This window comes from Plodia interpunctella, chromosome 6 (assembly GCF_027563975.2).
Source record: "Plodia interpunctella isolate USDA-ARS_2022_Savannah chromosome 6, ilPloInte3.2, whole genome shotgun sequence".
NCBI lineage: Eukaryota > Metazoa > Arthropoda > Insecta > Lepidoptera > Pyralidae > Plodia > Plodia interpunctella.
This window is the reverse complement of record NC_071299.1, coordinates 5994017-6111895: the sequence shown is the minus strand read 5'-3', so window position 1 is coordinate 6111895 and position 117879 is coordinate 5994017. Positions and strand designations below refer to the sequence as shown.

Below are 117879 nucleotides of genomic sequence, written 5' to 3'. Positions count from 1 at the left end.
TGCGAGGAAAACAAAATATGATGACGATTTTATTTTTAAGCCGGTACGAATTCAATAAAGCATTAGTGTAAAACGACTTATGATTTGGATTTATTTTTAAGGTTTATGAATGATGTATGAATGGCAAGTTTTGGGATATAGGGGATGGTTGGGGTTGCTCCGATTGTATATACATAAAAAAACGTGCCGATTAGCGGTAGTTGGCAGCGATCCAATGCTGGCCGTCTACGGAGCCTTGTGATCGACACTTCAGCTAAACTAAACACGTGTAAGCCGTTTATTTTTTTTTACTAGCATAGCTGATTATCAGACTCGATTGGATAAATTTAAAGTACAAAAGTTAGAAACTCGCAGAAAATATCTGGACTTCGTATACTTTTACAAAATACTACATTCAACACTCGATGTTCCTGCATTGCTTACCCAAATTGCTTTCAATATTAAGTACAGTGCCCGTAGGTCTAATAAAACAGGTATTTTTTCGTTGCAAGTATATAACAATAATACCTCATTTTATAATCCCATTGTAAGGATGGCCCGTCAGTGCAACGAGATTACGATTGCTAACCCTGAATTCGACATATTTAACTCTAAGTTTACACTGTTTGTTAAAATATTAAAAAGCATATTATATCGCGCTCACGCGTTTGGCATGGATGCGAGTGCGATACTTAGTAAAAAGTAATATTGAAAACCCCAAATTTTTGTTAATTCTTAGTTATTAAGATATCTGTCATGTCATGTCTGTTTATTATATTATATACTTATGTTCTTTCTTAGTCTATCAAACTCCTTTGTACCTAATATTCTCTGTAAGCACATGTTTGGATTACAGCCTGTTTTCTTTGTATTTTATCTCTATGAATATTATATATTTGTTGTAATCTGTTTTGTGCGTGAATAAATAAAATAAATAAATAAATAAATAAATAAATATTATATCCTATTGTAAACAACCGAAAATTGTTGTTTTGAACGAACTTGCGAAAACTATAATTGAATCAGAAGTATCAACTTCCCTAACTCTACCTCGGTGTTTGTCAAAAACAACATCTTGGCAAGGTGTCGTCGCAATTATAACGGAAACGGAAGTTAGTTCTGAAGAAACTGTTTAGTTTCAATTACAAATTGGAATTTTACATAAGTTTTCTGGTATAACAAAAATATCTTTTTTTATACATATACACATGATTAAATCACGTTCGTTCAAGTATTTTAAAAAGTAATTATTAATCAACATTTATTTACTTTAAATTAGTTTTTGTATTGTAGCATCGCGTCGTAGCAGTGGTCGTAGCATTTCGTTTCCGTAGCATCGCGTCGTAGCATGTAACTTTCGTAGAATCGTGTCGTAGCATTTAGCTTTCGTAGCATCGTGTCATAGAATGGTCGTAGTATTAAGCTTTCGTAGCATTGCGTCTCAGTATTGTGAAGTGAATTATTTTTAGTTATTGTCATTTTGACAATAATATTTTAAACAAAAATTTTGACACATAAATTGTCCTACTTAATATAAAATGAGAAAGTTTGTGAGGATTTATGTGTGTTTGATAATCTTTCACGCAAAATATACTGGATGGATTGTTCTGAAATTTGTTACAGTAAGCTGCAAAAGTCCATATAGAGTAAACAAAAAGTATCGTATGCAGCGGTCACGTTCGGTACCGTTCACTCACACATCTACTTATGTAGATGTGATGTGATGTGATGTGATGTAAACAAATAAACTACACGTTGATCTTTTAATTAACCAAGTAACATATCCGTAATTTCGCTAAAATAACCACTAGCTCGGTGGTGTTGCGGTATTGAATCAGATCGTAATCGCAAGATCAATGGTGCCACACATCAACCCCACCACAGTGATCTTGTTTTCTTTTTTAAGTTTGATTGTTTTAAAAGGAACAGAAATTTTAAAAAAAGTCAAATCTTTTCAATCTTGTAAAAAATTTTTAAAACGTTTCTAAAGAATGTTTCAAATTGAAATGAATGAAATTAGATTCTTTGGATTTTTATTCAACTACCCAAAGAAAATAAAATCCCGCGCCGCCGCGTGATAAGTAACTTGTAATTTTTATGTTTAGCTAGCTTCAATTTTCTTTTCATTTTGAAATACCTTTGCCGGTTTTAACGGTAATAAATATATTCGTCCACTTAATAATAATATATTAACAAAACCCACCTTTATTAAATGACGTCTCTGAAAAAATAGCTGCGTTGAAGTGTGTTGCGCTACTTCTTCTCATATGCGCTTTCGGTCGTTGATTAGAGAATTTAAGTAAGTGGTTGATGTCAACATGGATTTAATAAGTATTTCGTTGTACGGAGTACCTACTAATTCCATGGAAGTCAATAAGTGACATAATAACCTTAAAATGAAATAAAGATTTATAATTTTATTTATAAAAGAAAAAATAGTAAATTACTGAAATACATATGCGCGTGACATATCATATTTTTTTTTTCCATTTTCTTGTTGATGATGTTCATATTTCTGTTGAACGAATTGATGTTCAGTTAATTTGCAGGCTACGCTGTGAAAACACGAATATACGGGCGCAATTAGCGTTACTCATGCACCAATTTGTACTGACAAAGTGCTTTAGTAATTACAACATGCCTGCTATTTTGGTTTATTGGAATATTTCTCCACTTTACACACACAAGTCAAAGTCGAAATAATTTTAGATCGTTTTAGGTTATTATTATCATCATCAACCAATTAATCGTTTCTTATTATGAAGCCTGTTATGAATGGATAAGGAGTATGGGCCATGACCCACCACGCGGGGCATTGCGGATTGGTGGCTTTTGATGATTGCAAATACAACAATGAATAACGGCCTAGCGTGCCTTCCGAAACGTGGACGAGCTCAAGATAATACATTTTTGGTCGCCCAAATAGGCCGAGCGCGCTAACCACTGCGTTATTGGACTCCTCATCTCATAGTTTTGGTAAAATGTTCCAGCCAGACTTGCATTAAGGTAGTTTCTTAGAACGTTTGTATAAACAAAACGGAAGAAACTGAATAGAGTCTCAGTTTTCAATATCTACCATAACATAAAGTTGTTAATTAAGTTTCATATCCCTTTAATTACCGTTTTATACATTCTTTGAAATAGGCTTTTTCAAAGAACCACAGGAATATTTGAGGATGACCCAAGTAGGTATACCTGTACAAGTACCTGTACAAGTAGGTATTTTAAAAACTTTTTTGTAATTTGGTGAAAAAGAATTTTGAAGAGAAAAAACGAAGACCATATTTTTTGTGGCACTTAATTTGTAAAGTTTGTTTTAACCATTTTCGTTGGCAGTAAACAGCATCAAACGCTTTCAAGTCAGTTTAGACGGTCGAGCATATCGATCTTCCTAGCTTTATTCACAGTACTGTTGTTAAGGTACAGGCCATCAGATAAGGCTTGAATGGTAAATCGCACGTAATGCTCAAGAATAGAGCGCAAGGAAGCATCGCGGCCATTGCTGTCCAGCCTTGACCAGTGTAGTAGATGGTGCATTTCGACCACCAACATTTTCGTCCCATGGGTTTAAATGGTAATTTGAAAAAATAAAAAATATATTTGGTACGTCCAACCTAGTGGTTGGATGTACCAAATATATTATTATATTATACTAAACATATGTTTCTTGAAGTGATGAGCAACTCGACTTCAAAATATTTCCTATGAGTATTAATTATTTTAACTTATTAATTTGCTACGACTCATTTTGGGTCATTTTGGGTCACAGCTGAGCCCGGAAAGAAAGTAAACATTAATAGCACATGAAAAATAGGGCAACACTTTCGCATAGATAATAATGGAGTAACTAAATAACATATATATTATATACAAAAATTAAATATTATTTAAATCATTAATAAGTATTTTTTTCGTGACATGGGACGAAAAGGTTAAGGGATGAATCGACCGTAGACGTGACCCATTCGATGCTATCTTACTTATCGCAATGTTCACTTAGTTTTAGGGGCGTTCATTTACTTGGCAAACCAAGGTGCATGAATGATGAGTGCTATAGATTACTACTAAGTATATTTTGAAGAGTGTAGATAAGATAATTTATTCATGTAGTTGCTTTTAATGAGAATATCTTCAGATATGTTTCATTATGTTTATAATTACGTATAGGGTTCATAACTACGGACAAAAGATTTAATTATAATATGTTTTCCAAATGATAATTTTCAATTACTTTACGCGGTAATTATGTACAATAATCTTGAGGTCTTCCTGACATGTTCGCGACGAGCACAGGCAGTCGAATTATTTATGTATCAACACTGAGTCCTCAATAGTATTAAATTACAACTAGCCACACCTAAGTACATGCAGCAATTTTAATTATTAAACGGATGGTATTAGCTAGAATTATCGACATATTAGGGGCCCGCCTCGGCCATAATTGAATAAAAAGAATCTAGCCTATGTTACTCCTTAAGGTTTAATCTATCTCTGTGCCAAATTTTATCAAAATCGCCAAATTTCATCATCAGTAGTTTGTGAGTTTATTCAATAAAAACAAAAATCTTTTCTCTTTATAGTACGGAAGAAAGTACGAGTATGGATCTCGTATATATTCATTCTGCCGTTTAAAACGTGTGAGGTTTACCTACCTGGGATGGTCGATCCGACAGACGTTTCATTCTATATCCGGCACATTGATTTATTTACTCGGATTTTTATCAGTAATATTATTTTATAAGAAATTATAGCTCACTCTAGTTCAAGCGTCACTCCAAAAATATAATTATCCACTTGGACCTCTAACTGGTGAATAAGTCAGATTAACATACTTATTAATTAGATACATCCCAGAATAAAAAAACTTTAAAAAGCTAGAAAGAAAAAAAATAAAGACAGGAAAATCTATGTCCTAAAGTAATGTCTCTACATAATTGCTCACAATGTAAACCTTCTCGATATGATATTTACTAAAATGTATGTTCAAATTTTTGCTAAATATATTTTTGCCGGATTAGCCATGTAGCAGGAGGCAGTAAATGCTACGGGCCCCGCGCCTGTGCTTAAAAAACCCACAAATGTGTAATACACCTAAGCTATTCTCAAAGTGAGCGTTGGCCATACTAATTATGTAGGTATATTTTTATGTAGCAAGTTGGCAATACCATAAATCCGTAGGGGATTTCTCTTGTAAGTATTGTTGAAAACAGCTGCTGAAAACAGATGTGGCTGCTAGTATTAACAGCAAAAAGCACGACGCTTCGGAACTCCAATTTTATAAAATTCTAACAAAACATTCATTGGAATCGTGTTTTCCAATTGTAGAAATAGTATTACGCATTTATTTGACTTTGATGATCACAAACTGCAGTGGAGAACGATCTTTTTCAACATTAAAACGAATAAAAAATGTTTTAAGGAACACGATGGGACAAGAATGTTTGAATGACCTCACTATAATGAATATAGAAAATGATTTACTTAGAAAAAATGATTTGACGAGTGTTATTTCTAAATTTGCATGCATTAAATCACGTAAAGCTTTTTTGTAAATGTTCTGTTATATTTACAAGTAGGCAATGTAACTCTAGGGCTCCATGATTACATTTGCTACGGGCCCCGCACAGACTTTATCCGGTACTGATTCTATTGTAATATTTGAGATATGTTATCGTCAAACAGTATTCCAGTTCCATTGTTCAAATACTGTCCAATCAAGCAGTTGATGATTAGTTAAGTTTGTGGCGTGAAGCCGGAAATCAATGGAGGAGTTCGAAGCCAACAGATTGGCAAACTTTGATCTAGATTCCAGGCTGCCTGGCCAGCAAATGCGAAATCGATTGGAGGTTAAGCCCAGGTTCGCACACCTTAACAAGTTTGCTTACCCCATTACAGAAGTTTGCATGAAGAAGCGTAAACATTTAACAACATTCTTACGAGTAAAAGTAGAAAAATTGGTAATAGTTAAGAAGTACATATATCTGAAGATTATACAGTTCAATAAAGCGACATTTTCTTAGCATTACATCATTCAGATATCTTTGTCTGGATATGTATAGTTTCTGGAATCCAAATTTGTCTCCCTTAATCACATACATAATTCCTTATGTACATCTTTATGCATTGTAAAGCTGGAAAATGAAAATTTTCATACAGATGCACCTAGTTATAGTGAGTTTAGATTGAAGGTATAAACTTTATTTACCGTTTGAGGTCCAGGTTCGAAGTAGCAGCCAAAAAAGTGTGCTGCCAACAAGACTACAGAGGTTATATGAGCTTCATTTGGCTGTTGGGTCACATCTGTGGTGTTTGGCATCTAAACAGAAATGGTGGCCGCTGCTGGCAACACCGAGCTGTGGCGGCGCCAAACGACTACACTTTGTTCATTCGACAGATTGGCTGGATTGGGAGGCATTTAGTTCTTAGTTACAGGATATGAAGATAAATTAAGATTTAGTTGCAGTTATAGTCCTACCTTAGATCAGGCAATTTACCTACATCCTATGAGAAAATGTATCTAGAATAGATAAATCTTAACTACCTTCTTAGATTATGCAAATATATTATATATATATGATTATTCAAATATATTATATTATGTATTAAAAACACTCTATAAACAGTAGGTAGTTCATAATAATAAAATTAATCCGTACTTTTACACCTATAAAACGAAAATCATAAAATTAAAGATCACGTATTTTTATTAGGCATACCTACACTCTACACTGGACGTAACTGTAAAGACATTTAGGTCCTGTAGGCAGGTATCTAGTTACTTAGGTTGATTAATTGGTTTTTTACGTTTACGGGGTGGCACTGTCCGATCGCTTGGACTTTATCACCGCCCCGACCTTTCAAAGTACTGTCATTAATAGTTGGATAATATGAGCAATTACTTATCCTAGATGTACCTAGAGCGGACGACACATGCACATATTATGCGATTTGGCTTCATTCGAGTAAGTATGTATTCGATATGATATATTGAAAGAAATGAAAGAGTTTCGATTTGCTCACATAAACTTTCGTACCTATACGAAAGTAATTTTAATAATTTAATAAAATTATGATTTTCGATTTTATCATGAACAATTATTGAAGCGGGAAAGCAGATTCCCATTTTGTTTTATTATTAATGTGAGGCTGGCTCAGGTGAATGGATATGTATGTACCGAAACTAAATCAAAAGCGCTAAACTGAGTTTGATGAAATTTCATGTACCAGTAACCGGACTCGCATGCTGATGCGAAGCCCCGGGGCGCAGTTAGGCTAAATATAAACTGTAAACGGTAATAGTAAATTAAAAAAAAATTTGGTGAACGAAACATTTAATGCCTAAGTTCGTCATCGGTTTCCACCGCCTCGCAGCTGTGGTATTTGGACGAGGTGTCCTGACAGCTGTCGGCGACTGACAGATCATCAGAAGAAGCAGCGGGCGCCTCGTGAGCTGCCAACGGCATCAGCTCTTCGTCGCCGCCTTCGTATGATGGACTTGGAATGCCATTTCTTTTCACTGTGGCCATAAGATGATCGGTTTCGCGTGCCCAATAATCTGGAACAAAAAATATCTTTTGAAATGAGATATTTAAGTAGGCACATTTCAACTTATCGGATCTTTTAATAACAAAAATAGGGTGACTAAGTTGTGGTTTAGTAGGCAATTATTTTATCAACATAAATTAAAATACGACGGTATTATTTTTATAGAATGTGTCTATTGCTAGGTCCATATACTATGGTGACCACTTTCCATCATTCCAGGTGGGCCGGCCTCATTAGTATAAAAAAAGAAAAATTAAACTTGATAAATAAAATAAAAATGATGAAAAAGTGTACACAAAACTAGAAAACTCACTAGGGCGTTTCAAAGGAGGCACGGGTTGCACTGTAGTCGGCGGCGGCGGCGGCTTAGCTTGTGTCGACCGCAGCCTTCTAGGGCTTCGAGCCAACGCGTGGGATATACTCGGCAACCTTATGTCCAAGTGAGAGCCCCTCTCCGTCACTATCTTGTTGTTCATCGCATATAACTTTGTGGTGATGTCCCGGGCTATCAGAGTGGATACCACGCTCGCCAGGTACGCCTCCTTGACGAATAGATATTCGAGAGAACTCCGCTGCCAGTATACATACCGACAGGAAGAGGCGGCCACTATCGATACCTAAAAATAATAATAGGTAAGTAGTTAGTTGAACATCTATCAAAACTCGTAGGTAAGGAAGCTTAAAATCTGTCTTATATTGAACACGTCTAACTCACAAATGCTCGTAGTCAGTAGTTTCATTTCCGCCACAAATAGTATTAACTACAAAGTTTGATATCTCCAAAATCTAGCGTGCCAGCAATCTCAATTAGGTACCACAGACCATTCACCATCATAATGCAGCCGGCAACGTTGCAATAAGGCAGTTCAAATCAGCAGAACATGAGTGTTAGAGTTCATCGATATTTAACCCAGTTTATTGCATTTATAGCCAGCTTCGCTGTTACACGGCCATATCAGACAACAATTAGGTCACCGGAATGGGGTAGGTAATGCCAAAGTGATGCCGCGATGGAATGTAAACCGATCGTGGCGATAGCAGATTTATGTATACTTACTTAGTTAAGTGGTAAAAATCAGATTTGTTTGTAGCATTATTAATTGGATTATTATTGTCGTACGTAATATTCCACGTCTAACATTCCTTATAATATACTACTCAAAACATGTTTGTAAATGAGGAAGTATTTTCTTCGTTCGATACCATTCATTAATTTCAAATAATATATCCTTCAAAAAAACGTTTTTCGTCAGCTTTGATTTGGCACTATCTTTCAACACACATCATCTTCGCATATAAACTAATTACATAATTTATGTCTGTAAGGATCGTCTATCGGGTTTCCTCCCCCGTCACTGAATAATGAACCCATTGGTCTGGGCTGCGTGTTAGCTAGCCCATTGCGCTACTTAATAAGCGGATCCGACTTCCAGTGAACCGTTTTTTGCGTAAAATAAGATGCTCTCAGCTGACGTAAACATATTGCAGGAAGGGGGAAAGAGTAGTACAATATCTCATTTTAATGACGGTTCGAAACGTGGGAAAATTGGCCAGCAAAGTAAGTAAGAAACTGTAAATAGACTTATTTCAATTTAAGCTTAGCCTGAATAGACAAATTAAAAATAAACCTACAATGAGAATATAATATACCATAGTATTTATTAAATCACTAAGATCATTCAAAAACTCACTTTAAATTTTTCATCTATAGTTGCTCTACTGGATTCGAACTCAGGTGAGTCTAGGAACTCGCAAGGTAGAATCGGGTGAAGGAACTGGTGCCCACTCATCACGTTCACCTATGGGTATATTCAGAAAAATGTAATGTAAGTAAAATTTTCTCTTACATTTAAACTAAGATAAGTAAGGAAAAGAGCCTATTTTATAAATAATATTAATAAACCTCTAAATACGGTGAGCATAATGCTCTACTTTTTATTATAATGGTCTTTAATTATGTAAATAAAAGGTGTAAATTAAAACCTACCTGTAGTACCTACCTACCATAACTAGTTGAATAAAAGTTTATTTATACGCACTATATAAAGAAAATTATAGAGGGCTATAATCATAAACGTTGCCAGTAGGCTGACATGTAGTGTTATACACTGGCATTGCATTCCACACAAGAAGTTACGCAAAAACAAAAAATTGAATATTTCACGACATATTTTATAGGTAGTGTAAACCATGGATTTAGTAAGTACTTCGACGGAGTACCTACTAATTCCATGGTTTAAATAAACTCGCTCATAAAAAATAAACATTTGAAAAAGTCAAGAATAATTAACTGACGACGTACTACTTAATCATAACTAAAATGAAATTAATAAAAAAAAATAATCTTAATAATCTTATTAAAATATGCGAAGTGGTGTTATCGGCCTTCTATAAGCACGTTTACGCAATTTTGCTACATACATAAGACCCCATACATTCATTTGCTACATACGTCAAGAATGCGCGAAAAATGTTTAAAATTTCCCCGGTGTATGACGGGCCATTGAATGCTTAACGCATTTGCATAGAGATTTATTGAGGATAAAAAGTTACTTATTGGAGTAAATTCTTAGTGGAAGGAAAATCGTTTGCTATTTCCGTCAGGGAAACAACGGAAAGATAACATTTTGAACAGTGATGAAATGCATGTGTTTCCACTTCGCAGTCGTATTATTTTTCGTTATTACTAAGGGGCCGTTCATTAATCACGTGATGTTTTTTTTGAGCATTATTATCCCCCTTTAAAAAAATATTTCATGATTTTTGTTGCCCCCTCCCCCTTTTCAAGCCTCACGTGATTAATGGACGACCCCTAAGTGAAATACTTGATAAATAACAATGTAACTCTCTAGTGGCATGCATTCAATAAATGCATATTCATTTAATAACTGCAAGTAGGTATGTGTAGATATATATGTATATAATTGGGACGGAAGCTCTTTGCTTACTTTTCCTGACAGCAGTAGGCCAAGTCGATCAGTCTTAGTAAGGTTCTGCATGGCGTATGCTTCTCCCGCGTGTAACGACATTACATGGGCAAAGTCAGGAGACACCATCCTCTTGAATTGCAATCTAGTTACCTTAAAATATTTTTAAGTTATGTGCCGAACTATTCTTCAACGTGTTACGAAATCTTTATTATAATTGATTAAAATCTATTTTGACAAGAATAGGTATTCAGTATCGTATTTGTAATTGTTGTGTTACCAACCGTAATTTTTGTCTATCCAGAAATATTCGTCGGAAGGCAATTATTCCCTAAATGAAAAACGAAGATCTTTTGAGCTAAATAGCAATATTAGTGCATTCATATGTAACCCAAAACGATCTTACACACCTTGAATGGCTCAAACAACGTATGGTACACTTCTTCGAGCTCTGGGTCGAATTTTACTGGTCTCATCTCATACACCAGATACACGACTTGCGCTAGATTGAGGAACATAAATCCAAAGTTCCAAGAGAAGGCGTCTGGCGAGCAAATCATGTGCCAAGCCCAAATGGAGTACAGCATGAATCCTGACAACATTGACGATGGAATTATTTTTTACAAATAGATATAAATTAATTTACAGTTATAAATAAATGGGGCAGGCGACTCACCAAATATTAATATTGTGTGCATCCAAAGTTGTCCTTTTTTTGTACTAGGTGCACAATATGATGCCACAAAAAATATATTGGATAACTGAAACAAACAATATAATTTTTTTGTTATGCCAATTTTCAAGTAGATCAGTAAAGATTTTCGTTACTTTTCACACAAACTTTACCCCTAATTTTTACCCCTTTTGGGGTCTAATTTTGAAAATTACTTTCTTAACTGAGCACTACGAAACACGATCTAATTGAAAGTTCTCCTAAAGCTACGCGTTTATAGCTTCTAAGGTTTAGGCTGCGCGTTGATTAGTAAAAAAACGTTTGTTCTTTTATATATAGATGATACTAACTTGAAATAAAGGATGTTGAGGATTTCTCCACAATGGACACCACGGCCAATACCATGGACCTGGAAGTATATGAAAGTAAAAACAATGTGGCATATACCTACATATTCATGCATCAAAATAATTACATATCAAATGAAGAAATCTATTACAGACAGATACATACCCGACGGCATTGTATAATTTATAGTCCCAAAATCTTGAAGTGTACCATTTTCACCTGGCCATGTGTAATTATATTCTGAAATTTCTAAAAAGTCTGATTTTATAGCTGAGCTACCTTGCGACATGTCGAAATGGGCAACTTTTCGTATTCTGTCATAAATCTCAGTCAATTTATTAAATATTTTTACTATTATTACTATTGTTGTTTCATCGTGTATTATTTTCTCGTCTCAAGTTCTAGTCAAAAAGGAATATAATCACTAGGTACCTATGTTTTATTTGTAGTCAACGAGCAAAGAAACGCTACTGATACTGACTGAGCAACGCACGAAATGAGAGAGATAGATATAGACTAGAAAGATCATTACCTCTCGCTTCCACTCTCGACATCGCGCTAAATCAATAACATCCGGAAAACGTTTTCCGCTTTTCCGTTCGTAGTTCGTAGCTACCTTACATCTACGCCATCTAGAAGCGATTAGCATAAAACTAAAAGTCTATGGTCTCTATAATTTTTTTAACTCGTGACGGGCATGGTAATATTTTGTAAGACGAAGAAAACTATATTATATAGACGACGGACGAGTGCAACCAAATAAAATAGAATATATATAATTCCAAACAAAATGGCAGATTGGGTCGGGCCGGTGATGAGGGATAAAAGAAGTCAACACTCTGTGTCGTTTCTTCTTATGTATATCCAACACGTACATCTGTTTCTTGTATGAGTGAAGTGCGTGAAATTACGAGGTCTATAGCTTTCTCTACTACGGTCAGCGGCATCTTTCAAATTCAGACGTTTCTATATTTTTTAAACTTAGTGTATAATAAAACTACGTAATTTTAACACACATGTGTCCTCGGACGGAATGGCCGAATAAATATTATATTCTTGCTTGTCTATCCTATCTTGTCTGTACAAAGATGACATTTGATTAGATTTGACGTTTTCGGTCTCTGTCTCTGGCTGCGATTGATTGATTTCTTTCATGCACTCGTTGAAAAGGTGTGATGTGAGAAATTGGATTTCATTAAATGAAATAATATTATCTATAACTGCAATGAGGTAGCATCAGTTAAAAATATAAATAATATTTAAGTAATATGCCCTAAAGTTTTGTGTTTCAAGAATTGATCAGTTTTTGCGGCAATGCTGAACATGAGCAATGCCACCGTTGCCAATGGTAAGAAAGATTTTTCTTATTTATTGATTTTTTGCTACGTAGTTTAATTAAAATCTAATAAAGCATAAAACAAGAGTCCAATATGCATTTTGTATTATAAATCGATGTTGATAAGAATTACTAAACCTTAAGACAAAATAACCAAACAAATACTTCTTCATGTTCATTTGCTCATTGACTCATCCAATATCTCGATCAATTCTCTGAAAAAATGCTATGTAGGATATTTGTTTTTAGTTAGTCAGCGTCCGAGGTTTTATTCTAATTACTTTTTTTACATAGTAATAAAACAAGTAATGAAATATACCATATACATTTTAAAAAATCATTATAGATAGAACAACAAGTTCGCTTTGGTTTTCTATGTTATTTTGTCCTCTATAATATTAATAGATTTTATTATTCAGAACAAATGTCATAACTTTTAAATATTATTTTTTACAGCCACAGGATCATCAGTACGATAGTGTCTGTAATATCTTGTTAGTTATCCAATATTGTGCAATTGTAGGTAATTCTTTTGTTGTATTCCAGAGCTGGCCCTTAATTAGTTTGTGCTCGTTCTGAACTACTACCAACTGTTAAAACAATTGAGTGTGTAATGAATGGAATTCAATGTCATTGACCTATAATAAAAAGCAAATTCACAATAATTTTTTCATTATAGATTTGAGTGTGCCTCAAATTTGTTCATTTTTATAACAAAAATAAGCATGTCTTCATACATATGAAATTTAAACTTTTGTATGATATTCAATAAAAAATGTCTCAAATGTCATTTCTCATACAAACACACTCAGCCTCATTTCAGGTCTCTGCGAGTAGAAATTTGAAAATGTAACCTATGTTTGAATTTGGGTCTTCAACTAAGTATATGCATGCTAAATTTCTTTAAAATGACTGTAACAAACAGATTTTTGAATTTATTTATTTTAAATATGTTTCTTTATAGGCCTTTGCCCAGCAGTGGGACACAAAAGGCTAATTAAAAAATATCTTAGTATATATTACAATGGATAATTCCAAGCCAAGACAGTTTAATCATCATTTGAACATAACCATGGATTCTATCCATAATAATCTGCATAAATATTATATGTATGATTCAATGTTCTGTGTAAATTCTGTTGTCATTAAGATACAGAACTATCAATACCTTTATTAATTTAAAGAACTCACTATTGATGTATTTATAAGTGAAATGAATCGATGATCATCTGAATTGCTTTGCTATGAAGACCACTCAAAAATTTCATTTGTAAATTTATTGTTCATTGGGCAAACATTTCATATGATAATGATCATTTAGCATAGTAAACTATATGATTGATCTAAGTGACTACAACATGCCCTATAATGTAAACTCAAGAAAAATATTGGTGTTTGAAATAATCTTACACACTTTTGGGTGAACTAGCTTTAGAAAGGGAGGACCAATCAGATCCGATTACCTATTTTGTACTTGTAGTAGTATTCCCAACTAGTAACTTCTATAGGACCACTCCATATTCTTCAGTATTTTCTTTTTTTATATGATTAATAAATATTAAGATTGTGTAATTCTCTATTATATTATGATTCTATTATGTTTTATACTTGATTTTTTTATGTGTTGTTTGACAATTATTGTTGATGTTGTTTTATTAATTTCTGAAATCGGGTGCAGGTACACTAGGTATTTAATGTTTGTATCTAAATAATAGCCCATGACTGCTATAGAGCAGGTGTAACAATTAAACTTCTTTTGTGTTTCACCAAGCATCCAGGAAAGTATTAAAACACACTGAGTGTCAAAACCTCTGGTAATAATTTTTGTCGGGTAGGTACCTACTAATCAAACATTTTGAGCCATAGATTTGAAGAACTGACGAATCGATATTTAAACCTGGCTTAACATATCGAAACATAATATTTGGCAATTTGATACTACCAATAGGCTTGACACGTTACAACGTTTCATAGACTTGTCCAATCAGAAATTTTACATGATTTTGTGAAACAAAACTGTTTTAATATTGGGAAAATTCCCTTGTCGTATTAAAACACTATACTTACTGATGTATTAAACTTTCAGACTTGACCAATCCATGACTGATGATATTGATTAATACTTGATTAATTTCTTTTTTGCAGACGAATATGAAGTTATCGGCGAAGCCCAATGGCAGACACTGGAAAACAATGGCGACGAGCAAATCATAAAGATCTATGGGCTGAAGTATTCCAAAATACGTACCATTTTTTATCATTTATTTTGCATATTACTATGCGGCATACCTTACTTTATTTTAGCTTCTTATCCACGGTACAACCAATTAAAATACATAAAATGCAGTTTGAAAATGGCTGATGCTATATGTGGTGAGTAATTGTGACTCCAATCAAAGTTTCTCTTATATTACATACTAGCTGATGCCCGCGACTTCGTTCGCGTGGGCGAACAATTTTTGGTGATAAAAATTGAGGGTTTACATTAGGCAAGCGGCTGGCCATAAAATCATAGTCAAATCTTCAAAAGTTAAAGATTTCTAACGCGGACCTCTGACTGCGTAAAAGCCCCAAATGTAAGCGGGAAAATTATATACCTATGAAGTAAATTTTCCGAAAATATATATGAATGTCTTACCTACCTGGATAAACTGTTACAAATATTGTTTTTTTATTTTAGTGATTAGCTCCGACAAGCTGTTTACGATAGTAAAGGTGGAAGAAGTTGATCTCAACCTGTCTAATCACCGGGACAACAAACTTCGCTATTTCATCTACCAACACAGCCGGTTCATCTGGCTTCATGATCAGGGCGTCTTTGTAAATGTTCTGGCACTAAATGAAAAGATAACCGTTTCTTTGTTGATGGAAAATCTATCAGGAATTAACAAAAGGCAGCAAAATGAATTGTAAGTCCTTACAAAATGTGAAAGGCTTTTGGAAACTCATGCATTATTATGTAATAATAAACTTTCATAACATGAAAACGAAGTTTATATTTAAATTTTGAAGTATGTTGTGTATGTTCACTCTTAAACTTTAAAATGTCCACTAATAAGAGCATTGGTGACTTGTATTACTTGTCTAAAATACTTGATTGTATTATTCTTTTTTTTTCAGAATCAAACTATATGGAGACAATTCAGTCGAAGTGGAAGTAAAGAGCTATTGGACTTTGTTCGTAAATGAAGTGTTCAATCCATTCTACCTGTTTCAAATATTTTCCATAATCCTTTGGTCAATGGACGAATACTATCAGTATGCTTCGTGCGTCTTTATTCTCTCAACGGTTTCCTGTATGCTGGCCTTGTACCAGACAAAACAGGTAATATTGTCACAAGTGTATTAAGTTATGCAATGTATATCAAATGGGTTAATCTAGTCTAGATGATAAATATTTACATTTTTATGATTGCTTTATTAAAATATTGTTAAAGTTAAAGCAATTATATTATTTATCATATTAAGTAGGTAGGTAGGTAATTGCTTTCTAATAACTATGATTAAAATCTGATAATGTTAAAAAAAATAAAGCAAGAATCATTTACAAAATCTTAGGATTTTCATGGAACTATAGTTTTGTTACCGTGTTAATCAAAATAGTTATGTGTGAATAAGTAATATGACATTATAATTGCTATCTCGGTAACATCTAAAGTGAAATGTCACAAAACAGATGAGCATAAACCTCCACCGGATGGCAGGCAGCATGAGCAACTTCACGGTGACAGTATTGCGTCCGTCGCGCAGCGGCCGCGAGGAGTGCGTGGTGGGGTGCGGGCGTTTGGTGCCGGGGGACGTGCTGGTGCTGCCGCTGGACGGCTGCGTGATGCCGTGCGACGCCGTGCTGCTCACCGGCACCTGCATCGTCAACGAGAGTATGCTCACAGGTTAGTGGGGGCACGTGTTGGAGCTGCCGCTGGACGCCCGACGACCGTGCGAAGTGGAGGTGAAGATGTAGGAAAGCAAACTCTGGACTCCAGCACTGAGGCTGAGGAAAAAATGTTACAAACGTTCAGATGAAAGAGACTTGACGATCCCATTTCGATCCCATAATAAGCAATATCTAGTTTGATATTCGTTCAATACAAATTGGAATTAAATTTATAAGTTGACGCATTTGATAGGACACTCAAAAATATTTTGTTTATCGTTAACAGGAGAGAGTGTCCCAGTGATGAAAGGCCCGCCTTGCCCTTCAAATGAAATTTACTCAACGGAAGGCCACAAGCGGCATACGCTGTTTGCTGGCACTCATGTCATACAGACCAGATTTTATGGCAATAATCAAGTAAGACATTAAAAAAATTATTTCCCTTTCTCTATGTATTTATTAGTTGTATTGTTTCGTTAGATATAATATTGTGAGTACAATAAATTATGAGATGTACATTTGTAATACAGGTTCTAGCAAAAGTGGTTCGCACTGGATTCTACACGGCCAAAGGGGAACTGATCAAGAGTATACTGTTCCCAAAGCCCTTCGATTTCCAGTTCTACAAGGATGCTGTCAAATTCGTTATTTTCATGTTCTGTATCGCCGCGATCGGAATGGCTTATTCTATCTGGCTGTATGTCTTGAGAGGCGTAAGTATTAATAGATATAATTCTAAATACATACTTAATAGTCTTCTACTTCTGAGACCTTGATAGACCTTGATTGGACTCTTCTAATCTTGGACTATTTTCGATGTTTTCATCTCTCATCTGAACGTAATTCAGGATTTTTTGTTTTTTTTGTAACGTTCTTAAGCCTGAGATGCCTTTGAAAAATAAACCTTTACAAGTTTTATATTTGGTTGCCATTGCTGTGACACACACTTAGTTATAACGTGGCATTAAGTTTTTATTTGTTTTGGCTTTTGAAGCATTATTAATTTGCCAAAATAATAATATGACACAAAAGCGAAATTACCTAGTAGCATTCTCTACTATTTAACCCTTAAAATATAAAAAAAAATAGTTTTCAAAATGTATTTATTGTTCTGTCCTATCTTCTCCAGAGTCACGTAGGCACAATAGTCCTGCGCACTCTGGACATCATCACGATCGTGGTGCCGCCCGCGCTGCCGGCCGCCATGACGGCGGGCATCGTGTACAGCCAGCGGCGGCTCAAGAAGAACAAGATATTCTGCGTCTCACCGCCGAGGATCGTTATGTGTGGCAAGCTGCAGGTTATGTGCTTTGATAAGGTAAGGTTCCTTCCATGTATCTCTTTACTTCGCGATGGGGTGGGGTGTATACGAGAAGACTGAATTTTCAAATAAAATAGATTACCTAGGTCGACGGTATTCAATAACGTGTTGCGCCTCTGTGCAAATGGTGAACTGCCACGTTGCCGTCTCGGCAGGGTACTCGTATATGAAAAAAGGACGGCGTGTACATGCGGAGTGTTGTATTGTGGGTCAGAATTAGAAGTTACATCGGACAATCTTCAATGCGATGTTGAGTCTCCATGCATGTTTCCTTAGAGCTGATGCTGGCGAGTTTGCCGATCTGTCGCTGGTGGGGGCGTGTTCGAATGTTTATCTCTTAACTTGTGTTGTTGGCTCGAGTAACCTGGACACCAATATCAAACAATTTCATCTTTTTTGTAGACTGGTACTCTAACAGAAGACGGGCTGGATTTTTACTCAGTCATCCCGGCGCAGTCCACCGAGAAGTTCGGCAAGTGCGTCGTGGATGTAAATGATCTGCCGGCCTCGAGCCCCCTCATACAAGCGCTGGCCTCCTGCCACTCACTCACCAGCATCCAGGGACAACTTAAGGGTGACCCTTTGGACTTGAAGATGTTTGAATTTACTAAATGGGTGAGCTTTTTTAAATAATTTATTTATTTGATTATGAAACATAGTTATTACGATGGTATTTTTATATTTTTGAAGTTGCAGGATATAAAAATGAATACCTAACCTAAAGGAAACTGTCCATGGTCCATATGACCATCGGGAAAATATCGGGAAAAATATTTTTATACGATATCTGCTCATAGACGGTAACAATGCTGCTGGATCATTATATCAACATTTTGAGTTGGTTGAAAAAACAAGAAGCTTGTCCTTTGAATTTTATGTAGAAATTTATTAACTATGTTGTAACCAGGTGTTGGAGGAGCCCGGACCAGAGACCACTCGGTACGACAACTTGACGCCGGCCATCGTCAAGCCCGCCCCCAATCGTGAAGAGAAAATGCATGCTTTGGACGATTATGACCCCTTCACTATGGAGATTCCCTATGAGGTAAACTATTTGATCCAACATTACTATGTTTATGTATTAAATAATACCATATATAAATTAATATTTAACAAATTAACTTTTCCACTTTTAATACATCAAAAAAAAGCATGGTTTATCTTCGAACAAATTACTGGAATAATAGTATCTCATAACCAAAATTATATCCGATATCCGTTTGTATTTTTTCTGGGCTTTCCATCCGACTTAAAGTTTGTTGAAAATCTTATATTCACGCTTACATAACATACATGTATTTATTGTTTTTTCTGTCTTCTACAGCAGTGGATTATAATCATGTTAATAATGTTAATTAAAGTTAATGTTAAAATACTTGTTCATGTACCCAATATAAGATTTTATTATTAGAAACGCCAGTGAACATAATGGAACATAATAAACACTGTAAGCGTGCTTCACGTTAGAAACAAATGTACCATTTCAGATTGGTTTGCTACGACGGTTCCACTTCTCTTCGTCGCAGCAGTCGATGGGAGTCATTGCCAGAGTACTCGGCCAGCCGCAAATGGTTTACTTTGTTAAGGGTGCTCCTGAAAAGGTAATTTAAATCTGATTAATTATTCATTTTTACACTATCCATTTACACTATTCTTCGTTAAAAGTTAAAGCATACTTTAAGCTAAACAATATTAACAACTGTTTGATATGGACAGAATGCGACAGAAATAACTTGCGATACTTATAATGCGACAGCGCATGAAGAATAGGGTAGAAGACAAGGTCAGAAAATTGAAAAAATATATGATAAAATAGATTTATATAAGACCATTTTGATACAATTCATAGACTGTAACAATACGGCTGAATCATTATGAAAACATTTTGAGTTGATGGTGAGTCTATTTAAAAAAAATATATATAAATAAACAACCATCGTAAAAAACTAAATTTTTTTAATATTAAGAAGTCATCACGACAAACGCAATAATTATGGTAGCTGTAGAACGAACATAGCTTTTTTCGCTAAGATATTAGTCAATCAGTGACGACATGTTCGATTATCATTTAGTATGGAGCGTTTGGACGAGTCCGTCATGTAGTCCCATTTTACATCAAAGACATTGGCATCTGACAAAAGAATGGTTAATGCGTTGAGTGCATAGAAAGAAAGAGATTTGTGTAAAAATCATTGCAAGTGTAAATCTTATAGATATGTTAGCAATCTACTCAAGAAACTAGATAATATTGTTTTTAATGTGTTAACTAACTTTTGGCCATAACCTCAAACATTATACTCAACTTATATCATAACTTTAAAATCACTTTCTAAGGTTGCAGGTATGTGTAAACAAGAGAGTTTGCCAGAAGATTTCAGCTCGGTCCTCAACGAGTACACATCAAACGGCTTCCGCGTGATTGGCTTGGCTTACAAGAAGTTGGACCGCAAAATGAAATGGGTGGACGCGCAGCGGATCAAGAGGGACGCACTCGAGTGTGACATGACTTTTTTGGGCTTTCTAGTCATGCAAAATAGCCTGAAGCCGGAAACCACTCAAGTGATCAAGGAGCTACACGCAGCCAACATGCGACAAGTTATGGTGACAGGTATGTTTGGTTCTGAATATCTTATGTAGTGTGTGATAAACTTGCGTTAAAAAATATTGATTGATCTAAATTCTCCTTTCTAATATATGTCTGTCTTATGTGTAATGCTTTCATAAATTAACTTTTGTTTCTTTATGTCTTCTTACCCATCTAAACGTAGGGCTAGTCCAATCTGAGGGGACAAAAATGTAGATGATAATAAAATTCGAAATATATTTTAAATCATTAAATATTCTTTTTGTTTCCACACGTATGTTATACTAGCTGATGTCCGCAGCACAGCCCGCGGCAGCCTTTAGCTGTTGTATTTATTCCAAATTTCTCAATATTTGCCTAGTAGTTTAATAGTGAAAGCGTAACAGACAGACGAATATTTGTAATATTATGTATGTATGGATACAAACTAGAAACAAATTAGAACGGAGTTTTGAACTGTGTGAACATGTCTAGGGGACAACATAATGACGGCAATGTCCGTGGCCCGCGGCTGCTGCATGGTGCAGCCGCATCAGAAGCTGGTGCTCATCACGGTCGACCATCAGCAGACAGACACCGACGCCCGCCCCAGGCTCTGTATGGAGGTTAGTACTATCTGAATATATTACTGTTATTATAAAGAGGTAAGCGTTTGTGAGTTTATATATGTTTGAGGCGGGTAATCTCCGAAACTACCGCACCAATTTCAAAAATTATTTCACCATTAGAAAGGTATTTTATCCAAAATTGCTATAAGCTATATTTTATCTCAAAATTCCCACGAGAGCGAAGCCCCGGGCAACCTCTAGTCTGTATATATTTTTTAACACTGTCCTGGGCTGGGCAAACAACAATAACGAGGGAATTCCTCAACGGTATGGTAATGTATGTGCATGTTTTTTTGTCTCTTTAAAGGTAACATGATCACATACAACAAAAGCTTGCCTCAATTTTTTTATATATTATTTTTCCTATTTAAGTCTCAGGAAAGCTCTTTAATATATTTAATTATTCGCTAACAGGTTGTAGGTGAAGGCGGACCGCCTAAACTTGCCATAGATGCATACGTACTAGCGTTGGAGGGCAAAACCTGGGCGGTCATCCGCGCACATTACCCTGAGTTGATGCCGGCTATCTTGACTCGAGGTAAGTTGCCTAATTCTCATCACGACATTTATGACATGATAATAATCTTGCAATTTCAATACTAGCTTAATTTACCAATTTTATTACATACATAAATAAGTAAAAGTTATACTGCTATGTCTATTTTTATCTACTATTTTTCCTGTCATTTACAATATATTTTATATTTTTAGGGCTGGTGTTCGGTCGGTTTGGCCCGGACCAGAAGACTCAACTGATCACAGCTTTGCAAGGTAAAAATTAGGGAAACCAATATTTTGCTCTTTAGAAACACAACTAGTCTACAAAACTTTGGAATAACTACATTGGAATGATCACAAATGTTTTTTATTTAATTTAATTGCATTCCCATCAATCAATCCTCCCAAATCCTGCAATCTTCTTAAAATAATATAATATTTATTTTATATTATTTTAAGAAGATTTTATTCATGGCGCGTGGTAAAACATCCATAGCGATCAATACACTGACAACTGTATCGCTATCATAGCGGATAAATAATGGCATTTATCCGTTTTTAGGGTTCTATATCCCAAAAGGAAAAACGGAAGCCTTATAAGATCACAAGACCCTATTTCTTTTGTATCAATTTAAATTACATTAAATATCCGGGTCGAGAGTTAGAAGTTAGACGTAGCGAACCAATCACATAGTGGTATGGTTGTCGTTACGTTACAATGGCGCACTATGATTGGTTAGCTGAGTCTCACTGTCAATCGGTTCGTTGGTGAAATGTAAATATCATAGTCGCACTACGCACAGAGTATAGTTTTAGAGTTTATCGAGAACAGACAGACGCGGCAGAGGACTTTGTTCTATAATATGTAAGGATATGAATCGTAAATGATTGTACATCGCAGACGAGGGTCTGATCGTGGGCATGTGCGGGGACGGCGCCAACGACTGCGGGGCTCTCAAGGCCGCGCACGTCGGCATCTCACTCTCGGAGGCTGACGCGTCAGGTATATAATGTTCTACTATTCTAATTATTTATTTGCTCTTTATGTCATTTGAAATATTGTGTACGTGTATTTTATTGATTTACTAACGGCCCATCCCGGCTTCGCTCGGGTAAAAACTTTACAAATATCACACCTCAACCTTCCTCAGGAATCACACTATCACATCACACTATAATATTAGTGAAACACGCATGAAAGTCGTGCGTTTTGAGTTTATCGCGAACATATAGGCAGACGCGGCAGAGGACTTTCTTTATTATATGTAAGGATCTACTTACATGCCTTTATTTACAATTGCATGTACTCGTATTAAGACACGGGATGACGGCAATATTAAACGACACGAAATTGTATGTGAAACGTATGTTTTAATTTCTAGTGGCGGCGCCGTTTACGTCCCAAACTCAAGACATCAGATGCGTGAAGCTGTTGGCGCTGGAAGGACGTTGCGCGCTCAGCACATCTTTCGCCATCTTCAAATACATGGCTCTCTACTCATTGATTCAGTTCATCTCTATTCTCATTCTTTATAATGTAAGTATTTCGTTTCGAACATTTTTACATTTTCCATTGCCACCTTCAATATTTAAAGAAATATAACGGACTATAGCGGCGAGCCTTCATTAGATCGTGTAACCGGTTCGCAGTTCTTCTCGATCCTGGGCAACAACCAGTTCCTGTACATCGACCTGGTGCTGACGACGCTGTCGGCGCTGTCGCTGGGCCGCGCGGCGCCGGGCCCCAGCCTCACGCCCGCGTCGCCGCCCGTGTCGCTGGTGGCGGGCGCCAGCATCCTGCCGCTGGTGCTGCAGGTGGCGCTCACGCTGCTGCTGCAGCTCGCCGCCGTCTATCTGCTTTATGAGCAGACCTGGTCAGTTCTATTTGACACTATAATAAAATGTCCTTATCCATCCATAATGAAGACCTGTGCCCCATCAATGAGGATGTTTAAATGTCTGTATTTGCTGATGATGATGGTTTTAATCAGACAGATGAACTACTAAATAAAAGTGCCTAAAGTTATACGTTTACCGTATATACATGTATATTAAATAAATTTATTATTTGCAGGTTCACCCCAGTGCAAGGCGGTCCCAACGTCGAACAGGTGCTTTGTTGGGAGAATACGGTGGTGTTCATCACATCATCGTTCCAGTACTTAATCATGGCCTGTGTGTATGCTAAGGGGTGGCCTTTCAGACAACCATTCTGCCATAATTGTAAGTTAAATATATTTATTTCTTATTGAGCGTGTTATTGTTAACACGATAAATTTACACCTTAACCGTTCTGAGGAATCACAATATTTATTGTGAACACCATACAAAAATCCGACCGGTACTTTTAGTTTATATGATAAACTAAAAGTACCATGCAGACAGAGGCCACAGTGGGCCTTCTTTTTATAACATGTAACGATTTGATGTTTCCACAGACGCGATGGTGATAACTCTACTGACGCAGTCTACTTTCGTGTTATGTTGCCTGCTGGGCCCGTGGCAGTGGCTGGCGGATATGATGGAGCTGGTGGTCATGGACTACAACAACCCAGAACAGATGGTGTTCCGTTTCTATCTGCTACTATTGCCTGTGCTGCATCTCTTGGCGGCCATCGCTATAGAGGTAATTACTGAGGGTTTTAAATTAATTTAAATTTGTTGATCAAAAATGTATTTCCTCGAGCAGACTGAGGTCACGTCGTCATATCTTCTATTTCGCTCATACAAGAAAGAAAACGCGTGGAGAAACGGGACAGAGCGCTTTGTGTTTGCCTCTAGCTTGGAAGGTAGGTTATGCCATTAACCTCGGCTATATTCTTAATCGCTAATGATAGAAGACGAAGCAACAAGAGGTGTGCCGTGTTTTGTATTGATCGCCGTCTAGGGGTATATTAACATTAACATCATTGTGATGGTTAACCTTGCTTTTTAGAGTTAGAATGTTGAAAGTTTGAAAATTTTTTAACAGGTACTACTATGTTCATTATTATTAGGGTAGCTTTGTTATTACGTCTATTTAGGCTTCTATAAAGAACTTTTTTATAAAAACCTAAACATATACGTTACGCTGCAATGCTTATCTAAAAAAAACAGTCCAGCGTAAAAATTAAAAATAAGTTTCCACCAAACACAACTCTATATGAGAGTTTTCGTAAATAGTATTTATTTCTTTATTGTTTTCTTTTATTACAGTGTTAGGACCATTATTTGACTATTGACTATTTCTTATTTCTTACAAAGAATTTTTCATATTTACTTTACTTTTGTATAATTTGACTTGTCCCAATGCATTGACTTAATTAGATTAAGATACGATTTCAATAATAAAGAGATAGCGTCACGTCGCCTACAGGCTACTCTGTCGGACCCGACGAAAATAAGTTCCCTGTGCGGGTGGTGGCGCCGACGCCGCGTCGCCGACAAGGAGCAGGGCTCCGGCGACGCCGCGTGCCCGCTGTGGCCGCCGCGGCCGCCGCGGTCGCCGCACCACATCTGCTGACACCGCTACACACAACTCCTCTGTGACGACGTCTTGTCTCTTTCGTCACTTTTCTATCTAGGCATGCTTTTTATCAACACCAATCTCCTTTTAGAAACCATATCTATGAACCATCTTTACAAATTAATGGCCGAATGGTATGCTAAGTGCACAATGTAATAGTGATTCGAATATTTATTCTTCATATTTGTTCTCAGTCATTTTTGTTCTTCTCGATTGAAAATTTCCTGTTTTATTTCTTAAACAAATACGTTGTAAGAAAAAAAAAACACCTTGTTAAAAATTAATAAAAAGATCGCCTGGATATTAAGGTAACGTAACAACCGATGTTCTTGAAGCCAGTGATATACCTACGTATATTTATATTTTGAGATTGTAAAGTATGCGTTGTTCATTCGTTATTTTGACTGGATTTTATCCAGATACCTGTTTATTTTTATAGACCTAAAAAGCGATTAAATCGCCAATCAGTTACATTACTGTATTAATTACTTTTTATGTAAGGTGAGAATGTAATATTACATTCGTAAAATTCAACTCACGGAGATTCGTTTAAATGTCAAAGTCCGTGCTAATGGGAAGTGCAATCATTAAACTAATCCTTTGAATTGAATTTTATGTAACGTGATTAATAAGTGAAAAGGGTAAATGTTAGGCAAAGTTAAACCACCAAAAATAATTGTTAGATTATGAATAATATTTTTAAAATTATAACTTTCTGTTAATATAAAATATAGCAATAGAATGACATAGTGCGCTGTCGGCCAAGCCAAGAAAGATCTTAAGAACAGTTGTCCAACAAAATATATCATATCTGTTAAAATAATATCCGATTTGTGACTATGATAAGATTTATATATTACCATTAATAATTACGGAACGGTGGCGTTATGAACAAGATTTTTATTTGTGAAATACGTGTCATTAAGTAAGTCACAAAAAGTATTATGTCCCAAATCTTGTCCACACATTTGTAGTCATCGTATCGTAATGATACAAGAAAAAATGTGCCGCGTCTTTGCGACTGTACATTAGACAATGTAACAACCAGTGATTTTTGAATATTTACGGTTGAATGGTAGCTTACTGTTGTAAGCATGGAAAGGCTGTGATTTTGTATGTAACATCAAAGAAGTACGACCCGAATGTGAGGAAAACCTAGTAATATGGTGTAACACTAACAGTTGCGTCCTTTAATGGTGGTTGAATGTGGGTTTTGCTTCCAAAAGGCGTTGTTCGTGGTAGGCAATTCGAGGGTATAATATCTTCATGTTATCTTACCATAGCACAGCAGTGTTTTAAATGTTTATATTAAGTATACCAGTATACGTAGCAAACTGGTCAATTAAGAATGTATTGCAGGAAATTCGTAATGTTACCAACATATAATATGATGAAATAATAGTTGATGAATCTACTTATATTCCACTCGAATAATCAGTATCGGTTCTAATAGAGAAAATGTTTCCAGCCAACTCATATTTGAGTAATACGAAATATCACTATATGAAATAAAATAAATATGTATTAATAAATTATCAAATGAAGTAAATTATGTTCCCAGCGGGTTACCTTTATTTAGATAGAACTATATATTTATTTTAACAATTATGTTATGCAGCATGCATTGGCTCAGCATTTTAACCATTATTGTCATCCATTGTTTAGTAACTAAGAACTTTGATATTGTAACTTTGGGCCAATGTATGCTGCATTATAATTTTAGATATTATTAGCAAACTTAAAAAAAACTTACGCCCCCTAAATTATGTAATAGCACTTAGGTAATTTATAAGTGAATTCTACATTGTATGCAACAAAATCTTCTAGATTTTTTGTGGCTATACCGAAATAATAATTCGTAATATGCATTGCATTTTTAACTTATTCAGTACTTAGTTGCGAGTGGTGATTTACACTCATAGTGCTTGTGATTTAGTGCTTTTATTTTTATCTATGATTGTGTGAACTACTTGCAATAATCAATAAACTATATACTGCCCAGAGATTTAAAGCTTTTAAATACTTATAAGTTTTGGCAACACATTTGGTTACTGCTTTTGCGATTTAATTCTATGGTTTGCATCTTATTAGTTTACTGCTTCATACTTTATGATCTAGTAATTTAATCGCCATACGAAATAAAAAATTTTTTCTTTTTATTAAATCAATATTCTACGTATTTAAAACTATTCAATTGCCAAAGCTAATTTGTTCCTGGTTAAAAAGTAATAGTTTATAAAAAATGTTTGTACTTATAATTACTCGTCTTCATAGCAGATATTAAAATATTCTGGTATAAAAATAGTTATATGTATGGCATATTCAAATACATATTAGTTGTCAACTTCGTGTCTGATGGCATACATACAGTTGTCCAACGGACTTGATATTGACTCCACAGTCGCTGGTAAATGTATTGGATAATATGTACGGCCGGTAGTACTATGGGCAAGATGGCCGAAAATTTACGATTAGGTAAATGTTTCGGCAGCTAGTATCATCTCACTAGTAGCGATACCCTTCGTGGATTTGTCCTCCAGTGTCGTATTGAACACGAAGTTAACATCTCATTAGCTTTAGGATCTAGCCCAAAATGTACTATAGACTGATTTCTGACATTACTTCACAATATTCATAGTCGTACTTATCATATTCTAGATTTAGATGTCGCAGTGCATTGCAGTGCTCTCATACCTAGTACTTACGTAGTATTCAGAAGTTCCTTAGTAGAAGATGCAATTGATTCGTGCTTTTATACCATTCCTTTTTTTTTATTTAAGATTTTGTTTGGTGCTTCGTTTGTAGTATTATGCTAAGTTTGGCATTATGAGCTGTCAGCGCTGAGGAAGGAAGTTGAATTGTAATTTGTTACATGATATGAATGCATTCAATGCAATCATGTTTGTAAGTTTTATTATAGAACTGTTAGTAAATAAGATTGTACAACAGCGCTGATATAATACTATAAAAGGTTTTTTAAATGAATTTCAATCCTTTAGGGTACTTGCAAAGTTTTGAACGATGTATTCCCTTTTTGAACTTGTTATTTATTGAACTGCATTATTGTGGTTCTTTTTAACTCTTAATATAATTGTCTATAATATTTATATTTCTCCAATATTTGGAAATTGTTGACTGTTTTGTGTCCAATTTCACGATAATGTAGTTCGATATTAAATTTTACTAATAATACGACATTTTAGATGGATGTGACCATAAATAAATGTTTCAATAATGCAAACTCTGTTTTTGTTTCAAAATCTAATTTGATCTTCTCGTTGCCGAAAGTTAGTTAGTTATTGATTTTAGAAAACGAATTATCGTATTTCTAATGTAATATTTCACTAGGTATTTATAAACATAAAAAAAGCATTTTGATTCAAAATAATTTTAATATGATTAATTTGCAGCACGATATAATAAGCAATGAATAGTTAAAATACTCCGTGATAAGATCACAGTCATTGTATACACAAAGTCTGAGAGCCATGTCCCATTCCTACGTCGTGCTCTTTTGTGACGACGCAGCACGTTGCCACTCCGTTGTGTACGTCACGTGAGTGGACGTACGTCAAAACTCCATACTATTTCTGCGTTGACACGTCGACGGACGTCATTGCAACGCAGAACGACCAAGTGCAACGTAGAAATGAAGTCTACCTCTATGATTTAAGGCAGGTATGAAGTGTATCCGGGCGGTGGCGAGTACTGCGGCGGCTGGTCTTTCGGCCTCACCAACAGAGGCTTTGGGGTTCGCGGGGCTGGAGGCTGCTTCCACCTATGCATCAACGATTATGTAACAAGATTGTATTTAGAGAATTACTGATATTATAATTTATTCGGTGAAGAAATTATTACAAGAAATGCACACTCGTCAAGAGAACCGTCAGAAGATATACACAAAGTGTGAAGCGCGAGTTCAACGACTATTCGAACGACCATACATTCAACAATTTGTATCAGTAAGGTTTTACTTAGTAACAACATTTTAAAGTGTTTCTTTAGTTAAAACTCATCATCTCTAGTTATTCGTTGTCGTTTACTATTTCTCATAACTTTATTCTCGTTTAATAACTGATTATCAATGAGAGTTCATGACCATTGGGTCTACGATACAAGCTTAGTGCTTAGTGTGCCGTTGACTATTACCCGTTAAATTATATTCATTTATAACATTTCTCAATGCATCTGTTATTATTATCATGTATTCTCTGCAGATTAGACTAAATAATGTACTTAATTATTAACTACTATTCTTAATTGATCTGTCTGTATGTAGTATATATATTACTTAAATGCACGCTAAGCGAATACGAACATACTAATACACATACGAAATAAATATTATGAAATACTAGCGGCCCCTACCGGCTTAGCTCGTTTAAAAACATAATAAATTGTACACCTAAACCTTTCCAGGTATCACACCATCTATTGGTGAAAACCGCATGAAAATCCTTGCAGTATTTTGAGTTTATCGCAAACAGCATAAGGATGATCACAAATAGATATGTTGTAAAAAATACTTGCCATGGCACAAGGCTAAGGTCATGAGGTGGTTTGGGCTGAGCCAATCTTTCAGCAGTTTCCCGCCGCAACGTGTCAGCATCACGGACCGCGGCGCAGCACGCGCGCAAGGTGAAGTAGTAGATCAGCTCCACGCCAGATAGGAGAGAGAATCCAAGGAAGAGTCCAGCTATACCTCCGAATGACACTGAAAGCAAGCAGATCCAGCTAACGGATGCTCGCTTGTAAATCATAAGGACTGACCCCGGTTAGTCTAAGGCCTATTATGTTTAAATTTCTAATCAAACTCAAACATCTGTTATGTTTGAGGCATAAAAAAAACTATTAAAATGTCCTTACTCATTTACAAAATCATATAAAGATGTCCGCGGCTTCCCTAGGGAACGCACGTCTGAGATGCAAATCTAATAAAATTAACACAAAAATGCAATAAGTAGATGAATGTGTACTTACTTAGATGTAAAGAAGCAATCTAACGATTAAACTAGTTAGAATAATCAACATAAAAGCATCAAAGTATAACATAAGACAATAACAGTAAATAGCTTACCCAACAAATCGACCCAGCCGAACAACACTTCGCGTTTGTAACGCACCATGGGCCATGACACGAATTCCGTCTCCAGCGAGGTGGTCGTGCCTGCCGTCTTCATTGAACTATAAGATTGATTTCATTCAAAGTAAAAGTACGTCGTTAAAGATTATTTCCGTTTTCCAGTTGTCAATATTAGTAAATAGTAAAATTTGAGATTTATAAAATATAGACACACAAGTTTGGCAGCTATGGTGGACTGACCGTTAGTGTATGCTAATGACCTACCGTTAAGGGGATATAAATCTGCAGATGCAGCCATCTAACATTTAGGTAGATCAAATGGTCTTCGGCCCCATGAAACCTTATAAAGCATACCATCGTAATAATATGAGTTGATAATGACGACATTAATTGGCGTAAAAGGACAAATTGGCGCCCAACACGTAACAATTTTTTGGTACCGTTTAGTTAAAATGATCATTATGTTAAATTAAACTCACTCAATCTCAGTGAGTTTCTCCACTTCGTAAACGGTATGGGAACAGCCCAGCTCGCAGGAACACCGCGTCACGTCCGTAATGGCGGCCTCGTGTTCCGCTATGCACTTCAGCTCCTTTATGGTGCACTGCCTGTAACCCTCTGGTAGAAATACGTATTTATTTAATTGTAATAGATAAGTACATTATTTTTCACTCCTACTTGCTAAAATACCATTCGAAAACATTCTGGCAAATGTCAAATAAACAATAAATGTATATATATCCAGGTCTTTCGACCAATAAGGAAAAGGGATTTTGGAAACTGGTTTCCTAAAAGGCTATTTTATACTTCTACGTAACTGTTTTCCAAAATGGCTTAAATTCTCCACACCAGGATGAATGGCTTAAATGACGTTTGGAAACCAGTTTGAAATCAAAAATATGTCGTAATTTTCACCCCAAGCATAATATCTTGAAAAATGTATTTACATAATTAAAGGAAATCGCAAAATACTAACTGACAGCCGGGTAAAAGTGCGGCACACACTTGCAATAAGAGCGACATCTCTGCATCCTGCACTGTCTCATGCAGGCGGAGTACGTATAGATGCTGGACGTCTCCAACTTCTGCTCATCAGCGAAGATACACCGTCTCTGCCTTATGGACAACTGGCGGGCGTCCTCCGTTGTGTATGTGTGCTTCACGGAGAAGGAAACCTTTTCTACGCGACGGTCCCAAGTGTGCTGGGCGCTTTGTTCTAGACCCGCCATTTCTTCGGTCGAGTGGATGTATATCTAAGATGAGACAGTGTTTAAATCAGCGATAAACCATTTTTTATACATATATAAGTACTTTATGGACTCGAATTCATACATATATTTCAAATAAGTATATTATAGGTATACCTACCAAAGCACGCAATAGAAAAATGTTAACATTTTGACGAACAATAAAGGAAATAACTTAATTGACGTTAATGCAAATAAGATACAAAAAAGAAATGTACTTACGTCGATATTAGTGTCATTACGGTACGAGTTGAATAAGAAAGACCATTTCGCATCTGTCTCATGGATGAACGCTTCGGTAAACTGCTCCGATAAAATTTGAGTTTGCCTGAAATAAGACGAATTTTTTTTTATTGAAAACGAAATGTCAGATTCATTGTACGAATGGATTTATATAGGTGGCAAGAGTTGCCATAATGGAAAAAATCAAATCCTAAAATTAAGGTGAAGATATTCTCAGGCAGTAGCAGCTTTTACCAAGGCCAGATCTTCTCGGCGTGGCGTGAGTTGAATGCATAGCAGAATCCCATCTCCGTAAACACAGGCACCAACAAATCGCAGCACTCCTCAGAATCTCCCTTCCATTCACAATCGTAGAACAGACTTTCGCAACGGCGTACGATCTAAAATAAGTATAATAGTAGAAAATGTGTAGGTATGTGCGATATTTATGAGTGGGTAAACAGGTTCAGCATCATGTCAGAACCAATGGTTATTAGATACACGGTGAATAATGAGGTTGCTAGCCAATCGTCTATTAAGACTATTTTATAACTAGGTTATTTATTGAAAATTCTTTTCCTGTTAAGATTATAAAAACCAAGAACACGTTTTAGCCTCATTTCCTTGGATTTTCGAAAAGAACTTTTTATTATTTTTTTTCTCGGTCTGAGACGAACAGGAAATAGAGAACTACGTACACTGAATACTGCTTCCTTTTGGTTTATCCCAGGAGCTTCAGCACCAGATTTGCCGACAAGGTTTTCATCTTCGAGGTACTCGGACACTTCGCCCATGGTATGATAACTGAGCGTCGCCAACCATCGTAACATGTCGGCCGCTCGTTCCGGGGACTCTTCACCCCATGTGCTGTAATATAAAAAATCACATATCATTCCTGCTTTGAAATCTAATATCAACTAAGGAAAAGTATCAAATCAACTAAGGCAGGTGTTCCTACATTTTTCCCAGCGGAACACTTACAAATATTATGTCATGACCCTAAGTAGCTATTTGAAGTAGATACAGACGAAAGAAATATATAAGTATGCTTAACAAATTGCTTACTAACTTTGTAATGTATTCCTGAAGTAATTCATCGTCAACAGGGTTCAAATCACAAATTGTAACCGCTGGAAAAGGGACGTCCCAGTTGTGGAAATCTGTATCCAAACCTGAAAGAAGACTACTTAAATATCTATTAGATTCTATAGTAATTATAATAATATCAATAAATTAGTGACGCTTCTCTCAGGCTGACCTATTTACAAACAATATAACGAAATACGTAATAGTGGTGGACTACAGGAAATAATTTCCACGCCAGAGACCTTAATTGCCAACCATGAGGAAGTAAGTTCGTTAGGCTCACCTGTGATCGTAGGATTTGTTTGAAACTTCTCCCAAAGACTCACAATAATAATGCACGTCGTAACCGCGCCTACTGCTGTAAAGCTAAACCACATAAACCTGCAAAAGAAAAGAATTATCTTAATCTAATTAAAATCAAAATCAAATCATTTATTCAGAAATTAGGCCTTCACAGGCACTTTTTCACGTCATATTCTAAATTAAATGATGTTTACCAAAGCTACAAACTACTAGCATTTCGGAACGACCACTGCTGAGAAGAAATACCGAAAGAAACTCATTCTAACAGTGTTGATCCCTATTATGCCAGAAGGGCTTACCATTTTTTAAATATAAATTTATGTATAATTTTTTATCAGTAATATAACAATGTAAGTACACAATAAAGTACATGGTCAAAAGGAAAATATATATATACCTATATATATATGTATAATTAACCAAACAAAAAGATCGAGCTGAGCAGTTCCCCCCGGCAGCACCCGTTCACGAGTTGACGCGTGAGTCAGCCATCGCAAAACTCAACCACAATAGAGGGAACCACCCGACCCGATCGATCCACGACGCCGCTACCGGTTTGACCATTTGAGTGTGCATGACATACTCGATCTCCATAATCTAACATAATAGACACCTATGTTACTTTCAGACACTTGAAGATCACAAATCACGTATATGTGTTACAAGTAAATGTCAAAATATATGTAATAAACATGTCAAGAAAATATATAAATAATTATAAAAAAGTAAGATCAAGTGAGAGGTAGAAGTTTTAGGAAGGGTCCAAGGTTTTTTATCATTTACTTAATTTCCTAATTAACTTAATTTCCTAATTTCAGTGTTAACGTAAAGCCGTTAATACAAAAAGGGTAATGCTCACTTTTCACAAAAAGGTCTTTCCTTCTCCGCAATGTACCGTACACCGTGTAACGTCGAATTGTTGAAGAACTCTGTAGTCTGATGACGTAGACTGGCTGCAAACAATGAACAGCCATCGAGCTGATCATCTCCCGGCGGCTTATTGCCATTTCTAAGGCGAGCTCCTTGTGTGGAAGGGTGTACTTTCATTTTTCACATTGTCCCCACAAATAACACACGCATGGCTTGCCGTGCTACTTGTCATGACACTGGCTTTCAATGTAAAATCTCCGCGTATAGAACACGAAAAGAAAGATAGCATCAAAAGTATCGATTAACATCGCGTGTGCCAGGTTAATTAAACAGTTCCAATGTTATTACTGACATGAATACAATGATTTACCTTAAGCCATGTTACAAATAAAAATAACGTATCACGAGGATATCTCCAACCGATTTCAAATCACCTAGGTACATACTTGCATGTACCTACCTAACAATACTTATTTACCGTCGCCAATTCGCCAGTGATTTATAGGAATCCAACAGTTAAAACTACTATATGACCCTAATTTTACGACATATTTCAATGATTTTGATAATATCAGACAATACCCCAAATCCAATTAGACTGAGCTTTGTAGTAAATATTTTAGTAATATTGAAACATTCGATCATATCAGTTAATAAAATGGTGGAATAAATATATAAGTATTCCTTGTTACTTTATTATATTTCAAAGTTACAATAAACGTTGCATTGTAATGCAATATTGAAATGAAATCATTCAAACCATTTGAATCAATGATGACATTCATAAGATATCTATTCTTAATCTGCTCCCGATTAAGAATAGATATCCTAAATTAATCTAATTAATCCTAAATTAAATGGAGCCAAATTACTATCGATAGGTATGTAAGTCTCTTTCAAATTGAGAATGATATAAATAGGTAGAATTATTTACTAATTAGTAAGCAACTGCTTTTAATTTTAGCAGCATACAAATGAACTGTATCACTGACGCACTTTTAAAATACGTATATAATCCGTTTTCTCCAAACTTTTTCGATCATTTAATTCATCTTAAAGAGCGCTCATGGTATTGATAACATGCTTAGAGGGACCGGCCACTTCGGCGTCCGATTCTGGGGGAACTAAGGGGTCAATCTTGATGTCTAGGTCTTTCAAAGCGTCGTCTAAAATTTTAATCTTGCCCATTAATTTTTCAGCTTGTAAATTGTAGCCTGGCTCCAACATTTTCCCGCTAGGGTTCAGTTTGAATAAATATTCAGCCTGCAAAAAATAAACTTAACAGTTACCTATTTATTATTCAGTAAGCATAGAGAATATTTGTTATCAAACCGGATACGGCAAAATAAATTGTTAATGTTATGTTTACTATTTATTGTTGTCATTCAAATTTTTATACTTCATTGAGCTTAGTACCTATTTGTTGGCTATCTAAGAAGTGTTTAGGTGTTATATAAATTCGTTTCGATAACTTTATCGGAAAGTGGGGTCGAAATGCATCGGTGAATAAAGTAATCTAAATGAATTAAATAGATCCTATAAATAAATAAAAACATTGAGATAACTTCTAAAAACCCTGCACCATGATTGCGCACACTATGTGCTACGATTGTTTTGCACAAGTACTTTTCTTGATATAATAAATTTAATGTTATAAAATTAACTATAGTCGATACGCACAAGGAAATCGATAGGGTCGGCAGGTCTCAGCTTGGCAACCTCCAGGAGCCCTGCGGTGAGAGTGGGGAAGATATTGTGCACCAGATAGTTCCTCATGGGCTCCCCAGCCGCTGCCAAAGCGGCTTCCTCTTCTTCACGCATCACCGCGTACAACTCAGACTGAAAAATTACAAATTAGGAATAGACCATCTATTCCATTGTTATATATTTATTGAATTATTATTAACGAGCATACCTAGATGTTAACGAGCGAAAATTACCTAATTTTAAAAAATTATGGTTGTTTAGAATTGTTTTTCATTACAGAATGATCATCTCAACTCATTCACTCAGCTCATCATATCAACTTTTATTTATTGAAATTTTATTGCACAACAACAGTTAAAAATTTGTGGACCTAATGCCATATGGCATTCTCTGCCAGTCAAATATTGGGACCAAACAGAAAAATCGTTTCAATTCAGAAAAATAGACTAACCCAATATTCCATTTTGTCCTCTCGTTCTTCTTTGAGTTTCTTTTCCAAATCTTTGAGAATTTTCGCTTCTTTTGCTCGTAGCGTCGCAAGCTCTTCCTTCTCTTTCTTCTCCGCTGCTTCAATTTGTGCTTAAAATAATAAATGTACATGCAGATTGTGACACGTTTTCACATGAAGCAACTTACGCCTAGTATAATCTCTGTGTAATAAGATACAAACAGTTGATCTACGGCTTTACTAAACCAAAAACTTACAAAATATGAATGACGTGATTATTTAATTAAATTTTCCAAAGTCACAGCCCTTGATTCAGATCCCAATGCGTCATAAGAAGCCTTATCTAGCGCGCATGTAAGTAAGTACTCGAAATCCGATTGTAGGAACCAAGTGAATATATATGAAATTTAACTAACCCAGGAGTTTTCCGTAACGGCAAGGCCTTCCCATACGTAAAGTAACAGCGGCATACGTATTCTTCATGCTATAGTCCGTATGCTCCTTCACAGGTACTACGAGTGGGTGTATATCAAGCTCATCGAAAAAGTTAAGCGGTGAGACATCGCGGGCGTCGCCAGCTCTAAATTCACTCAGGCGTCTGAGGACTGTCTCCTCGTCCAACCTAGTGTCACCTTCCGGCTGCCGCATGGCCTTCTCGCATATGTAATCATCAGTTGCTTCCAATGAGACGACGATATCTATAAAATATATTGCAAGTAGGTGCCTGCTGTGTTTTGGAAAAGAAGTAGGTGCGGTTTTATAAGATTTATTTTATATTACCAAAATCTTTTGTATTCCAACCCAGACTTCTGGTCCCTCTACGCTCCTTAACCCACTGGGATTAGTATAGCTGTATATAAAACCCAAAGTCTTATTTTTAACAAGCTTGAGACAATAAAATTAGGAATAAAGATTGATCTATTTTTATTAACTTTTCATGATGAATAAAGCTATTTATTTTATACTTTTTGTCTCTGTTCATAATCCAGAGCCAGAGCGATGAAACAAAAAATTACGCCCAACATTTCAGCAAATTAACGTACTCGTATCTATAAATGTAGTAATAAAACATACCGGGTAACATCTTCTTCAAAACATTACTGTACAAATCTAAATCTTCATCAAACTGCTCTTCTTCGTGTTCTTCTTCGGCTTCTGAATCTTGCTCGTCGCCCCTTTCAAACACTAAATGAACAAGTAAGCATGTCAATTAAACTTACAAAAAAATTTCGTAGTTTTTCTATGGGAACCTTCTTCTTCTTGACCTTATCCCACTCATGTGGGGTCGGCACAGTATGTAAGTTCCTTCCATTTTGTTGTGTCATTTGCCATATCCATTGATACTCCTTTTTTGTTCATACTATCCATGACACACTCCATCCATTTCTTCTTAGACCTTCCTCTATTCCTGGAACCCTATACTTCCATCTTTAATGCCCTTTGAGTAACTTGTTTTTCATCTCTTCTTAAAATATGCCCGTACCAGCCTAATCTATAACTATGTAATTTCTCTATGGGAGTTCTCTATGTAGTTTATCTATGGGCACCATTCCCACAAATTTAAAGAAGCCCATGCAGACGGGAGTTAGCCATTGTGGCGATTAGTTTCCGCCCAAGAATAGGATTAACGTCAAGCAGGCGGCCGGTTATAAAATCACCGCTGAAATGTTTAACATTTATTTTTTACATGGACCCTGAGCTTTGAGGCATCACAGCCGAAACGGAAGAACCCAGGAACATGCGAGGATAAGAGACACCGTCCGTATTTATTGCGTCCGTCATTTATTGAGTCAGAAATTTCTGTGGTGTGCCATCATAATAGTGTGTGGTTATTCAACAATAAACAGTCGTATCTTTAATCATACAGTATACTAACAAGCAGCGCACTGAAGCAATGTAGTGGGAAAACCGTCAAGGACCCAACCTCTGTTTAAAGCCTCGCGGCTTAGAAGCCTTTGGCGTAGATATCTAATTGGAAAAGACAGATGAATGAGACAATATGATACATTGAACCTTGCACATCAAGCCTGATATGTATGATACTGCACAGTAATAATTAGGTTAAACAAGTTTTTTTACAAAAATATCATTTTTGCCACAAGCTATAATGTAATAAGAGAGATCGTGTTGCGTGTGTCATTGCAAAAGAGTCCTGTGCAATACAAAACTAATCAGATTTGTGTATTCATTAATTACAAATCAATTTCATTACATGATATGTAAGAATATGAATAATTGTGGCATCTTTGGCGCTGTTAGACTCAGAGACATTTGTATTTAACAAGCATCAGGTCATGCTCATCATAACAATGCTGAGTCATGAAAACTGAAGCGATGACTTGTAAATTTTAAATTCTGTAGGACAAGCGAAAGAAATTGAAATTTAACTTGCAAGATTTGATTGCAGACAGTATTATGACTGCTGAGAACGATTATCCGTCGGCCAAATAAAAGTAAATGGTGATAAAATAATAATCAAAGTTCCTATTTTGTGGAAATTTTCATACCTAGTTTAGCCGTCTAGGACTAAATCAGTAGGTCTGTGGTTTAATTTCTAGGATTTTTATCTCACGCCATGATCTCTTCCTCACTGAACGGCCGCCCGGACAGCAGCACGGCTTGTGCGGTGCGTGCTGCTTCCTGCGCCCCCTCCTCCTCCCCGGCGTCATCATCTGTCGGCGCCGGCTCCTCCTCCTCCCCTGTCGTCGGCAGTGCGATCGCTGCCATCTCGCCCACGTCCCAGTGGGCGATGCGCCACGACTTACGTAAAAATTAATGGTTATATACACCGACACAGTTATCCTTATGATACTTGGATATTACTATGGATGTCCATAAGAATATACTTCAAATTCTATATCGATAATTCCACTACCAGACTACTTAGATACTTATCTACTTGTAAAATCTTGTTAATTATGTAAGTAGGTATATATCTAATGGCATCCGTAAGGAAACTACATTTAGGTAAGTAAGATGTAACTAGCTAGATTATACTGGGAGATTAGCAGTATCGTATCATTATGTAAAAATGACAATTTAATTAAATACATTTTTAAATAGAAAACACCGCATATAGCATGATAAGATAAAAAAGCAGATGAAAAGCCATGTAAACACAATGCGAACAGTATTATCGCATATCGATTTCACATACCAGTTCTCATGCACTGACGTAATCGCTTAACAATAGAAGTAGTGCGATATAAAAAATATACGACCTATATCTATCTATGTATGATAACGTGACAATCGACATACCAAATCGTCCAAAATATTTTGGGCCACTGTTTCCGGAGAAATGTACAATAGTCCATAAGCTTCGCAAAGTAATTTTGAGAGTGTAGTTTTTCCTACAATCGGAGGTCCATACACAACTACCTGTGTAAAAAAGTGACTCTATAATTATGTAGTTATGTAGAATAAATTGTTTTTAGATTGGCACACTAGCGAATCATAGCGCTGAATAGAAGATTCTGACATTCTCATTTCGGAGGCCAAGTTCCACTTTGGAATCACTAAGGCAGCGGAGTACTTATTATATGTTACAATGCACTTTCTTGTAAGGCTTTTCTTGTGGGATACGAACCCTTCGTCAAAGGTCAAACGTTTAGAACATTTACCTCATAGTACATAATAACACTAAAAAAATATTACGGTCATGTACCTACGTCACTAAATAGCGACGCACTGAGTTATGTGGTCAACAATAAACATCGATGCAACAGTACCTAACTAAAGTCTAAAACTTAATTCATTACTAAACTAGTGACATAAACGACATACTTAAGTAAAAGTATTTTCATAACGTTATTAGTAATTTTAAGTGTAAATAGTAAATAGTGTAAAAAGTTTTCAATTAAGCTTATATCTAACACAGTTAAATGGGCTACATTTTAGCTTAAACACGTGTCTTACTTTGAATGGTTTAAGCCCTCTTTCTTTCTTAAACTGTTTCATAAGCGCTGGCACATTCTCTGCAAAGGTCGCTTCTGATACCCACTGTAGACCCATCGTCTCAACAATGAACGTCGGCTCCATATTCAAGTTGAGAGTCATTAAGTCATAAATTCTTTGCTGCAACATAAAAAAATATAGTACTTTCGTTTCAAAAGAGATTATTTATTATCAATTGGCCTTTTGGGGTGACTTACATCAATTTCCGGAATCAGGAAAGCATCTTCCTTTGGTATACATTTGAACATCCCGGTCCCGATAATGCGACCTAGCGGTTTTATTATCTACAAGAACAAGGTTTTGTCTATTATCAGTAAACGCTCGAACACAACTTCCCAGTAATGAGATCACATTTACCTCTCTTTGTTTCGTGATGTTTTGTTCGACAGCTAATATGTACAGCTTTTTTGGAAAATCTATAAGTAAATTGTATATAATTCTGGAAAATAATTGTAGGAAATTATTTTTAGGACGACTAAGCAGATGCGTAGACTATATAATAATAAAGCTGAAAAGTTGGTTAGTTTGAATTAACGCCTCCGGATCTTCTGGGGCGATTTGCGAAATTATCTCCATGATCCCAAAGAACCGACATAGGTACCAAATTTTAGCTTTGTACGCCCAGTAGTTTCGGTTGAGGGTTATCAGTCAGTCAGCTCAACATAAGAGTTTTTATAGGATATTGATTGATGATATTTTTTTCTTATTCACAAGTTTTTACACTTAAATACTTTTTCTATCTGGAAGTGAGTGGTATACTTATAAAGGATCGGCGAAACTGCATCTCGTTCAATTCTGTAACCCTAAAAGAAGTCAAAGCGAAAGTTATTCGGCCGTGGCCTTAGCCTAATCGTTCGAGAAGCGACAAACACAGTTTTCGCAATCAAGTTTTGTTTTCTGCAGCAACTAAACAAAACCTAAAATAACAAAACAATTATAGTAAAGTTTTCTAAGAACATATTGTATTCTTCTCCACAAGCAGACTTGTAAGATCGTAACGTAACATAACTAGAGTACCTGCACAGTAATGCGTTTCACAACGCTAAACTTTTGTCATAAATTAACAATTTACTATGCAGAATTGCACAAAAAAAAAACAATAAATATCTCAAACTGCGGCAAAATTAATATAGAAACGAAAACTATAAAGGCTAAAGCTGGATGCATGTGGTGTATCATGTCGATTCTGCTAACGTTAACATAAAGTCGTAACTACTTTGAAATACCTAACTTTAGCAGAATCTAAGCCCTGGTACTAACTGTGCCAAGTCGACGACATTTATCAGCGGCACGACATTCCCGCCGCCGCCGAGGATTGGCAACAGTCGTTCGCATTCCCAGGCCTTCTGGAACCAGTAGAACAGAACTTCCTCACGGCCGCCGTACGTCACACCGGGACATACTACCAATGCCCTGTCAAATCACAATTCATAAATACCAAAGTATAGTTGTTAATTTTATTGTATTTATCTACTCAACCAATCATGAAATTTTGCAGGTATGTTTACATTATATTTAAGGGTATGGAAATGAGATATGGTTAGTATCATTCCAGAAATTTTTCTGCGCGATATCCTTCGTTGATCTATGGCCAGGCCAGAGCCAGACTAAATAAATGTCACTCAAGATAAGGTACCTACTTAAGATAAGCAAAAGGTCTTGAAAGTTCTGATAGGTAATCAGCTCTAGAAATTTCGATATGAATTAAAGATGTGTTGTTGTGTGATCAATGATTCTACAGCTACAAAATTACTGTCATGACATTATCTAACACATATTTTAAAATTTTACTATGGGGTGATATACTACTATTAGTATTAAAACATACCCAATTTGCGGCTTGTGCTTTCTAGCGAGTAATATTACTTCATTTTCGATATCATAATGCTTTTTAAAATTTGAATGGGGCTTTCTTTTTCTAAAATCCGTTTCAATAAAGGGCATGTCTGGGGTATCCTAATAGAAATAAATAACAAATCTATACTATTATTATAAGCGATTGTGAGTTTCTATGTTTAAGACATTATCCAAGATTGCTATAGGCTAGGTATATCTTATCACAAAATTCTCACGGGAGCGAAGCCCCGGGCAACATCTAGTCAATAATAAAATTACTGCGAGTCTGTGTTGTGGTTCCGTTGAACAAACATTAAATTAAATAAGGGTAATCAAAATATAAACATGAAATAAAATCTATACAAAAATATTAATTAATCGTCTTATCTACAGTGTGACGTGTAAAGGACTCACAGGGTCCAAAGGTTTAGTAAATCCCCAGGTCATTACAGTAGATATTAATATTAAGTATCGTTTCTGTGGCTCCGCATCTCCAGCTGCGTCATCGACGTCTGATACTGCCGTGGAAGGCGCAGCTTGCTTTTCCAGTAAATCCTTCAAAACTATAACATTCACATAAGTTATATTTTGAAAACACAAACACAAGACTCAAAAAAAATTCTTCTACTAACGGTTCAAATAATCCATAGATATTTTCAGCTCATCTGGGTCACTACCACCACCGATGTCCAAGATCACAGTTCCACAGGACATCATTTGAGGCAAGCATTCCTCTTTAGGCACAATCTTCGTGACGTGGTCTATACTTTTGATTTTTGTATTCGTAACAGTTCCTGAAAATTATGGCGTTGTAAACTACTAATACCTACGCAACATTGTAGAGTATGAGGTTGTGGAAGGGAATTTACCTTCCAAATTCAATTTCAAATAGAATATGGTGATAAAAAAGAAATATGTATTATTATCTTACCAAATATTTCATAGGGTTGTCTTGGTGGCGACGGCGCTGCGGGCTCGGCATCTTCCCCCACCACAACTTGAGAAGTTTTATTCGAAGCTTCAGCAATAATCTTTTGTGCTACTACTTTGACCACTTCATTAAGATAGTATTCTCCATGAAATGAATCCAAGTTGTTGAGAAAATAACGTTTGTAGGAGAAGATATTGTCAGTAACTGATGACGACTTATCGGACTCTATTGCTTTAATTTTACTCATATTTCAATATTCTACCAAGGCAGTTGATTTGTAACCTTATTCGCGTTTCTGCAATACTCCAGTTTCTTGTTACTTTTCTATAATAGCCTAAATTTCCCTTTATTTATGCTTGTTCGTAATGGCTACTTTGTGATTGACATTTGTTTGTTGATTTATTGTTATTTCATTATCATTTTTCAAAAAGTTGACATTATAATTAATATATTAATCTTTAAGTATTTAATAATTTTATCTCTGGTTCTCAAATAAGGAGATAATTTTATCTCTGGTTCTTAAATAAGGAGGTGAATAAAAAAAGAAAAAAAAGAAAATAATTATATTTGATTTGTCCAGCATAATATAATACAAGCTCGTAAAATAAATGATTTTACATAATATTGCAATCGTAAGCAGTTTGTAGTAAAAAACATTTAAGTACATGACTTAAGGCAAATTCTGTTCACTACACTGAACAAATTTTTCTATTTGAAATTTAATATACCAACATAACAAAGCTGAAAAGTTTTCTTGACAGTTTCACAGATTTACAAAATGTAATATTTTTATATCTGTGGACAGTTTAAACCGTATAGTCTGACTGAGGTTTAAATATGTTACTTACGTTCTGAAACGTAAGACAAAATGAAAAACATTATGTAATATGGACGATAATTTGCCTATCGTATAGTTACTCTAGTTCAGAATAAACCCTTCAGCTCCATTAAGAGTAGTTTTAAATACTTTATAGTAGAATACACTTTATCTAATTTATAGCTGATCGATAGATTATGTTGTGATTTCTATGAAAATACAAATATCCCGTACACGTAGACGTAGTAGAGTAGCACCAATATTTTATTTATAACTTCAGTACAAAAAAGATCGTTAAAATATTTGCATAAAATACGTATACAGGATATAAATTATGTCCCAATTTCAATACTTATATTAAATGTCAGAATAGTCTTATAAATTGTAATTAAATTGTGTAAAAATCATGCGTTTATAAAACCAGCGCATGTGAGATTCATTTTTTATCATATTATATTAAATAACAGAAGTTTGTCATAATTGAATAAAAATATTATTTAGTAAATAATTAATAAGTTGAGTTACACCCAAGCACCCAGATGCATTAAAACTTATAAAATGAAATTATCATTATGTTAATACTTATTAGAGTGCTTATCTATCATATGGGCATATTGGCACACCTGTTTATTTCAAGTCAATGTATAATATGTTGTGTATTCTACCAGGAAATATATTTTTTAATTATAATGTCTTTTTCTTGGTGGAATAAAAATACCTAACAAAAATATATCACGATAGTTATTCTGATTGATATTTTCTAATCTATGGCACCCACATTTCTATCGCTGAGTTATCGATTCATAATACTGACAAATAAATAGGAAACTTGTTTTTAAGGCGGCAGCTCGCAAATAGGCATTAAATATTTCTGAAGCTGACCTCGTTTTGTACGTTTACTTAAACATTGACTAAAATGACTTGATGTATGAACTATCATGTATTGGGATGTATATCAAAATAACAATGTTTGTTTGCGATGCAATGTATGTTTTGCGTACATTTTTCTTAACACTAGAAAAAAAATTGCATGCACTAAATGCAAACAATGAAATAACACTATTAAATAGGGAATTGGACGGTTTATCACAATTAAGTAAATATTTTAAGTACGTCGTAAACTATTGGAATGCATGTAAAAATACATAATTCTTAAGTACTTATCAACTTTGTTAAATAACAAGTGGGGGTGCCTCCGCTGCGCTACCGAGCGCAGTGGATGGAACTACTACGGCTGCTTTTATAAATGTAGTCAATCTATCAAAACATTGCGGCGTTGAATGGCCTGGACATGGATTGTTGGGCCCCAGTGTAAGATTTGTTTACAATAGGAGGTACCCAATGAGTCAATGAAAAGTTTTAACATTATTCACAAACCAATACAGCTGATTCTGCAAGTTTAAAATTCGAATTATTTAATCAAATCCGTAAGTTGTAAGTGTACTTTTCATGTTGATTGTATATTGTACATATTATCATAAAGTAGCAGTTGATCAACCGATTACTTTTCTATGATACTATAATAAGTCAGAAAAAATAAAAAACTATACAATACATATTATTTCGTGAAATTATGTAAAAACAAAAGAAACATCTCACTTAGGGTTTCTTACGAAACTTAAAGTGAAATGGAATTTTGAGAATTTGAGATAAATAAAATTGTACAAATGAATAAGTGAATATATAACATTTAGATAAAATTATTAGGAATGTAAAGATACATAAGGCACTTACTTAACATCTATTAAAATCGGTATAAATTATTTAAAAGTTCTTAGTGTATTGTGATTTATAATAATATAGATTAATTAAGGCACTTCGAGTACAAGACGACCACAACTTAGTAAATTGGTTGTGGCAATGTAAAGAACCTTACAAACTCGACCCCAACAGCAAACCGTACTGTTGGTTATAAGTAGTGACCAATCACCGGCGTACAGAAAGTTCGCTGTGAGAGCTCGCGAACTATCACCAATCGTGACCGTCTAGTGCATGAGATGGCTACAAATTAATTGTTATGTTAAAATTTTGAATAAAATCGTAGACAATAATTATTAAATGGTTGAAATTATTAATATGAATATTATATGTAAACTTAAAAGCTAAAATGAAAAATCATTAAACTATGATGAAATAGGTAATTCTAATGAAGTTCAGACTGTTATTCTGAACTGAAATTACAGATTCGGTGTCGTCAGTAGTTATCGAGGGCCATGTTCGAACTATAAGCGTTTAAAAAATTGCACTCCATAACAACTCACGAAAATTTGTATGTAGCTGCGTATGGCAGCCTTGCAATTTAAGAATAAGCACTTCGATCAAGCAACGCTCATAGTTGAGTTGTAATAACAGATTTACGGTGGATGATTGTAATCTCTTTTTCGCCAATACCAGAAGGAGAACTAGGCTCTGACGTTACGAGCCACGGCGACAATGACGATATTGGTTGGGATTTAGGAATAACCTCCTCTTTTCTCTCAACTGGTTTTGGAGAAGCTAATTTAGCTTGATTATGAGGAGGCTCAACAACCACTATAGACACATACTGAGAATTATTTGGGTTTGTGTTAGGAGGCAAAGGTTCATTCAGAATTTTCGGTGAAGGCGTTGAAGGAATAGAGACATTTATGTTTGTAGACTCGTTAATTATTTTAACTTCATTCTCCCGTGCTTTCAAAATATTGTTACATTTCAATTGGCCTGGAGGAAGAGCTTTGTTCGACGATAAATAACACTTTGCTTGATTATTCGGGACTTCTTTGTCACCAGCAGCATCCAATTGATCTCGTTTAACTTCGTTTTTAGAGTCATCATTATTCAGTTTCTCCTTGACCAAACTCATAAGTAGATCATTTAGCGGATTTGAGTCTGTCACAGGAGAACAATTACATGAAGGCTTGTTAAGTACTAATTGTGTCAAATTATTTTTCTTTTCTTCCAGGACAGGCTTTTCAATTTTGAATAGTATTTTGCTGCTAATAGCATCTTCTTTAGATATCATAACTTCATCAGATGGCTCATCCATTACTAAGTTCTTTGTAGAGGGCTCACCCAACTCAGGTCCTTTGCCTTCAGTCTCCTGCAGTGATGACCTCTGAGACTTTGCACTACTCTTTCGAGATAGTGTCCCGCCGGTAGTTTCAGGCACGAGCACCGCAGTGGCATCCATTGACGCGGTGGGAGTCTCGATCGGAGTCTCTGTAGTAGCATTGATGTCTGCTTTAATGGAGCTGCTTTGCTTTTCTCGTTCTCTGAGTACGTGGCTTTGACGCCTAGCAAATCTTTGACTAGGCCGTCTTTCAAACTGAACTGTACGTCGGGCGCGATTTTGTTGCGTGGTCTGATATTCGGTTTTCCCGGAATATTGAAATCTGGATCCCATCCTGAAGAAGTTTTGTCTGGCAGAAGGTCCTTTGACTGGTGCTCGTAAGCGGAAGAATGTGTGATGTTCTACAGCACATTTCCACAAATGTTTACAGGCTTTCTCATTGTGTAGACGAAAAACAAAAGTATGCTCTTGTTCTCGCCCTTGGTCGTCATCTTCAACCACAACTAAAGTAAGCTTTTTCTTTTTGAAATCCAATTTACTAATTTTAGGCCAAAAGAACAGGCCAATTTTTTGTGGTCCTTCAAACACTAAAATGCCTGTAGGTGTTAAACCCAAATGATATTCACAACCATCTTTTCCTAGCACAATATGCATGTCAACACCGTACATTTCAAGCCACTTAGCTTTATTTAAATAATTGACTTCTGCTTGTGCTGGGGTAAGAGTTTTGCATTTCTTATATTCCTCCAAGATTTCAATTTCCATCTCCTCGGTTTGGTTGGGTACAAATCGGAATTCAGACACAGTGGCTGGTGTGTGTATAGCTTCATCAAAGTCTCCGAGTTCGGACTGCAGTGCCAAAGCTGCCAATTCGACAGCAGTAGAATGGGGACATTCTAATTTACTTTCAAGAATATCTTTTTTTAATTGCAAAAAGAACTGATACCGAGTAAGTTCTTCCCTCAAGTTATTTGGTTCAGAAGAATAAAATTTAACTTTTAACCTCAGAGTGTATGGTGGGCCAATTTTTACTTGCTTCTTGATAGTTTTGGTGGGATCCAGCCAATGCTTTACATTGTTAGTGTCAGTGAATTGTAGACCAAAATAGTCTTTCTCAATCAAGTCTAATGAATAAAAGACCTGCTCATAGAGGTCAGCAGCACTAGCTTTTTTTGATAAATTTATAGACAAGTCAGTATCATCAAGAAGCATTACCTTGCATTGTATGAGGTTTTTATTGATGGATGCTTTCTGGTTCTGTTTGTTACGGTTTTGGCTTGAAGAACGCCCCCTCCGACTCAGGAAGCGCAGCATTGTCACCCTATGTTAGGAACCTGAAAGGGAATGAAACATGTAAGAAAATAACACTTATGCAAGTTGTTTCTAGTTAAGACATTGTGGGCAAAACCTTAAAAAGATCTCTCACGGGTCTACTGGAAGATTTATTTTGAAATAAGTATTGTGATTAATAGATACTTACTGTGTTCTTACACAGTATGTGTTACACACTTATATAATTGTTGTACTACATTAACAGATACCATATAATTGTCAAACTAAGTATGTAGCTATAAGCTTATGTTGAAATTAGTAGCACCAGTTTTAAGCACCAAGGCTTTTAAACAAGTAATGTAGTTAACATTACAACATGTTTTTAAGTATACATTTGTGCGCATTCTGAGTCAAAAGAGCAAATTGGTGTAAAAAAAGATAAGTAAAGAATCAGGTAACCATGATGGTCACATAATGTGAATAATTTCCCAATATAGTGACTTCCAAATCACAGCCAAGGATTTTTAGCTCTAGTGCGACATTCTTTTTTGTCAGATCTTAATAAATCATAAAATAATGTAATAAGACATCACGAAGAATTATTGAGAACCTCCTCCTTCTTTTAGGCTTTTAAGAGATTGATACGAACCTGACAATTCATGACGTTAATTCAATTATGTCCAACATAGCAATTTACGGATATTAATTTGGGATGCATCAGTATTATTACTGATGTGAATAACAATAAACTAAAACGTGATGGTAAAACTACCGAGATTTTTCCTTAGACTTGCAAGTGTTGTGATAGAATAAACCAAAATTTGCGAACATCTAATATTCAAATATCTTACCAACACAGGGTGTATAAATATTCTCACTCCTAACACTTTTGCACAGAATGTTATATTCAACTTTTTATCATAAACACTGCAAAAATTAGCTTTTAAAACTCCACACAGACAAACTCACAACCAATCACCCAACTTGAAACAATAAGTGACAAGACAAATGACTTCTCAACTCAATGTCACTAAGAATGGGCAAAAAATCGATGTATCAAAAACTCAATATTTTTCAGAAAACGTTCAATATTTAATAATAGATATTTTTTACAGATATCACAATCGATATATTTTTCCAATCTGATTTCTAAAAAAAATAGAAAAAGGGTAAAATCGATATATTTTTACAAGGAAAAGAGTAAGAAAATATCGATATGTAAAAATATCTATTTTATTAGTCAATATTTATCGTTACATTTGAAGAATTGATAATCGATATATATCGATATTTTTTCCCATTTGCCCATCCCTAAATGTCACACACGCCACACGCCCCTAAATTTTGTCAAATCCAATACATAGACAAAAGTAGATTAGTAGTTCGCTGGTGTAGTCCCTAACACATCAGTTGATAGTTGTTCGAAATCAAGGTATAATATCCTGTATCAGAAAGGAATCCCTATAAGTTGTGTAATTAATACTCGAGTGTCATGTCGACAATTTTATTTGAATGATTTCAAACTATTGTACTGTGATAGCTATATTTGAGATTGCAAACTAATCTTTATATATCTGCACTGTAAAGGGGGTGAATACCAAATAATATAATGACTTTTTATTCGTGGTCAAGTTATTCGCGAATAAATTAACTAGTCATGAATAATTTAATCGTAACTAAATTTCGCCAATCGATTATAAATCGTTTGTTATTCGATATAGTTTGACTATCGATAGTTGACCTTGAAAAATAGTCGATAGCGCGAATAGTCATATCTGTAAATAAATCTATAAATGCTGCAATACTCTCGATAGTAAAAAATAGCGACTATTCAACTTTGTCGATACTATAGTATCGACAGACAGTCGATACTATCGATTGTCTGTCGACGCGATTCGATAGTATCGATAGTTTTACTTTAGTAACTATAGATGTATTTTCGATACTATCAACTGGGATTAAGATTATGGACTATTGTCAATCTGATAAACATTATTTATGGTGAATTTTGAACTCGGCGTGTAGCGCTTCATCCGTGTCCGACATTTTTTTTAAATAAAAAATCATTTAAAGAAATTAAACATACCGTACGAAATTAACATACCAGTACTTTACTTATTTATAAAATAGGATTAATGAAATTGATTACTGTGTATGGTACAATTTAATAAACACTAATGAGAGCCCGCGGCGGAGTTCAAAACGCTCGTTAAATTCACCGATCACATATTGATACAATAGACACGATTCTAGGACACTATAGTATCACGATACTATCAATAGACTATAGACTATTACTATCGCACATCACTAAGGTATTTCATTTGTGCGTGGCCATCACTTTAATGTCAAAAGAAAATTATTAAAAACATTTTATCTAATATAATAGTTTAAGTGTATTGGCTCTAAATAATTACGTATAACAGTAAGTATTTCTAATCAATTTGTAATCGGACCAATGAAAACGTTGAAATATTAAAGGGTACATTTTAACCAAGAATCAATTTGTATCAACCAACATGGAACGTAGGTAGGTACATTAGTACTTAGATCCATGTTGGTTACCTACTGTTGATTTTTCTAAAAATGCATCATGATTTATCTGTATTTATTCTCGATAGGTACCTACCTATCAAATTTGTTTTAAAAAAAGTTACCTAAAAAAACCGTGCATCTCGCATTGCTTGCTAAGACTAGAGATTTCGCTTCTACGTGTAGGTAGGTACTAGGTTATGTCGTAAGTAAATTCGAAACTTTAGTAGTACCTACCTAAATAGGTACGTACCTATTTTATTTCTGAATATTATAATATTACATTTCTATCTATCATACTAGTATTCCCGTTGTACTTGCGGCTTTGAGGCTAATAGCCTGGGTCATCGTAAAAAAATAAACCTTACGATTGAAACCTTATTTATTAAAGATGCCGGTTGCCGATGAAATTCAGTCTTCGTGGGCTGATGAAGTGGAGATAGATCAGGGTGCACTACCACCCCCATCAGAGGTTGTAGAGAATGGATTGAAAATTGTTACTGAATACAAGTATGACAATGACAATAAGAAAGTTAAAATTGTCAGAACCTATAAAATAGAAAAGCGTGTTGTGTCAAAGGTAATTTACTTGTTTTTATTGATAAGATTTTAAGACAACCAGCAAAGTTATATGCAATTAGTTTTTGTATGTAATTATTCTTAACTTTTTCATAATGAGTGTGATATGAGCTCTTATATGCTGTAATATCTCAATGGTCAATGGGCTCATAAGTACACCCTTGTTAAACAGTTGGTGGTCAGTATACAACCACATTATTTTATTCAGATAATAGAGCCCTATTAATTGTTCAGTCTAAAACACAATAGCATCTCCATACATATATCTTGTGATTTGTCTTTGTATTTATATCCTCTATATACTTCTAGATAAGGCTAATTGAATATTGTCATATATTTCCCTTTTACAGAGTATAGCTAAACGTAAGACATGGAGTAAATTTGGAGATTCGGCCAATGACAAGCCTGGACCTAACCCAGCCACTACCAATGTGTCTGAAGATGTTTACATGCAGTTCATCACCAGCAAGGAAGAGAGCCAGCGCCCTGACGATGGTGAATTGGATGGTCTCAAGGTCAGTTGTGTAATGTACCTAATATTTTTTTACCAAATAAAGAAGCTGAGTAGGACCTTTTTGGTTGCATTAAATTTGGTGAATTGTTGTTATGTTCTATGTGTCATGCTCCAAATTAATCATTTCTATTTTTTCTGAATATCACAAGCTTTATACAATACACAATACCAAGTTGAGAATGATTTTCTTGTAAGTCTATATGAGGAGGATGTGATGGGAAATTATTGGATTTTATTGAAGAGTCACATGTTTATCTTTCCACTAAAATGTCAGTAAATATTATGTTAATATTTAGTCAGGTCAACCCTTTTTATAGATCTTTTAATGAATGCAATTTGGTGCATTAAACCACATTAGTTAGATCAACTGGTATTGTAACAAAGTTGATGTTTACCATTTTGTTATTTCTTTTTTAGCCACAAACAAGTAGTGTTATCTTCAAGTGCAGAACTTGTCAAGGTGACCACTGGACCCTCAGCTGTCCCTTCATGCATTCCCAGCTGGCACAGGCCAAAGCCAGTGAGGCAGCTAAAGCTGCTGGTAAGTTATCTAATTTTAAATCATTGGTCCTGCCATGTTATTATAAAGAAGTATCTAAGTGTTTAACTGGCAGTATCAATGGTAAAGTCAATAACAATGTTTGCCTTTTGTATCCTTATGCCTTGGAGCTAAGGTTATACTGCTCATATAAATGGACTCTTTTAATGCGAATCAAAGGTTATATGATAAAAGACCATCTAAGGCTCTTCTAAATCAGTGTAAACTGAAGGTTTGCTCCATGTTTTGCTGGTAAATTAGCAGTACTCAAGCTCAAGAACTAAACTTCTAGGTGTGGAATAATTGAATTTTTCAATGAGATCACGCTTTTGAAATTACAACAAAAAAATTAACACCCGGGGATTTTGATGCTGTTTCTGTATTAGATTTTTTTTAAATTTTTTGAGAAAGGAGCTTTTAAAACACTCACATGAAATGAGATTAAATGAATCTGTGTTTATATGTCTATGTGACTTAGTAGCTTTGTGGAAAATTCAATAAAAAAATCACAGAGTAATCTGGTTGACCAACATTGTGCAAATAAACGCACGTATGTGATCCAGATCCGAAAGCGCCGCCAAGCAACAAGTACGTGGCGCCGTTCATGCGCGAGGGCGGCGCGGGGCGCGGCACGGGCCGGGAGCCGCCGGGCGCGCGCCGCGACGACGTGGCCGCCATCCGCATCTCCAACCTCAGCAACTTCGCCGTCGAGGCCGATCTCGACGACCTCGTTAAGAGTTTCGGACCTGTCCAGAAGCTCTACCTCGCCAAGGAAAAGGTATTCGTTTTTAATCGGCTACTTGACTGGGTGAAAAAATCCACACCAATATTATAAAGAGAAAATATTTGTATTTTTGTTTGTAATGAATAAACTCAAAAACTACTAGAAAAACAACAATAGACAATCAACTGCAGGCCTACCAACTTTTACAAAACGATTCCAATGCAACTCAGTTCAATGAACCTAAAATGAATCGCATTCATACAAAAAATTAAGTCGATGGTACGAATTTGCGATGCAGTTCAGTTTAGGTTATAAAGTGGATCGCGTTAAGAGATGATGGTAAGCCCCCTGTTACTTGTTATTTAATTTAAGATGTTGTATTATACTCAATATTTCCCGGTTGGGAACATTGTATACAAAAGCCTAGTACATTTTCCTTGACGTTACTATTACGTCCTAAATATATCGCGCCCTCAATTCCTTTAAGAGGCCCAAAATTTCAGCTAATGTTGTAGATTGTCTTTTACATTATTTATGCTTTTTTGTCTAGAATAGTAAAAGAAGAGTTTGATTGAACCCTAATCTCTACTCCTAAAATATATTTATGCATAACCTGGAACCTGGAATCCCGAAATACCTCTACGAAACTATACATATTTACTGTATGACCCAAAACTTTTGAAAACAAATATTGCAGCTATCAATTAATTGTTTTTTGTTTCAGAGCACTGGACACTGCAAAGGATTTGCGTATGTGCACTTCAAATTCAGAGCTGATGCTGCAAAAGCTATTCAAACTTTGAATGGCCACGGATATGATCACCTGATCCTGAATGTAGAGTGGTCCAAGCCTCCACAAAATAACTAAATTATATTTCCAAGAATTTCATTGTATTTACGCAGTTTATAAATAAAGCTTAATTCTTGTAAAATTGGTATTTTTTTTTAATTAGCTAATGAGCGTGATTTCGTGTCTGCATGAATTTCTCATGGAAACTATACGGTGCCCTTTTAATACTGTATGCATAAAAAATTAAAAACTTAAGTAAATAAACTTAACAAAGTCACTTTCACATTGCCACTTGTGGAAAGATATAGACACACAGATAAGAAATATCTCGATTTAGATATCTCTTGACATTGTGATTGTTGTAGATCTATTTATTGAAAATTTGTCGCATATTCTCGGTTGCTTTCGGGGCTGCGACGCTGTGAAGCCTAAGGTCAACGTATAAAAATAATCTTGATATTTTGAAGATTCGGTTGTGAATTTATAACCGGCGGTTTACCGGAGAATAACCCTCTTAGGGAATGCTTTTGCTGATAGCTAACGGAGTGGTCCCATTCTAGGGCGGAAACACGCCACTCATTCAACATTGTTATAGTTCTATTATTTCCTTAGGTATCATCAACATATCCAGATAATTATAAGAAATAAATGTCTATTTGTATTTTATGCTTTCAATTATTTAAAAAGAGAATGGAATTTGGGATGCCTAATAGTACCTATTCATCAAACAGGACAGAACAAACATATCTAAATAAAACTACCTTTTTCCTGCGGTTTTGAAACATTATTTTTCCAGGAATGAAAAGTACCCTAAGCCCTCTTTACTTCAAACTACATGTATACAACATTTCAAGATTGTTTGAGCAGATAAAGCGTGAAGAGGTAACATAATTTTGCATTTATAATATTTGTTAAGAACATAGGACCATAATATTTTTTTACTCATATGGCAAAACTAGGAATTATAATGATTATAAATTGTAAGAGTGGCCAATGAAGTAATATTATTTCGATATATTAGCATACAAGTAAATAAATACTGTCTATTGGGGATCCCCAAGAAATAAAAAATGACATAAATTTATATAATTTATTAAGCAGTCAGTGCATAGACTAGAGTGAAATATAAGTCACAATAACATTTACAATACTAAGTGAAAATTAATTTGAGTTTCAAACATATAAAGCAACAGTGCCCTTAACTACTACCAAATAACATGTATCCACAAATAACATTTCTCCATTATTTACAACTTTAGTAAGGAAAAGCTCTTCTTTACTATGAATATTATCTTAGATATCAATATCATATTTTTCATCATCACTATTAGGCGAATAAACTTCTTCTGGAAGATGAACTTCACCACAAAACATCATTTCAACATAATGAAAATAATCTAATGCAATATTAGTGAGCATAGCTCCTGTTGTGATGCCCAGAACTGTACCAACGACAGGCCTCTGACCCACTGAACTTCTTAGAATTGCCCAGAGGAATATAGAACCCAGTGGCCATAAGCAGCCACCAAGGAATGCCCAAGAGAACCGACGTGCAGGGGCTGCTGCAGCCATGTGTGGTCGAGCCCACAGCCATAACCCAGCACCACAACCAGCGGTGAGGAATAATACATCGGTTAAATCCCTTTTGGGAAAAAGTCTGAAAACAAAAACATGTATTATGTATTATATGAACAAACTCTAAATGGAAAACAATATGTAAGACATACTAAAAAGTGATAAAAAATTGCCAATGGACAGTATTTCTTATTCAGTCTGAAAAAAGGAGCACAATATGCTAAGTTACCCATTTGTTACTTAAAACTAAGTCAGACATTATTTCATAAGAAATACAAGCCAAAATAAATAAACTTGTTTGTGCTAAAACCATTTAATTCATTAAAGATATAAAAACTGACAAAATTACCTTATCATTAGGTGAGGATTCATCACACTCACTGATAATGTTGTGTAACTGACCAAGCCATGCATGGGCAAATAATAATAGAGTATATTGTCCTTAGTAAATGGAGGCAACCGAATTTTTGTTACAGATTTATTTAGATAATCAACTGTCTTCGGTACAGATACCGGTAAGCTGGTTACCTGTCCTCTAATAATACGATAGATTCTTTCTACATATTCCATTTTTCATACCACACAAAATTATCACCTGATCAAAAAAGCACTGCGCTCTATATCAGAGCCAACTGTGATATGATTACGTTGCTACACATTATTTGGCAACCGTTAGGGTTTGTAATGTTATTTATACTAAGTATAATTTTGTAGCCATTGTAATTTCACCAAGAACTGACCGAATCACGACGATGCGTTGCAAATGGTTGGAATTGGAAATGTGTGATGTGAAATAGTTGCCAAAGTCAAAATCAAAACAAACAAATTGTCAAACAACGTCAAGTCAATGACATTTTTTTTTTCATTTCTGTGTGTCTATTATCCTACTGGATACAGATAGATCCGACAGATAGTCTATCGAACGCTATCGATAGTTTACTATCGAACGGCAACAGTCTGACAGTCACTGTCAGTCAGTTGAGTTAACTTTTTCAAAATAATAATACAATACAAAGTTCATAGAGGAATTCATATCGTGTTCCAAATAAATGAAAGAAATCATAGAAAAAAATCTACGTAACTAAATATTTCTATTTGAACTTTACTTTAAAATATCGCACTGTAGTACAGAATAGAAGGCAGTGAATATATTGTTTTTATTTTGAGGTTAAAGAAAATGATTTTTGTCACTAGAAAAATATGTATAGGTAACAAGTGTTTCATGAAAAGATTACCACACAATTTTTATTTAAAAGAGAAAAGCATGTCTACTAATTTAATTCTAGGGATCGAAACATCCTGCGATGATACAGGTTGTGCTATTATTAATGTTAAAGGAGAACTGATATCAGAGACTTTACATTCTCAGCATTTAATGCATTTGAGGAATGGTGGTATTATACCAGATGTAGCCCAAGATCTACACAGATCTTACATTAAACCAATTGTATTAAATACTTTGGAAAAAGCTAATTTAACAGTTGAAGATATTTCAGCTATTGCTGTCACTCTTAGACCTGGACTGCCACTGAGTCTTGCTGTGGGCATGAAATTCGCTAAACAATTAGCACGACGCTATAAAAAACCTATAATACCTATTCACCACATGGAAGCACATGCTTTAGTTGCCAGGATGCATTATAATATAGATTTCCCCTTTCTTGTATTGTTGATATCTGGTGGACATTGTCTTTTAGCTGTTGTACAAGATGTGAACAAATTTAAACTTCTTGGAGAAAGTATTGACTGTGCTCCTGGTGAAGTATTTGATAAAGTTGCAAGAAGAATGAAACTAAGGAATGTGCCTGAATATTCAAAAATATCAGGAGGTCAGGCAGTTGAACTTGCAGCGTCCAAAGCAACTAACCCGCATATGTTTAAACTGCCCTTGCCATTGGCAGAGTATAAAGATTGCAATTTTAGTTTCAATGGATTGAAAACTGCTGTTTTACGACATCTTCACAGGAAAGAAAATGAGCATGAAATAGTGGCAGATAAAATTATACCTGAAGTAAACGATTTATGTGCTGCAATGTTATCAGCTGCATCAAGGCATTTAGTACACAGAACACAAAGGGCTATGGCGTTTTGCCAGGACAATGGACTCATACCACCTGATAACCAAAACTTGGTGGTGTCTGGGGGTGTTGCATGTAACAATTTTATATTTAATGCATTGAGTATATTGTGTAATGAGTCAAATTATAAACTTTATAGACCAGCATCTAAATTGTGTACTGATAATGGAATTATGATAGCATGGAATGGATTGGAAAAGTATAGAAAAAACATTGACTTGACAACAGATTATGATTCATTAGATATAGAAGCAACAAGTCCTTTAGGTGAAAGTTTAATTCATGATGTTATGACTGCAAAAATACCAATGAAGCTAATGAAATTAAAGTTATAAATAAAATTACTTTTGTTGATGTTTTTGTTGCAATTATTATGAGGTTATTGTCCCTTGTTTCATACAACAAAACTTGTTTTTGTTGGTTAAGAAGGAAGAGTCTAAATAATTATGTTACTTCGTTACTTCTCTTATTTTTTACTTTTACTGAGTTTTACTTAGTTAAGTAAAAAAGTATTTTATTCCTTAATAAGAAATAATTTAATTGAGTTCAATGAAATTCAAATTCAAATAATTTATTTAGAAATTAGACTTTTATATGCCAGTAGTTTGTAGCTTGTGAGAAATAATTTATAGTTCTTTCTCACAAGCTACAAACTACTGGCATTTCGGAACGACCACTGCTAACGACACAAGAAATGCCGAAAGAAACTCATTTGAATAGTGTTGGTCCCTATCATGCCAGATCGGCTTACCATTATTGTTTCTTACAAAGTTTTTTTTTTCTAATAATACTTAGAAGAAACCGGAATAACTGTCCTCTTCTATCGCCGTTCGTAAGAGATCCCTACGTGGGAAGTCCGCCGTTGTACATGTATCTTGTATTAATTTTATTTGATTATACACTTACAAGACAGTTATTACAAACTAGTATGTACCCAAGAAATAGTAACAAAAACGGGCAATATGTAGACTCAACCTCGACTCGTTGTCTAAGGTGTATGTATTGTATACAATAGCAGTACCAGCAGTACATATATAATTTTTTGGTGTGACACGACTAAATTCATCAGTGTCATGTCATGTCGTCATCGCGTGGAGGTAGATCAACCAGTCAAAACATTAGCTCTTCTAAAAGCTACATTTTTGACCAGAATCTTACATTTGTCATTTATGCCCCCACTGGCTGGGGCACTGGCATGATTTGCCACCCCTTGGTCCGCCACCACACGGTCCCAATTCCCAGTAAACGAATGGTACCACGAAGTAAGTACAATAGTGAGGAGTTGGCGATATTAGATTTTAGATATGAAAGTCTATGTCTCATGAAGTAGGTAACTACATACTCCGTGAATGGTACTACTTAATTACCAGTAACTAGTTACTCCTAAATTTCTGTGTTACTTACTCATATTTACTTATAAAACTTTACATACTTTCGTAGTTTCCATGTAAGAAGATCCTCTCCTAGGGACAATTATCGATACTTTTAAAACATTCCCGTCCGTCTAGTTGCTTTATCTTATAAGTACCTACCATCTGAAGTAGGTAAATATCATAAATGATGTATGAGAACATTTCATATGCACCCATCAAGAATAAATTGTAGCCAGGTAGGCAGGAATCTGACCCGCCCGTGATGTTTTTTCTGTTTTAATGTGCATGCAATATTCTTCGTATCATTCAGTTGCGATTCGTAGTGATACGAACTTCCATGTGCAGAATGTTAAAAATAGTTGAAAGTATTTATTTACCGAAAAGTTTGAGAAAAGTTCGATTTTTCACCAAGTCAAGTGTGGATACTGAAAATACTTTGATGGACTTCAAAAATATTCCTGGGCCCAAGAGTTACCCATTAATTGGAACGTTGCATAAATATTTACCTTTGATAGGTAAGCAGTAGTATATATAGGTATAGGTATATATAAGTATAGGTATAGGCTACCAATTCGTCTATTGCTATGGGTGTGTTGTGCCGTTGTGTTTGTGTCTGTTGGACCTGCGATGGTACCACCGCGATACAAACCGCTTAGTGGGCCGTTGAGTGTAGACGAATTGGTAGCCGAATATTTCTACTATTAATCGCTTAAATATACCTATAAGTGATTAATAGTACAAATATTCGGCCGCACTGGGAATTGAACTCAGGACCCCCATAGCGAATAACGGACGTGCTTTCTACGTATTTAGGTACTCTTTGTTAAGTATATTATGCTTCCACGTCAATGTCGTCAAATATTTATTTTTACATAAGTAGTAAAATAGGTGGCTGAACATCTACAACAAATAATCAGTAGGTAGTATTACAGAGAATACCTACCTTCCTATTATTTATTTTTTCACAAGGAAAAATCGTTGTGTTGATAGGTGAAAATGCAAAATATTTTGGAAGGGTTTATTTTCTTTTTAAAGGATCTTGATATTTTTATTAACTTTTTAGGTATATATTCTATATTGACTTCAGTAGATATTCATGTTCATTTATTATAGGTTATTTAGATCACTAGATGCTACTAAATGTGGGTAAGTAAGTACGTAAGTATGTAAGTTCTGTAAATAAATTGAAAACAGATAAAAAAAAAAGTTAAAAAAAAAAAATTAAAAAAAAAAAAATTTTTTAAAATTTCAGTTGTGATAAAGTGAAATGAAGTCCAGAAGTCAATTTTAGTATTTACTCAGAAATTACCATGACCTTCACAGGCACGACTTCACGTCTTATTTTAAGATACGTATGTATATAATTTATATCAAAGTAACTAGTAGCATTTTGGTATGAGCACTGCTGAAAAATGCCTAATTACCGGATCATAATTTCATAATATTTTATCTCCAGGAGACTATGACGCAGAAGCCCTCGATAAAAACGCCCTACTTAACTGGAAGCGTTACGGGAGCCTCGTCAGGGAAGCGCCAGGAGTGAACTTGTTGCACGTGTTTGACCCAGATGACATGGAGATGGTATTCCGCCAGGATGACCAGCACCCTGCCAGACGAAGCCATGTTGCCATGCTGCATTACCGCCTTAACAAACCAGAATCTTACAACACTGGGGGATTGTTGGCAACGTAAAACTTTTTTGTTTTTCTTATTTTCCACAAATAATTAGCTGATAAAAACCCAACATTTAAAAAAGGTACCTACTTAGTCATGTAGGTTCGTATTTTTTATTTTACATAAAAAATACAGCACTTGCTGGATAATTATATGAAATATTACACGTACCTAATAAAAATTAAAATCATTCGGTATTCGATTTCAATATCTACTTAAAATAGGTAAGTATAGTCACTTAACTATAGGAAAAAATACGCTTTAAACTTTGACACTTTAGTTGTATGCTGCACTTGGCTGAACTGCACTTTATTGTATGGTAGTGTTTATGTACCTACCTTGCTATCTCTGTTTGGTCTTATGGTTGACTGGTAGTAATAGTGTTAAGTAAATGAGTTGTTTTTTAGAAATGGTCCAGAATGGTGGCGGCTTCGTAGCACATTTCAGAAGAAATTTACTGGACCGCAAAGCGTGAAACCTCATATACAAGCCACGGATGGTATTATCAAAGAATTTGTTCAATGGATAAAATATATCGGAGTAACTGAAAACGATGATTTCTTGAACTATTTAAATAGATTGAATTTAGAAGGTAATTGGTTATTATTGATAACTATTTGTTTTTATTCTAATCACTTGGGTACAAATGTCTTGGTACGCTTCTTCTCCCACCTCTGCTATCCAGGAAGAAGGAGTAAAGACAAGTATGCTGGCTTTATGTCGCCAAGGATGATATGTTTGCTAATGTACTGACATGAATAATGCCGAAGATTGTGATAAGTCGAGAAGAAAGTAGGAAAGTGTAGGTATGCTTGGCTTCGACATTTGTGGGGGAGAAAATATTCGGGAATGTGATGTGATCTGAGATAATCTTTTAGATCTTACGTTCGTTCTTATCTACATTGATGAGAGGAAACAGGTATACTTGTTAAATATGACATATTTACAACGAATAGATTTTTTTATTTCTAGTGATCGGCACAGTGGGGTTTAATGAAAGATTCCACAGTTTTTCTGACTCTGAACAAGATCCAGAGTCGCGCAGCAGCAAAGTGATATCAGCGGCCTTTGGCTCCAACTGCGGAATCATGAAGTTAGACAAAGGTTTTCTGTGGAAAATATTCAAGACCCCTCTGTATAGGAAACTCGCCGAGTCGCAGGATTATCTGGAAACGTGAGTGTTAATTTGTTAAGGAAGGGAAAATAATAATATTCGTTTAAACAATATTTCAATAGTTTAATAATACATAACTTTTGATGTCATAAATACTTGTAATAGTTAAGTACTTGTAAAAGTTAAATTAGGTATTTTTACAGAGTAGCAACTGAGATACTTCTACATCGCGTGAATTTTTATGAGGCTGATGATCCATTTACTGACATCTCGCTTTTGCAATCATTCCTCACTCAGCCGAATGTGGATTTAAAGGACCTAATGGGAATGATGGTCGACATGCTGATGGCGGCTATTGATACTGTAAGTATTTCTGCGATGTCTCATGAAGCGGTGAAACAGGCAGGCCTTTAGGTAGTTATGTTACAGTGCAGAAAATATCTATTTATACTTAAATGCTAGTATTAAGTAGGTACTCTAAAATAGTACTTAATATGTCCAGGAATGAGATTGCTCTGAGATTACCCAATATAACTATTGTTTACAGACAGCATATGCGACGAGTTTTGCATTATATAATTTAGCTACTAACCCAGAGATTCAGGAAAAGATGTTTCAAGAGATTGCCGTCCTGCTTCCAACGAAAGATGCAGAAGTATCCTCCGAGACTTTGGTGAAAGCTGTCTATGTAAGGAGTGTCATTAAGGAGAGTTTGAGATTAAATCCTGTTTCGATTGGAGTAGGCCGGTGGCTGCAGAAAGATATCATATTAAGAGGATATTTGATTCCAAAAGGGGTAAGAGTTCTGTAGTTTACGTATAATAAAAAATGATTCATAAAGACTCATTAAATACCTTTTATTTTTCAGACAGTCATTGTAACACAAAACATGTTGGCTTCTCGACTGCCACAGTTCGTTAACGATCCATTGACTTTCAAGCCTGAGCGTTGGATCCGCGGCACTCAGGACCATGAAAATATTCACCCATTTCTTAGCTTGCCATTTGGGTTTGGCCCAAGATCATGCATTGCAAGACGACTAGCTGAACAAAATATGGCCATCACCCTGATTCGAGTAATAAGTTATTAAGATTTGATTATTAATGATACTAATAAATCTTACACATATGCCCATTATAATGTTTTTTATATTTCAGATAATACGTGAATTTAAATTGCATTGGAACGGCAAGCAACTTGGAGTACGAACTTTACTCATAAATAAACCAGATCAACCAATACTTTTAAGATTTAAGCCAAGAATTTTGTAGAGGGGGTGAAAATAAAAAATAATAAAATACTTGCAATTCAAAAACAATTTATTTTCTAATAGGTATGTATTTTATATCTTTCATAAAGAAGTTCGGTGCCAATGGTGAATAAGAAGATACAACTGGGTAATTTGAAGAAGAAAATATTTCCAATTTTCCCTCTCTAACTATGTTAGGTAGAACTCGTTCCACAACAATATTTTGCACACAGGATGTAGGAAATGAAATTATAGATTCTACTTCAGATATTGGTAGTTTAGAGGGTTGGGCAAATGTCATGAATAATGGTTTATTGCTCAGTGGTTGGGGTAAATTTATTTCTTCCATGAGAATAGGTCTTATTTCTGCAGTTGAATACATAGCGGGCATAGGCTGTTCCATTAAGATTGGAATAGATGGAAAAGGTGGAAGTCCTGGAAGTACAGGAATACTCAGTGTTTCCTTTTGTATAGTGATTTCCTCGGCTACCGCTTGAGTTGTTAGTAAAGGAATTTCTGGAACTGGTACAGGCTTTATATGTTCGGGGACTTCAACAATAGTAATTTCATTTGTCATTACTTCTGGAAAAGCTGGAGCTACTGCAATATTAATAGGAGCCATTGGGGGAAGAACCGGCGCAGGAGGGATTTCAATTGATTCAAATTTGTTTTCTTCTATCAAAATAGGCTTTGGTTCGTCCATAGGAGGCAGTTCTGGAGCTTCAATAATTGGTTTTGACACAATAGCAGTGTCAGGTAAGGATACCGGTGAAATTGGGAGGAGAACCGGCGGAGCGGGAATTTCAATCTCTTCTAATTTATTATTGTCTATTAGTAAAGGTTTAGATTCAACGAAAAGGGGATTTTCAGGACCTGCTGAAATTGACTCTAGAGCAACATTAACTGGTAAACTCATTATAGACATAGGAGGCAATTTCGGAGGGCTAGGTGTGGTGATAAGATTTTCTTGTTCTAGATGTGACATATTTATTTCACTAATAGGGATATTCATGATTATCGATTCTTGTATTTCAGGTAAGATTGGTGCTAGTGGAATATTTTCTAGCTTTTCTTCTAGTACGGTCTGTGAAACTAATATTTCTCCAGCTGGAGGCGAAGGTATAATAATATCTACGTTTTCCATCACAGACGGTTGAGATTCGACTAATATAGGTATATCACTAAACTGTTGTGACTTATTTTGTTTGTCGCATTCTATCAAAACTTCAGTCATTACGATTGGTAGTGGAAGTTTGGGCGGTAAATATGGAGGTAGTTCAGGTGCTTCCAGAACATGTAACATAGTATTGTCATGTGAGTCAACAAATGATACAGGTTCAATTATAGGCGCTGGAGGTAGCAAGGGGACTTCAGGTCCCGAAATGGGTGGTACTTCAGGTGCGTCAGTTATAGAGGCTGGTTTAACTTCTTCAATGACTGCAGATTGAAAACCATCATTAATAGGTTCAGGAATAATAGTTAGTGGTGCAAACTCGGGTTGTACGATTGGGGAACTTACGGGAATTTCAACTAATTCTTCAGAAATTACCGGTGGGTTTATAGCTACTATTTTGTTCACTGTAGGTTTTTCAGCTCCGGAGATTATAGAATCTATGATATTCACCGGCTCATCTATAACAAATTCTGGTGTTGGTGCAAATGGGACAGCAGGTGCCATTGAAAATTTGTTGCAGTCCTTATCAAAAATTACTTGATGCTCAGGAGTGAAAATAGGAGACAACATGATTTGTGGTTTGAAGAAAACGTTGGTGCCATGCTCCATGAAGTTGGATATGAATGGTGGGTAACCTGGTAGTCCATAGTTTGTTAATTTGCTGTCGAATTTAGGTTCGGAATGTTTTTCTATAATGATTTCGGTTGGTTTCAGAGGATTTGCCGATGTAAAAGTATTAATAGTTCCTAACAGGAACAATAGTGCTCCTGTCACCTGAAACAATACGTGATTATTCATTTAGAATTATTCTCATAAAAAGTTTCCAAAATAATAAAATATGTTTAGTCACTTACCATGATGTTAATCAGGTGGTCACTTTGTTGTAATTGATATGAGTTCGAAATTAATTCTTTAATTTATATCTGTTTGTATTTGTGAAAAAATAAACAAGTTAATCATGAGATGAGTCAAAACAATTGAACAAACTTGTTGTTAAATACGTTTAACAAGTTAAATGACAAATATGACAATTCGTAAAATTAGAAATGCAGATTATCGATTACGAGACTCGTTTAATTAGACCACATAATTAGTAATTTAAATAATAGATAATTTTGTAATAATACCTAAATTAATTAGATATTGGAGGATTCAAAACTAATTTCTTAATGATGGTTTCGAAATAACTCTTATTTAAATGGAAGTTGTCAAAAACATTTTATATTTTATTTTGTACTGTTATATTGACATTGCTATAAACTTTTACAAATATGTTGAAGGTAAGATATTCATTTTTTAAGTGAAACTACTCTTAGTGTTCTCATAGCTGTGTTAAAATACTTAAATATACAGAGTGTTACAAAATACATTCGTACGAAGTGGTAAGATTCGGTATTTTGTTTTTCAAGGGCAGTTTCGAGTAACACATCTAAAAAGCGCTCGTAAGGAGGTTTTCGTATTTGTTATATTGTAATGGGTGCGACTTATGACGACTTTTTAGAAGTGTTATCATTACTTGGAACCTCGCAAAGGATTTACCTAAAGTAACGTATCTTATCACTTCGTACATTTAAGTATAGGTATTGTAACAGCCTGTATAAATGTTTATTTTTGTTTACAGTGCATTATATTTAGAATTTTCATTTCAGTTTGTCATCGTGTTTGCTCTCGTAGCTGTATCCGCCTTGGGTGCCCCAAGCAATCCTGAGGCAGAGGCTCGTAGGGCACTACCAGCTTTAGAACACCAGGAAGTCCACGACGACTTGGGGCAATATTCTCTCCGCTACGTCACAGCTGAGGGTACCATTGTCAGTGAGACCGGACGTCTCATCCCTACTAGTGATGGTACTGGACATGTACTAGTTACAGATGGCAGTGTTACCTATATTGGTGATGATGGCAAAACATACGTTACCAAATACTCGGCAGGCTTGGACGGTTTCAAAGCTGAGGGTGCTCATTTCCCAGTTGCTCCTGAACCCATACCTGTACCTGAGCCCATTGTCGTACCAGCTCCCGTATTAGCCGTTGCTGCGTAGACAAATTTTAAATAAATAATACTATTACTTTATTCTAGAAAAAATGTTTTTGATTTAATTACCTTATTAGGTTAGGTGCCAATTTTTCAAATTCTTTATATATTATTTTATCTTATTATTTAAACTCAATATTGAAATGTTTCAGTAAAATCAGTCGTTACCTAACATAGGTTATTTTATAAAGAATATAAATTTGTACAGACAAACAATTTTTTTTTTGTTTAAAGTAATGATCTAATTGACCATCAATCATAATGATGTAGGTATGACTCAACTTAGATACTATGTCAATTGTAATTTCTTAGCAAGACAAAAAATGTGTTATCTTTGGTTAAGCTTGGAATTATTTATTGTTATTTACGTTATGTACATAGGGCATGTAGTTAAATTTTGGGTATATCTTTGATTTTAAAAGCTGTGTACTTACACGTACTCTAATTAATACAAGATAGATACAATCCCGAAAAAGAGTAAAAAACAGTAGAATATAACCTAGTAATAGCCAAAGGGTATTTTATACCCGATATTGAGCCTCGCGAGCAGCCAGTTGCTACAATTTCGATGATTTCGATTTCTAGTTACTGTTATTTGGCCTTAACCACAAATTGATTTGTGGTTAAACAATTGCATTAAGATTTAGTTTTAATTACTCTTATATGATCTCAATGCAATTTATGGTTTAGATAATGAATAGTGATAATATGAACGACACATATATAAAGTCGAATTTTTATTTTCATGTCAGTGTTATCAAAACTAGTAAAATATCTTCTAATACACTTTGTGCTACACTAAAGGTGAAGAAAAACATATTTTTGACTAGTTTTGCTTGGTTTTATTTTTTCATTAATAGAAGTATTTTTGTTTCAGATGTTTGTATTTGGATGTCTTTTTTTGGTGGCAAGTGTCATAGCACACCCCGCGACGGAGACTCGACCACCAATAATTGACTATGAATTCCCACTGGGATATTATCCTGCTGCACCACTTCTAAGAACCAGTATACCACTCGTGATTGAAGAGCCAAAAGGTGAAAAACAGGAAGAAAAAGCAGTCATTGGTGAGGCTCCCACGTTACCTCCCTTGAATATTCCTGTTATCCATGAAGTTGTAATTGAAAACGAGCCTAAAAAAGAGATAGTGGAAAAGCCTGCAGAAAATGGCGAAAAACCTTCAGAATCCGATAAATCTTCCACTGAGGAACCTGCCAAGCCGGAAGAGAAGCCCATTTTAATAAAGGTGGACGGGATCCACCCACATATTGTTCGCTTTTCATGGCCATCATGGCTGCCAAATATTTTTGATCAATTAACAGATCTCCCGATTGTATCAAATATCCTATCTTTTGCCAACAAACCAACCACAATTTTTCAACCAGCCAACTACCGCATTCCTGTTGTCCTAAAATAATAACTAATACTAATCACAAAATAAAACTTTGTTTTTTTTTAACATCTAATTCCACGAAAATTGTATTGTAACAATAAAATAACTGACAATGACTTTGCTATTAAAGCTATGATAAATTATGTATTTCTGGAAGATTTTTTCCTAATAAAATATATTTACAAAACTAATATTTATTATTTATTTTATAATTGTTTATGTTTGGTTATCCATAGATTATTTTGTAAAGATAAAACAAAGTCGCCCTCCGCCTCTGTCTGCCTGTTTCTGAACTTTCTTCTTCAAACCTATAAAATCAGAACTATATTGATCAAAATCCATTGCGTGATTTTGATCAATATAGTTTTGATTTTGGAAGTACCTAATCTAAAATATCGATAGATACTAAAAAGGTAGACAGTTGGTAATTCTAACAATATTCCACACATTGATATCAACATTATCAATGTCCGCACTGATCTAGACATTTAGGACAAAATGGATACTTCAGCCATTTTAAGGCACATCAACATACAACGCCGAAACAGTAATGATCAGTCACCATAGCCGAAAAATGGCCAAGAATATATATATCATCGTCATCATTATTAACATCACTAAATCAATTTCTTTGAACTACGAATTGTCTAATAAAAAACTACACATATAAAAGTAGAATATTTGTTTTAGAAGCCATTCTAGCACATGGAAAAGCAAGACCAGACCGAAGATGATACTTTACCACTTTAATCCATCTTAGATATATTTTGTCTCTTGTAATATATTTATTGAATCATATTTTTATTTCAGATTATTGCTTTGGGATGTATATTTTTGGTAGCATGTGTCATGGGATACCCGCCGCTACCTAGAAGTTGCTATGCCACTCTTGATTGCAGAGCCAAAGGGTGAAAAAAATAAAGAAAAGGTTACACCAGCAATTATTCCTGAAGCTCCTATGACGTCAATGTTCCTCTTCTACATGAGTTGTATTCGAAAATGAGCCAAAAAGGAAAAAGAGAAAATGTCCGATGGATCTTCAGAAAAATCAGACAAACCAGATCTTGAGGAACCTGCCAATCCAGAAGAGGAAAAACCAACAAACTCACATTGCTTGCTTGTCTTGGCCATAACTGGTTAGTTATTTAGTTATTTATGAACTATTTATTTATTTATTTATTTATTTATTTATTTATTTATTTATTTATTTATTTATTTATAAGACTTTATTATTCCAAGTAAAAACATACTTATAAACAAATGGCGAACTTAATGCTATAAGCATTCTCTCCCAGCTAACCATTAGGAGAAACAGAGAAAAGTTGTTTGGCGCAAAAATATCTTAAACACAAATAAGTACTACCATATACTAAAATACAATAATAACTACATATATAAAATATAAATATAAATAGCAAAGCATATAATATAATAAGACTACATATATATCAATATATGAATACATACAAACCAAAATAATAAAAATTATGTCCAAGAAATACAGATAAAAGCTAAACAGAAAAGAGAAAATCAGGAGGAAAAGGAGTCCAAAAGATGAGCATGAACTCTTTTCTTGAAAGAAAATTTGCTATTTAAGATGGTAATGTCAGCGGGCAAAGCATTCCAGAGTCGTGAAGATTGGAGGGCGAAGGAATTGGCCATGAAACAGGTCCGGAAAAGGGGTATATAAAAGAGGCGCGAGTTGGAAGAACGTAGTTGCCGTTCATGGGAGTCAGAAATATATTATCTTAAATGCTGGTTATTTAAGATAATTAGGAGCTTGAGGGTTCAAAAGAACTGAGAATAGAGTGCAGAGCAGCCGTAGCTGTCTACGTTGTCGGATAGGAAGCCATTTAAGCTCCGATCGATACGCAGAAATATGATCATATTTCCGAAGACAAAAACTAAAATGTTACTATAATTACTACTAACTATTACTTTTACTTGAACTATTACTTGGACATATATTATAACAACATTGATTGCTACGAACACATTGTTGAGTAGTTATACTATTTAAAACTCGGCGTGCGATTTGTTAAATAAAACATGTTTTAACACTTTCAAGGACACTATTCACTAGATCAAGTACCAAATGTGGCACTATTTTTTTTCATACAAATTCAAACCACGTCTATAAATGTAGTGTCACATATTTAAAGATACTATAACTGCTGACATGGCAGTACGTCTCTGTACGTAGGCGTACTGCCATTATAACTACATCAGACTCTACCTTAATGTGACACTACGCCTAGGTACGTGACACGTAAATAGGCGTACTGTCATGTGGTTTTACATGCATGCTGTAAAATTCTGACACAACGCCTGGGTACGTCACCGTAAATAGGCGTACTGTCATGTGGTTTTACATGCATGCTGTAAAATTCTGACACAACGCCTGGGTACGTGACCGTAAATAGGCGTACTGTCATGTGGTTTTACATGCATGCTGTAAAATTCTGACACAACGCCTGGGTACGTGACACGTAAATAGGCGTACTGTCATGTGGTTTTACATGCATGCTGTAAAATTCTGACACAACGCCTGGGTACGTGACCGTAAATAGGCGTACTGTCGTATAGCATTGCTGCTCATATTGTGGATTTGACAGTACGTCTTAGTACGTGACACGTAAACAGACGTTGTGTCGAGATGTATCCAAAATTGATCAAAAGAACAGTTAAGAAATGACACAACGTCTTGGTATGTCAGCGCAAATAGACGTGCTGACCGGTAATAATAGAGATGTACTGCGTTAATATGACACAACGCCTTGTTACGTCACGGATTTAGACGTTTTTGGTATATAATTAAACGTAAAGTTGCATATTTACTTACTACAAATCCTTTGATGATTGTTTGCACAATACCTGTGTACGAAGTGTTTTTTGTAGGAAAAAAATAGAGTCACTTTAATTAAATCACATACTATAATTTGTTTACAACTTAATAACTATAATTGACAAACTTTAGATACAGTCTTTATATTCCAAGTCTTTTTAATCAGTTAAATCTTATAGTCTAAGTAGGAACATATTTTTCCATCAAATCACAGTTTTATCAATCTTTATGATACTGGGTGTACAAAAAAATAAAACGAAACTTAACAAAAACTTAAAATTTGTTCTTCCTCACAATAAAATAAAAGTAATTTACCCTGTTATTATACCTATTTACCTACAGTATCTATTTATTTTTAAGAAAACAAAAATGTGACTTCTTCACAGCAAACATAACAATAAAAAAAACTTAAAAACGTCAGTATCAAGTTCAGATATAACAAAATATAAGTATCATTTCTATTATATTAGAGATCTTTGTGCCAGTCTTCGAAGCACGATGGACACAATGCAGGAGATTTGTCACATCCTTTACAGTAATAGCTCGTGTCTCGTCGTATTTTACTCTTTGAGCATTGCTTGCATGACAAAAATGCAAACTTCTTCTTTGATGCTGAAGAAGGCATCATGCGTGTAGGCCAATGTCCGTGATTGGAAGTCGATGGGGAAGCAGATGCTTCTTCAGGTTGTGTTTGGGGCACTGGATCAGGTTGAACCACAAATCGTCGGCTATTGTGTTTATGAGACTTTTGTACTAAATCGACTCCTTTTTCTTCATTCAATCCAATCAGTTTTCGGATCAGTTCTTCTCTGTATTTTATGAACTCGTACTTTGTGTTTTTCTTCACATAGTTTTTGAAAATGTAAAAAGAATTCCAAACAGCCGTGTCCAAAAGGTGGAAAAGAACCTTTTTATACCACCGAATGGTCTTTCTTGGTGACGAATAATAACTGACCATTTGGTCAGCTCGATCTATGCCCGCCATTTTTTGGTTGTATCTATGAACTTCTATGGGTTTGGTTTTCTTTTTACCAAATCTGTTTGTCACTTCAATAAGTTCTGGGTGGTCCAAAGTTGTAATCATACAGACTTCTCTTTTATCTTTCCATGCACTTACGTAAACTCTTCCTTTTCTAGCCCAGACATGTTGTCCTTTATTTAGTTTCTTTCCTGTGACGTCTTTTGGGTTGTCTTTCCTAGACTTTCGCAGGGTTCCATTAGAATGAGTTTGTAAATCTATTAACTTCTCTGAAAGCGTTACAGAGTTGTAGAAGTTGTCCATATAGAGATTATGCCCTCTTAGCACATACGGACGCATCAAACGAAGGACCAATTTATCTGTTTTTCTCACAGTTGAATCTGCATCTTCCGCTCCAGTATACATTTTAATATTTAACACATAGCCATCAGATGTCGTTAAAACGTAAAATTTTATTCCGTATCTCGCCTTTTTTGACTTTATATATTGTCGAAACATCAAACGCCCTCTATATAGCAACAGTGACTCGTCAAGAGACAAATCTACTCCAGGGTTAAATTTGTTTCGAAAATTTTGTGTCAGTGTATTGATGAATCCTTCAATTTTTGCACCTCCATCTGCACCCAAATCAGCTGCATATAAGCACCGCAGTAGTTGTTCGTATCTTCTACAGGACATTGTGTAATTAAATACGGGATGGAAGTACAGCGGATCATCGTAAGTGAAAAGTTTTCTTTGGTTTGGGACATGAATATGACCATTTAATAATATGAGCCCTAGGAACTTTCTCATCTCTTCTGTATTTGTTGGTCGGAATACAGAGTTTCGCGCATGGCGTGTATGCGGCCGATTAGTATTTGTTAGGGCTTCTCCGTAAGAATTTGTTCTTTCAACTAAATATTCTAACATCTCTGGTGTAAAAATTTCATTAAATACTGCTTCACATGTGGTATTTTCATTTACTTCAAAAGTCGGACCTTCCGCAGCTGATCTGAACTCAAATGAAGGAATATCTAATACATTTTCCTCCCAAATCCTTTCAGTTGGTGGAGGAGTACCTCGGCGCACAGGATTCACCGAATGTCTGTGTCCTCTACTGACACTAAGCTGATTTCCGGCATTATTTTCTTCTTGAACTATACTGACCTCTATCTCACGCTCTCTCACTTCAGCTTGTGCCTGTGGTTGCGGCAAAGGAAAATCTTCAGAGTCTTGATTTCTTCCATCAGAAACTAGGGCCACTGGTGGTTGACTGGCGCTTGATTGACGATCGGTAATCGGTTCGTCTTGACTTGGGCTGATTTCCTCTTCCGAAACGTGTGAATCTTCTGGTCTGCTGCTTTGGTCCTGTATGAACAAAAAGTAATGTAAACATACTATTGACAATAAATCAAATAAATCTGTACATAAATTTTACAGTTTCAATTCAACACTCAATTACCTGTATCCTTTATAATATCGCACTAATAATACAATAGTGTTGTAACTGAAAATACATCTAACTTGACATAACACTATAAACAAACGTAAAATTCAATGCCCCACAAGTCAATAAAACCGTCGTTGTAATAATGCCAAAAATTTCATTTCAAAAACACAGAAAACATTCATTTTATGTGTATCTATAATAGGAAGTGATTTATAAGTCTTTTTTGATTCTGAAAAATTACCTATTTTGAGTTACAACACTACTTATTGTATTGTTAGTGCGATATGTGTTACAGCTAAAGCCCGAAATGCGGATACACCTAAATTTAGTCGGCTAAACTTAGGTATAGTCGCATTTTGGGTTTTACAACATATGTACAGTCAGCGTCATAAACATCTACACACTATAGCACCTTATTACAACGTGTTAGGGTACTAAAGTGTGTAGATGTTTATGACGCTGACTGTACTAATTAAATAGGTTATAAAAAAAATTGAACTCAAAGTTTCAACTTCAAGGTAAGTATCAAATAGCAGTTTACCTCATTTTCTTCTTGATGTGTAACTTCTTCTCCAGAAACCCGCTCGGGCGATCTAGCCCTAACACCCTGAATTGAGCTTCTTTCTTGGTCGCTGCTTACGTCGGCATCCTCACCTTCTTCCTGAGTTTCAGCTGAGTTATTTTCTGTCCCGTCATCACTCTCAGAGTTTTCATCAGATTCTTGACTGGATTCCTCACTTCCTGACAGAGATCGGGGTATGTTCTGCGGACGTGTGTCAAAAATACTTTCTTCACTGCCACTAGAATATTCCACGGGTGGTTCAAAATTTTTGTCGGAGTCATATTCACCTTCAACGTCAGAGAACGGATCATGACTACTACCTGACTCTTCTGCTCCAAACAAGGTCTTGGATTTCTCGCTTTGACGTGCCCTCTTCTTTCTAGTAGCCATCTATAAGTAAAATACCTATTGTAACAGACAGCCAGACCAGAAGCAACATAACACGATTGCAATAGATATACAACATACAATAAAACATAATAATAATTATAGTTACAGGTTAGGGTGTACAAAATATGTCATTTTTATCGTAAAATACACTCAATTCTCTGAAACACATTTCACAAATAATTGGCATGTTATTATTTTACTCCAAAAAAGCAAGAAAATAATAAATTGAATAAAATACTAACCACAAACACCACGTGCTGAAACTGCGCGGCCGCAAGCGATCGCCCCCCACTGTGGCACTGCGCTACTGACCGACCACAGCGCTATAGTCGCGCGTCGGCTATCTTCGTGGCGGCACGACACGCTTACTATGCGAACGTTTACATGTGTGTGTAAGGCCACACGTTTGCAGCTAAAAATCTTCTGTTGTGACAGTACACCATTGAAATTGCTTGCGTTGTGACAGTAAACATGTGACTTCATATAGACTCTATGAAATCTTCACGCTTATGTCCGTACTAGCAAATAAATTGAAAAATATTTTAGCGTAAATAGGCGTTGTGTCATATTGTGATTTTCGCAAATCACGAAAATCGCCGTTCTGCCCCGGAAAGTGTTAATTATTTACATTTCAATAGATCGTTAACTACTATATGATTGTGGGTTTATTTATCTATGAAATTAAAAACGTAATTTATTGATCTTTTTATTTTCCTATAAGTTTCTACAAATTATTTACCAAAGTTGTCTCCAGACCATGGCGTCAGTGTGGGCATTGAAGATGGCAGGTTTATTTTACGAGAGGCTGGATTATAGGCCACAGGAGCTGGTGTAGTGACGGCAGGTTGCTTGGATTCCGTTGGCAGTACGTCGCCCCAGCTGAATTTGTGTTGCCCCCGGGACTGGCGAGCTGGAGTTCTCGGCACAGACTGCTGGAAGTACGGTTCGGAATTTTGCATGTAGTGTGAGTAAGGCGCTGCAGTTGTGGTTGTTGTAGTAGGAACATATTCCACACCACTGTATTGCGAATATGCTGAGTAAGGCAAAGGTTCAGCGGGCATTTGTGAAACCTTTTGATGATACATGGGCATTGGCAGTACCTGCTGTACTGGACTGTAATGTGGCTGATAGACTTCACGATTTTTAAGGGAATCAGAGAGATCTAACCATTTGGGAGCTGGTGGCGGGGGGATGGTCGCTGGTAAATGCTTGTTAATAATCTGGTTCCAGGTCTGTCCGATAAATGGTTTGGTTGTAGATGCTCCGATGATAGACGGGCGTGATGGTTCTGGCAATAATTTTACTTCAGGAATGTGTGCGGGGAAGTCGAGCATTGGTGGAGCAGCCACAGTAGTAGTCCGCGGTCTGTATATGTATCTGCCGAGGTCCTCTTCTCTCGCTTCAATTTGCGGTGGCTGATCTCTCCGCAGTTGTTCAAAGTTGTAGACTAAAGTGGATAAATCTCTGTTGTAGACGTCGTCGTGGTGGTCCAATGGAAGATTGCCGCCCTGGTATGGGTAATGTCCATGTTGAGCAAGAACGCTGGTTGCCAAAAATAAACAAATGATTGCTGATTTCATTTTCCTAAAATAAAATAACATTACATTATAAGATCAATGTCTAACCAAGGTCACAAATACTTAAAATGTTAACATTACCTTTTGAGTATCACTGAATACTAACACAATGTCTGAAGATGTTTCTTTATATAAGTATTACTTACTAATTATAATAAAGAGGAGAAATTCGACAACGCACTAAACACGATTATCAATAATTATATCTTGTTGTACCTAATCTATTTTTAATGTCATTCATTAAGTTTTGAATGCAGGTTGTTATTTATGAATTACGAAATAAGGAAAGGAATAAGGAAAATAATACAAAATGTACAAGTTAACATTTTTATTACTAAAATAAATAACTTTAAGTGTAGATAGGTGATTAGTTTACACAATAATATATATAATATGTTAGGAAGTAGATAAATATAAATTTCGTGAATGGGATAATACAACAAAAGTTTGTGTAGGTATACAAATAGAACACTAATTATATTTGTTACAGTAATATAAATCCTCTGTTTATTAATATTTTAAATTAATACCCATTTGGTAGTCAAGTCACTGCAACAAGTTGATATTTGTCATATTTTGGGCTGTGACTGCAACAGCTGAAAATAGCAAATTATTAGCAGTGACATCCATTATTATAAAACTTACCCCCAGCTTAAACATTTAAGAATGACTTTCGTTATTTACAATAATCGTACTTTGTAAAGTGAATAGGTTTTTTTTATTAGAAATTATGTCGTAATTATAGGTATCCTATCTGCAAATAGGTATAACAAAATACTGAAAAAATATGTTGTCAGATCTAGATATTTTTTGACCAAATCAGTAGGTGTATTATATATTCACATTCTACATTGGTAGGTACCGTTACATAAATTTAAATAACATTATGTGTATCTAATTTAATGAGTTCGATGACTTGTTTTGTAAATAAATCCTCTAATATCCATATTGGTGCAAAATGTGAATCACTATTCCAAATATGCATGCTTGCTTTGCTTTTATATTGTTTTGTATTTTTAAAATAAAATATACTTTATAAATAAATTGTAATGGCTACATTTTTTAAAATAATCATAGGTATAATGTTGTGTTTGATAGTAAGTATACTGCCGAAATAATATCTCAAAGTAAGTAATGGCACTGAGATTGATAAATGATAACTTTTACAAATTACACTCTTTAGAGTTAAGATCTTGATCTTAATGAATTAGGTACTCAAAAGGTAACCTTGTTAGACATAGCATTAAATATGTCGATAAATTTATTCTAAGCTTAATTCAAATTAATGGCTAAGACGTTCGCTTCGTTCGAATGATCAATCGTTTCGCCTCTTACGAATTCAGTCCTTGTGTCTAACAATACTGATAAATAAACATTAGGTAACTTCAATCCCTAAATAAGACCATAATATGTTAGGTCTACCATATCGCAGGAAAATTCACACACAGTTACGCACCAATTTTTTATATATCACATTAGGTGGTATCTTGAGAGACCTTCTAGCTGTAGACATGTACATCAAACTACAGGCCGCGGGTCGTATGGAGTTGCATCGTGCCCGACGTATCTGTTGTTTTTGCGAACTTGGAAGCCTTCTCCTGGAGCAGTATTGTAATAAATAACACGACGTATGCCAAAGGGATCGATGTAACCGAAGCTTCCAGTTCGTTCATTAGAATTACTCGAATCTTCTTCGTGATACTGTTTGGGTAAGTAGTACCTAAATCCATTTTGTCTGAAGGCGACGCCATCATATTGTGAAAATTGCGGCGTGTATCCGTCACCGAGCCTTACGCCAGGGCGTTGTCTTCTTAGCCATTCATCAGCATGCCTGTATGAGTTAGGATTGAATACGTCCAAGCGAGTGCTGTCGCTTGCGTAGTAACCATCATCGATTGTATTAGTATTCGATGAATCGTAATCATATGGATTTGGAGAAGGTGACGCTTCACTATTGGTGATTGGTGGAACTGTGGGCTTGAAGTTGAAAGTGGTAGACAAGCCAACTGAATTTGGTGATACATGAACTTGAGGGGTTGGTGTTGGGCTAGAGTATGCGCGTGGTGGAGGAGTCACTGAAACTTCAGCTGTGAAGGATGGGGGGTGCCGTGAAGATGATGGGAACGGTGTTGGTGTGGTCGAGCTGATCGGACGAGGGCCCCGGGCTTGATGTACGGGAGGTGCAGGTGTGACACCGAAGCCAGAATCCGTCGGAGCAGTCTTTGCAATTTTCAGTGATTCCTAAAATAGAAAAGCATTTTTTTTTAAATAAAAGTACCCGTACCATGTACTAACGGCTACGTATTATTTTCTCGATCTCTTAGGGCTTTTAATGTCGCGACATCAGAATTTCGGCATTTTGAAAGCTCATGATTTTCATAAATTAGTATGTGGCGACATCTACCACGCCACATGCACAACGGCGCAGATGTAAAAAGCCGACCAAACGCATAACGCAATAACAAGACACACAAGTGATCCAGGACACTACGGACAGATGGCATGACGGTCGACTCACTATGGACAGCTAACAAGCCTAGACCGCGCAGACAGTGCGTTTTCGATTGGAAGCATAAATACAACCTCCGACATGACACCGTCGGAGCCGAGCGGTTCCCCAGGCGCAACACCTAGCCTGGCGGGAAGATCTTTCCTTAGTGGCGGTCGAGCATAATCACCTAGCTCCCGCTACAAGTATAATCATATCTCAACCAATATAAAACCAACTAAACTTACACCAATTGGGCGATTCTGTCCCACAAACACCGTTTTAGATTTGTAGATTCTGTAGCCATCTTGGTCAGCTATGTAGTCCTGCAGTCGTAAGTACCCATCGGCACCAACCCAACCTGTCGTCCCTGAAAACATAATTTGGCAGTAATTTGAAATAAGTTGGTCGGGGCGTGGTACCTACATTTATTATACTGTAGTCTGGGGTAAACAACTCGAGTGTTAATATGTACTTTTTGTCGAAAACAAAAACACACAAGCTCGTGAAGTGAGCCCTAGCCCTGAGAAAAATATATTTATCACAGATATACAAATTACAGGGCTGCAGCTTGATCATTATTATCAAGAATAACATTATTTACTACACAAATATAATACGGCCAACAAACATATTTTGCGAATAGATACAATTTTGTACAGAAAATTAAGATTTTATTATGGTTATTCAAGGTACAAATTTTCAATGTCCAGGTATCCGAGAGAACGCTGGTTATTTTACAATTACAATAATTACAGGGTAATGTGGCAAACGATCCTAGGCAACGCTCGTGTGACACCCGTGTGGCACATATATGGTGTTGCAGGCGTCCCTATGTAATGGTATGGAAAAATAATTGAAGTGTTGTAGATTTTCAGTCATTCATTCAAGATCGAAGAATTGAACAAAGTTTTACTACTAGTTTATTGATATTTTACAATCTTCACGTATAAAAATATTATTACCAACAACGGATCCGTCCTTCAGTCTGCGTTCCTTACGGTACTGGCCGTTGTGCGTCTGGTACAAGAAGTAGCGTTCGTCATCCTCATCTGTTTGTATGTGAAACTGGTCCGGGTCCTGCTGCGGACTGTACCCGTCGAGCGCCGCTAGAGCCCCGCAAGCACATACCTGCAAGTTTAATAATAGAACGATTTACATTTTAATCTATCATACGTATAATAAGTAGGTACATATCTATCGTGGTTAAGGTTTGTGATATATCTGGGAAAAAATTGTCTGAGTTTAACGCACTCTATCTTTTGCAGTAGTTTTGCGCGAAGTCCTTTTACTTTTTCATTTCTCATAGTCTTTGTTTGATTCGAATATCGGATATAATGTATATGCGAAATGAAATCCCACTCCAAGCGGTCGAAAAAAGCTCATACTATCTAATTACTTCTCAATTAAGGGCGGGAGCCCTTGATTGGGAAGTAGTAACAGAACGTAAATTTTTATGTACTAGCCTAAAAATAAGTTTTTTGCTAGGGCTAGGTCTCACAAAAAAACAAAACACGTTTAAAGTAAATAAAAAAATATTAAAAAAAAACTAACAAGCGAGATGCCTGCACTCTTGCACTATAATTTGCAAAAAAAAACTAACAAAAAAATAAGCATTTAAGATTCACGTGTTCCATATGATCACACTTTTGAATTGGACTATATGTTCTTAGCGTCTTGGTAAATCTGGCTCTAGTGACAAAAAGACGTCTACAAAGCTTGGTTTCATTGTTTTTAATACCTATCGGCTTTTAGAAATGATTTGTGACACTTTTACAGTAGGTGTCACAATTAAAGTAGGTTACTAATAACTAAATTAAAAGTTAGTTACTAAAAAATCTCGTTTTGTTTCTATGTGAAAATCTTTGTTGTAATGTAATTATGTATGTCCCTATGCCCTATGTATCTAACTCTATTCAGGTAATCTTGCTACTCAAATTTGAAGCAGGTATCTTCAACCGATTGAGATTGATACACACATCTAGTTTGGATGACATTGCATTATTTTGATAAGCATGACCTGATGTATCCAGGAACGGCTCCAGACGTGCGAACTCCATGCACGGACATTATTTTTATTTAATGCTATAAGATCTCTCTGACAACAATAAAAGCTGGTGTCAAAGATATATTTTTTGTAAAAAAAACCTTTTTTTAAGATTAGCAAAACTAAAAACATATATATCAAAATCTTTAAATCTGCAGGAAATATTCACCAATAGTCACCACCCACGAGGATATTTATTAAAGCAACGCCGTGCATCAATTAACAATGTTGCTACGGAATGTTAACTAATTCAGGCAATCCACATGATTGTGCGTAAATCACGATCAAGATTATTTAATTAGACGAATCATGTATGAAATATGTTAATATAATTCACGCCACAATGTTGTATAGGTATATTTAATAAGTATATTTCTGGAGTTGGATAATTTAATGTAACTAATAGCGACAAAATAAGGTACCTACCGGTTTATTTCAAATTGCCTCTCCATTGCATTCATACAAATGAATGATTTCAATTACAAATTTTGTACAAGATTTTTGTTTTGATTGAATACGATATCCTAAGCAGCCATTCTAAGTGTATGGTAATGGATTTACTGATTCCTTGTTAAGTAATGGTAAATTCTATCAAGGTCGGCAGCGATTTGTACCTGTATTAATTTCATAAATCGCGGGTTGGAGGAGTGTGGGAGTCTGGATTGTTTATAACAACAAGTGGTGTCAAGGATACAGATAGATTAGCAACTAGTTGCTTAATGAACATGTATTGTAACGTTGTTTTGTTCAATCTGCCCAGAATTATTAATAGCGTATTAGTGATCTTCATCGCGTGCATTTTTGACGTCTTACGAATTTTCGATCAGGGTCACGTGTCCTGACGCGAGTTTAACATTTTTTACCCATCACAAAAAGTGTACAACGCCGCTAAAGAAGTTTTCACTTCAAAAAGAAAAACCTTTACTTCCAAATAATCTAGGAGAAAACATACCGCGTTTTTTCGTATCTAATCTTCATCATCATTAATCTTTATGTCGTCTCATTTGGTGTGCGTGCTACCAAATTATCGTGTGTCTCATTGAATTTATCGTGATTTTTATTCATCACGGAACGCGTTGTTTTTATTGAGATGTCAGTTGTGTGCAGAGTCCGTAAAATCGGGCAGTCGGCTGTGAGAAACAATGGGCTTGGCTTGGATTAGAGTCGGATTCAGTAATTTACTGAACAATAGATACCAACCGAGCCCCGAAGGCCGCGTGGAACTACGAAACACATGGATCTGAGTACTCATCTACTTCATACAAAAGTGAAACAAGTCTAGGTTTTTATTGGCAAAGATTAGTTGCGCTATTGAATGTAGGTATTTAGTAAGTAAATACATATGCATGCACAAAATTCAACAAGGAAAGTAATAAAAGCAGCCCATATTAATAATATTTACATGCATAACATGTCGTTCATGTTCGTTTGAAATTATTTTGTGATGTCAAAATATATATAAACCTGAAATTAACTAAAAAACAGAGGATAACATGAGTCAGTTTATTGAAATCTGTATATAAACTGAATTCATTACAACTTCCTACTACTACTGAATTCGTTAGTACCTACTTGTAATTAAGTACAACAATAACCAGCCTTGTAAATTTCACAATGTAAAAAAGACTTGTGTGTTGTTTAGGAAAACAAACAACAATTTCCATGTTAGAAACAAAAGGAAGTGCTGAACTACGATGACAAGCATACAACCTTATTCACAGAGGCATCATGGAATAACAATATGTTTTCACGGCCTATAACACTGGCAGCCTCGGCTGTCTACGTGGGTAGGCCACCGAAGTACATTGTACTAAATAGTACTAAACCGAAGGATCTACGCGGAAATACTAACAAATATCTCAGATTAGAAACGGATAGGACCAAAAGTGACAAAAACAATGCAAAATAGTTTTACCTTGTGGATTCGGTAATATTGTTGGATGTAGCATTTGAGAACATTATTGAAATCGCATTGACGATATCTTTGTATTTTACAAGAGTACTAAAATGTGTTGTTGACGGTGAAGTACAAAAACCTCCTAACTGGAATTTTTTTTAGAAAATCAGTTTTAACTCTAATAATTTTTGTGCTATTAAATTCATTTTTCCTTCACAGATACAGACAGATGTGTGAGGTACGCATTATCTTTCCTGGATAATCATATGACGACGACGACGATCATATGACGTTAGAACTGCATTCGTGTTTTTCAATTTCTGTAAAGTTCCTTTGAATGTAAAATTTTATGATGACATGTAATGATAGTTAGTGGAGGCGAAGCGTAATAGATAATCAAGTTCACTTTCGCATGTACACAGTTCAGAAATTAAGAGTCATTATGATTGGCGGATGCATTTATCATTTTCATCATTTATGAAACAAGCCTGATATGATATTTTGACTCGATTGACATGTTTAATCGAAAGCTGAAATTAAGTGATTTTATAATTCCGATTTCGAAACAAGGCATCGGAATGGGCATACCGTTTAACAAAAATAATTTTAAAACACTTCAATTCTAGAAATATGTATTAGTGTCTATTGGTACTACATACCTCTATTATTACACTATTTTTCACAAGGAACCGTAGCACTCATGACAATAATCGTTTAAAAACCCGCAGCGGCCAGTCAAACCAAAGAGTAGTAAAAATTTGCATGCTTAGATGCAGTTCTTAAGTTTTCTTAAGTTTAATGCTACGTCATTTTTGGTTTACTACAATCGATATTCGGTTAGGCAAAACGTACTCGCATTCAAATGAGTCATAGACACGCACGTGGACATTGATGCGATTATCTCAGCCACATTAGATTTATCAAGTGGTCAAAATAAACACCTATAATGTAAAGAAAAAGAAGGAAAATAATAATATGAACTGCAATACAGGCAATTCCCTACTTCCATATTATGGATAATGACAGGTAGGCAAAGGCAAGACAGGCACAAACTAAAAATATTTTACAATTGTATAGTTGCAGTTTTGTTAAGTACCTTTTTTCTCTCATCTGAGCCTTTTCTCGGTTGTATCTTCACAGTGTTGGAGCCATTATACAATGATAACTAATGTTTCTTTCATAAGTGTGTTATGTCATTAATTTCATTTAAATATCCACCCGTGGATATCGTGTGAGGCGACTAAGGGAAACATAGCCTAGACAGCTAATCGGCGTCAATAGATTAATTGATGGTGACGTCAGGCGGACTGTTGTAAAATCACAACCGAATCTTCAAAAATTTCCATAGAGAGAGCGAAAGAGGCTCCTGAAAATTGAGAGGTCATTAAGGTATAGTATAGCTTGATCTACAAATAATAAAGTGATTAAGCCCTGTTTATGGGTCATGTCACACTAAGTGTTAATTTACAAAGATATATCCAAAGCGTGACTAGTGTGCCGGCGTGAATGTAATAACAAATGAGGGAACTATATTGGTACGACATGATGTGCCATTGAACATACCTATCAGATACCTCGTGTCAGATACCTATTTACAAAACAATCATACGTTTTCCCATCAATATGTAATATTTTTTTTTGGAAAATTTATTTAAAGTATATTCATATTTCAAGTAAAAAATATATTTTTTAAATTTATTGTACATGTTTTTTTTATATTATTTTTTTTAGCCAAGTTAGGTCATCATTTTATTAAAAGCCAGGAAACGCTAACAATGGCTAGTTATGAACAAAAAATAAAATCAACAATGTTTACAAAAACATGTGAAGAATATAACAAGAACCAATTAGGAAGAATGATGAGACTCTACTAGCGACGTACCGACAGACAGATTAATTAAAGTGACGTAGGTACAATCCACGATGTAATTAAATTATTTTGTCAAAATTATTGGCCATTATAAAATTTTCATTTAGTCATACATAATAATATATATTATTTTGTTATGTAAATTACGATATCAATTATTTGCGTGAGAAACACTTTGTTTTAGAACAATAAAATCGTAAAGGATTTCCTTGGTATAAATATATTTAAAATGTAAGACTAAGTATTTATGACTAAAACAAATATATAATTTTATTGCCAAATACGTAGGTACATACCTTTTAGGGAGAAACTTGTTTCTAATATTAGTCAACATAACTAGTCATTTTCGTAGAAAAAGCAGCAGATTTTGTTTCTCTATACAAAAAAATACACCTACTGATGACACGTGGGTCAAATGTATCTGCCCTATGCAAATTTCTCACTTTGCACGTAGTAGGTATGCCTAGTAATTATGCACAACTATTGTCATGAAAGAAAACCATTATGTTTTAACAGTTTTACTTATTAAAAAACGGAACTTTTTTATAATATCTACTTACTAAATTTTACAGAATGGAAATGGCGTGTTATGACGTCACGCTTATGTACTTTTTATTTAATTATCGTAATGTAGGGTTTTTAACTAATTATAGATACCTATTTTAAATAATGCTACAAGTCATATATATAAAAAGAAATCGTTATAAAATTATGTAGGTACATTCATACGACGATATTTTACAAAATAAAACAATATTTATAATAGGCGGTGACTTTTGCAGAATATTTTACGCATGCAGACAACCATTTTAGGGACATGAAAAAACAGACCACTGGTTATTCACCTCATCCGATTAAAACTGATATTCCTACTTGGGCTTGGGTTACTATAGTGGGCGAGTTTAATTAGCCTCATAAAAGGAATACGTATTGCTGTAGCTGTAGATAAACTCGACGAAGGTTACTGTAAGTTCGCGCAATGCGGATCTGACAAGTTAGCCCACGCGGGCTCCGACGGGCGCCCCGGGCTCCCACGGACCAGCGGACCTGCGACCAACATAGTTGGAACCTTGCAATGCCTTTACTGTACCTAGTATTACCTTCACTACAAATTTCAACGTAAGAACATAGAATAACTTATCGCCCACTTGCACGCCGCGCTGATCTCATATCTCGACAATCCTGTCACAACAATATACAAGCTAAAATTTTGTTGCTAAACTTTAAAACAATGTAAAAAAGTTATACCTTAATTGACGAGGAAGTATTTCGGTTCCATTTATGGCAGATATTTAAATTAATTGTAAGTAACAAAGTTTGGTACAGGTAATGATTTGCATACGCAGTATCGTTTCTCATTGTTTGTCGGCGACGTAATGGCGCTATAGTCTGTGCAACGATCTATGGCTGATGGTGCTTTTGACCCTAATGCGAATTTCGCCAAGCGATCGAAGTGTGGGTGTTTCTATCATCCGTCGATTGCACAAACGAAGAATATACAGCCATGCAGGACCATTTTGTGACCAAATATGTCGGTTAGTGTGTTCGTGAATCATGTAGATAACGTCATCCATCATGACTAAACTCTATTTGGCTTTAGAAATGTCTATGGCAATATGTAAAACCTTGAGAAACTATGGCTGTACCTTGGCTATCGATAGAGTTTGTACAAAAAGTGTGGGTATCTACCGATTACTATAATTAGTAATCAAGTGGTTGTTATGGAAATTTGTTTATGAAATTAGCAGTCAAAATGTAATAAACAAAAATTATCTTCTAAAACATTGTTTAAAAATACACACCATAGATAGTAAAGAAGCTTTATTGTTATATGTGTCTGACAAGATTTGCTTTAGTGATCTAATTCTTTTTACATCACAACCGATCACGCAGACTTAACATTATTTACCTCGTAGGTACCGCCTCTTTGTGGCCCAACCTGTGTTATCTGTTCCGTGGTTCGAAATATTTCTTACGTTGTATGACATTTCGTAATGATCTGGGTTAGTGGGTTTAAATTTCTGCAATTGATGCTCTTATTATATTATTTTATAACTGTTTCATTTCCTGATAAGAGTAATTAGACGATGAACCTGCTATTCGCATGATCATAATAGGTAAGTTAAGTTCTATGCCAAATTGATTACGTGATTTAATCTATTGGTTGCGCCGCATTCCGGTCATGACATCGTAAACTTTAATCAATTTAGTGTATGCTAGAATGTAGCTACGATCGTGGAAGAGAGCTAAAAGAAACTTTCCATTCATTCGATGAAAATACGATTATGTTACGACTAGTCTCCAATTTTATTTTTCATCTAAAAATATACTCTTTGAGGAAAATTGTTGCTGATTCCAACTCATTAATCACATTCGTCTAAAAATTACAAGCGATCACTATCAATTTCATATGTTAATATGAAAAAATTGCATTAAAAGTTTAAAAGCCAGCTGTTACATCCATCGTTAGCCATCTACTAGAATAGCAGTACTGTTATGTTTGCATTGTCTGTAGATTGCATTTGTCTTCAAAGGAAGGTGATTAGGCTCTTCTGCCAGCTGCTTTTGTCAAAAGAACCAAATATTGTCGCCTCTTGTCTCATCGGCATTTTTTGTACTGCACTAATGTCTTTATCATAACTGTACTAGAGATCAGTGCCAGGGAAGAAATGTACTGGTCGTATCTTTAAGATGTATAGAGGACATGTCAATTTATTTTAATTGTTTACCATGGATTAAGCCGGTGACAACCATGTCTATAATAAAATGGTATGTTGTGTGATCTAACAAATTTTTGCCTGTAATAGCCTTGACATAGTCTAGCAATTTGTAAAGCATGGCGGTGCAATGATTAATATATTTTTCTTTTGTCTATTGTGTTTATTTTGATACAATGACGCAGTGCTTCCCAAAACAAAACAATGGTGAGTGAGTAATGAGTAGCGCGTTACATATGAATTGTACTAGACTAATGATAACCCCGGGTAACGATTGTTATTTTTTTCTTTATTTAAGGAGTTCTAACCTATTTTAAAATTTGCACTGTTAGAAAATATGTATGCAAAACTTATGCATAGTTTTGCAAACTTTTTACAGGTACATATAGTCATGCCACTTTCACGATTTTCCATCCAACAGGAAACTGATTGAAGACAACTATGACCATAAGTTAGAATTAGGTAATAGGAAGGAACACTTTTTCCTAGAAATAATCTCGTTTCTAAGGGAAATCAATTAATCATGGACTTGAGTATACACAGCGCCTATACATTCCTTGTCAAAGTTAAAATCTAATTCAGACGTATTTTGGAACATGTAATTAAACTTATTACTACCAACTTATATAGTTTTAGGACGAACACTGTTCAGAAGAAATGTCGAAATAAACTTATTTATAATTTGTGCTTGTTGACTAACACGCCAGAAGGACTTTCCATTATCACTACTTTATTCGCTATAAAAAAAGTTGTAAGCTCAAAATAATACATGTTGTACAATCAGTACACGTACATGCACTGATCTTCCGCACTTGTACCTGTCCGTTCCGCTTAAGATTCCGCGTCAACAATGAAAGTGATGCGCGCACAATGCGCGAAGGTTCTCACGCGACGAAAGCTGGCTGACGTAATCGCGCGCGACGACAACGGTGCTCGGGTGACAACAATCTCTGGACCGATAAGCTCACATAACACGTGCTCCCTGCGTTTCTCTGCTGGGAATGTCAGCGGGTGTCCATATATTATATTTTACTAATATTATAAATGTGAGGATGTATGTGTGTATGTTTGTTACTCTTTCAAGCAAAATCTACTAGACGGATTGATATAAAATTTGGCACACGGGTAGAATATAATCTGATCTATAACACATAGGCTACTTTTTACCCCGAAATTCATACGGAAGCGAAGCCCCGTGGCACAGCTAGTATTTTACACACTATCAGTACCTACCTAGTTAATAATCTTCGACTCGAGAGTCCCTTACGATCTTTTCCTTCACCGAAAAAGAAACCAAGTATTGACAGTGATATGTACAGTCTTATTCGGTCTTAGTCTTATAACGGAACAGTATTAAATTTTGTTTATAGATATTGCATTAAAAACGTGGCCACCGTATTTTCGCAATGCTCTGGTCACAATACTACATGTTGACCCACCTGATTTAACGTGAGACAGAGCATTGTATTAAAATGAAATTGGTGTAATATGTACTCAATTACATTAACGGGCAAACGTTTACTTCCCTTCTGAAATAGGGCCTGGCCCACTTTCTGTTTCAATTAAAAAGTAAGACTTACCTCATATTATCCTATATTAGCATAGATAGCATATTTTCATTGCCGATTAAATATAGTATGGCATTTCTAATCTTTAATAAAAAAAAAAATTGTTGACCTTATCGAAAAGAATGTAAGAATATAAAATTCCATAAAATGTATTATTCAATAATTAAATAATATAAGTGTAATGTGGCTTATGAAAATTATGTTATTAATGTCATGAATGGACATGAATCATCGAAATTGCATAACCACCTCATTACTTCGACATACATTACGTTAAATAATTGTAATGTCGTGAAATTGTAAAAAAAAATCTAAGGTCAAGAACGAGACCAGTGATTTAGTTATAGTAAAACGAATGTATTAAGCACAGAAATTTGTTTTTACTATTTACAGTCTCCAGCACTCACGAGAACGTTCACGGGTATTTTGCTGACAATCCATTTCGACCCCATTTGCTAATTCTGGTTCCGCACCTTACTTTATGTAACGGCCAAAAACGTATATTTGCTAAGCTGGCACATTAGCAAATATGCAACAAAATTTTACACCGTACAAATCAGTATCAAATATTTATATGTACCAATGTTATATAGATGTATTGCTTTGACTAGGATTATCGCCCTTTACAGTAAAACATATATACTTAAAAAAATTTTTTTTCGTTGCATAATTGTGCGGTTAAACTACTTTACAATAAATATTACGCTTCATGCGTCTGATCGGAAGTCCATGCATTAACATATCGGATTGAAGTTACGAAATATTTACATAACCAACACATTGGCATGTGCCGAAAATACAAGCGCTTTCTAATTGAAACCTGAGATTAAACAACTTATCAGGTCAATTATAATACAATTATTTGTCCAATTTTGTATCAATCGAGACTATCTCGATTACTTTTGGCAGTCGGTGCGAGTCTCGGTTTAACCAATTGATTAATAATTAAAGGTTTTATGTATAATCGAACTAATTTACTTCTATACTACGACGCAATAAAGAGAATCGGAACGGATATTGCGATGTAAACTTAAATCAATAATTGTAATTATTGCGCTATAAAATTAACGAGTAAATCTTAACGCTAATAATAATAAAATTACATGTGAAAGTAAAAGGTAATGCTTTTATAACGACAAAAAAGTAAAATGTATATCTAACTAGTATCAGCTATACTGCTTTCAATTATTAGGAAAAAAAGTGTAGAATGATGTGGGAATTGCCGAGTATGTCATAGCATACGCGGACCTAGGTAGTCATTACACGTAAATACCAAAACGGGATAGGCAAGGGCGACTCTCAGAAAGGTCTGACCGCTTTCACTACCAATGTATATGCATTCTCACCGGGGTCTCAGTCAAAGACATCTTTACGTAAACAAAGTCGTGACCTGAACTTTGTAAGAGCTGTACAAAGGAACAATGTTTAGCACAGAGATTTTATTAATAATCTATGGTTTGTAGGTACCTTAGCGTATTATCTACAGTATCTTTTGTCTGATAACTTCCTGTCGTTGAATTCATTTCTAAAACTGCGGTCTTTTATGGCTTTTGAAATCTATGTTATTAATTATATTCTCAAAAAAAATCGTAGCAAATTCGTAAAATTCTTAAAACTTTTTACAAAACCAAACCTATTCCGAGGTAAGAATAAAGATATGATAAGTCTTTATTTTAAGGTCCCGAAGCAATTGATATTTTTCACGGGTGATTATGTGATATGTATGCTGCGTAGAGTGATTACGTTGTACCTAGATATAATACGATTGAACACGATGAAAATTATACAGGATTAAATGAAGCATGGAAAGTATAGTGTTTGGTAAATGTTAGTTATGTAGGTGGTTTCCAAAGGCATGTGGGCGGGAGTGTACAACGGAAATCATTAATTACACGAGGGTGTAAGAAGCTACCGCAATGATTAATGTAATTAAAACATCCATAAGGTATTGCATCTAATACGTAATACTAGTAGCAAAAGATGGGTATACACTGGGCATTTTGGGGATTGAGTTTAAATAAATTGATCATAAGTACATAAATATATATTTGCTAGTGACTAATATTGTTATATGAAAGCATGGCATAGTTCTAAAGTCACAGATATGATAGAAAGTATATTGTTTGCGCCCACCGGAGTACGCAGCGGCGATGAAATTGTTAAAGCTAATAAAGTTACATGTGAAAGTAAAAGCCACTGCTTCAATCAATTAATCAATTACAATCAGAATTCGTATCATCAACAAGTAATCGGAAAAAACTATAAACATTTAAATTAAACGAAGCTAAGACAAAATTAACTTCTTAATATGTCTAGCCCAAATACATTTACTATCAAGATCCTTTCTGATTCCACCACAGAACGGCTAATCTCGCAATACCCTCGTTTTTTGCTCCAATAAGAGTAAGTTCGATAGATATTGTATCAGAAATAGCATGCCGATTACAATTTGGCAATACCCGCGACATTGCGATGTATGCAACCACACCACTGGTTAATAAATCAAATTACTGATGAGGAAACCGATACAGTTTATAACTATTATTACAAATGAATGACAACCATTTGAACTATACGACCTCGATGTCGCAATGAACCGTAACAGATCAAGGTGTATTATCATGAAGATGTATTTAAAATAATTAGTTTTATTTGCAATCTATTCGTATATTAAAATAATATTAGCTTTTGCTCGAGGTTCCACTAGTATGGGAATTTTTAACAACTTAAACTAAATCGTAAGCTACAAGAAACGCTTTGCTTTTTAAATACATACAAGATGTTGCCCAGGGGAATTTTGAGATAAAATATATAAATATATGCCTATAGCAATCTTGGAAAATGTACCTTTTTAATGATGAAAGGATTTCTGAAATCGGTTCGGTAGTTTCGGAGATTACCCGCCTCAAACATACAAAACCTTCAAACACACAAACTTATAAATGCTTACCTATTTATAATAATAGTATAGATAAGTCTGCCATCATCAAAGGTTATTAAATAAAAACATTTCGTGCTAAGTCTCATTAATATATAGGTACATTAGTTAAGGCGTTTTTTATTAATATCACGAAATAAGTAGATAAGGAATCCGTTGCACTAAATTGATATATTTTGATTCATGATACATAAATAAATATAGGTAATAAATCTAACCTATTACGTAAAGTACTTTTGTGCAAGATCAATTTAATGTTAAGTGGTAAACTTGTCTCCTTAAAAGCATAAGTACATAAGGAAGTACCTAGTGGTCTGGTGTCAATGCGACATTTAATTGGGTAAATTAATCAATTTCCATTAGTGACTTAAACAATAGACTTACAGTCAGCACATTAACTTATTTCAAAGATTTTGCTGACGTCGCTGGCTAGAATTCAACATTAAAATTCCTTACTTCGAAATTGAATGAAAGATTTAAACATTATTTTCGTGTAATTACAATTATTTCTCTGAATGTTGCTTGCTCAAATTTATGATGCAATTTTTATGCCTTCTCCCAAATGGGCCCTCGAAATTAGAATACACTGGAGCCTTTTCTTCAATCGTTTGTTTTCAGAAAATGCTCGGTGTTGTTGAAGTTGACTGTACCATCAAGGTTACTAAATTAAATGCTCAATTTGTTGTGCAGTACGATGTTTGACACTGCGTGTGTGTGCTAATCATTAGATTCGTTTGTGACATTGAGGTGAGGTTCTCACTACAGAGCCTTGAACGCAAACGCAGTCTGGCTGAATTTCTTGACTTCCAACGTTCGTATTGTTGAGAATTGACCTCCACTGCGGTCGCTGATAACATTGTCTTTCTTCGAGATAGAAATAAGAATATTGCGGCTAAAAACGTCAGATAGCGTTTATAAATGTGCTTTTGTTAAGTTTTTCAATGGCTTGACACATACTTGGAAAGAACTTGTGTAAGACTATATATGAAGTAGGTATTTTATTTATTAGACAGATAAGTTTTTATGAATGCTAGTGTTTAAGTTATAAATAGGTATTTATTGGGAAATACATAACTAGAAAAGAATGAAAACAAGTATTTTCGCTTATGGTCCGTGGGAAAACATGTTTCTTACATTTAAGTGCCATGAGAAAAATTCAAGATTCCTATTTTTGACATAAATGACGAATTGATTTGTTCAGATCTTAAGTTGTCTCGCTCAATTAGTGTTGTGTTCTAATGAACGATTTTTATTTATTGTCAAAATATACTAATGGGAAAATAATTTGTCTTATATATCTTGCACTTACACTGAACAACGTACAAACTTTGAAGATGAATTAATTCCTGAAAAAAAAAAAAATTAAAGTATTATAGTAAAGTATATTAGCTGTTGCTGGCGACAAAACGTATGACACTCTCCATCTCTCCAACATTCTCCACGCTAAAAATCAGCTTAATTCGTTGCTCCGTATGTGAAATACCAAATACACAAATTTATAGTTTTAGTACAAATTGTTTGTAAGAGTATACTCATGGAGTGGTCCTATTGATAGGGCCTTAATATTTATTCAGAAATCGCAAAGAAATTAGTAAAAATATACAATTTAATAAACTATTTTATGAAAAATCTGAATATGTTATAATTATAGCATTTAGTCAAATTTTCCAGAAATTAATTCATCTACGTAAAATAGTTCTCCGATAAGAGTAATTAGGTTACAAAACAATATAGCCATATGTTTTTTACCATGTATCGTCAAACGAAATACGATATGGTGATTGGAAAAATATCACGCGAATTTAATTAATATAAAAAAAGTGGACCCAATTAAATATAAATACAAAATCAGCTTGTATCTATCCTTATACTGGGGGATATTTTGTGGGCGTCAGTAAATTATACTGCTGTCAAGTTGGATGAACGTGGGTACTTCTGAGGACCTTGTATGTAATAATCTATTGTGTGTAATCCCATGTTTGCACCAGTACAAAACTGCGTGCCAATGTCAACGCGTAAATGGTAATAATCAACTTATGCAACGAACGTTTACATTTTTTTTATTAATTTTCACAATGTTTATCAATATAGGCATTATCCATAATACTAAATTTAACAACATCTCGTAAACAACCAAGACATCAGACAATCTGGAAAGAATATTTTTTTATCTTGATCTGACCGGGGATCGAATACGGGAACTCTGATGAAACAGCATATTGAGTACTTAACATTTTGTGGCTGATTTACCACAAAATATTAAGTACTCATAATATTCAATATTCTGTCTGGTGTGTTTGATTAGGGTTATCGCGTGATGGTAAACACATCTCGTGATCTCTGCAGTTAAATACTGTGACAACCTTGACTCCGATGTCATCTGCCATAAGAAACAAAGTTTTCTATCCTATTTATTATGACGGTTTTTTATTAAAAATTAATCAGTCTGCACCGATTAATTACTTGGATATTGCAATGGCATGTCCTTCAATTATCAATAATTGTAAAATAGATAAAAATACACGTGGTTACGAATTGGTATACCACTTACTGATTTTAATATTCAGAGAGCTTAGATCGAAAGAAGTTTTAGAGTATGCGGGTGACCTCGTAAGCATTCTTTCAAAGTCTCTAACATGATGTAGGTGCATTTGTTTTGCAAGTTTTGAAGTAGGTAGACACAAAGTAAAGAAAAGTGAAGCTAAAAATGCAGCTGAAAATGTGGCATGCAGAAATAAAGCTTCAGTAAGGTAGGTGCTTCGCTAAAAATAAATTAAACTGTAGTAAAAATAAGTATGTAATTATTATTTTAACGGAATTAAGTAAACGGAATTACTAGTCTCCGTTTTTATTATCTTGCGTAAATTTATTAAGGCATGTTAATGGAAATGCTTAAAACGCTTATAAATGAAAGTTTGCACCAAACACTGCGGCGTGACCTAGACCGACATCTGACGGTCAGCGCTTTAATCTGGACACTACAATATGATAATGATCATTTATGGGTACAATATTTGTTTAATACACAAATTAATTTTGGTATTATTTTGTAGATAAATTCGAGTAGAATCGTGTGAAATAAACTAATTAGGTATTACCTAGATTGGGAAAAACCTTTTTTGAGATATACTAATCCTGACAAATGATATTAAAAGTATTCGTTAGATAAATCAAACTTAATACTGATGATGTGCTATTTATACTGATTACTATTTAGACGAATAATGCACACATTTCTAAATTGACTTCTTTCTGTAATGAACGAGTGCAATAACTTTTGAACCAATTTATTGCAAGTTCCTGGCAAAAAGTATGGCCATGAGAAAATTCCCCCGCGCTGCAACTGTCGTTTCACTTGAGCGAACGTTTTTCTTTGAGATTTCTTTGATAGGTTTAAATTAACACCGATAACAGCTGATAAGCAAAGGAAATGAAAGTCCGTGAGTATAAAACGCTATGAGTGGATCTCTAACATCTAGTAGATAACATACAAAACATAGGTACATAAAATTATGTTTTTTATGTTTCTCATTGAGGAGAATTTATGTGCAATTGACAAAAAAAGCAAATCATTCGGAATTTCTTATTCAAAAGGTTGAAAATATAAAACATATTTATTTAACCTAGATACTACTACTCAAGTAAACTATTGACATATTGACTTATTAACCAAAATATTTATAATTCTATAATATTACATAACTGACACATCGTACCATATGGTATTAAACGTCTAATATAATGTTTTGGCATAAAATAAATCTATTAAAGATTAACCGTTTAGTTTCGTAACTTTGGGTGAAATGTGTTCGGTAGTAAAAACTAAACGTAGGTTCAGTAGGTAATAAATAATAATAATAAGTATTTAGGCTCATGTGCTTATTATGAAACATTTTAGATATAGTTAGTTTTTATAATATATTTATAAATTTAAAAAGAAATTTTGTATGAAAAATTGAATATTGTTTTTTTATTATATTTTGGAATTTGATATTATTTCAAAAGAATTCAAAATATATAGTTTATTAGAATTACTTTGTATCCCTGTCGTTTTTGGTGTGTTTACGAGCGAAAGCTCATTCTATCTCTACTCTAACAAATAGGCACTGTCGATAGATAATTATTTCGTTGTTCTATAAAATTCTAGGAATAGTCTAATAAGAATGCACGTACACTTGGTGTAAACGGCACTAGAGCGTGCGTACAGTTGCTTAGAACATTTATGCGTGAACAGATGAAGATTTTAAAAATATTCTAAATATAACGCTTTGTTCTTTTGGTATAAACGCTGCTCGAACGAAGTAAAAATGCTATAAGAATGCTCTTGATGTATCTAAGTTCGTTTGGTATACATGTACCTTTTCAGGAAATGCATTCTAATTGTGTATTTATGCTTTCGTCGTGGTATAAGCCTATTTACTGTGATAATGATGGACCTGAAATATTGAAAGTAATCATAGCTAAAATAGATCTCGACTTACGGCTTATACGAGGAAAATACTTTGTAGCTTCTAATAAGTAAGTTATTTATATAAGTTTTTGGGAAAAAATGCTTACTTACATAACAGCGTTATAGTGGTAGAATATTGATCATCAACTCCTCTTATTAAATTCGCACAAATGTTAGCTGATATCATGTATATTAAGCAATTTATATTACCAATCAGAAACCCGTTCTTGCGAGTATAATTGCGATTTTAACGAACCAATTTTATTTATTGCTTTGACTCCAAAAAACTGCCTCTAATTAATGGTAAAAAATATATCCAGTCAACCAATGTTACGTGTAATCTTCGTATGAACTTGAAAAATGTTTTTAGATATTACTTTTTTAATTTCAAATTACGGATCTCTAAATTCTCAGTTTACTAACCGGGTCGTTGCGTCCACAGCTTCAACTTTTATGTAAAATTAGTGGGTGTATCTTAATGGTCTACGTTTATACATGAGAGAACTGCGGTGTCGATGCCGGCCGATGCTTGGTTGTGGCTACTTGCTCTCGGGTCAATAGTAAATTGCCTGCTTAAGGGCTACCTCTTTTTATTAGTATGACGGTCAAGAATGAACATGCTACATCATAGAATGTATTCTATGATGTAGCTAACTATAGGCATAAAATCAAAATTCATTTAGTTAACTTTTGTACCAATGTAAAATTAATATTTTACATACTATAGTAATCTATAGTAGAAGATATTTGAATTCCTAAAATAAACATATATATTGGGGATATATAAATATACCCCGGCCGTTTTGGCCTATGCTCCTTTAATTAATAGATTACGAAAATATTGAGTTCGCAAAAAAAATATTCCTTTTCTAGGAACGGTTCTGGAGATATTTATTACTTATCTTAAAAGATATGTATACGTAGTTTCATTCGTAATGAGCTTGTGAGGCAATATAACACAATAGTGTTTTCCTCATTTACAAACTGGCAGTATGTGAATATTCTCTTGGGGCAGCCCTGGAAGGCAGTTACACAAGCGACTGTTAGCAGCCCGATAATTTGCTTAGTTTGCTCCACATTCCCTTTTGTCTTACCGAAACTCTGTGCAGTAAGAGGTGATTTCTGATAACCTATAATCTTTAAGAACAGACTGCCTTTTATACAAATGATGATCAATTTTCGTAGTTATTGGGCAAGCATAGATTTATGATTTATTTATTCGAAAACGAAAATAGATAGTTTTGCTATTTTATTCACATTCAGATTCAGATTCGTTTATTGCAATGTCACAAGTGGAATGTTAGATGTTACATAGATAATAAGTAAGTACAGGTGACGCCCTGCGAGGGCGCAGCAAACGTTGGGGCAGCTAGATGCCATTTACTTAAATATTTAACATTGTTTGTTAATTGTCATGCATTAAATAATTAAATTATTATAAATGATTGAAATGATTAAAATTGAAGTCGAAGGTATCACCGATCGATTTGATCTTCTACTAGTAGTACTCTGCGATACTGTAATGACATTTGTCCAAAAGAAAAACCTTGAGATGGTTAGTAAATATGTGTGTTTTTTTAATATTTTTTATTTCATTTGGAATATGGTTAAATATTTTTATTGCCATATGATGAGGACTAGATCCAATTAATGCCATATAAGTAAGTGGGATTAATAATTTATTTAAATACTCCTATTAGTATATAAGTCACTGTGTTTCCGTACGAATTTGCAGATTTCCAAAATGTAAATAGACGTATAAATAAATATAAATTTTTCTATGTAAGTTGGTTCGAATGTTGGAAAATATGTGACAAATAAACTTACAATAATATTTCTTAATTTAGTAACTTCACGATGAAATATTTTTCTTAATTATTCATTCGCAATTATTTTTGGACAAAAATATAACTGAATTGTTTTAGGACCGCGGTGGTTAGAGCGGTTTAAGTGCATCAATATGTCTATGTTAGGATTACATTAAATCTAAATCATTATTATATATTATAATTATTATTTATTTCAATATACCTACTTTTATTTAATCACTTTATGATCACTGGTGTTAGTGTTTGGGACTATGAATAAAAAAAAATAAAACTGTAGGGCATGTGTAATAAAACCATATAATTTACGAATCTCATAAGAATACGGTGATGACCAATTAACTAAAATCTTTGGTGATTTGGACAGCCTTGTTCCTATGAACTCATTCAGATTGAATCTTTGGGCAACTGGGACCGTAGTCCCAGTTTTTGACTGTTTCGATCGCTTAACGCCCATACATTTACGACCGGTTGTGTCTGTATGTTTACATTACAAATTCGAAGCTTCCTCATAAATTAACGGATACTACATACTGTTGTAGTATCTATATTATGTCAACACACGATTGCTGTTAAAATTGAAAGTGAAAATTAAATGTGTGCGGTCGCATTTTCATTTGTTCTCGCATATTCAATCTTTCAAAAATGTTGTATTATATTATGAAATAAATATTAACGCCTGAAGAATAATCGAATAAGTTACTTTACATCTACTATACTTTGAATTTGTAAGTCAGTAAAAGACGAATCTCATCTTAAATTTATTCCTCGAATAGGGCGAATAGGGAATTGCGAATTGTTTAAATAATTATATAATAACTAACACGGTCTTGATAGCCCCGATAGATACTTTCATCTCATTATTAAAAATAATTTCTCAATAATTCCACAAGAATGCATACGTATATCTTATAGGGGTAACACTAGGAGGTACTTCCGACTTGTAATTTTACCACACAGTTCTTGCGATACTATTGTTTGATCTTGTTTTAATTTTCAGATTATATTCATATAGTTCGATTGTTACGACATTGTGTGTGTTGTCGCGTAAAAAAAAATACATTTTGGTTTATCATAATTTCAGTTCTGATACGAAAATTATATAAATATTTCTTTCTTCCTAAGCCTGAATTGTATGGTGAATTATGAAGCCCTAAATGATCATGACCTAGTATAGTGTCAGTTAAACGCAGATAGTAAAATGTTAAATAGATGATCTAATAAAACTATTTTTAGGATTTGTTGATAAAATCATTATTTTATCTTCACAAATTAGATATTTAAATATCAGAAGTAAATTAAATATTTTTTTACAATAATATTTTTTTTTTATAAAATTTTATGGGCGTCAGAGATATATAATTACAACACGTAACAAAAAAAATATTCGTACAGTAAACCCAAAATGGGTCGCTCGGAGGTGAGTCAAATTAAACTTGCAAGATTTGATTCATACTAGATTTTACTCCAACCTAGTTAAACAAAAGTTTGTAAAAATACTTCATATTTTATTATATTCATATTACTTTAAAGTAAGAACAATCACTGCGCATGCAATGTCGAAATTGGTTTACGACGTAGAACGGGTCCTGCGCATTGCACGTAATGATCGCAGTACTGTAAACATTGGAGCTGGTTACTTTCACTATCAAACGGCACACAAGGAAACTGAGAGCTTGATTACTTATTGTTTTGTTTTTATATATATCTCAGTTATGATTGCTACTTTGATTGAAGATGGTCCTTCTTACTTACACCTCATGGCTGAGGGACATCGTAATTATATGGAATTAAACATATATATGATTTAAACCGACTTTCTAGGCAATACTGAATACACTACTACATGATAATAAATTAATTAGAGTGAACGTTTCTTCATGTCATATCATATGCGTTACCATAATCAGAACCCTACCTATTAAACATTTGCACAGGCTGCCAGGCTGGCTTTTAGTTAATAAGTACCAAATTTTCTCAAAAAATATTAATCTTGATTGGAAAGGTAATAATTGCAAGAGCAACAATTAATAAGTGTATAAAATTGAACCGAGTGATACGTAAGTGTAAGTGATAAGTGATATTGTATTTGTAAAATATAACATATTAAAAATTTCCGCACGCCTGGTCGATATCTCTGGGGACCCAAGGGCTGGTGACTATTTTGGCCAACGTTTGAGTTTGGCCATAAAGAGGAAATGTCGCCAGCCTTCTGGGAACTTTACCGCACGACGACGGCGATTTAGTGTCAATTTTTTATTTAAATTAATTTTATATTTATTATTTTAGTTTAAATTTTTAATTTTTATCAATAATAAATTCATGTAAGTAATAAACAACTTATAAAACTAAAAATAATAATAATAATACATAAAGATTAATATGTTATTAATTACTATTTCTCGGATGGTTATTTTTGTATATTTTTTATGTCATAACGTTTCTCTCGCGTAATGTAGATATCACATTAACATGTCTAGATGATTTCGACAACACGTTTATTTATGGTGGTCGGCCATAAACATTTTTAGTAAACCTAAAAACATTGTAAGCACATTCAAAATCTATGTTGTTATTAAGTGTACGCACCTATATATATTTAATTATATTTAAAAAGCAGAGTGACATTAGAAAGCTTGATTAGCACTTAGCAGATTTATTTAAAACCTTCACGCTGGAATAAAGAAAAATAAACTTATTAGAACGTCAGTTGTTCTAGTCATGTAAATTTAAATAATTATTTCCTGAAAAAAGAATATGTTCAGAACCCTGGAAACGTAAATAATTACTAGAATTTTTCATTTAGATGACATAACATACTGAGCGTACAAATACGAAGTGAAGGATTTTACAAGGTGCGGCAAATCAAATTAGAATGTGTTGCAAACCGTGATGTTCAGAACATAGTGGCGTAGTTACCGGGAGCATTGGGGCCTCTAAGCATAGAGGGCACCCGGACACTGATGAGAACCCAGTTTTTGTGGGGTTCGAAATATTTTTTTGCGTCAAGGCTCAGGCTGTTTTACTCATAAATTTTGATAATCCACATAATGTAAGCTCATTAACAAATATTGCTTTAACTTGAGTTTATACTTTTTATTTTTTGTGTTATCTTATACATAGGATTTTAAGTTTATCAAGATGAATAGCTTGGTTGAAATGGGCTCCAGATCTTAATGCAATGGCCTAGGGTTGCCTAGAGAGCTACGCCACTGTCATCGAACCTTACTTAAATGAAAATGTAGTACTTAGCGATCATGACTCAACAAAAAGTGAAATTCAAGAGTGTGAAATTGCAACATATGTACAGGCAGATAGGAATCAAGGAAGTCAATTAACGTGTAAAATTGTATGCAACAAAACGGCATTCGATTAAATTCTGCATACTGATATTGTCACAAACTGTAAATGGTAGTAATAAAATTGTGATTTAAACTGTTTTATGGTATTCTATAATTATTAGATAGCTAACTACATTCGTATTCAATCGATAGAGATATCTATATAATATGGCTAGCATAATAACGGTTGTTATGTCAACTAAATTATAGTAACTCAGTTTAAGGTTGAAAAGAAGAAAATATTTATAAATAAATTACTTACCAATAACAATAGTTGCTGTTTAAACATTTTTCATCCCAGTATCGGGCACCTGAAAAATAAAGTTTGACTTATTAATTACAGTATTTAAAATATATCTTTGTATATTAATAATAAATTATATTAAGGGATTCTTTTCCAAGTAGGTATTTGTTTCGATCTTTACTTTCGTAATAGATTTGATGTCTTTGTAATCGAATTATTTTTTATTTAATCTTTATAGGTATAAAGATAAAAATATGTTAAAATAATACAAAAACGGAAATCTATCCACATGATCCGATAAATAACTCGATGAGATTAATACCAGTATTTGTGGTCTACATTAGTGAAGGTCAAACGTGGGTGCACCATCAAGTGCGTGCATGTTTGTTGACTTCGTCATGCTGACATTGAGATCAGCTTTAATAATATTCGTATGCAAAATAATTGTCATGCTATCAAGGTTGAGATCGATAACTTATACTTAGTTAGACCAGATTCGTTATTATTCAAGAGTGTCATATGTAGTTATGTGTAGATGTGTGTTTGTAAGATACTTAATTTTTGATTAAGATTAAAAAGCGCTTTACTAACTTAAATTTTTATTTTTCTTTGAAAACAAAATTTTTATTGTTGTTTGATGAATTTTTGTTTTTTTTTTTTTGAAAACTTTTAAAACAATAACATTTAATAAAAAAATTGGTTTTTGAGAAATATCATCAGAACGTCGTTTACTATTATTACTAGAAAGTGTTTACACAATAGGATACTCAACGATAGTGAAAATGACATCGCTGCCTGAATATCAATTCGCTAGGTATATGACAGAACTGACGTATGACGGCTTGATAGATGTCATTACCAAAGGAAATGCTCCGCGCGTATTCCCTATTTGTACCTATTACGAGTATATTTCTGGCAGCTGTCAAAAATGTAAACTGTGTCTTACATAACAGACCAGTTTGGTCATCCTATTGCTGTCCTGTGTCTCTTTGACCAACAATAACGTATGTTTATTGTTTCGAATGTAAATGTGGAATATTATTATCAGACCTTAGAAAGCATTTAAAATCCGAGGAGTTACTTTAGATTTGAGCAGCAAAATTGTAAAATGTTGTGGGCTTTGATCAGCTGGACGTACGTAGGTAGTCGGACTTTTTGAGCACACATATGGCTTTGATGATCTAATTTGTTTTTGGTTGTATACATACATACCCATATTTTTTTATTTTTTTTATTTCTGGTTATAATAGACAGGTTAATAAAAATTAAATTTTATCTTTGACAATTACTTAATTTTCACAAACATTAAAAAAATATTGAAGTTAAATCTACGTTCATAAGACACCTGATAATAAATTGAAGATGTTATAATTTCCTTCAGTGAGTTACAAATAAGAAACGCGGAATAAGAAATCCAATCGAGCGGGAAGAAGCGCGGTATTTGAGGTTTGAACACCGCATCACTTCCCCGTGGTGCTCGGGATTGGAAGCCTTGTGGTTATATCAGTAGCAATATGTCTTATATCATATTATGCTCCTAGGTACTCAAAGATGATTAATTACATTTATTTGCAATTTATTAAACAAATCAGTTTTAAGCAATTGTTGACGAAAAAGCACCAGAAAGGCTTACTACCTTTTGGCATGATAAGGACCAATACTGTCTACATAAGTTTCAGTGGCCATTCTGAAAAGATAAACGTTTGTCGTTTTTTGAGTTAAATATAAGTATTATTTAAATTTGAGTGTCTGTAAAGGTCTAAGTTTGGAATAAATGCTTTGACAGTGCCTATGTTATAAGCACATATTTTAAAAATAATTTATATCTTATTATTATTAATTATAGTGGTTTAGCATCAAACTCTCGTGATAAAGCATTAAATCATTTGGTACGTAATTTAAACTGCGTTCATAATATATATATTTTTATGTCAACAATAAAAATAAAGGAATGTATGATACCTGATTGTCACATCAAGGGCAAAAATGTGAACGTACAAAAAGAATCTACCTTAACATTATCTATTATATTAGAATAATATACAGTGACGACATGGTCACTGGACAATATAAGTATATAAATGTCGTATAATGTATATGAATATATATAAAAAAAGAAACCTTGCTTAGAAAAATATCTGCCACGCTTAAAATACAGGAATCCCCAAATTATAATTTATCGACGAAAAAGAATAGGTACTTCAAAATTTATCAAGATTTTCCTAGTTAAGTATAATTTCATCATTTATTGTACATAACATTTTAAATTTATATTTACTTATTTTATTTTAAATTTATAAATACTATGTTGATTCTCTGATTTGATATGTAAATCAATTATTTAGTTTTAAATTTTCTTGAAATGTTAATCCTAAAATCAATTTTATTTATTGGCTAATAAACTTATCAGAATTGTTGTTTAGCTCCTTAAATCTGCATAAGAATGAACTTTTGGTTGTAAAATAGTGATTTATGTAGATACTAATTAAAATTTTTAATATTTCTTAATAAACGTAAATTTACGAGAACTGTACCTACCTATTTAGAAATGTGCTCACAACTCACAAGTTACGTTACATTTTGTTTCAGACTAAAATTATATAAGTAGTGATACGATTATGTGCATCATTAAATATATTTACATGTAACCAAATACATTGGAAAATGTTCGAAGTGATCTCAGTTTCGATCCAAAATATTTAATCAGTTCGTTGAACTGTATGTACGTGTTAATTCCATAAGTGACATTTCCTTCTGTCTTTATTTATTATTTTGAATCTGAATTTATAGTTACATGGTAGTTGTCAAGAATAAACTTATGAATATTATGATAGGAATTTCATAAAAGATAATAGGGACTTCATGACAAAGATCTTTGTAAGCTTGATTTTAAATAAAGTCAAGTAAAGGACCGGAAAATAAGAAAGTATGGCATGGCATGGAATGCATATTCGAATATTGAGAAATAACATTGAAATAATTCAAAAATATAAAGTCAGAATATCCGAGTAATTTAATACATAAATATACCAATAATATGAAAGTTTTTAAACATTTACGAATACGAACATTTTTAAGAATCATCATTCCAATGATCCAAACTAGAACGAATCCTTATATTATTTTTACATTTTGGTTCGCTCACTGGCTGGACGCAAAAGAAAAATAATAAATATTTTTGCGAATCGGAGACCTAATGAAGATTTACTTCGGCATGCCAGCAACTTTGAAGAATTTGAAGCAGGACTTTGCGACTGACCCAGAATTCAAATAATGACATGTCACCTTTAATGATGATGACCGTTGTCAACGATGTGGTTTTTGTTAATGACACCATTAGTTTTAGTTAAATGCATATTTGTTAGTTATTCTTCAGAATTATTTTGCGTGTTAGTCTTGTTATTGCCATATTATTTTATTGTTACAGGTTTGTACCTCCCAAAGGCATAGGTATGCACCGAGTTATTTTTATAGCACCTAATTAGCTCGACTTGATATGAGAGACCTGTAATTACCTTCAGAAATTTTGCCTTTTTTTGAAATTCAAAACTTAGAATTCAGTCACAAGGATTGTTTGGTGTATTTAAGAAAGTAGAACTAACACTTCTTTGTGAAGTAACAATGCATAGTCACAGTATGTTAAAATCAGTACAATGGGAAATGAGGCGTGTCCTCAATACTTCCATTTAAATGATTTTTTGAACAAAAAGACTTTGAGACAAACGTCGCGTTCGCGATCTCATTGGGTTAGGATTGTCTGACGCGTGGTGCGCACGCGCCGGCTCTCTATCAACTGGTAAGGGTTTCCCGCCATAAGCACGCGGAGATAATATCTCGGTTAGTAGCTGGAAAGTTTCATTCATGAATACGGATTATGCAATTTTCTTTATTGAACTAGGTATTGTCGTGTTGATCTGCTGTGCGCTGTGCCGCTGCGAGCAATGGTCCTTTATGGGGCTTGTTATTACCACATTGCGGTCAACCAGCCAGGCTTTGTTTCGTTTAGATGTTGTTGGTTTCGTATTTTGTAATTCTCTAATTTTTCTAAAATTATATCCTACTAGTTCTATTCTATCTATAAAAAAATATAAATGAAAAAGTTATATCAAATGCCTTTAGGTGAGGTACAATTTAATTCAGGACATGTACATACCTACAATCACAAAGTCGATGAATAAGAATAAACTTGAGAGTATATTTTTTTAATTATAATTTATTATTGTTATTAGTTTATCTAAAAAATAAATAAAAATAAAGAAAATGAAAAATATTATTTACCAAGTAATACATATTCTATGTGAAACACGCCTGGAGTATAATCTGGAATAACATATAGGATACATTTATATCGTGAAATACCTATACATAGAATTGAAGCCCCGGGCCCGCTACTAGTTTATAAATAAAATAAAAAAATAATTATTAAATGTTTTAAACATTATATCACAAAAACAATTACATGCTCTCTACCGACTCCATACTGTCGCAAAAGAGTTCGCCGAAATGTGGTGGCTTCGGTATACATTGCTGATCTTACATTTCCAGCAATAAAAGCGCTCATACATACTACGCAATGTTTGCAAATTCGCGTCGGCATTTGCTGACTTCGGCGACAGTGTGGATAATAATAAAGTGGCAAATGGATCGCATCGCAAACTGGATATTATTTAGGTTGGATAAGTTTCAGTCAAGGGTATATAACAACTTTCACCGAGGATTATATAATATGAACTCCAGTCACACGATGTCTACACATTTTATTTCTTTTTAAGAGACTCGATTTTAAAATTTTCAAATGGCAACATGCCGGATGTTTAATTTATGCCATCTATTGGAGTTAAAGCAAAATATAATAATTTTAAAAAGCACATAACATAAAATCAAGCTATGTACTTATTGATGTTTCAATATTTATTTTAGTAATTACATGCTAGATGGCGTAGGCACAGCAGCTACCTATTGAAACATTCTCTATAGCTATACCCCGCTCAGTCGTGCTCCGTTGCGACGATGCAGAACGTTGCAGCTCCTTTGTTATTTATAGATTTTGACATTAACGTGTGTTGACGTATAACGAAACTATACAATTCTGCGTTGTCTGTCGACGGACGTCAAAACGACGGGGCGTGACAGGGCAATGGGGCATGGCTCGTAGGTTTATAAACTAGCTACGATATACGTTTCGTACATAATATACTTTCAAGATTTTATTCATTGAATAATTCCAAATGTATAACTTTTAAATTATGATTTATTAAAGTTTTTGCAATTTTTCAGATATTTGACCTTAGCCATGCTAGACCAATCTATTTTTATGTTCGAAGAATTTAGGTAGCGTGTTAAAACTATTTTCAATATCAACGTCAATCAATTTAATTTATATAATGCATTAAAACAACATAAATTAAATACATATATATATATCAAATATTTTTTAAAAATATTAAAAATTTTAAAGTTATGAGATTTTTTAAAATGAAAACGCGTTGATGTCTTTTTCTTGACGCAACAAATAATTTCATTTAGCAATGTTAAACATATTTTTTATCTTGCACTAAAATAGTCGGCATGCCGATAAGTGTGTTTTGGTTGGACATATGGACAAGTTAATTATTACAAGTAATTTTATATATTTTTCTATGTTTACGTTTTCCTAGATTCTTCCTCTTATTTTTTTTCGTAAACTGTTTCTTCTTCGAACTACTTTACGATAATACATTAAAAATAACATCTTAGGTATGGGTTTAAATGAAAATATCTTTCTTATTTTTGATTGTATTTACAAACATTTTTATGGCAGTTCATTAGGCAGTGTCAAATAAAAATTATATTCTACAGGTAAAGCTTATTAAAAATATTCTTAGCCAATTAAACTTAAATTAACAATATCAGGTAACTGAAAAACTGTCGTAATTATGGCATTAGTTTATGAGCCAACCGGGTAGTATAACCATTTGAATTCATATCCATTCAGACCGTATTTCTCATCCTTTTCAGTTTCAGGTTTTGGAACATCATCGGATAGTAAGTCTAATACTTCTTGAGTAATCTTCGGGCGGAACCCTTTTTCATCTGCGACGTAATCTACTCTGGTTCTCACTCCATTTCTCCCCGTTACGAAGTAGTAACCTTGCTTAGCGCCGTTTGTATAACCTTCCTCAAAGTGTCCGTGGAAACCTACTGTGTAGTTAAAAGTATACAGGAGTCGACTCATATCATTTTTGGTCAAACCATCTGGTAGTCCATCCCTTTCATTGGGTCCTTTCTTGTAGATATCAGTATTTTTGTCTACAATTTGCATTTGTGCATAAGTTAGAGTTGGTTTTTGAGATGTTCCTGGTTGTTGTGGTTCAAACTGTTTCGGATTTCTTTCACCGGCCGGTTGTTGTCCTTGATTGGGGTAGTTTGATCCCTGAGAATAAGAAGGCGAGTTGGGATCCGGGTAGTTTAGGTTGTTGCCTGTTTGAGGTGATACTCCATTTGGCCCTGGATAGTTTGATCCTCCGGGTCCTTGTGGGTAGTTTCCACCATTTTGTCCTTGATTGTTTGCGTTACCAGCTTCTGGTGGGAAGGTGCCACCTGCGTTGGAGCCTGGATAATTAGGGTTAACAGCTCCAGTTGGTGGGAAGTTACTACCTGAATTTGAACCAGGATAATTAGGGTTACCAGCTCCTGCTTGGAAATTGCCACCATTGTTTGACCCTGTGTAGTCGGGATTTCCAGCTCCGGGTGGGAAATTGCCGGCAGAATTCGATCCTGGATGATTAGGATTGGAAGCACCTTGTAGCGGATAATTGGAGTTCCCTGAACCTTGTTGGGGATAATTTTGGTTTCCCGTCGGTATGTTTGATGGTGGTGGTCTGATAGTGGTCGTCGTTGGGATACTACAAGAGGAGCAGGTTTTGGCGGGCAATGATGCAACTGGTTTCGGTATGTCTCTGGCTGGCGTTTGGACTGCTGGTTGCCCTGGTGGTGGTGGTGGCCCACCAGGTGGAGATTGCTGGCCTGGTCGAGATTGCTGACCTGGTTGAGGTTGCGATGATGGCAGGGGCAAAGAGTGACCTTGTCTCTCAGGTCCTGTTGGATCTGAAATTGATTTGAATTAATGTTTATTGTATCATAAGCAAAGTTTGGCTTACTTGAAAAGGACCAGTATCCTAGTCTTGTTAAATGACATAATTAAGTACTTGAGATTTGTGTTTCTATAAAAGGGTTTTTATATATTTACCCTTTTAAATAATTATCAGCTTCATTTTACCTAGATACTTAAAAGGAGTAGTATAGCGTTGGATACCGTAAAACTAGTTGTTGCCCGCAGTTCCGTCCGTGGTAGCCTATGTCAATTATATTTAGTCTTTGTATTATTAACTATATTCTACGAGAAATCAGTTTTATCGATACAAAATATTCAAAAAGATCCTTACAACACTTTAAAATATTTTTTGAATTGCCAATATAACCCGTTCGTAAATTACAGTTAAGTAGGTATATGTAGTATATTTTATACTTATTTATGTATATGTATGTAAGTATTTATATAAATTAATAAAAATCTAACTATTTTGGGACTTTGTACAGCCTTTCTCATGGCAAGAATACATTGAAATATTCAAATTCAATTGGTGGATTCAAATATTCAAATGAAATTTTTCGACGTTATAATTATTATTAAAGATATGATTACTTACATGGCTTTACGCGGATATTCTTCATGGACAGAATTTTGAAATTGCCATTTTCGTCAGTCGCGTAAACTGTCACGTGGTACACCCCGTCAGCTGTGATGAACCCAAATTCCCCCATGATCAAGCCTTTTTCATCTGAAATTAAAAAAAGGTCTTTTTTATTTTTCTTCTTTTTATTGAAGTTGTATGTATAAAACTCTTGAGCTAACGGAATAAAAATACTTAAAAGAGGTCTGACCTCTTTATTTTAAAGAAATGGCAAGTTAGATGGAAGGAGTTAACATACTGTACCTAGCTGCTTTCGTTTTAGGTTTTGTATAATGTTAATGCATTGCTAATGCGTTGGCTAATTTATTATTGCTTTCAGCGTCATAAATGTTTGAAATTATGATTTATTACGTTACTAAAAGTTCAAGAATGCACCGGATTGCCTTGAACCATAAATAAATAAATAAATAAAAAATAAAAAAGCCTTTATTTATCCAATTCCCAGTTGTTTTATCTTATATAATAGTGTTAGTCTAAAGTTTTAGTTAATATTATTGGTTACTCCTATCTTATATTTTAATATGATTTAATAGATCTTATTTATTTTTTATTAGTTTCTTGTTATTTTTTACATTTACAGTTTCTTTTATTTTTGTATTAAGTAATTATTTTATGATGTTAGTGTGTTAGTTCACTGAGAATGGATCCCTCTTGGGTATAGGCCTCCTCCAGTTTGCCCCATTCCTCTCTATCCTGGGCCTTACGCAACCAATCTTTGCCTGCTACGTCTACAATGTCGTCTGACCAACGAGTTTTAGGCTTCCCTGGGTTCCTTCTTCCACTAGGCCCTTTCCAAATAGTCGTTAGGGCTGTCCATCGTTTGTCTTTGTAACGTGCTACATGACCTGCCCAGCGCCATTTCATTTTTTTAGTATATAAAAGTGCATCGATTACTTTAGTTCTTTTCCTTATAGTTTTACATCTAATTTTGTGAATTTTCCTGATATTCAGAATACTCCTTTCCATAGATCTCTGGCATGTATTTATTTTATCTTGAATTTTTTTAGTAAATATCCACGTTTGGCACCCATAGCTCAGAGTTGGTAAGAGGCTCGTATCTAGGACAATTTTTTTCAAAGGTATTGGGTAGTCGGCTTTGAGAATTTCCTTTGCTGCCCAGAATTTGTTCCAAGTCATGGCAATACGTCTGTCTACCTCTTCCTCCACGTTCTTTCCACCAAAGGACATTTTTTTACCCAAGTATATATAACTGTCTACATATTCTAGCTCTTTTCCATATAAGTATACAGGTCGTTTTGTAAAGTTCGTTAGTATCTTGGTTTTACTTTCATTCATTGTGAGACCAATTTTCATGCTTTCCTTGTTCAGTGAGTGTATCATATATTCGAGATCTCGGGTCGTTTCCGCGAAAATTGCTACATCGTCTGCGAATCTTAGATGACTCAGATATTGTTTGCCTACTTTTATTCCTTTATTATGCCATTCCAACTTCCCAAAAACACATTCCAAACGCCTTGAACCATAAGAGGGTCAAATATAAAAGCCTTTTAATTCCATTACTTTAGAATATGGTTTCAATATTATCCTAATTACAAGGAAGTATGATCGAAATTGTGGTGAAGCCAAATATTTGTCTATCGTTATTGAATACTCGTTTATTGCTGGTTCAATAATATGCTATTAACTAAAGTTTGTTCAAGTCAATTCATCGTATGATGTCATTTACTAAATTGTAAGGGTATATCTAAATTAGGTAACGTCTTTAAATGGGCTGATAATATATGCTATATTCGGCATCAAATGAATGTTTTAAAATAGTAAGCTAATGTGCTGATTCATATTACTAGTAACGCACCTGATAGCGCCACTATAATTAACCAACATTTGATTAGAAACGTAAAATTAAGTTGTTGTTTTTAATAATGAGTACATTCATTTTATTACATTTTCCAATAGTCGAAAGCTAATTTACAAAAGGCGTTTATGCGTAATACGATTATTCGCATCTTTATGTAAATAATTTAGTAGATAGTGCCAGTACTATTGTAGGTCATGTCATTACAAACAATTCAAAAATACAATAATTGTACTTACTAAGTAAATTCTACTGGCCAGTATTTGAATTTGATTTATTTTTATGTAACTTTTGCTTTTAGAATCGGAAACAATTAATGAAAAGGAAAATAGCTTACATTTTCTTTACACTGACTTTGAATGAAAATTTAAAGCTGTGTAAACTGATACAACAAATATAAAATTGAAATGTACAAAATTGTTAAACATAATTCAGTTTAAAAGTATACATTACTTAGATAATCTTTTAAACATATCTAATCCCATTTAAAAATAAAAATGAGCATAGGGTTTATGAATACAAATAGTGAAAATATTAAAAATATTACTCATATTAAATTTACAATAAGTGGATATTTTATGAGATAGACGCATGGAAAACCGGCCTACAGCCAAAACAAAATAAAAACTTTATAGCTCGTTAAGCCACTTCATGCCACTAATTTTTGAGTAAATTATCAGAATTATGTGGTCATTATCTTATCCTTTATTCAAAACCACGTTAAAGTCAAAGCTGATAATTAAGTGTATATTATAATACACATTGAATAGCATTTATTGGATAATGATGTAAATGACCGAAAATCGTGACTGGTCTCTTAGTGGCGTCTTCCCGTCTCGTTTTATATACTCGTAAGTATTTTAAATATCATGTGCCCACGACTTGCTTCATATTACAATAAACTTTCTTTGATTCTTCCTTAAATGTATTTTTGTATTGCATTAGAGAGCCTAGTTATTAAATTTGACAGATTTTACACTACAAATAGTTTTAATATATTAGTATGTCAGACATCCATTTTATGTAATCCTTCTTTGATTGCAGAATTTTTTCATCTCATTATTATTTTCTGAGTTACATTTTACACTTCAGTATTTTAAAATAATATGAACGATATTTGAATTATAATTGAAATTAATATATAATAGCTTTGCGTAGAAAGTCAAAAATAAGAATCTTCATATGAGCTAACCTGGTGAAAATTAGTGAGTGATGAGATTTTTTACCTGAATCAAGCCCGTGGGATCGACGGGTAACCATTTAAATATTTAGGTCTACCCGAGCCCTGTGTCAATATATTAAGTGCGGTCATATTTATATTTAACTTTAAGCCAATATACTAATCTCATTCATAAATATTTATATAAACAGGCGGCATGTTTTAAATCTAATATATTTATGCTAACACGCTAATTGGCATCTTTTTCTCGGATGTCACTGTTATTATTTCTATTGATATAGAGTGGCATTTATTTGTCATAGATGCTTTGATGAAATCTGATTCAAAAATTTGTAAAAAAACGATGACATATAAGTAAGGATATGTACGTCCTATCTTGGAGAAAATTAGGAAATAAATACAGTTACTTTAATATTTTACTTATTGTTTATCACGATATCGGTTTCCTATAGTATGTATATTGTTTTATAACCAATATGTACTAAACTTGATTTGATTGAGCATACTATTTTAATCGATTTGTAATACTTATGACATATGCTATTGAACTATTATTTTAATGATATCAAACAAGTCAGGACTCTTATGACTCGAGCATAGGGTCCGTGAGTTGTTGAGGATTTTTTCCATGCCATAAAATTTTTTCTTTGTCAACTTTTTAAATTGTGTAAAAAGAAAATAATTAAATTAAAAAAAAAAAACACTTGGTACCTTTTTTCTCATGTCTGTGCTGTTCTCCCTCTATGTTGAATCCGAACTCATACGGTCTATTTTCGTCGGTGTACTTGTCAGCGCCTTGGGCTTGCAAGAAACAAGCAAGTATCGTGACTAGTACGTAGAGTCTTCTTGATCTGTGCATCTGTAATTTAAAAAAATATGTATTTTTTCTCCTAAAGAACAACAACTTCCGTTACTTTGAGCATTACTTCCTATTACATATTAAGGAATGGATTTATTTATTTAATTTTTATTTGGATGATTAATGATTTGTTTTGATATATTTTATTTTCTTTAGAAAACTTGTAGTATTATTAACTTAACTATGCATTAACATAACTATTAATATAAAAAATATAAATAATGAATATATGAACATCTGTTTCATATATAATTTTAGCCAATTGTAAAGTAAATTCTAAATTGCTCGTATTAAGAGGTGGAATTTTAATAATGTTATTCACAAACTGTCTAATTAGAATGCTAAAAAAAGTTACAAAAACTTAAGTATTAGTCTGAAATCCAGGCATTTTCGTTTGGAATTTGAAATCCGGTTCTGATCGAAGTTAAGATAAAAAGAGATTCCGTATCATTTGTTACGTTTAATTAAGTACATCCATATTCATCAGATCACTATCATATATTTACGGATGAAACTGTTTGGGAAATCCTAATTGAGGTTTAAAGGCAACGCTTTTACAAATAGATAAAGTTACATGCACAGAAAAATTAATATATTTATAATGGATTGATCGAAATAATTATATTAGTTTTCATAAAGTCTATGAGGAATGATATCTTTTTGACTCTGAAATAATGACATCACACCGATATCATTGTGATACAAATAAAAAAAGATTCGAAAATCTGAAACAAAGATTATTCAAATTGGATTCTACTTATAGTGAAATAGTCTATGAAGCAATAAAAAAATTTAAATACTAATATGAGTCATGGCCATAGAATTAGTAGTTACTTCGTACAACGTACTTATTAAATCCATGTCCAAGCCCCATTGTTGAGTCGTTCTCTGTCATATTGACATTTGTTGACGGATCAACGCAGAACGCCGAATACATCATAGATTTTGAATTAGATTTAGATTCCATACATTGTATGGAGTTTTGACGTACATGTGACGTAAATCAACTCACGTCACAAAATAACGGAACACGACGGAATTGAAACGTGCTGCAGCATCGCAACGGAGCGCGGCTGAGACACACATTGTAAATTCATCCTTAGAGAAAATGCTGCAGTGCTGTTTGTTGCGCCCCTTCTTCTCTATTTGCGCTTAAGAGTCTGTGGTGATAAACTTAGTTTAAAATAAATTACTGACTTAAAATAGTGTGTTTAAGACACAAAATTATGTCCATTTAAAAGTGCTATCAATATTGCCTATTTTAATTGTAACTAAAACATACAACGTGCCTATTACGGTCTCTGAATATATATATTACAAAGTGTATGTGGAATGATAATATAATCAATCGTTCATTGCCAGCACTTGTAAAATACATGACCCATATCACAAATTATACATAGATACATAAGAATAAATCTGATAATGTCATTAATTTGATTCGATTACGTATTGCCGGATATTTGCATACCTTGAGAATATTCGCTAAATCTCTCAGTTGCCGGTGTAGGTACTAGTAAGGTCACGATTTATTATCACCTCGTAGAAATATTTTTTGGAGTATCTATCATTCGACATGTAGAGGTTTCCTGTACTAAAGCGATTTGTACAGATGTCATATTGATAATGTTAATGTATTGATTTGAATTTTTTCAAGTATGAGCGATGCCTGTCGCAAGTAATTTTTGAATATGTAGCACTTTTAAATGTCATTTTGTTTAATATTTTCAGTTCTTATTAAATATGGAAAGCTATATTCACTGAACTACAACATACAAAAATTTAGAAAATATCACGATAAAGTTATTACAAACAAACAAGATAATAATAAAAAACTTTAATATTTTATGGAAAGATTTACCCAAAACACCTGAACGAGGTAGATTAGGGACATAAATATGATTGAGAAAAAAAGGAACAACGCCACTGAAAGTGACTTTAACGATAATTTTCGTGAATGTATTAGAAATCAGTAATCAAAACTGTTTAACATAAAATCGGCCAATTTTACTTTGTTTTTGTTGTTATTTAATATTTAGCAACTTCATTATTTATCTCAAGGCTTCATAGGTGATTTTAATGATAATAGTAATGTTTAATGTTTTTCTATTATATTGTTTTTCGATTCGATAAATACACAAACCGCTGGTGTTGTAAGAGTACCCGTTTCCGAAAATGTTGTCATATATTTTAGCTAATTGTGATGATCTATACATCCCTACCCTATATGGAGAGAGGTCGTAGTCTCTTAATTTCCTGGTTATTATGATAACCTTAATTATTGAATACCGGGCCCCATAAAACCATAGTCAAGTAGATATACAGTAAATATATTCTAGTAGTGATTTACGTTAGACATATTTTATGACATGGCTGAAGGCGTCGATTTAAAGTGATATATCATATCTCTTAAACAAGTTAGTCACAAATTGAAATTAGCAATATATTTTCAAGGTACTAAGTATTCATACATATTAAAATCATCACAAAAGGAGTATGACAGGTATATTTTTTGTGCTGATTTTACTTGAACACAAGATTATAAGCGTATAATAAGCTCACCTAATTCCATTGGGAGCAAAAATTATGCAGATTGTGTAATGAAAGTTTATTTTCGCTGCTAAATCTAATTTAAAGCTATAAAAAACTGCTAAAGCTTGTTTATAATATTTTAAAATTAAGTTTGTAATATTTCATATATAAATTTGTGTTGAGAACGCGAACAATTCTGATATACTTGAATTACTATTATATTATTGACGATGATAGAGGGAAGCATAAAATTTTGATAGTTCGTTAAACTGATATGGATTTGAAATTAGAGTTTAGGATGAAAGTGAAGCATGCATGGTGTGATTTTCGTTGCTAGGCAAAAAAAAAGTCTAGAAATAATATAGTTGTCTAACAGTTCAAAGATTATTGAACCGGCATATATATACTATATGTGAATAGTGACACCATCCTGGCAAGTCTTGAATAAATTAACAATATAAAATTACTTTATGAAATTTATATCATAAAATGGCAATAAAGACACCTGTTGAACAGGTTGTTATGTAGTTTTTATATTAAACGAACACGTGAAAGTTTAAACATATAACGATGCATAAAGTGTCCAGGAAATATAGCGTATTCAGAAACAATATAAAAGATTCTCTTTGAATAAATAAAACTATTTTGCCAAATTAAAATTGGGGAGGGAAAATAAGATGGGAAATATGTAGACGGCGAGATTATTACACATAGGTAACATAAGTAGATGAAAAAATAATATCAAACATGAATGTGATCATAATTTTAGTTGAGTTGTTGACTTATCAGGATTATTTAATTATTTGAGTAAAAATTAAATAGAAATATCTTCTGTATATTCGTTATTGTTTCTGTGCTTTCAATGATAATTTTTTTTGGCTACAACTATACCGTACATTGGAGGTGAGCTTACAAGTACGAATCATGCTTTTTTCGCCAATGAAATGGAATTTATCAATCTATAAAAAATGTTATATGCAATATTAAAATATATTTGGGAAATGTACTCGTACATGTGATCTGAAATATATAATAATGTTAATATAATAATGAGAATAAATGAAATTGAAAATACACGAAAACAGAAGCCTGACCTTTTCACTTAAAACACGTCTATCTGTAGTAATTAAAATGTGTAATTAATTCATGTGATAATTTATATTAATATTATTAAAATTAGTAGTATCGTTAATGGCTGCTAGATATGGTTTACTATCGATTGTTTACTTTGTTTTATTTAAATTGCTTTAGTTCTTTAATTTAGTAAATACTAATGCAATAAGTGACATGTTGGGAATGCATTACAGGTATATTCTAATTCAGATTAAGATGTACGAGTATATATAATAAACAATAAATAATAACTCATTAATTTGATGATTTAATGTAACTTAGGAAGAACTATTTAGTTTAGGAAATAAGATATTGTAAACAAAATAAAACCTAAAAAAAAGTATCGAAATGGAAAATACATGAACTGCTCTGCCTCTCCCTTATCTACCGGCTCAAATCTAAGCTCATGGTACTCATTATTGGTTGTTGCAATTTTTCATGGACAGAAGCCGTTGTAAACTTTAGTTAATTTTATCATGAAGTAAATAGAAAATGAAACTGACAAAAGGCCAAGAAAAATCATGGATGCTTTTAGTTTTCAAGATTATGTCATTTAAGTAATGAATGAATGAATTAATTAATTTAGGTCCTGCTACTGGGAAAAAGCCTTCCCTTATGTTTTTATCCACTCCCATTCTTTGCCAGTTGTTACCAATCCTGATCCTGATCGAACTTATCAACAATTTAAATAATATAATAAAATCGGAAGAGTTTATGTTGGATTGCTCGAACGCGTTTATCTTCTGGATAAATAACCATTCAAAAATTGTCATTTCAACGGGAATACATACGTGGGGTCCATATTTATATATATACACCCAGTTTCCATAACATAGGATATACATATTTTTTAATAATACTTTTGTAATTCATAATTTAAAATTACACTTACGTTTTCTTTTAAATTCGCTCTCACATTCTAATTGTGGATCTATTATTAAAAAAAAAACTGTAATGAAATGATAACTGTACCTTATGTCCTGTAAGTCACGATCGCGGGCACCGTAGCCCGTTGCGCAAGAGTTGACGCGAGACTGTTCGATTCTTTGGAACACTCACGTAATTTATTAATACGTACACATAGACGAGTTATGAATAGAAGAGTATGTTGATCTAACTGCCTACACGACCAATTTTACCATATGTGTCTTTTTTAGTAATCATTATCAGCATCATCTGCAGCTCTCCGTGACCATAGCTGGGCATAGGGTATTTTTTTTTTGTAATAAGTAGGTACTCTAAAATAAGAAATAATTCGTAAGTTTTATATTTACACTGATAGTGGTGTACATAATAAGACAAATAAGAACTTTAAATTTAACGATATAATGTACTTAAGTAATTTTATCTTTATTTTTACTTATATTTTTTCCGGACGTTTTGTTTTCGATCCCGTGTATACTACGTGTGCAGTTAAAATTTGAATATCTTTAGCACCACAACTTTAATAATACATTTAGTAGAATGTCCGTTTTTTGAAACTGAAGCAAACTGATATGACAATAAAAAGAACTTCCTATTTGTTAAGTCTTTTACGGGTAACCTTATAATGTTCTCTGTGAGTATTTATATTTCAAATCAAGAAGTGTCTTTTCTTTATCGATACTTATTCTATAGTTTTTTATATAGTTGGTAAAGAGGAAGGTCCTTCCTTCCATCACTATATAAAAAAATAAGAATTTACACCATAATAACTATTATTTTGCGTTTTTGAATAACTAGAATAATACTTATATGTATTAAATACGCAAATAAAATAGTATTAAAAAAGTTTTTCAGATATGCCTGCAATTGACATTTGATTGTCGTACCTAGAATTTAGTTCGCTAACTACTAATTATTTTTATGTCGTTTTTTTGTCGTTGTGCTGTTGGTGAATAATAGTTTTAATAATGTTATAGTTATAAATGTCACATGAAAAAAATCGTTTTTAAAAATTAGCACAGACATGTAATTAATTGAGCAGAATATAGTGTTGAATGTTTTTAATTACCCATTTTTTAATTTACATTTTTTAAGTCGGCCTTGAAATGAGGTAAATTGATATAAAGCATAGAACATTTTGATAAAAAGCATAGAAATATGCATAGTTTGTAAAATAAACTGTAATTTA

General features: G+C 34.2%; 13 protein-coding genes across 22 annotated transcripts; 4 read left to right on the top strand and 9 right to left on the bottom strand.

The window, feature by feature from the left end:
• Positions 1–7293: 7293 nt before the first annotated feature.
• Positions 7294–11966, bottom strand: LOC128670562 (popeye domain-containing protein 3-like). 2 transcript variants are annotated; one of them, XM_053746323.2, is made up of 8 exons: positions 11638–11965; positions 11475–11533; positions 11128–11212; positions 10862–11043; positions 10473–10604; positions 9216–9323; positions 7838–8141; positions 7294–7534 (listed from the first exon to the last, which is right to left on the bottom strand). In XM_053746323.2, the coding sequence occupies exons 1-8, from the start codon at positions 11759–11761 to the stop codon at positions 7311–7313; spliced, it is 1218 nt and encodes a 405-aa protein (XP_053602298.1). In that variant the 5' UTR covers positions 11762–11965; the 3' UTR covers positions 7294–7310. The 2 variants fall into 2 exon arrangements, with proteins under 2 accessions (XP_053602298.1, XP_053602299.1); XM_053746324.2 differs by lacking the exon at positions 10473–10604 and having other exon boundaries at positions 11638–11966.
• Positions 11967–12598: 632 nt separating this feature from the next.
• LOC128670561 (polyamine-transporting ATPase 13A3-like) lies at positions 12599–28439 on the top strand. 2 transcript variants are annotated; one of them, XM_053746320.2, is made up of 21 exons: positions 12599–12820; positions 14954–15181; positions 15489–15717; positions 15929–16133; positions 16485–16698; positions 16969–17099; positions 17213–17395; positions 17812–18000; positions 18406–18618; positions 18911–19048; positions 19491–19604; positions 20338–20611; positions 21062–21192; positions 21610–21733; positions 21907–21966; positions 22595–22696; positions 23076–23230; positions 23344–23567; positions 23768–23916; positions 24132–24319; positions 25049–28439. In XM_053746320.2, exons 1-21 carry the CDS (start codon positions 12787–12789, stop codon positions 25193–25195), a joined length of 3432 nt encoding a protein of 1143 aa, XP_053602295.1. In that variant the 5' UTR covers positions 12599–12786; the 3' UTR covers positions 25196–28439. The 2 variants fall into 2 exon arrangements, with proteins under 2 accessions (XP_053602295.1, XP_053602296.1); XM_053746321.2 differs by having other exon boundaries at positions 25032–28439.
• Positions 28440–28580: 141 nt separating this feature from the next.
• Positions 28581–34321, bottom strand: ppk23 (pickpocket 23). Its single transcript, XM_053746869.2, has 11 exons — positions 33999–34321; positions 33120–33217; positions 32820–32922; positions 32449–32617; positions 32006–32151; positions 31751–31856; positions 31258–31534; positions 30761–30899; positions 30276–30382; positions 29729–29912; positions 28581–28976 (listed from the first exon to the last, which is right to left on the bottom strand). Exons 1-11 carry the CDS (start codon positions 34184–34186, stop codon positions 28868–28870), a joined length of 1626 nt encoding a protein of 541 aa, XP_053602844.1. The 5' UTR covers positions 34187–34321; the 3' UTR covers positions 28581–28867.
• A 369-nt stretch (positions 34322–34690) lies between these two features.
• LOC128670857 (adenylate kinase 7-like) lies at positions 34691–43308 on the bottom strand. Its single transcript, XM_053746868.2, has 16 exons — positions 42889–43308; positions 42590–42751; positions 42372–42520; positions 41950–42077; positions 41382–41534; positions 40479–40560; positions 40319–40405; positions 40083–40241; positions 39426–39545; positions 38737–38924; positions 38041–38132; positions 37239–37349; positions 36581–36862; positions 36168–36295; positions 35690–35848; positions 34691–35272 (listed from the first exon to the last, which is right to left on the bottom strand). Exons 1-16 carry the CDS (start codon positions 43133–43135, stop codon positions 35063–35065), a joined length of 2457 nt encoding a protein of 818 aa, XP_053602843.1. The 5' UTR covers positions 43136–43308; the 3' UTR covers positions 34691–35062.
• A 1091-nt stretch (positions 43309–44399) lies between these two features.
• Positions 44400–49017, bottom strand: yrt (yurt). Its single transcript, XM_053746676.2, has 2 exons — positions 48878–49017; positions 44400–48088 (listed from the first exon to the last, which is right to left on the bottom strand). Exon 2 carries the CDS (start codon positions 48066–48068, stop codon positions 46035–46037), a length of 2034 nt encoding a protein of 677 aa, XP_053602651.1. The 5' UTR covers positions 48069–48088; positions 48878–49017; the 3' UTR covers positions 44400–46034.
• A 1300-nt stretch (positions 49018–50317) lies between these two features.
• On the top strand, positions 50318–53845 carry eIF3g1 (eukaryotic translation initiation factor 3 subunit g1). Its single transcript, XM_053747038.2, has 6 exons — positions 50318–50451; positions 50950–51138; positions 51488–51652; positions 52069–52192; positions 52753–52967; positions 53638–53845. The coding sequence occupies exons 2-6, from the start codon at positions 50950–50952 to the stop codon at positions 53779–53781; spliced, it is 837 nt and encodes a 278-aa protein (XP_053603013.1). The 5' UTR covers positions 50318–50451; the 3' UTR covers positions 53782–53845.
• A 934-nt stretch (positions 53846–54779) lies between these two features.
• On the bottom strand, positions 54780–56076 carry LOC128670866 (uncharacterized protein). The gene is made up of 2 exons (XM_053746882.2): positions 55628–56076; positions 54780–55360 (listed from the first exon to the last, which is right to left on the bottom strand). Exons 1-2 carry the CDS (start codon positions 55846–55848, stop codon positions 54997–54999), a joined length of 585 nt encoding a protein of 194 aa, XP_053602857.1. The 5' UTR covers positions 55849–56076; the 3' UTR covers positions 54780–54996.
• Positions 56077–56133: 57 nt separating this feature from the next.
• Positions 56134–57714, top strand: LOC128670865 (tRNA N6-adenosine threonylcarbamoyltransferase, mitochondrial-like). The gene has a single exon (XM_053746881.2). The coding sequence runs from the start codon at positions 56456–56458 to the stop codon at positions 57689–57691; it is 1236 nt and encodes a 411-aa protein (XP_053602856.1). The 5' UTR covers positions 56134–56455; the 3' UTR covers positions 57692–57714.
• A 1296-nt stretch (positions 57715–59010) lies between these two features.
• dib (disembodied) lies at positions 59011–67552 on the top strand. Of its 6 annotated transcripts, none has more exons than XM_064436017.1 (9): positions 59011–59244; positions 60186–60417; positions 60811–60995; positions 61376–61577; positions 61709–61880; positions 62065–62313; positions 62386–62592; positions 62675–62850; positions 66850–67552. In XM_064436017.1, exons 1-8 carry the CDS (start codon positions 59067–59069, stop codon positions 62786–62788), a joined length of 1539 nt encoding a protein of 512 aa, XP_064292087.1. In that variant the 5' UTR covers positions 59011–59066; the 3' UTR covers positions 62789–62850; positions 66850–67552. The 6 variants fall into 6 exon arrangements, with proteins under 6 accessions (XP_064292087.1, XP_064292086.1, XP_064292088.1 ...); XM_064436016.1 differs by lacking the exon at positions 66850–67552 and adding an exon at positions 65590–65682; XM_064436018.1 differs by lacking the exon at positions 66850–67552 and adding an exon at positions 65590–65682 and having other exon boundaries at positions 59015–59244; positions 61721–61880.
• A 2728-nt stretch (positions 67553–70280) lies between these two features.
• Positions 70281–74189, bottom strand: LOC128670821 (piggyBac transposable element-derived protein 4-like). 2 transcript variants are annotated; one of them, XM_053746811.1, is made up of 3 exons: positions 73813–74189; positions 73160–73570; positions 70281–72536 (listed from the first exon to the last, which is right to left on the bottom strand). In XM_053746811.1, exons 2-3 carry the CDS (start codon positions 73568–73570, stop codon positions 70677–70679), a joined length of 2271 nt encoding a protein of 756 aa, XP_053602786.1. In that variant the 5' UTR covers positions 73813–74189; the 3' UTR covers positions 70281–70676. The 2 variants fall into 2 exon arrangements, with proteins under 2 accessions (XP_053602786.1, XP_053602787.1); XM_053746812.1 differs by having other exon boundaries at positions 73160–74189.
• Positions 74190–74275: 86 nt separating this feature from the next.
• LOC128670749 (uncharacterized) lies at positions 74276–75362 on the bottom strand. Its single transcript, XM_053746704.1, has one exon. It carries the CDS (start codon positions 75169–75171, stop codon positions 74302–74304), a length of 870 nt encoding a protein of 289 aa, XP_053602679.1. The 5' UTR covers positions 75172–75362; the 3' UTR covers positions 74276–74301.
• A 98-nt stretch (positions 75363–75460) lies between these two features.
• LOC128670748 (uncharacterized protein) lies at positions 75461–104331 on the bottom strand. The gene is made up of 5 exons (XM_053746703.2): positions 104049–104331; positions 100552–100600; positions 78601–78766; positions 77884–78005; positions 75461–77388 (listed from the first exon to the last, which is right to left on the bottom strand). Exons 2-5 carry the CDS (start codon positions 100576–100578, stop codon positions 76666–76668), a joined length of 1038 nt encoding a protein of 345 aa, XP_053602678.1. The 5' UTR covers positions 100579–100600; positions 104049–104331; the 3' UTR covers positions 75461–76665.
• A 1961-nt stretch (positions 104332–106292) lies between these two features.
• Positions 106293–116868, bottom strand: l(3)mbn (lethal (3) malignant blood neoplasm). Of its 2 annotated transcripts, none has more exons than XM_053746841.1 (4): positions 116739–116868; positions 111974–112121; positions 108222–108353; positions 106293–107619 (listed from the first exon to the last, which is right to left on the bottom strand). In XM_053746841.1, exons 2-4 carry the CDS (start codon positions 112119–112121, stop codon positions 106460–106462), a joined length of 1440 nt encoding a protein of 479 aa, XP_053602816.1. In that variant the 5' UTR covers positions 116739–116868; the 3' UTR covers positions 106293–106459. The 2 variants fall into 2 exon arrangements, with proteins under 2 accessions (XP_053602816.1, XP_053602817.1); XM_053746842.1 differs by lacking the exon at positions 116739–116868 and adding an exon at positions 113134–113279.
• Positions 116869–117879: the final 1011 nt, after the last annotated feature.

What these genes read in the sequence shown, in the direction of transcription:
- LOC128670865 (XM_053746881.2), top strand. Translation starts at nt 56,456, where the DNA reads ATGATTTTTGTCACTAGAAAAATATGTATAGGTAACAAGTGTTTCATG.
- LOC128670562 (XM_053746323.2), bottom strand. Translation starts at nt 11,761, where the DNA reads ATGTCGCAAGGTAGCTCAGCTATAAAATCAGACTTTTTAGAAATTTCA. An exon ending in GCACACAATATTAATATTTG is followed by an intron (nt 11,044 to 11,127) that starts GTGAGTCGCCTG and finishes CAATGTTGTCAG; the next exon opens with GATTCATGCTGTACTCCATT. An exon ending in CTATAGATGAAAAATTTAAA is followed by an intron (nt 8,142 to 9,215) that starts GTGAGTTTTTGA and finishes TATTATTTTTAG; the next exon opens with GTATCGATAGTGGCCGCCTC.
- eIF3g1 (XM_053747038.2), top strand. Translation starts at nt 50,950, where the DNA reads ATGCCGGTTGCCGATGAAATTCAGTCTTCGTGGGCTGATGAAGTGGAG. An exon ending in TGAGGCAGCTAAAGCTGCTG is followed by an intron (nt 52,193 to 52,752) that starts GTAAGTTATCTA and finishes TATGTGATCCAG; the next exon opens with ATCCGAAAGCGCCGCCAAGC. An exon ending in TCTACCTCGCCAAGGAAAAG is followed by an intron (nt 52,968 to 53,637) that starts GTATTCGTTTTT and finishes TTTTTGTTTCAG; the next exon opens with AGCACTGGACACTGCAAAGG.
- yrt (XM_053746676.2), bottom strand. Translation starts at nt 48,068, where the DNA reads ATGCTGCGCTTCCTGAGTCGGAGGGGGCGTTCTTCAAGCCAAAACCGT.
- ppk23 (XM_053746869.2), bottom strand. Translation starts at nt 34,186, where the DNA reads ATGAAAGTACACCCTTCCACACAAGGAGCTCGCCTTAGAAATGGCAAT. An exon ending in GCCGAGAAGATCTGGCCTTG is followed by an intron (nt 31,857 to 32,005) that starts GTAAAAGCTGCT and finishes GTCTTATTTCAG; the next exon opens with GCAAACTCAAATTTTATCGG. An exon ending in GCACTTTTACCCGGCTGTCA is followed by an intron (nt 30,900 to 31,257) that starts GTTAGTATTTTG and finishes TATTTCTACCAG; the next exon opens with AGGGTTACAGGCAGTGCACC.
- LOC128670821 (XM_053746812.1), bottom strand. Translation starts at nt 73,570, where the DNA reads ATGGCTACTAGAAAGAAGAGGGCACGTCAAAGCGAGAAATCCAAGACC. An exon ending in CACATCAAGAAGAAAATGAG is followed by an intron (nt 72,537 to 73,159) that starts GTAAACTGCTAT and finishes TTGTTCATACAG; the next exon opens with GACCAAAGCAGCAGACCAGA.
- LOC128670866 (XM_053746882.2), bottom strand. Translation starts at nt 55,848, where the DNA reads ATGGAATATGTAGAAAGAATCTATCGTATTATTAGAGGACAGGTAACC. An exon ending in AATCCTCACCTAATGATAAG is followed by an intron (nt 55,361 to 55,627) that starts GTAATTTTGTCA and finishes TTTTGTTTTCAG; the next exon opens with ACTTTTTCCCAAAAGGGATT.
- dib (XM_064436017.1), top strand. Translation starts at nt 59,067, where the DNA reads ATGTGCAGAATGTTAAAAATAGTTGAAAGTATTTATTTACCGAAAAGT. An exon ending in AAATAGATTGAATTTAGAAG is followed by an intron (nt 60,996 to 61,375) that starts GTAATTGGTTAT and finishes TTTTATTTCTAG; the next exon opens with TGATCGGCACAGTGGGGTTT. An exon ending in TGGCCATCACCCTGATTCGA is followed by an intron (nt 62,593 to 62,674) that starts GTAATAAGTTAT and finishes TTTATATTTCAG; the next exon opens with ATAATACGTGAATTTAAATT.
- LOC128670748 (XM_053746703.2), bottom strand. Translation starts at nt 100,578, where the DNA reads ATGTTTAAACAGCAACTATTGTTATTG. An exon ending in AACAGCAACTATTGTTATTG is followed by an intron (nt 78,767 to 100,551) that starts GTAAGTAATTTA and finishes TTAAACTTGCAG; the next exon opens with GTATGTGCTTGCGGGGCTCT. An exon ending in GACAGAATCGCCCAATTGGT is followed by an intron (nt 77,389 to 77,883) that starts GTAAGTTTAGTT and finishes TTTCTATTTTAG; the next exon opens with GAATCACTGAAAATTGCAAA.
- LOC128670561 (XM_053746320.2), top strand. Translation starts at nt 12,787, where the DNA reads ATGCTGAACATGAGCAATGCCACCGTTGCCAATG. An exon ending in CAATGCCACCGTTGCCAATG is followed by an intron (nt 12,821 to 14,953) that starts GTAAGAAAGATT and finishes TCTTTTTTGCAG; the next exon opens with ACGAATATGAAGTTATCGGC. An exon ending in CTCGGAGGCTGACGCGTCAG is followed by an intron (nt 22,697 to 23,075) that starts GTATATAATGTT and finishes TTTAATTTCTAG; the next exon opens with TGGCGGCGCCGTTTACGTCC.
- LOC128670857 (XM_053746868.2), bottom strand. Translation starts at nt 43,135, where the DNA reads ATGAGTAAAATTAAAGCAATAGAGTCCGATAAGTCGTCATCAGTTACT. An exon ending in AAAATATTTTGGACGATTTG is followed by an intron (nt 38,925 to 39,425) that starts GTATGTCGATTG and finishes TTTTTACGTAAG; the next exon opens with TCGTGGCGCATCGCCCACTG. An exon ending in AGTGAGGAAGAGATCATGGC is followed by an intron (nt 38,133 to 38,736) that starts GTGAGATAAAAA and finishes TTTTCCAATTAG; the next exon opens with ATATCTACGCCAAAGGCTTC.
- LOC128670749 (XM_053746704.1), bottom strand. Translation starts at nt 75,171, where the DNA reads ATGTTATTTTATTTTAGGAAAATGAAATCAGCAATCATTTGTTTATTT.